This window comes from Haliotis rufescens, unplaced genomic scaffold (assembly GCF_023055435.1).
Source record: "Haliotis rufescens isolate VD_foot unplaced genomic scaffold, xgHalRufe1.0.p SCAF_7, whole genome shotgun sequence".
Classification (NCBI taxonomy): Eukaryota; Metazoa; Mollusca; class Gastropoda; order Lepetellida; family Haliotidae; genus Haliotis; species Haliotis rufescens.
The window spans coordinates 13,830,894-13,975,072 of NW_025964361.1; the positions used below are offsets into that span (position 1 = coordinate 13,830,894).

General features: G+C 39.7%; 6 protein-coding genes across 9 annotated transcripts in view; 5 read left to right on the forward strand and 1 right to left on the reverse strand.

Moving 5' to 3' along the window:
* Positions 1-428: 428 nt before the first annotated feature.
* On the forward strand, positions 429-16,923 carry LOC124141922 (von Willebrand factor A domain-containing protein 7-like). Of its 2 annotated transcripts, none has more exons than XM_046510116.2 (20): positions 429-784; positions 1,977-2,099; positions 2,403-2,576; positions 3,235-3,298; positions 4,738-4,832; positions 5,230-5,421; positions 6,421-6,633; positions 7,187-7,306; positions 7,925-8,098; positions 9,515-9,648; positions 10,035-10,191; positions 10,875-10,951; positions 11,320-11,476; positions 11,859-12,034; positions 14,075-14,186; positions 14,644-14,845; positions 14,956-15,049; positions 15,285-15,517; positions 15,874-16,039; positions 16,487-16,923. In XM_046510116.2, exons 1-20 carry the CDS (start codon positions 532-534, stop codon positions 16,655-16,657), a joined length of 3,087 nt encoding a protein of 1,028 aa, XP_046366072.2. In that variant the 5' UTR covers positions 429-531; the 3' UTR covers positions 16,658-16,923. The 2 variants fall into 2 exon arrangements, with proteins under 2 accessions (XP_046366072.2, XP_046366074.2); XM_046510118.2 differs by having other exon boundaries at positions 7,925-8,089.
* A 5,636-nt stretch (positions 16,924-22,559) lies between these two features.
* LOC124141857 (von Willebrand factor A domain-containing protein 7-like) lies at positions 22,560-44,590 on the forward strand. Of its 2 annotated transcripts, none has more exons than XM_046510012.2 (21): positions 22,560-22,891; positions 24,290-24,412; positions 26,369-26,542; positions 27,279-27,342; positions 28,439-28,536; positions 29,434-29,625; positions 31,598-31,810; positions 32,354-32,473; positions 32,921-33,087; positions 33,410-33,550; positions 34,748-34,907; positions 35,653-35,720; positions 35,997-36,153; positions 36,817-36,992; positions 38,080-38,191; positions 38,967-39,168; positions 39,561-39,654; positions 39,957-40,198; positions 40,800-40,971; positions 42,661-42,786; positions 44,212-44,590. In XM_046510012.2, exons 1-21 carry the CDS (start codon positions 22,636-22,638, stop codon positions 44,287-44,289), a joined length of 3,135 nt encoding a protein of 1,044 aa, XP_046365968.2. In that variant the 5' UTR covers positions 22,560-22,635; the 3' UTR covers positions 44,290-44,590. The 2 variants fall into 2 exon arrangements, with proteins under 2 accessions (XP_046365968.2, XP_046365967.2); XM_046510011.2 differs by having other exon boundaries at positions 22,561-22,891; positions 32,921-33,091; positions 33,411-33,550.
* Positions 44,591-50,724: 6,134 nt separating this feature from the next.
* LOC124141856 lies at positions 50,725-58,278 on the reverse strand. The gene is made up of 7 exons (XM_046510010.2): positions 58,157-58,278; positions 57,219-57,258; positions 55,728-56,957; positions 55,252-55,365; positions 53,158-53,271; positions 51,947-52,060; positions 50,725-51,601 (listed from the first exon to the last, which is right to left on the reverse strand). Exons 1-7 carry the CDS (start codon positions 58,175-58,177, stop codon positions 50,919-50,921), a joined length of 2,316 nt encoding a protein of 771 aa, XP_046365966.2. The 5' UTR covers positions 58,178-58,278; the 3' UTR covers positions 50,725-50,918.
* Positions 58,279-105,462: 47,184 nt separating this feature from the next.
* LOC124141905 (acid-sensing ion channel 1-like) lies at positions 105,463-112,185 on the forward strand. Its single transcript, XM_048387720.1, has 6 exons — positions 105,463-105,744; positions 106,194-106,292; positions 107,884-108,064; positions 109,723-109,885; positions 110,780-110,871; positions 112,034-112,185. Exons 1-6 carry the CDS (start codon positions 105,466-105,468, stop codon positions 112,183-112,185), a joined length of 966 nt encoding a protein of 321 aa, XP_048243677.1. The 5' UTR covers positions 105,463-105,465.
* Positions 112,186-118,989: 6,804 nt separating this feature from the next.
* Positions 118,990-130,427, forward strand: LOC124141904 (acid-sensing ion channel 1-like). The gene is made up of 8 exons (XM_048387722.1): positions 118,990-119,184; positions 120,272-120,833; positions 121,107-121,205; positions 122,922-123,102; positions 123,440-123,499; positions 123,833-123,995; positions 127,709-127,800; positions 128,070-130,427. The coding sequence occupies exons 1-8, from the start codon at positions 119,027-119,029 to the stop codon at positions 128,219-128,221; spliced, it is 1,467 nt and encodes a 488-aa protein (XP_048243679.1). The 5' UTR covers positions 118,990-119,026; the 3' UTR covers positions 128,222-130,427.
* A 10,356-nt stretch (positions 130,428-140,783) lies between these two features.
* The window catches only part of LOC124141921 (acid-sensing ion channel 2-like), a 17,559-nt gene continuing 14,163 nt past the window's right edge, over positions 140,784-144,179 (forward strand). For both annotated transcript variants that reach the window (XM_048388016.1, XM_048388017.1), the window contains exon 1: positions 140,784-140,940. In XM_048388016.1, coding sequence (XP_048243973.1) covers positions 140,938-140,940 — 3 coding nt within the window. In that variant the 5' untranslated portion in view covers positions 140,784-140,937. The remainder of the gene's footprint in view (positions 140,941-144,179) is intronic.

The window sequence follows — 144,179 nt, forward strand, 5'->3', positions numbered from 1 at the left end:
ATCCTACAGCTGATGGACAGGCTCAAGATCGAAAGTGCATTATCGTGTTACGCCGCAGTAGTAATCCGGCTGGTCACTGAGCAGTGAACCATTTCAACAACAGACGTCTTTACTTCACGAGGTACCAAGTAAACATTTTCAGTATCAACGAAACATGCATGCGAATAACACTGATATATTGCCTGAGAATGGACAGTTACGTTGAGTGGAACATGCATCGTTTCACGCTTATCGAATTATTGCAACTACCCGGTAGTCATCTGATACTCAGTCGCGTCATCGTCATGTAGTGCATGTCTTAGTCTGTAACGCAATAATTACCTTGCAATATGACCCCTCGAGCACCTGTTCGAACGCATAATATAAAGATCATATTTCCAAACACGGATCAGCACACTTTGTTTATTCCCGCGATGTGTTTCAACATAAATAATCATTACTTTCTTAAAACGAACAACGCCCATCAGCGGAACCGATTTAGAAGAGAGCTGCGAACTGTCGGGAGAAGACTTCTGAAGTTATAGGTTCGACATGGCGATAAGTCCCTTACTGCTACTTCTTGCGGTACTTGTGAATATTGACGCCTTTTTTCCAAATAGGCTCACATCAACTAAGCTAGGGAATGGAACGTTAACTCACAAGGACATCACAGAGATTGGTATATTACAAGCCGTTGCTGGGTACTTCGAGGATAATCCCAGAGACGGAAGTCTTATCCAAGCGGGAGAGTTGAGAGGAATTGAGGGCATAACCGCTTTGAAACTGTTTCAACGTTACTACGGAGGTACGTGTTGAGAATAAATTATGCTGTGTTTGTAATGGAGGACTATGTTTTCAATGATGGACTAGGAATTAACAGTGTTAAGTGTTTAACAGTTGATAAATGCTTTGCTTTTTCATATTATCACAAGTTTGCATCGTCATTGTAATACCAAATTACGTCAGATGCCCCAGCGACAAAATGAAACCAAGCCGCAGATATCTGCAGACACAGGTGTGAAAACTGATATACCACCGTCGTCGGTAAATTGTTTCGTTTATGTCTCAATGCTGCCTTCAATTGTTAAAAGTCATCTCTTTCTTTACCCTAGATAACTAAGTATAAAGTATAGACATTTACCGTGGATATTTATATAAGTCGACATATTCGTATCAATGTTCAGTTGGTTTAGTCAAAGTGACGTAATTCGGAGAAAAGTTCGGTGTAGGGTGACAGTCCTATTCTCAGAATGCCACACATCTTCCCTTGTCGCGTGGAACAGAAGGCAGCCTATAGCTAGCAGCGCGCCTCATCACTACCTTCCTCAGGGTCCTCCTTGTGCTGTTAGCCAGCCCTTCCGTCTGTGCATGTCGACATATACAAAGGATGGAGTGGAAGAAACATCCTCTGACGACTGTGGAAAACGCTGCCGACGACATAGTGGCTAAGTCTTGGCCTTGAGTGTGTTCACTTTCATCACAAATGGTTCAGTAGAATGAGTGTGGACTGAAATCATGGGTACTCCGCCGATGTGTCGCTCGTGGTTCTATAAGCATAATTACTCAAATTATTTGTTGACGTTCCCGTGTCTATTGGCTATTCAAATGTGGATTTTCGGTATCTTATATCACACTATTGCTTTCATAATGATAACATTTTCCCAGTAGTCTGTCTAGAACCCCGATGATCAATTCTAATACGACCGCCGACAGATAAGGCGACACCATGTTTGGTTTTAAACACGGAAAGTAGTATCTACCTGAACGTCTTTACTTGCATACTTATGACCCCAACGGATACCGCCATCCGTTGGCTTTACCCTGTAGAGAAACCTAACCGTAATATGATTAATCGAGTTATCAGTTGTTCGAAACAAAGTAAATAACGGATGCAATACCATGTCGATACAGATACAGACCACCAAGTTGTATTAGTATATTGACTTCATGTAGATACAGTTCAAGCGGTTCCATTGCAGTCATTTCGTTTGTTTAAGATGGGGTCTCCGGGAGCCGTTTACAGGCTGCCATCAACAACATTGTAACAGCTAACAATCTGGTTTATTTGGATCACCTTCACGAAGCTGTATGGCACTGTAGTGGCGAAACCATCAAGGAAGGTATTACATGTGCATAGCGTTGTAGATCTAGATTTTTATTTGTATAACTTCTTTGAATGTATTTCATCTTTTAATCGAGGGGTAATTTGATTGTTGCAAATAGCTGCAATAATAAGGATATTTCTATTGTTCTGTGCATATTCCAGAATCTAAACACATAAGGAAGGCATTTATGGATGTTTCCTTAAAATCTGTCCCATATGTACCTACGCTTCGCTACCAACGAAGAACAGCACAATCGTTCTGATATCTGTCACTGATTGTAATTGATTACTAATACGTGTCCGTGTTCTTTCTGAAAAGCACACGAGAAAATGGCAGGCCTCCGAGATCATGCTATACAGTTGTTGAAAAGGGACAATGCCAACTTTGACTCAGCAAGACAGCTGATTGGCCAGTTTCTCCACGTGATGCAGATGTTCTACAGCAATAGCAATTGGGTCGAGATGTTCGGAGCAGACCCCTACTACGAGCTCGGTAAATACAGTTGAACCTCGTTGTGTCGAACTCGTGGGGACCTGAAAAAAGTTCGAGTTATCCGGGGTTTGAGACTTTGGCAAGAAAGTATGCTTTATTTGGATACTTGGGACTCCGAAATAAGTTCTACACGGACATAACGCAAGCATCTAGAGCTCGGTGGCACATTTTTGTCACGATACATGTGTGTAAATTATCACTGATTTCCATGGTAAAGAAAAAATTGCTGGATAGGAACACAAAAGAATGCATATGTACACGATCTGTAGTTTAGATATTCAGTTCGATGTTCCAAATATCCACATATGGTTATAACTTGAACACTTAATATACGATACTATATGTATAAGGTAAGTCATTTGGCCATATGTCGTTTTGAAATATAGACATTGTGCAAGAGAAGTTTGACACTACATTATACTCAAGACTAAAATATACTCAACCAGGAATGACGTACAATGTAGGAATATCATACAGATGCACTGCATGTAAACATCATCAAAGACTTGAGGTGATCTGTGGCATTGCATACCAATACATTCCTACATAAATATCCATATGATCTTTATTGACTCACGACATGTTACATTCAGAGATTCAATGTGATAATAGCTTGTCCTAATTTAATAACACGCTTCCTTCTATTTTACAAACGAAGGTATTCGAGGAAAACCCCTGTATGCACAAGCTCCCCAAGCCATGGCAACTTGCAGATCGTGTGGGTAGGTGTAGATACGTGTTTTCAAAGTTATTTAAAGCAGATGCAATAATTCTAGCATTCCCGCCGACGTTAAATTTAACGAGGAAATTGATGTACCCGCTACATTTTTAATATTTTTTAATGTAAAATTTACACGAAATATACGGCTTTTCCACTGGACGAGAGACCGGTCACATGACCGCGAAACTGACGTTCATTAGAGTCTGAACGACACAGTTTGACGTTCACACGTTTGTCCAGGGACTGTATCTTTTAAATGATTTAAACACTGAACGACGACTCCCACATTCTTGGTAATAAACCGGGGAATTCCCATACATTAAAAAATACAAAAACGTTTTTTTCTTACATAGGGGAAAATCATAGAGACTGCATGCCCATTAACAAATATCGTCGCTACGATCCATCAAAGTGAATGAAACGAAAAAAGGCAGATTAAAATTATAGACACGATTCGTGTCTGGACTGACAGTAAAAGCCTGCAGCAATCTATGAATTTACCCCAGTATGTATCTACCACGTTTTTGTAATCATCTTCAGTGATCAGATAATTGATCAATGATGATCGCCCTAGGTTCTTCCATAACTTGGGAAATCCCTCCCGTCACGTTGATCTTGTTGACCGTTCAGTACCTGATGTAAATGTATTACGAGCTGTCACTGTGTCTGATTTACTGATTTACTGATTTACTGACTTTCTCATCTAATGGTGATGTTATTTGAAACTACAAAAGATGTTTGAGTTGAGCAATTAGAGGATTCGCAACAAACGCTCATATAACCTCTCCCTTTTTTATTCCGCGATACAGCTGGTTGATGAAATACTGTCAGTGTAAATATGACGTCACAAGCACTGGGTATACAACCTTGGTAATATAAAATAGTGATGTCTAAATTTATAAGTATTGGCATTCACTCTCCATAACTTCAATGGAGTATATATGAACATTTAGAGAGAGGGCCAAACTGCATGAACGTCGGATTATGCGATCGGACAGAATAAGTTCACAGTAGTGTGATACAGACATATATGTCGTCAAATGTTTCACATGTTTGCAAGGTAAGAAAAATCAATTACCATCATATTGCTTGACAGCATATCTGACTCTCATTTCCATAAAGTCCCCTATCCGAGATAGTTTATGCTGTCAAAAGAACAGAAGGGTTACATTTTTTGTTTTATGTAACAAACAAATTTGCTTCTGATTAACGTTCGAATGGTTCTTACCTATTTTGTTAGCATGGTAAAGTTTGTAGTGATATTAATAAAGATCTCCGATGGATTACTTTAAATTTTGAAATAGTTAAACATGTAAAAAGGTTTAAACAACGCACAATATCGCCTGATGTAAATTAGTTGACGACATATACCTTATGTTTCTCCTCTGTGCTCCAAACATGCTGTAATGCCTAACAATCGGTTACCCATTCATTGTTAAGGAATCAGATGACATCGTGTGACAACACACTCATCGTCGGCCATTCCATTCTCACAAGCGGATATCGGAGCGGCCAGGACATTAAAAAACCATACAGTAGGCATTACATGTTATTATCAACCGGAATATGTTTCACGTTAATTCATTGCATTATATGTGAAAATAATATTTCGTTTTAACTTTTAATCATATGCTGCATTACCTTCGCCACTCACATGACCAGGGACAAATGCTGATTAATTGAGCACCGTATTTCGCTATACATTCTGGCACTCCTCTGCCTTGCCAGGAGCGGCTGATTCTAGGTTCGAATCACCGATTCGTCCGATAATGAGACTTGGTATGACAGCAAAAAACCCGTGTTTGTTAATTGAAAGAAAATGTACATGTAAACAACATGGAATTCTTTGAGCTTCCTACACACATTAAGAGGTGATATATAACTGAAAATCATTTAACCCAACTCACCCATTCCTGACTTTTGAATAACTAGGAGATCCGAGTACGACCCAGCTAGGGAAGTGCAGCCATGGTGGTCGACGCGATGCTTCAGGCAATGACTCGGCAGCCCTGGGTGGCATCAACAAGGACTCGATTCTCGCGTCTCTGTCTCCGCACCACAGCCTCCACGAAATGGCAGCTCAGGCTGCTATCAACCATACTGCCTACTTCTTCCTAGACCAAGGTATACGTATACGTACCTCCTCAGTGTATATATGATTTACATATATGGCGTCTTCCAGTTTAAAGTCACGACAGCCTGCCTTAGCGACATGTACAAGCCGCGCGAAGTTACAAATTAATTCAATGTTGATTTTGTTTCACGAAAGATTGTGGTGACTCCACGCATTTATTGTACGGGTAACCTAATTTCAAAACACATGTGTTGCATACCTGAGTTCCTATTTACAAGTTTCAAAATGTGTTCTTATCAAATCAACATGATATTTCTTTTATTGGTACTTTCCTTCAATCCATTCAGAAGGGTAACGAGGAGAAGTGAATCCCTGAACCTTGTCAGGAGTTGTTTCCTTGTTGCTTAACGCCACATGTACACTCAGCAATATTCAAGCTATTTGATGGCGGTCTGTAAATAATCGAGTCTGGATCAGACAATCCAGTGATTTATATCAAGAGCATCGATCTACGCAATTGGGATCTATGACATGCATCAACCAAGTCAGCGAGCCTGACCACCCGATCCCGTTAGTCGCCTTTTACGACAAGCATAGTCGCCTTTTACGGTAAGCATGGGTTGCTGAAGTCCTATTCTATCCCGCATTTTAACGGGTCCCTTGTCAGGACTTACCTAAGGTGTAAACATCAACAGCCCACATCCCTAGATGATATCCCCCCTCCTTAAACTGAAACGTATTCATTTATGGCCTTTACTGAAATAATGTTCACATTGACGTTGAACTCTATATGCCCTCGCCTACGTTAAAGACATAATGTATATAATCTTGTAAACTCATGTTTCAGAATGTCTACGTGGCATTATAGTTGGCAACAATGAAGACAGAGCTTACATATGGATTTCAACTTTTTTTCACAATACGACGTTTTGGCACAGATGCTGGAACCTGTCAGGTCGAATAAAAAAATTCATCTCTGTCCTAATCTCGATCATGTTTCCCCATTTTTTATTGTAATAGACAACTTGAATAATGCTCTTTTATTTAAGACTATGGCCTCCGTGCTGTTATTGGTAAAGAGAAATATGAACAATTCCTCCAACTCAAGTCCGGTAACTCGATGATCTTCACGATCGACACAACTGGTTCTATGAGTAACGACATAGCAGCGGTCAAGGCGCAGGTCCGGGACATCATACAGACAGCTGTGGGGACGACAGATGAACCCGCCAATTACATTGTGTCACTCTTCAATGACCCCGGTGTGTATGGGAACTCTTTGTTTAGCAATATACAAGATTTAACATAATACTGAATGCGACAATGTGTCCCTGTACCCGTCCTGAATCTGCAACTTGAGTTGAGATTATCATTGTTTTTAAATACTAGTACTCATCCATTAAAATGCATGACTATACCCTTTCTGTTAGGAAATAATGATGCTTCAGAATGATGGAATGTCCACCTAAAAAAAGTACATAGTTGCAATATGGTTTGAAAAAATGTTCAGGCTCATAATTTTAATTTAGAACATATATGGTCTTTGAATGGCACAAGAAGTGATAGACGTGAAGATAATATATGACTTCGTTGTTATGAGGAACGCATTCGGAGTATATATTTACTCCTTCTTCAGTAAGTATAAAGGTTTAACTTATTTGTGTTCCTCATAATAAATAAGTTGACATCCATAAATTCTCTTCCTTGAAAGGTTTCTGGTTTAGTATCTGTAGCATATCTACTTAAACACATGACATACCAAATCGTATTTACAACTTGAACAAAAGGTGTACATGCTATCATTATACTCTCCAGTCAACATGACAACGGTTTTCCAGTCAGGAAACAGCACGGAGACCCTGATATATATCCAAAGCATCAGGGTACATGGCGGGGGAGACTGCCCTGAGTATATCCTGGACGGTATTGAAAAAGGTAAGTCGACAAGACTGATTTATCCACGATTATTCAGTGAGGTGAGAGGAAATGGGGTTCAACGTCGCTTTAAAGATTATTGCACTTCAATAGCGACGTGCATTCACGTGTGTGGGTGTGTATTGCTGCTGGTCCAATTTTGGACTAAAGCCGATTTTATAATGCAAGATCACTGAGATACCTCTGTCTTCCATAATGAATGAAGCTCACCTGATCCGTCATTTGACAATTCAGGTATAGGATTACTCATAGTAACTATTTTTTTCTGAATCTAGTTAAAGTAAACATACATCATGACAAAAGTGGTTAATTATGTTGGGGTTTCTAAGACGTGCTGGTTGAATGTACTGAATAGGTCAACGTACCGTAAACGTTGATTATGAATGGCAAGAATTCCGACACCTGTGTGTGTCTTTGACAATCCGTGTGGTATGACATCAGGTTTGTGCCGTCACAATGACTAAAAGGATCGATAGAACTTTGCTATTCAACCTATTTAAACAAGAGCCATTATCAGAGAATATTTGCAGATGAAATCATACACTAGATCGCCCCTGCTTTGTCGGTCATGGTTTTCTTTAACTGGAAACATGACAAGCAGTATCGTTTGTTTTTCAGCGTTGTCAGTCTGTAACCCGGACTCCCAAATGTACGTGTTCACTGATGCCTCAGCTAAAGACTTCAACAGAGTAGATCGCATCCTGACGCTGTTGGACCAGAAGAAGGTGAAGATAGACTTTCTTCTCACCAGTGATTGTTCAAGGCGGCGCAGGGAAACGGAAGGTAATCAAGGTAACGTTTGAATGACTTGCATAAACAACATTTATCCAACATGTATCAGATCAAATGAGTGTGGGGGCGGTCGGGTAGCCTAGTGGTTAAAGCGTTGGCTCGTCACGCCGAAGACCCGGGTTCGATTCCCGACATGGGTACAATGTGTGAAGCCCATTTCTGGTGTCCCCCGCCGTGATATTGCTGGAATATTGCTAAAAGCGGCGTAAAACCACACTCACTCACTCACTCACTCAAATGAGTGTGTTAGTTAAACGTAAATATAGATAGAAGCGGAATAATCTCTCATAATAAATAAAAGCGACCATCAAAATAGTGACGACACCAGGTGTTCGCGAAAAAACGAGCTCAGCCCGCACCTGCTACAAATCTATGGAAAGGCGAGCCTCAGACACAACCTTTGGTCATTGACACGTCAAATTTGTAAATGTCCTCCACGTGTCTGCCACTAAACAGTTTGAAAGCTTTATTGAATTATAAGATATCTCCCATAAAACAGGGTTCCAGTAAAAGAGAATAGTTTCGCCTGTTTACAGAATCAAATGTACGTTTGCACGAAAGCCTTATGATGCAACTTTGGAAACATAAATTTCGTATTCTCTCGTCATTTCAATTTGTTTCTCAAAATAACGTGTTTTTGTCGTTACATCAAATATAATCTCGTTATTTCCAGTTAATTTCAAAATCTCGAAATTTGGAATTTGTTTCTCGTTATTTCAATTATTTTATCAAAGTTTCTATTATCGAAGTCTCGTAGGAGAAAAAAACCTCGAATTTTCGATTTTTTTTAAAGTAAACTTGAAATAACGAGAATCTAATTAAAATTACGAAAAACTAATCGAAGTGATGAGAAAAAAACTTTAAGCAACAAAAACGTAATTTAAATAACGAGTAAATAGTTGAAGCAACGAGAAAATATAGTTTTACGAAATTTCGAGTTTTTGAAATAAACTTAATATAACAAACTCGAAATTTTTAGAAACTAAACAAATCATTAAAATAACGAGAAATTTCGAGGTAAAGAAATACAGATGTTACCAAAGTGGCACCATTAGGCTTTCGGAAGTGAGACAGGCATTAACTTAACAAGTTTGGTTCCTCCTGTTAGACTGAGAATAAACAGACATTTCTGAATCAGTACATGTACTTCCCAGAATAAAGTATGAAGCTGCCAGAGTCTATGTTTCGTATCACGAATTCGTTCCGTTTATGATCCTTTATGTCATACTGCAGGCTCGCGGGTAACAATAAAGGCTTACGACATCAATGTAGTTGATTTTTATGAACAGATATAGGATGGCATCCTTACTTAAAAGGATGACCAAAACTTAATAGGAGCACATAAAACTTCATTGGGCAGCAATGATTCACTTGAATCTATTAACTGGTTTACTGTTAACATTTTGAATTCCCTAGGTGTCAAGGAAACTCTACGAATTCGACGTTCTGCAAGTGGCGAGGATCTGTACCGGTCTCTAGCTGAGGCCACGGGAGGGACTGTGTACGTCACAGACAAGACAGCTATACACAGAGTGGCCGCGGTCATACGCGTGAGTTTACGAATGTTGTATATAGTGAGATATTATTATTAGGTCGCCTGTAATACAAATAATTGCGTCTTTGTAAAACAAACTGACGTCTGATAACATGAACGGCGATTCACGTCGGGGTACAATTACACACATTAAATAAGGACATTCATACCAAACATACTATTACCCATTGTCTTCATGATCTGTTCGACGTAAAATAATCAGAGGTTAAAGGAACCATACATTTATTGATGGCGATTACTCAGAAGTGTAAGATTCAGATAAAATTTGGCCTGCCTACAAAATGTTGAGAAACGTCTAGATGTATGCCTGCAGTAACAATAATATCGTAGACTGTTGTTCTTCCTGAGCAGCTCTTCATTCTCACAGTTCTGTTAAATCAGGAATCGGCAAAAGCTTCTTCGGTAACCATTCTCAAGAAAACAGTCCCCTCTTCAGAAACACTGAACATCAGCGTACCAGTCGATAGCACCGTGGAACGCCTCACTATCATGATCATATCGAGCGGTGAAGCCAGAGAAACAATATATAACCCGCAAGGTACACATTTAAGACATTATTTAGACTTGTATTTTTTTATTATGAAGTGTAGATGTTCAGCTATCTGGTGTTAATTAAAACACCGTTGTAATCGTAAATAGCTAACTAACTGAACATAATGCCACGCCTTGCTGTAAAACAACGTCTACTCACCATGGGTATGCTGCAAACAGGAAAGACGCAAAACGAATTTGCCAGACATATTATTTTCACCGAAACACGATATCATCTCTTATGTTCACGTTATGTACAACAGGGCAACACTCATGAGTTGCCTCGAGCTGGTCGTCCACCGGGACAGTACACTCGTCACAAATGAGTCCAGGTTTCATCTGGACAGCTCTTATGGTCGTGCAATGTAAGCAGGGTCCAGGAGAACGTTTTTGTCGTCAGTTTGTGGGAGGGAGTGTAATCGTGTCGGGTGGAACACAACTCATCATTGTTAGCGGCATTTGAATGGCTTACTCTTCCGGATCAATATCGATTGAGATCATGTTCTACCCTTTTTGCAAATGCCGAGACGCAACGTCACCTTGCGGCAAAATAACGCCCCCTCCCCCATCCACCCACACGCATATGCTGCACGTGTTGTAACAGACGTTATGAGGCAGCATATATCGAATACTGTAAGGAAATCAAGCAACGTTCATCTAAAATAAATGAACTTCTTTTTTCTGAAATAGGTACAATTCAAACAACACATCAACACAACTACACAGTGGAAAATCTGAGTTCAAGTATTAAAATGATTAAGATCGACGTAAGTGTAAATTTGTAAGCTAAAGGATATATTTTTTTAATATGGGTGATTTTAACATCAATTTGTTAATCGTAATTTGTGATTAGATCTGAAAATAATTGTTGCTGTCTGAAGCACCTGTATGACGGTAAAATGATTCATGAATAGCCTTAATGCAAATGTATGCATATTCCCCGTGATAATCTGTTTATTACCCTCCCACTTGTCGTAAGCTGCGGGTCATGAATCATTGCTTGAGTTAACGTGTCTTACCGACTGAGTAACACACTGTTACAAATATCAATTTACATTCATAAGGGCATCGTTGATAAATACATAAAGATTAAACATATAGCTCGTATGAAACTGTTTGTGACATCTCCGTCAAGTTCCCCCAAGCCGGTGGGTGGAGAGTGGTCCGCCAGGATTCCAACTCCTGGGAGGTGGAGGTGACTGGTCAGAGTACCCTGGATATATCTACAACCTTTGTGAAGCTGGACCATAGCACTGGCTTTGAGTATGAGATCAGAGGACGGCCTATTGCAGGTACATTATGAATAATGTATGTTATATATTATTTCAATGCTATATCAAGTTGCATGCTGTGTAGGTTCACGGTGCGACATGCATGTTAGTTAGATATACTCTCTGCTTCATTATAGTTAATATCAACTGCTTGGTGTTTTTACACCCTCACACTTCAGTCAGAAGGATATGAGTCAAGCTTGCTAGAACCATCAAATGTCCCAGCTATGATTCCCGTGAAGTGGTACACCCTCTACATCCTACAACGTATTAAATAACGATGTACCATATCCATGACAACAACCATAAACTGTCCACAATGGAGGACAATGTGTAGCGTGCCATCTACAATATATGTATCAAGACTGGTTGATGATAACATTCATGTTTGAATGTTCGACAGGCAAAAATACTACTCTTGTCTTAAGCGTTTCTTCTGCCGATCTTATCGCAACACTCGATACTATTCATCTGCTGGACTCAGATGGTTCAGAGTCAGCACAGTACGATTCTCTAAGACGAATACCAGGACGAGATGGCATTGCCGAATACAGACTGCAGTTCCCCCTGCCCGATCAGGTGAGTGTCAGCAGCCACGTTCTCTTATACCGTACATGATGCCATATATCGGAGGCAGCACGTTATATTATACCGTACATGATGCCATATACCGGAGGCAGCACGTTATATTATACCGTACATGATGCCATATACCGGAGGCAGCACGTTATATTAGACCGCACCTGCTCACCTGTATCGGAGGGATCACATCCTATCATATCGTGCAGGTTAACGTATACCGGATAGATGACACTAACGTACACCCTACAGATTCGGCATCGCAGTATATTTTACCGTACAAGTTCGCGTATACCGGAGGGACCACATTACGTTATACCGTACATGCTCACTTATACTGGGGGTGGGGGGTCACATTCTCGTGAACAGTACATGCTCACATATACCGAAAGAATTACATTAACGTGTACCGTACACGCATACAAGAGGGATCAGATTATATTATACCGAACGTGCTCTCGTATGCCGGAGGGATCATATGATGTTATACCGTACATACGTACGTATACCAGAAAGATCAACTTATTGTATACGTACATGCTCACACTTACCGGAGGGATCACAATATACTAAACTGTACCTGCTTACGTATAACTGAGAGATCACATTATACTAAACCTTACCTGCTCACGTATAACTGAGAGATCACATTATGCTATACCGTACCTGCTCACACTTACCGGAGGGATCACATTATACTAAACTGTACCTGCTCACGTATAACTGAGAGATCACATTATACTAAACCGTACATGCTCACGTATAACTGAGAGATCACATTATACTAAACCGTACATGATCACGTATAACTGAGAGATCACATTATACTAAACCGTACATGCTCACGTATAACTGAGTGATCACATTATGCTATACCGTACATGATCACGTATAACTGAGGTATCACATTATACTATACCGTACATGCTCACGTATAACTGAGGGATCACATTATACTATACCGTACATGATCACGTATAACTGAGGGATCACATTATGCTATACCGTACATGCTCACGTATAACTGAGGGATCACATTATGCTATACCGTACATGCTCACGTATAACTGAGGGATCACATTATGCTATACCGTACATGCTCACGTATAACTGAGGGATTACATTATGCTATACAGTACATGCTTACGTATAACTGAGGGATCACATTATACTTTATACCGTACATGCTCACGTATAACTGAGGGATCACATTATGCTATACCGTACATGATCACGTATAACTGAGGGATTACATTATGCTATACTGTACATGCTCACGTATAACTGAGGGATCACATTATACTATACCGTACATGCTCACGTATAACTGAGGGATCACATTATGCTATACCGTACATGCTCACGTATAACTGAGGGATCACATTATGCTATACCGTACATGCTCACGTATAACTGAGGGATTACATTATGCTATACAGTACATGCTTACGTATAACTGAGGGATCACATTATACTACACCGTACATGATCACGAAAAAGAGGTCACATTAAACGCGGGCATCAGGGGTTATAAACCTGTTATGATTCCGGATTAAATATGTTCCAAATATTTCATGTTCGTCGTAAAACCTCGCTGGTTCACGGCTTGTCACCGAACGGCGAGGGGCGTTATTCCTGAAGTTTTACTTGAGTCAAGTGTAAACAGACTGCTGTTGTGTTACTGGAATATTATTGACTGTAAAGAACTAAAATCTAAAAAGTAGCCAGAATACTTCACATTTTCATGTTCAGTGTAACCGAAGTTACCACTCCTGCGCACATTTATTAAATCTAAGTAAGTAAGATATATTTAAACTCACAGCTCATCGAAACATTTATCAATTCTAAGAAACGTGATATTATTGGGACGTTATTGTTTCATGATCAGTGAGTGTGTAATAATTCAGGCATATACTGACAGCCTGCAATATAGTCAATATACATGTACATCTCAGGATACAAGTATAATTACCAAAGAGATATTACGCTATGCCTGTGCAGCCGTGTAATAATATATGCTGGAGACGGGTGGCGTTGCAGGGATTCCGGGTATCTGTCTCTGGCAATGATGTGTTGGGGAACCGGTACACCAGACTACAGGCTCGGAGTATTATCCCGGTGGCTATTCAGTTACACGTACTTCCACTAAATGGTAAGTTGAACCTTCTTTATATTGCATTGGGATTATACTGGATCTAGTCGATATACCAGATACATGTTCAATATTGAGGATAATGTACCCTCTAAGTATCAGTTGTCAAATGAAGATCATCAGGATGGTGACAGTGCACCTTCTCTGGAAACACCCTGCCCAATTAACCACTAGAGAGCTGTGCTTGGTGTGCTTGGTGGGTCAAGGATTAATCAGATATCTCAGCTAAATATGCCTTGTTCAATACTATGCACACAGTTGTATGCATAAGTAATGATAGTATTCCTTTACATTTGTTAAAAAGTTGACACAAAATCGGCGTCTTATATGAATGCACGAGATCAATGTCAAATCGATACAGTTGCTAATTTTAAATGCAAATCCATGCATTTAATTCAACTGTTGTTTCAAGCAACATTTGTGTAAAATAATGCATGTCATTCAATTGTTGTGTCAGGAAGCCTTTATGTAAGGGAAGAGTTGACCTTGGTATTCGTGGTGACCAATAAGGGCGATGTGACGACCAACATCACTGTGTCTGTGGAGGACGACCAGGGGTTTGCCCAAGCACCGCATGCCCTCAACTATGTCATGTCCCCGAACCAGAATGTCTCAGGGGACCTCCGGCTGGTGGCAGGGGCGACTGAGGGCGTGACAAGGTACGTTGTTCAGAGTAGAGCACTTTTCGGTGAGTAACTCTTAAAGTAGAGTTTTACGGTGACAAGAGCTGTTTATAACATATGTGGTACATGAGACATTTTCATTCCAGTACCGTCACCATCTCCGCTAAATCTACATCCGGCAGGGGAGATAATTTTCAGTATGAAGTGAAACATATCTCGACCGAGAGACATGTAACCCGGGTAATATATAACCTATGTTCATGTACTTCAATGTTTCTGTCTGTCAGATCATTTCATTATTTCTAATTTGTGAACAAAATAGGTAGTTTTAGATATTAAAAAGTATGTAATGCAGTCGCAATGATGTCAAAAAGTGCACTTCATTCTGCTACTTATCCTTAAAAAAAGTAGCCGCTGTCACATTAACAATTATTCAGTCATATTCTCAGATTTACATCTATGTTTATCTATTTAGCCAGTGGATAACGTCCATCCAGTATGTCACGTCACCTCGGTGAGTGGACAGTGTAACGTCACAACGCTTGACCCTTGTGTATGTCGCCAATACACCTGGACAGGAACAGCTGAGATATGGGATGAAGGATTTGGCCTATATCTGTTATCTGCATCTGAGAAAACATTCTTGGTTTACGACCCTTTCCTCGTAGGCCAAACCAGGAACAACGGTTCAATACATGCTTCTGTTCGGTATGCAATAAGTATGCTCTTTAGTTATCGAGTTTCATTATCTGATTCATGACCATAATGTTGGTGATCGAAGCGACTATAAAAGTAACATTGATCTCCAATAATAGTCTTCAGAAAAATGAAGTAAAAATAATTAGTTGTGGTTTGACAATCAAAATGATTTAATTCCCTATTGTGTTAACAAACGCGACATGGCGAAGACATTTCTGTTCTCAGATTTGTATTTTATTCATCAGTTGTTGTCCATCATGGCTGGAATAGGGAACATATATCATGCTATCGTTTGCCTATACATGTAATGTTGATATAATGGACGCATGGCCTTGTTCTCCCCAAGTGTGGTAATGTCTCTGTAGGGGCGACTGTTGCCATCCAGTGTCCTACATCACTGTGGTCGACCTGGCCAGCAACACCGGACTGTGTGTATTTGATCTCCTCCCAGGATGGAACGGATCCTTACACAGATGTGAAACAACACCATCAACTGCGATTACAACATCAACAACAGCAAAATCAATTAAGGTACATTAGACACCTTAAACGTGTGTGCACTTACTGTCATAGCGATTATTGTTACAATATAGAACATATTTTACTATGCTTGTTTTCTCTGGAAAGAACCACCTGATTTCTACGTGGAAGCTCTATTGTCTCTAGCATAGCATAAATAAAGAAGCAGGCAAGACAGATTTACTTTGCGCACATAAGTAAAACATCGTATATATAGATATGTTGTTGATTTTGTCCTCACCAATGGCTTATTATATATATATAAGCCATTGATAAGGACAAAATCAACAATGTATATATATATATATAATAAGCCATTGATGAGGACAAAATCAACAACACGCACAGAAAAAGCCATTTTTTGTGTACCAATTTATCAAATCATTCTCCAAAAGGATTATACATGTACTCGAGTAGCCTGAAACAATATCGTAACTTTATACTGTTTGTACTTAACAGTGGGTTGCCCCAGAAACTACAGGGTTACTGTCCCATAAGGAAATTGTGATCGCAGCCTCAGTCGGTGGGTGTGTCATCTTCGTGGTGATGGTGGTCGCTGCCGTCGTCATCTACAGGAGAAAGGCTCCAGAGAACATGTATGCTGTTGATGGAAGCTCAAGACGTTCATAAAGATTTGTGCTTTTTATGTGCATTGTAAAACTTTGCCGTAAATTTGTAGGGTAAATTACCGACAGGTGTGCTTTTTACCTGAAAAAGAAATACCGTAAACAGTAAAAAAACGAATCTCCGTAATTGCACAACTGTATAATTATTATAATGGTAAATTACCATTAGATGTCAAACTACCAAGGGCCTATTACCGAAATTAAACGATGCATTGTCAAATATAAGCTTTGCACCTATCATCTAATTTTTATTAAACAAAAATAGATAAACACATGCTATTGATGTGTTTCCTATTTGCATTTATACTTGACTATTCGAGTATAGATGGTAAAATCACAATGCATTACACTCAATGTACACCCAACTCACCCTGTGACCCATGCAGCCTCAAGTAACACACCCTAAGATGATGAAATGAAAGGGATGATTATAATTAGAACACAAACAGAACCATGTCTGAAAATTAAGACAGGGGCGAGCGAGGGAGTGTGTGAGTGAGTATAATTTTACGCTGCAATATTCCAGCAATATCACGGCGGGGGACACTAGGAATGGCCTTCACACATTGTTCGCATGTGGGAATTCAAACCCGGGCCTTCGGCGTGACGATCGAACGCTTTAACAGTTAGGCTACACCACTGCCCCACACAAGACAGGAAACGAAAATGCAAACTCATCTTCACGTACGTGATCATACTCGGAACATATATCTGTGTCCTAGCAGAACAAATGCCTTCAGATTTCTTGCTACCCTAAATTGGACCGAATATGTCTCAAGCAATGGCGGCAATCGAATACGACGACACCACAATGCATCTGTCTTCGAGTGAAAATCTAAATTTGCAGACCACGAAAAAGCAAATGACTGTGAACCGTAAGTTTCTGGGGTCCCGCGCCATGATATTGCTGGAATGTTTCTAAAAACGGCGTAAAACCATACTCACTCACTCACTGTTTTGCTGGCAGTCAGTGTCATTATAGAACATGTGGGTAGGTGGGGCACTTTACTCTGATCGTTCTGTTCAACTGTGGTTGTATCTCATGAAGCAGGGAATTCATGTATAGGTAACAATGTGTTTTGATCTGGTTGTAACTACTCAACAATATAATCATGGTACAGGTCACAGATCAGACGAAGTTGATCGTGGAGAGTAGCTGGATGTGTTATCGTGTTCAGCAGCTTGGCTCCTGGGACTTTCTAGTGCCGCTACCCTAGCTGCTCCACATTGATGCACATGAAGCGCTTGTGGTAGTGAGTGAGTTGGGTTTAACGCCGCTTTTAACAGTATTCCAGTTATATCACGTCGTGTCAGCTTAATGTGGGAGGAAAGCCCGAAGTGGTGCAAGTCTCAGACGTTTACAACTTCGGTGAAACCCACGAGCACGTGCACGGGTATGGTGCTGACAAACCAAGAAACATAATCGGGGTGAACCGGGATTCGAACCCACAACCATAGGTTTCTGGCGTGCGCAAGGGACGCAACTCTGCACAGCTAATCGCGGCGCCTTAGACGACTGGGCCACTCGTGCCCCCTAAGCACATGTGGTGTCACCTTAGGCACATGACTGTGTTCGTAACATGACTCTGTTCACTCAGCTGTGAATGGGTACCCGGTAGGATGAGATGGTAATCTGTTACATTTCTAGCGCCTCACATGCAGCTTGATTTGTATACTCCCAAGTGAGCTGAGTATGAGGGAAACCGATCCATTTACCAAGGTAATAGTACTGTAGCGCCACGAGTATCAGTTGATGAAGAAGGTTAACAGACATTAAATCATGGCGCCGTTGTCTTTGACCGTACATACACTAACTGAATTGTACGTTAAACACCACGTGGCAATGGCATAACATCTTCCCTTTCCCTCTAAGTTGCTTTGATAGTGCTCACGAAAAACGCGCGGTCCCAGCAGGATTCCGTATCGAGGGTTGACGAATGTTGTCTTCTCCGAGGGCGATATCGAAGAATCATGTGGAATTAACGGTGATATTTACTTATATCAAGGCTAATAGTTAATCCGTTTACGGGAGGGTGTGTCTGTGATGTGTTCAGCGTTACTCTTGTTTACTTATAAATTACAAATCAACATGGGAAAATAATGTTTATGTCCACTTAACTCGGGCGTGCATTTCCTGCACCGTATCGTTAAAGAGCGAGATTCGCGTGCCAAAGTCACAGGGAACATACTTCACGTGCACCACGCAGGGCCAACGCACACAGTGTTCTCACAATTAAACATGACGTTCTTGAATATTTGTTTAAATATAGTTAGTAATACCAAAAACAATGTTGTTTGAACATTTTAGTTGCTGACTGTCTTTAAACGTTGATCATGGTTTAAATGTATCAGAGTACTCAGACTCGCTTATTTAAAGTCATCTGTGCTTTTCGGAATCTGACCAATTCAACCATTTCAGCGATTTGCCACCGGGTCCTGGCTGTCTCACCTATAAGTCTGGTTGGTCGGATGAAAGGTCGTTCTGACGTGACCCCAAATGGGATGTCCTCAGATCTTTGTTTAGCGGTAGCGAGAACTAAGATCTGATTTTAATGAGATTGGCGCCGCTTTCACAGTACTGCATTTCTATCACGATGTATCAGCTTAATGTGGGAGGAAAGCCGGAACTGATGCAAGTCTCCGACGCTTACCACTTCGTCGAAACGCTAGAGCTCGGGTATGGTGCTGACAAAACCTAGATACATAATTGGAGCGAACCGGGATTCGAACCCACAATCATAGGTTTCAAAGCTGTAGACGACTCTGTCATCCCTGTCCCCGCGATGTATGGAATTGGATTGAAATTCGTACATACGAACGTGTATGTTCATTAAATTTTGCTAAAAAGTTAGTACATGATCATATAGAACTTATAAAGATGTCCTATAGAAACACGTTGTGGGATAAGTGTATACATTTGGAAAGAATCATAATACAGTGTAAACTACACTTTTATCCAAACCTGTATACACCACGAACAGTGAATTGTTCCCTTTAACGGTGAAGTCTGAATTTGACGCGGAAGCTTAAGAGCGTCCAGTGAATTTGAATACGAACTAAGCGCAATACATGTTGAAAATAGATATAGAAAATAGATACTTAAATACACTGCGTATATACAAGCGGACATCTTTAAGTAGGTACTTACATCTCGTGAAAGGATTGTTCCGTGTCGGTCCTATGTCTGAGAGATACTTCCTTGTCGTTGAGTGAGTGAGTGAATTGGGTTGAACGCCGCTTTTAACAGTATTCCAGTTATATCACGGCGTATCAGCTTAATGTGGGTGGAAAGCCTGAAGTGATGCAGGTCTCAGACGTTTACCACTTCGGTGAAACCCAGAGCACGGGTAGGGCGCTGACAAACCTAGAAACATAATCGAAGCGAACCGGGATTTGAATCCACAATTATAGGTTTCTGGCGCGCCGAAGGGACGCAACTCTGCACTGCACTGCTACCCGTGCCCCCTCTGTGTTTGACAAGAGCATAGATTCGAGGACATACCATCACGGGTCACGTCAGAACGACCTTTCCTCGGGCCGATCGGAGCTTCGCTTACCAGATTGGCAAAGTGACAGTCGGAATGTGTTTTCTAAGCACGTAACCTTGAATAGGTTAACCTGGAATACAGTTACGGACTGCACGACTGATACCATCAATATCATCGTCTATCTCTCACTTAAGTTGAATACACATTTAAAACGGAGGATACTTTCCATAGCCCGTAGGAGGTACTGCCATTTCGGCTATCTTTTAGACCCTCCAGAATCTTATTTTGTTCAGTTTTAAAATTTTGAACAGAGAACTTTATCAAAATATTTTCATAGCGTAGCTTGGAATGGAAGCCGCCAGTTTAACTCGTGCCCTAAAGATCGAGAAAGCTTCTTTCTGATTGGCTAATATCCACAATGTCATTTCATTAGTGAGTCAGAGTTCGCGACAAGTCATTCCGACGTGACCAGTAATGGGATGTCTTTGATAATTGGTAGCGGTGTGTAACTCGTAGTGATAGTGTCTGCTGTCATCGCAGTCGTCGCCGTTGTCCCCAGGAAAATGTGTATGCAGTTGATGCAGGCTCAAGACGTTTACTATTTAAGTATTCATGGCAAACTTATAAGAAGATTGTAATATGACAAAAAGACAACTGACCAGTCTCCATTATTCTCATTTTCAACTCTTTCAATTGGACATTTCAGAATGACAGTTTTCTCAAGATCCTAATGAGGGAGGTGAACACTTTATATCTTTATAAAAAGACACAAACAGAGACTGTCCGGAATAAATCATAGAAGGCCGCGACATACCCAAAAATGTTAAAAGATGGTATTTGTTGTTACCCTGCCTTTTACTCGGCGTTAAGGGGATCAAGTAACAGCTTGTCGGCTCGTATAATTAGTGTACTCTATCTGAGTAACTACGGCATGGTCTCTCAAAAGGCTAGCACTATGAAACCGGACCAGCTGTAGTACCAGCATCACCCCACCCCCACCCCTACCCCCACCCCCCTACCCCCACACACATACATGCACACGCACGCAAGCACGCACGCACACACACACACATACGCACGCACGCACGCACGCACGCACGCACACACACACACGTCGCATTATAACTGTAAGTGCAATAATTTGAAACTAGTTTTTCCCGGTGACAGACCTATTTGCAAATAGCATGATCCCTGAGAACAATCCTGTTCTGAACTTATGTTCCACCTTAACCTGATGATTTACTAGTTACTACTATGCTGACATAACCGTTGCCATAGGAACCAATCTGAAGCATGCCTGGATACCGCCTCTTTTTTCGCTGAAGACGAGCCGGCTTTGCGCGACATGAGAGATGGCTGTCACAGTGGTTAGTGTATGTTCTGTTCTTAAATAGATCTTATCATGTTTGATAAGCTGCTGTGGCCAAATGCTTGTGTAGTGTACCGGTGAGTGACAAAACATCTAATGTTCCACTAATATGGAACGTACACAGTTCTAATTGGCAATGTTTTTAAAGTGCATCAATATATAGGCTATGGAAGGACCGATGTATTTTTATGAGAAATACTTGTTAGTTGTAAAATATCGAATCGAATTAGATACCTTATTTCAGTCCTATTTGGATCAATCAGAATCAAGCATCTTTTATAATAAGTGTCAGGGTAGAATATAAGTTGATGATATTACCATGAAATTACAGTTAGCTTTTCTTGCAAGTATTTTGGTATCAGATGTCGTTTTAAAAGACATAGATAGTATGGATTGTTTAAGCAAAACGCGCAACATACAGTAAACTACGTTTTTAACGAACACGCTTATAACAAACTGACGGATAAAACGAACTGTTTGTTTTTGGTTTCGTCCATTACTATTATGATGATTGTCACCTGTAGTAATGACGTCACTCGGAGATATGTAGTTATCAAAAGGGCGATATGAAAAACATCTACAGCTTTTACATACATATGATCTTTATTTGGCCCTCGACTCATATCATTGATGGAGTTTATATGGACAACATAGGGAAACTTAACGCCCTATGAATATCCGGGTTAAAGTTGGCCTTCAGCAACCATGCTTGTCGTAAGAGGCGACTTACGGGATCGCGTGGTCAGGCTCGCTGACTTGGTTAATGCATGTCATCGTATCTCAATTGCGTAGATTGCTGCCCATGATGTCTATAACTGGACTGTCTGGTCCAGATTTGGTTATTTACAGACCGCCGCCACAGAGCTTGAATATTTCTGAGTGGGGCGTTAAACAACAAGCCCCCCCCCCCCCCCCCCCCCCCCCCCCCCAACCGTAAACTTAACACTTCACACTCAACGGGACACTTAACAAACGTAGCATGACAATAGGCCTTTAAACCCTCGCTGTAATAGAGGATGTTATTTGCATGTTCTGCGCAGATATTACACAGGAGTATATTTAGAACTGTTGCTCTGATGTGACGAAAATCACTTGGCTCATGTCACTCAAACAGCTATTGCGATCATGACACATCCACTATTCTTGCCGTTAATTTGCATTTATTTGAAACTTGTCAACGGATTTTTTCCAAATCATTTGTCAAGTTTGGACCTTGGGAAAGAAACGTTTACACACCAGGATATTACAGAGGTGGGAATATTGAGAGCAGTCGCGGCATATTTTGAGGAAAACCCCCGCCCGGAATCTCCTGTTGGCAAGGGCGAGTTGACCGGATTGGCGCATATAACAGCCAGAAAACTGTTTGACCGATATTATGGCGGTAAGTACTCTGCAGCTGAGCAATCCCTGCATCCTGCTTACACGCCGAGTAAATGTATCTATTAGCATGGTCAATTGTGCAGGACAGAGGAACACATGGGAGCAATATTACCGTCAGCTATTGTTGTATACAGTTATGGTGGACGTATGTCAGCAGATACATGTACATGTAGGTGTCAGGGAAGATGGGTTGAGAGGGAGGCTGAAAAAAAAGGCGACAAACATTTTCCATAATAACATAAAATTGATGTGTATCATACGATTCCGACTACATCAAAACTAAGTGGGATGGGACGTTAGTGTGAGGTGGTGATAAGAAGTCAAAATTTATTATTTGTTTGTTATTTAACGCTGCACTCAGCAATACTCCAGATAATTGACGACGGTCTGTAATAATCGAACCTAGACCAGACAATCCAGTGATTGATACTATGAGCATCGATATCGATCTACGCAATTGGGTCAGCCAACCTGACCACTCGATCCCATTATTCGCCTCTTACGACAAGCTTGGGTTGCAGAAGGTCACTTTTAACCCGGATCGTCACCGGTAGAAGTCACGTAGGATAGTACGGTAGATTGAGTGCTATCCACAAAGTAAACAAAGCGACGACTATGCGTTGTGTATTACGGTTGTTGAAGGTTTCTTTTAGAATGAATGCAACAGTTATCTATGGCGCCACAATCCGCCGTGCTAAGATGTATCTCTTCTGCGTGCTTAAAACACACGATCGTATGTTCGAATCCCAGATTATTCCTGGCTATGTTCTACAGGTTTGTCAGGATCACACTCGTGTTCATGACTTCCCCAAAGTGGTAAACGTCAAAGACCTGCATCACTTTCCTCCCTCTTCAAACCGACGCACAGTTATATTTCAAATTTTTAAGACTTGTCTCATCATTGTCTGAACAAATTGCATGTAATGCAGCATTATTATCGGCCGAGTTGGAATTGGTATCGAGCGACCTATTCTGGTCGTAAGAGGCGACTTAATGAGTGCTCAAATTCGGAGATTTGGTTGAAGGCGTTTCAACGTACCCTGACGACGTGGACAGTTGCTCATTTTGTCATCACGGGAGTGTCTGCTTGTTTCCATACTTCGTCGTCATATACTAGTAGCTGGACACGTGATGAGTGAGGCGTTGAACAACAAATACACACGCAGACACAAAGACGCACATTAATATTCTACATGATTGATGCTTCTAACTGTTGTTTATTTGTAACTTCTATACTGAAGCGATGTGAAATCAAATTGGTCATTAGGTTCATGTTTACGTGTCCTGTGCGAACTATATGTAGGAATACTAATGGCCATAATTTTCTCATAAGTATTTCATCAAATTGGTCGACAAAAACACTGTTTATTGACATGACAAATACTCATCTTTGCTGCAGAGGACGCCTCAGAGAAGCGTTTCAAAGAAGCCATCGACACAATCACCAGTGCAAACAATCTCGTGGACGAAAACTACTTAAACATCGCCAAGTGGCACTGTCAGGGCGAAACAATACGGGCAGGTGAGAGGGGGAACTGGTCGTTGTGTTTCCTTACAAGATGTCTGTACTATGCTGAAATGTGTTTTGTGGGTTGGATTGTTACATCTGAGGGACGTGAGTGCGGGAATTAAAATTAATATCCACGTCGACAGTATACCAGCGACATTTTAACAACAAGCTGTCGACACAGGGCGGTATATTTAATAACTATTAACACGTCAGAGAATTACATTTCAAACGAGTTGAAAAAATACTACAAATACAGTAAGATAAAACTGCCAAACAACCATATAGTGTGACATTTGGGTCATATTTTGCTAGAGTGAGTGAGTGAGTGAATTTGGTTTAACGCCGCTTTTAACATTATTTCTGTTATATCACGGCGTGTCAGCTTTATATGGCAGGAAAACCCAAAGTGATGCAGGTCTCAGACGTTTGCCACTTCGGTGAAACCCACGAGCACGGGTATGGTGCTGACAAACCAAGAAACATAATCGGGGCGAACCGGGATTCGAACCCACAATCATAGGTTTCTTGTATGCCCAAGGGACGCAACTCTGCACAGCGAATCGCGGCGCCTTAGACGACTGGGCCACCCGTGCCCCCTATTTTCCTAGAAACCAAACAATATGAAATTTAGGTTATTGTTCGCTTGTAACCAAACTCTTTAAATCTTGGGCTATAGTCAGCTTGTAAACCATAAATATAACATTTGGGCTGTAGTTCGCTAGGAATTAAATGATATAACAGTTGGGCTATTTCTCGCAAGTAACCAATTGTAACTTTCCTATGGACCGGGGACGATGGGCTGGGGTGGAATGTTAATTGTTGGGTTTCAAACTCTGCAGCTTGCCTGGAACCCCAGCAGGATTTACACTTTCCTTTCCTCATACTGATTGTTGGCAAGAATATACAGCCTCCCAAGGAACACTAAGTAATACAGTAAACTACGGTTATAACGAACACGCTTATAACGAACTTACGGATATAACGAACTTACTGTTATAGTCCCGACTATTTGCTGTAGTTACGGGCGAGCAACTAGGACAACTGGTAGACAAGAAATCGCGGCACTGCTATGATGCGAACGTGCCTTGACGATCAATTCGGGCTTGTTTAAACTATGTTGTGATCATAACTTTCTGCCCATAAATATACATCATACGACCACAATAATTAATTAACTATCATAGCTATATTTTCATATCTTAGATTTGAATAATTTCTGGAAATCAGCATCATAAACAGGACAATCTGCACTGTCCTTTCGTCTCTAGCGCTGTGCTATACCACCACGACACAGAGTATATGCAATACTTGATACAAAACTTCCGTTGCGGACTAAAGGTTAGTAGTCTTACGCCAATAACTGTACTGTGGGGAACAGTAAATCTTTCCGGCCAGTCTGATCAGATGAAGTGCAACGTGGCGGAAAAAGGTCGAGAAGCGCGGTAACAACTTTACTAATCTAGCCATATTTCGCAATCTGTAGCACTGCATAAAATATGAGTTGCACGATATTAAAGCTGAGATGATTAGGGTGATGATGGTTATAATTTTGAATGTGAGCACTCAGTGTTTGACATCTAAATTTACAGTTGAAAGGGGACCTTTTCAGGGGACCATATGTGGTCCCGTGGCACTAAGCGGGTGTGAAAAGTGAGGAACTCATATATGGTCCCGTGGTTCCAAGAGGGTAAACTGTAAGGGCGGGGCGGTATTGGGGTCCAGGGGATCAAGCATTTGCCCGTAACGGTAAAGATCCAGGATCGATTATCACATGGGTGGAAGTTCTGAAGCTGATTATCAGTGTCATGTGACACAAAGTTGATGGATTTCGAATTGCTGTGCTGCGTAACGGATGCAATGATAATATTAAATATTTATTCTTTTCTGTCAGCTGTCAACATACACAAACGTATGTATTTAAACACAGATGAATGTATATTCCACACATTTTGTTCCGTTATCTTTCAGCGAATGAACAAATGATTCAGCTGAGAGAACAAATAATCCAACTGTTCGAAGAGGACAATCCTAATCTAGACTATGCGATGGAGTTGTGCGGTCAGTTTTTGCATATTATGCAAATGTTCTACAGCAACAGCAACTGGGTGGAGCTCTCCGGGGCGGTTCCATACTACTCCCTCGGTAAGTAACAGCCAGTTAGCGGACAAAGTTTGTTTCGCCATAATTTGGATATTTACATCTGATGCATACCATATGTAGGCAATATGAATATGCATAAACATACTTTGATGTTCTTAAGTTGTTTCTGTTGTTATGTGTTGTTAAACGTCGCACTGAGCAATGCTCCAGCTATATGAGGGCGTTCTGAAATAATCGAGTCTAGACCAGACAATCCAGTGATTCACATCTTGAAGAACATCGATCTACGCAAATGGGATAAGATAACATGTATCAATATGTATCAACCAGCTCAGCCAGCCTGACCCCCCGATCCCGTTAGTCGACTATGCTTGTTGCCTCGTAGGACAAGCATAGGTTGCTGAAGATTAATTCTAGCCCGGATCCTCACGGATAGTATACACCAGAATTCAATGTTATTGCAGCGTCTTGTAGATTGTCAGTTATCGAGGAAGACCTTACAGTATATGTCACCCTTCTCATCGAACTGTATACATTATTTAGATTGTATTGCAGGCATCTGGATATAACAATGTGTTCATTTTTAGTTTCACTAACAAAGTAGTGCAGTTCGCTGAAGGTGATGTTCTTATATGAATACTCTAAAGCATACCTGCTGCTTCAGACAATTGCAAGTACATTTTGATTTGTGATTACTACGCTCATAGGTATACAACATTACAGTACCTGATCGAGTGTATCAGACAATGTAATTATATCTATTCCTTCTTTGTGACAGGCCTGCGCGGTAGACCACTGTACGGTCAGGCCCCGCCTCCCATGGATACCTGCCGATCATGTGGGTCAGTGATTTAGCATAACATGTACCGGTAAAATCGTTACGTCAGTGTCAGTCTGATGCTTACGAAACGATACAGAGAGGGAAACGTATGTACATGAATGCTGATTGGGGAGCGTAAACCCGAACCGATGGCTCCTTTAGCGTTGGACTCAACGGGATATTGTATTGTCTCAGTGGGAATACACTACGTCTTTTTTCGATAAGTCCAATAGAATTAATCTGGGGAAGCAGTTGTCCACTTACATGAAAAAAAAGTAGGTTTTAACCTTTAAGACGCTTCCCCATCCCTCGCTCTCTGACTCTTTCATCGTCACCGCCGATAAAATAATCACTTCCCTGGCTATATTATTTTTATAGAATAGAATTATTTCATAAATCAACATTTCACCGGATACGACATCTCCAGCGCAAGTGTGTAAACCTGAGAACGTGCAGCATGTGATCTCTTCACACAGCACTTGAACTAATTGTTTGGTCATGTCAAAGTTCAGATCGTGTTCTCTGTTTCGGATACACACGGAACATTTATATGATCTTACCATAATAATTTCACAAAATATTTATTGTTGAATGAGAGATATGTACGAAATATATCTTTGATACAGCTGCAGAGCAATATATTAATATAAACTCCTCAACAACAACACAACTTGCTAGCTGTCAATGAAGTATACCGGAACACATGTCGAATTTTATCAAATGATCACTGAGTGGTGGAAGATCTATAAAGTCACAATCAGCAATGTTCCAGTGCGTCCTAGAAACAACCAAGTGGTTGATAGCATGAACGACAATTAACCGAGGATGAATATAATAACAAACACATAGGTGGCACATTGTTAGCATAGCTTTAAATGTCTTATGTATAGATTACAGAATCTGGATTGTTTTATAACGATGATTGTGTTTCAAAACGTATATAACGAGCGTAACCTCTCATAAACGTAGTGCTGTAAAACTGTCATATTGTACACTTTATGCCGTGGTCAAAACATTTAACGACGTGACATGTACAACTGAAGCTACAATGAGTTTTTTCTCCCTCTCTCTACTCTTGCACGTGGCAGTTCATTTGTAACTATATACATATGTTTTAGACAATACGGCGACGGCGATTGCAAGGACAACTTGATTATTAAGGGGTCCTTACTAACAAGCGGATACAGGAGTGGCCAAGATGTACAGAAACCATTCAGTAAGTCAACAGATCCAAAAATACACCATTTAGTCCGGCTCTGTTCATCCCGAGCCGAGCAGTGGTTGACTGTTTACTTTGTGGAACGTCTTCTGATGTACAAAGGGACAGTACTTCATACCTATGAGGGGCAGTAGGGGAGCCTAGTGGCTAAGGTGTTCGCTCGTGACGCCAAGGACAGGGTTGGATTCCCAACATGCGGCGTAAAATCAAACTCGCTCGGGCATGACTGTGAAATTGATTTCATCCAGATCTGTACCGTTTTGTAACTACAGTAATTGCAATCGCTCAGTTTGGTATCAAGTCTTCGATTGGCATTTAGAAGTGATACACACGAGGAAGAGAATATATGAATGAAGGATTAAGTATATACTCCGATACATTGCGTTCCTCTGATTAAAAAGTCGACATCCATAAATGCTCTTCCTAACTCATACATGTAATTCATGATCATAATATATGGGATGTATTGCAGGTTTTTTGCGCATTAAATACATACAATCATAAAACGATGACAATTCGGTTATTATAAATTATTTACAATAATTGTATACTAGTTAAAATGCATTAGCCTTATTTTCAAATATTATTTTAATGTACATCTGCATATTTATCACAGTACTTTACTACAGATGTGAGAGATGTTCGCTCTTCCTGTTGACTATCATGCAGTTACGTCAGAAAGGCTTTCGTGTTACCCACTGTTACATATTCCCAATCACTAGCAGCATCTTTCATAAAAGACTAGGACTGAACACAATTGTAACCAACACAATACTACATGTTCGGCATTTGTATCGAGTCATACGTACCCGATTTGTTTGAAGAAACAATTATTTATATTTAAAGCACATGCGCCCGTAAGAAGACATTTCCTTGTAAGTCTTGAATTTGCAGAGGATCCGAAACTTAGCCAAATAGGAAAATGCAGCCATGGTGGGTCGTTCGACGACTCTGCATCAACCAGCGCAGCAATTGGAGGTATCAACAAGGACGCCACCTCTCCATCACTCAGCCCCCACTATCATCTGCATCGGGCTGCTGTCGCCACAGCCATCAACCACACTGCATTCTTCTTCGAGGATAAGGGTATGTATGTATTGTATTGAAGGTTCTGCTCTTGATTTAACTTTGTGTGTACATTTATATTCACATGTTTAGCGTAATTGTAGACATTGATGATATGTGGGAACGTTTTTGTTCTAAATTTGTACCTATTGTCCACAGATGCACTTCATTCAATTGACATTTGACTCTTTTTGTGTATTGCAATATGAATCGGAGGATCTTAAATATACTCTCTAAAACAAGAAACACATAACCGATTGCATTGCCACAAATGTTGTTTTTTTCACCACAATGGCTTCAAAATTGTTGAATTACGCCATGGATCATACGGATGTGAGTATTAAGTAACGTTTTCCATTTGGTTTTGAAATTTTCACTTTGGGTTCGTTGTTCACAAATGTCTAAAATGCCACCTTAAACGTTTCACACGTGCAAATTATGGAAAACGTACAGGCTCAACTTGGCTATAAAAAGAAAACATCTGTCTAGAAATTTGTTGAATGATTAAACGAACCTAACTATGCCACGATTTGACTCAATACGCAATATCGCCATAGGTCGACTTAAAGCTGGAGAGTCTAAGACATCAGTTGTCACTCGTCTAAATATCAACCAGAGTAGAATTATCCGTTTCGTTGTACGATTTCAACATTCTGTGTCAACCAAAGACCGTCCACGTTTCGGCAGACCACGAGTCACAACACCTGCGGAGGATCGGTACATCCGGGTGCTGCATTTACGTGATCGGACTGACACACACAGCTGCCAACTTGACAGGACTACGAAAGATATCCGCCCAGACTGTACGGAATTGTCTGCGCCAGGTTGGAGTAAGAGCCAGGAGACCTTACTTTGGCTACGTCTGAAGTCGTCATCCCCGCCTTCAACGCGTTCGTTGGTGTACTAACGTTCAGATCTGGAATCTGCGACATTGGGGACGAATATGGCTTTGTGATGAATCACGTATTCTCTTACAAAGACGTTATTGCCGAATTCGTGTATTCAGGCGTGTAAACGAACCTTTAGCCGTATTTGTGTACGTCAAGTGTAGATACTGTTGAGGCAGTGTCATGATGTGGGGGACAATATCCTACACATGACGTACGAATCTTGTTCACGTGCAGGGTTATCTGACTGCTTTACGTTACAGTGACAGTAACTTTTGCAGCAGCATTTCCTTCTGCCATTGACGTCCAACGTTAGATGTTCCAACATGATAACGCTAGGCCCACACGGCTCGCGTCACGGGAGCCTGTTTAGCCAATAACAACCCGAATGTTCTTCATTGGCCATCTAGATCGACATATTTGAAACCAATTGAGAATGTTTTGGATGAACTCGGCCGACGTCTACGACAATGTCAACCACAGCCTGCAACACTTCGTGAAGCGGCTCGAACAATGCAGGAGGATTGGAGAAGGATTGCCTAGGCCAGAATTCAGAGACTAATAAAGTCAATGCCTGGACGTTACCGTGCGGTTATGCAAGCACGTGGTGGTCACAGATATTGAATTTGCCACTGACCATCTGCACGACATTCGTGTGTTATGAAATCCGGAACATCATATAGACAAACTTTGTTGCGCTAATTATGTAAAAATTGATGTTCTACAAAACAGTTATTCATTCCCAATCATGCTTTGAAATATACCCATTAACGGTTAAATTTTTCTGATATGCGATTTTTTTTTCGAGAGTACACACTGCTAATCATGTTGTCGCTCATTTCCGTTCATTTACTGAGCGTATTTTGAACATTTTGTACATATTCGTTGAACAAAAGTGTTTATAATCGAATTGCAATTATGAAGTACTGTATAACTGATTTGGTGCGTCGGTAAAATAATATATAAGTATATAATCATGATAATACTTTTGATGAAAACACCAGTAACATAGGTTATATTACTGTTTGATCAAAACGGGTCATCGGGGATTTCCCTCGTCATCGCATAAAACACTTGTATAATTGTGATCACGATTTCCTTTCCAGAATATGGTCTACGGCATGTGCTAGGCAATTCAAACTACGAGCAGCTGCTGCAATTAAAATCTGGAAAATCGATAGCCCTAGTATTAGACTACTCCGGATCAATGAGTGATGAAATTGAAGCCGTGAAGACCAAGATAGGCGAAATTATCAACACTGTGTCGGGGACAATCAACGAACCATCTAACTACATCATCTCTCTGTTTAATGACCCACGTTAGTTTCGTTCATTCACATATTCTTGTTCTTGTTTTGTTTTGTTTTGTTCGCATTCAACAATCTACTTTTTCGTTTTTAAAATTTAAACAATTATATATTTTTGAAACATTATTTAATTTGTTTCATAGTCCGTTGGTTGTTGTGTCCGTGGATACATGTGTTTGTTTATTTGTTTGTTTGTTGTTTAACCCCGCGCTCAGCAGTATCCCAGCTATATGAAGGCAATCTGTTAATAATCGAGTCAGTGATTGACATCGTGAGCATCGATATAATGACATGCAGATGCGAGCCTGATCACCCGGTCGCGGGATTCGCCTCTTACGATAAGCATGTAGGACAAGCATGGGTTGCTGAAATCAATTAGAGCCCGGATCTTTACGGGCAGGACACACAAATGTTCAATAATGTTATTGCAAACGTCTTGTAGACTGTCAGTTTTCGAGGAAGACCTTACAGTATATGTTACCCTTCTTATCGAACTGTATACATTATTTAGATTGTATTGAACACATCTGGATATAACAATGTGTTTATTTTCAGTTTCACTAAACAAAGTAGTGCAGTTCGCCTCCGGTAATGAGACGCTGACGTACCTTCAAACAGTTGCGGTGAATGGGGGTGATGATTGTCCTGAGTATGCAATGGATGGCCTTCTTAAAGGTACGATCACGCCGACAATGTCATCACTGATTCAATTTGTGTAAATTACATTTTGTTCATTCACATTGTTCAAAACGAATTTTTGCTTTCTAAGTAAACTAGTTCTACGCATATATTTAAACAACTATATCAAACACTTGTTCTGGGTCAAACACACGACATGCATTCTCATGACCCGACTCAACATCATTAATGAATGGCCAAAAATACCGCCATTGTCAAATGGACTTTTAACTAAAACTACACCCACCAAACCCTTTCCACACCAGACACCAACGCTCTACTTCTGAATAGAGTTGGTATTTTTTACACCGATTGGAGCCCTAGTTGAGCCCCATGTCGCAACTAAAAAGGAGAGATGTGTGGTAACATAGATAGCATCATAAAATTGAGGAACTTGATTACAAATAAATGGAGGAATCCATTGTGTCGAACATTTTTTCACAGCCTTAACACTGTGTCAGCCCGACTCGGAGCTGTACGCCTTCACAGATGCTTCAGCCAAAGATCCGGAAAAAACAACTATTGTGAGAACTCTTGCATTGGAGAAGAGAGTGAAAATTGATTTTCTTCTGACAGGAGATTGTTCCTCCAGGAAGAAAAGATCATACCAAATGAGTAAATAGCAATTGTTTTGATATCTAAAAGGTTGCAATCATATAATTGCTAAATATACATTGGTATTAATGCATAACATGATACAAAACGTAACCTATAAACACGTAAAGCATATTACACATGTAGCATAAATATATATACACGTATAGCATAAATATGATTTTTCGGCAATATAGACTTGGAGACAAGTAACTTGAAATAGAATTTCGAAATGTTTCAATATTATGATAAAGCATGCGCGTGATTATAAGATGAAAGTTCAGATGCATAATTTTAATATATTTGTAAGTTATTGTAAGAATACCTTTTGTTTGACAAGGAATACGAAAGCTGGATACACCGAGATCAAAGCGCTCAACTGACGGACTCGATCTCTTCCGGTCTCTCGCAGCCTCGACAGGCGGATCAGTCTACGTTACCAACAAACGTGGTATATCTTCTGTAGCAGATATGATAAAGGTATTTAGGATTTATAAGTGATGAAATATTGAAATATTGTAATATAAAACAAATATCATACTGGAGTGAGGCAACACACTGTGCCGAAATGGAATGGTTTTGAGAGAGAGAAAAGATGACGGTAACCCTCATGCATGGATTGTCCCCAGGAGTCTAGTGTTAAGTCGCTGTCATGATATCAAGCTTGGTCGCATGGAAGACTCAAATTGTCCCCAGGAGTCTAATGTTAAGTCGCTGTCATGATATCAAGCTTGGTCGCATGGAAGACTCAATATTGTCCTTAGGAGTCTAATGTTAAGTCGCTGTCATGATATCAAGCTTGGTCGCATGGAAGACTCAAATTGTCCCCAGGAGTCTAATGTTAAGTCGCTGTTATGATATCAAGCTTGGTCGCATGGAAGACTCAAATTGTCCCCAGGAGTCTAATGTTAAGTCGCTGTCATGATATCAAGCTAGGTCGCATGGAAGACTCAAATTGTCCCCAGGAGTCTAATGTTAAGTCGCTGTCATGATATCAAGCTTGGTCGCATGGAAGACTCAAATTGTCCCCAGGAGTCTAATGTTCAGTCGCTGTCATGATATCAAGCTTGGTCGCATGGAAGACTCAATATTGTCCTCAGGAGTCTAATGTTAAGTCGCTGTCAGGATATCAAGCTTGGTCGCATCGAAGACTCAATATTGTCCTCAGGAGTCTGTTAAGTCGCTGTCAGGATATCAAGCTTGGTCGCATGGAAGACTCAAATTGTCCCCAGGAGTCTAATGTTAAGTCGCTGTCATGACATCAAGCTTGGTCGCATGGAAGACTCAAATTGTCCTCAGGAGTCTAATGTTAAGTCGCTGTCATGATATCAAGCTTGGTCGCATGGAAGACTCAAATTGTCCCCAGGAGTCTAATGTTAAGTCGCTGTCATGATATCAAGCTTGGTCGCTTGGAAGACTCAATATTGTCCTTAGGAGTCTAATGTTAAGTCGTTGTCATAATATCAAGCTTGGTCGCATGGAAGACTCAATATTGTCCTCAGGAATCTAATGTTAAGTCGTTGTCATGACATCAAGCTTGGTCGCATGGATGACTCAATATTGTCCTCAGGAGTCTAATGTTAAGTCGTTGTCATGACATCAAGCTTGGTCGCATGGAAGACTCAATATTGTCCTCAGGAGTCTAATGTTTAGTCGTTGTCATGATATCGTTGCCAGGAGTCTGTCTCCGCGTCATCAGTCACAGTACTCAAGATGAGCATGGAATGGAACAGGAGTCTCAACATCACATTTCCAGTGGATTCCTCTGTCCGTCAGCTGACTATCAAAATACTCACAGTTGGCGATACTCCTTCTGAGAAAATTTATTCACCAGATGGTAAGATGCTTTGTCATACACCCGACCTAAAATGGCGGGTATATGGTTCAACCAAGAAATTCCGTCCGTCCTCCCGAGGAATATTTTTTGTGGGGCCTATATCTAACTACAACATAGATTCTTTCCAATTTTGTTGAACACATTTTATACCTATCGAAGAGTTGGATTTTAATATTTGGATTTTCTGGAAACATACAGAGTTTTTAAATTTTTTTTTACTTAGATTGGTTTTACTCAAACAGTTGTGTGATCTTTAACTTGGAATCTTCTGCAGTGCAATGTTTGATTTTGATATTTTGTGTTTTTTTCTGAAAAAAAATATGATGTTTTATTTTTACTTCAACATTTGTGCTACTTGAAAACTACTTCATGGATTCTTTTCCAATTTGGGGGTATAGTTACTATACCAATAGGATAGTTGCAGAGCAAAGTTTAATTTTGACAGTGGATTTTCAGAGAAAATATTGCTTTTTCATGTTTTGAGCTTACACTGCGCGGGTATTTGTGAACCCTGCTCACCTTTTGTCTTGCTTATTTTCGTAACTTGATAACTCTCATACACAATATTGTTTTTACGTCTGGTTTATCCATACAACTCAGTATATACGGTCTAAAGCACGAATTCTTAATATTATCACAAGAATGGACGATTGCAAGGTTAAAACATATATCAGGAAGAAGTACAAAATATGAAAGCCTTTTGGTTTACTGACATATACCTTCATGTTTGTTTCATGTATTCTAGGGAGTAACTTCACATCAAATATGACTATTAAGGATCTTGGCAACGGCATTAAACTGATCAAGTTGAAGGTTTGTAATAAGCAATATACAACACTTCTTTTAATTGCTACACAAAAAACATACACCTTCTGAATAAACACTATTGCTTCCGTAAATATATTCTGGTTAGGGTGTTGGACCGCCAAAGACACGGTGTCTTTCTCAACATGAGTTCTGCAATGAAGCATAATGTTACATAGATAAAATATGTTGCTGACAACGTCTAAGGTGAACCATAGTATTACCCAACCCTTTCCCTTCTATCTAAACCTGGACATATAGCTTACCTTCATCGATACTTTACAGACTCCCATGCAAGGACTCTGGAGTGTAGCCCGCCTGGGATCTAATGACTGGGAAATTGAAATATCAGCAAGGAGCATACTGGACGCATCAGTCAAGTTTGTACAGAGGAACGAAATTACTGGATTTGATTACGAGCTCACTGGTCGACCCATTGCAGGTACACAAGTATCACAAATCAGTTACATTAAGATCGTTTATTGTTACAGGTAGCATTGTGGTACCCTGTACCATTTTATATATAAAACAATACTGATTTGTCGATAGCACCGCTGAAGTTTGATCTGCAATGTTCTCTCCCCAAAAGGTCATATGCTGAAACAAATAGTTGTGAGCATAGATGCTTAAGGGAAAGCAGAATCTTATCTCAGCCTTTTTTCTTGTGGGTGTTTGTTGGATCGCAAACCTCCCTGGACTAAAGATAATAATTATCGTCTTACTCCGAGGAGAAGCATATGTGTCGATGTTCAGCCGACAGTAAAGGCCTGGCCCGGTCTCTCAATCTTCTTTTTTCTGCCATGATATTTACAGATCATCCCGAATTTATTATTTATTTTCATTTTTGACGTGTTTCTACCTCGGTGTGGTGGCCATGGGATGGCGGGAGGGGGTAGAGTTGGTCCCTATTAACTTATGCTTGTCTTAAGTCCCGGCAAAGATGAGGGTCGGGTGGTTATGGTCAGCCTCTGTAACTTGAGATGCGTGTGTTCATTTGTTTGTCGGTACATTTGATATATTGCTGACTGTATGTGGCGTTAAACAACGCTAACCAACTCATGTCCTGCCTTAAATTGAATACGTCATAAAGTGATGCAATTTCCAGGTGACACTGTGACATTGATTGCTACATTACCATCTATGAATCTACTCACAACACTGAACAGCCTTCTCCTGTTGAATTCGGATGGACTTGAGCTCACACGCCATGACGGGTTTGAGCGTGTGAAGGGACGAGAGGAGTCAGCCATGTTTAGAAAGGAATTTGTTCTCCCTGGCCAGGTAAAGTTGAAAAGCCCATAGAACAAGTTCAGTGTAAAACAGTTCATATATCCACTCTCCAAATATGTACATAGAACTTATCTGAAAGGTAGTTACTTTGGAACCACAATATGCGGTGTCCAATGTAGAAACAAATAATAATAAAGTCCATTCCTCAGCGCCATTTCCGTCTACGTAGTCGCTCATAGCTCCCCACACAGGGTCATAGACACATCTCAAGATATAAGTCTTTAGTTTTGTCTTGAAAGTGTCCAGAGTTGGAGATTGCCTAATTTCCACTGGAAGGGAATTCCAGAGCACAGATGCAGTGTGAGCAAAAGTTCTGTTGCCGAATGCTTTGAGTGAGACCATGGGGACACTAAACTGGAGTTTATGTGCTGATCTGAGATCTCGTGCTGGCTGGTGTAGGGTAAGAAGTTCACTCAGATAGGAAGGTGCTGTACTATAGTAGCACTGGTATGCAATGCACACGACTTTGTATTCAATCCTAGATCTTATTGGAAGCCAGTGTAATGATTTTAATAAAGGAGTGACATGTGCACGCTTATTTCGTCTACATATCAATCTGGCAGCAGCATTCTGCACACGTTGCAATTTGCTACATAGATCTTGTTAGATTTTAATAAGCAGACTGTTAGCATAGTCCAACCTGGATAGGATAAGGGATCTCACGAGCTGATGTGCGTATACACAAGATGACCACAATACCCATGCTTATCTTAAAAGAAGACTAAAATGGATGGTCTGGCTCGGTGGTGTAGATCGAATCCCGACTGCATGGATCGTTACACATGCATTCAGCCACGAGGTGTCTTTGGCCAAACTACAGGCCGCCATGACGGAGCTGTTATATTGTCAAATGAATTCACTAACTCACTCGCTAATAGATACATATAACTGTAGTTATCGCTGTTTTTTTCTGTTATTCCTAAGACAAGTAAACACATTCCGGTTTTCGAAAAATTTTGTGAGGCCAGAGCAAATTAAGTATTTGTTCCTTAAGATGTCTTTGACATATAACAAGCGGGCTAATCATTCTCTTCTTTGCTTGTGTGATCTATTCATAGTGCTCCTTTCGCTTCTTCAGTCATTCCGGATAGGTCTGATAGGAACAGACAACCATGGACATCAGTTTCAACGATTTCATTCCAAACAAATTGTTCCTGTCCACATCAAGCTGAAATTCCTTCCGATAAACGGTACGGTGGCTGAAAGAAATCATGAATTATTCTCGACAACTACGGATCGCATCAGCGTTGCATGCTGAACGTCAACAACTAATCTTAGATATATGCATTTACTGCAGTGTTTGACGTCAAGTTATATGATGCCTCAACATGTTCCTTTTTTGTATTAAGTCAATATACATTTAAATAGCTAGTTCATGTAAAGTGAAGTGAATGTTACATCATATATACATTACATTAAAGTATTCGTAGCTTGTGACAGTTAGATGCGTAATAGTCTACATACTTTGGGTGAGTTGGTTAGTTCTTAAATTATTCGTGTTGGTCATAAATGTACGAAGATGTATATCTCAAATTTGGATATCAAATGTATGCCTCAGTAATACATGGAATGGTACAAGTTATATGGGGTTACGACGATAATCATGATCAAGCACCATCGTGGTGTCAAATAATATTGTACTCCTAACTGTCATCACAGTCCGAATTATGCGATTCTTTCAGGTTTCCTAATACAAACGCAGATACTTATATTTGCATCTACAATTTCGAAGCCATGATACTGATCTTTTTCACTAATTTCAAACTATGAATACATTATGATGATGTTGTGACGAATGGAACTCACTTTCTGACAAAGATTGACGCTTGTCGTGCACTGCATTGTATCAGACACAGTACATGTACAGAAGAAACGTGGTTTCTATTTGTTTTTTTACACGAAAAGATGTTGAAATCGATATCAAATCAGTAAATGGTCCAGATAAAGTAAACGTGTGTGTTTCAGGTACTCTCTACATCAATGAGCGACTGGCTGTCCCTTTTGAGGTGACCAACAAAGGAGATGCGGAGTCGTCCATCGACGTCAACTTCAAGGACGACCAAGGGTTTGCCGAGACTCCAGTCACACAGACATTTGATATAGGACCTGGTGACAGTGCATCGGGGACGTTCTGGCTGCAAGCAGGATCACAGGAAGGAGTTACTACGTATGTGAACCTTTATTTTGGTGGTTAGATATTGCTGATACATACACAGTGAAACTGTGTTAAAGGTCGAAATGCCTGGAAACATAACATAAACATCGGGTTATCCCTAGTTAAGCTGTGTGTCGACATTGGACGTTAGTGCTGATTAATTACGTCGTCATAAACGATATTACGAGACTATTGAGTTCGAGATTTAGGGGGTGTAGCAGTAATCGAGAGTGCTTACAAGTATTTGCACACCACTGTCGAAGAACAAAGATGTGATTACCACAATGTATCTGTGAACACAGCTGCTGTTTGTCATGATGATGATGATGATAGTGACTATCCAACAAATGTTCTGAGTCAGTTTTGAATAAAGATATCCATTGTTTGGTATGCCTCACAACCAGGACTGTGACAGTGTCGGCGAGGGCATCATCGAGTGATTCAGGCCGTTTTCAATACATCATACGACGTCTGTCCACATCGAAGAGAGTTGTGCGAGTAAGTGTTTCGTTTATGATTAGGAGATGTACACTCGAGGATCACGTGGAACAATTTCCATGATTCCAAGAGAGTAGTTTGACTGAAGAGAGTAGGAGGGGGGATTTGCATTGAGATAAGACACTGTTTTCAGATACAGCTGCAAAACCAGTCTTCACTTAATATATGAACCTCAATATTTTCTTTTAAGATATATTTATCTTAATAAATATACGTTGCTAAAATAAAATGATTATTGCATTACGCTTAGACATATTTATTCCGCATAGATATGTTGTATTGATATTGATAATTCCTTTCAGAAGGTAGATACAACCAACCCCGTTTGCAACATCACCTCCATAGCAGGAACATGCGACCTCACAGTGATTGACTCGTGTACCTGTAATACTAATCGATGGTCGGCATCAGCTGAACTGTGGGACGAGGGCTTCGGACTCTATCAAGCTACATCCTCTATCAGCGAGGATGATGGCACTTTCAGTCTTCAGAATTTCAACATGAGCCACACCCTAGAGGAAGGCGTAATAACAGCTCGTGTGTCGTAAGTTCCTTCTCTTTCATCCACCCATCCCTTAACACCTTGCTCCGTTTTACGCCACCGTCAGCAAAGGTCGGGATATGATGACACACAATGAGCCAAGCCTCCAATTTTAGCCACACGATCCTCATTTAGGCTATGTTATAAGTAAAGTGAAATGAGGTACAGAGAGTACAGCGAGGTATACTTGATTTTTTAACAATGGTCCATGTTTAAATTACCTGCTCAAAGTACACCATTCTTTTACCGGTCAATAATGTTTGCGCTCGATGTTCATTCTCAACTCCTTGGGGAGTATACGCAAGCTGCCTGTGAGGTGCCAGAAGGTGAAAAATACCATTACCCTATTGTCCGACCGGGTAACCATTCGGTGCTTGGTGAACAGGGGCATATTTCGAGCAAGTCACTTGCCTAGGGAGACACTACATGAAACATGTGTTTCAGACTTGGACAGAAGACTAGAACCTCTTAGGGTTAAGCTGCCGATCGCGAACACCGTCACACGTCTACGTACTCACCGCGACAAACGCTACTTAACTTATCTGATTTCTACTGTGACCTGTGCGCTGTGTACACTACATACGTTATAACTGTTGTCTTTTAGCTCCAGCTGCTGTAACGCCCTGGCTTACATTAACGTTGTGGACATGGCTGGCAACTCCGACACCTGTTTGATTAACCGCTTGACCGACGGCGGTGTCCCTGTCACCAACTCCTCCGTCACGGAGAGAGCTTACATCAAGAGACAATGCGTTGTTGACACTGGCAATGACAAGGTACGTACATACATATATATATGTACGAACAAACATTGTGTACCACGCTGTCTGCACACTGATTGCCCGTCGACGTTGACATTGCTCATAATATCAATCACTGGTTTGTCTGGTCCAGAAGGGGCATTACCTTGGCTTGTTGCAGTACAATGCTGTCTTCCAGTACTTTTTTCCAATTCAGTAATCACTAGAGAAATGATTGTAGAAATTGTCCTTATGATGACGCATCGCTCTAAAGCGTAGAGATTGTGACGTCACACGGACGAATTGGGTTTCAATCCTCATGTGGTTAAAATGTCTGAAGCGGCCGGTATCGCGGGTATCGCGTACTTCTTGAGTAATACTGCACATTACAACAAGCATATTTCACTGAACAAGTTGGTACTAATTACAACAGAAATATGAAGTTACATAGAGGTTATCACGCGAGTGTGTTTGGGGATGGTAAATATCCTGCATTAGGAATAAACATTGTTTTTAGCGAGCCTTGGCGAGATAAATACATAGTGTTTATTTCAATGCAGGATATTTACCATCCCCAAACACACAAGCGTGATAACCTCTTTATCATATAATGTCATTCTTTAATTCTGTGCTTCAAACAATCGCTTTCCCTCTCTCACAAACATTACCGAAACATTGAGTTTTCCTGGAATGCGCGCATTAATATCTATTTCGTCACAGGGTAAGTGATGTGTCAGTCGGACAGTGACAGTAGCCAATATAGTTCCAACCGAAATCTGTTTCTTACACCGTGGCGAAGCAACATATACGCAAAACAACAATTGTTTTTAATTTCCTTTCGCGGCAATCCATCGGTCTGTCCGCTAGAGTAACTGCCCTTTGTGAAAGGGAAGCTACTCTTACCCAAGTCTATGAGACGTCACGGCCACGGTCAGACGTTGTTGACAGTCGGTCTGTCCTGTCATAACGTTAAGAAGTGTAGTCAGATGTACACACAGCGACAAAACGAAACAAGGTAAAAATTCAAACATATTTCGGCAAAATCCAACTATTTTAATTTGTGGAGAAGGATTCAAGTCGCAGAGATCTACAAGCACAGATATGGCTACTGGCCCCGCTTGGCTAGGCCTCGTGCCCTCGCAAATTTTTTTCGAAATTTATATCTCCAAAGTTGCCAAAACTTATAAAATGCCTTACTTAGCTACGTCACAGTTAGACACTGATTTTCAGTATATTAAACTGTTCTTTTGATAATGATAGCAATTATCCCTGTAGTATTCAGATTCCCGATACTTGATTCTGACTCGATCGTCGAATGACGAGGGCGACGCCATGTTTGATTATAAACAGTGAATGTAGTTCCTACTTGACCTTTGACATTTGCATCTCTATCCGCATATGACCCCAACGGATATCGTTTTTATCCGTTGGCTTTATCCTGCCGAGAAACCTACCCATTATATGATAAATTGATATATTGGACGGGAAGTTTTGCAATCTTCTGCAAAAAGTGACATGTTGCAAATATGATTGATTTCTGCTGTATGTTACTGAAATTATAACTAAGTCATTAGAGGTTGTTTCATCTTAGTGAAAAGACACTTTTCCGAAGATTGTAGGTAAGTAATATAAATAGATCTTTCAATGAGATTTTCGGGTGTTAGGACGAATGTTGCCTTTAAATTGTTTGCACTCATATCGTGTTTTTTTTTCGTCTTCATACAGAAGCCGGAGAAGAAACAGAGTCGGAATCAAGGCGGCTTACATGTTGGAATTGTTGTCGGCACTGTGGTAGGTGTCACTGCCTTGATCATCGTCATCGTCAGTCTCGTTGTCGTCAAGAAACGGAAGGTGAATGTCTCATACGACGTGAAATATGCTAGTAAATAATGTTACTACGGCATTGCCGAATTCCAGTTGCATTTATATGATAGCTATATATGGTCTCATGATGACTTTATGTACATCATAAATTCAAAAGCCGGATATTGTACAGGATGGTCATGGTTACCCGAAGTCAAAGACTTCGTGTTACTATTCATGGATTTTATGTCGAATCCGCCGAGTATATAATGGCATTTCCTACGGCACAACTGTCATGTACTTATTTACATATTACACATATATTAAGTTTTAGAAGCATTTTACACCAGCCTCCTCGATACCTTTGCGATCGAAGATCGAAGATATAACGAGTACTAAGTAAGGATATTGAGAATTTATGGATTTATTTATTTATTCATAAATTCCTATCCTTAATTAATACTCCAAATTCTAAATGCCTATCAAAGAAGAAGAAATAACTAGTACTATTTAATTGGGCGAAATCTTTCTAAATACATAAATATATGTTTGCATAGAAATTGCTTTAAAATAAACTTTAACATTAACAAATTCAAAGTCAAATTTAATTGTCCAGCAATTATTGTGTAGCTTACACAAGTTAATGAGGAACATCTGGTTCTATTCATCTCATACCTGACATGGCATATCAGTTTGATCGGAAATGAAAATTTGACGTCTGGGTTTCTTTTGGAGGCCATATGGCATCAATCTGATCTAGCTTTTCTCTTGCACGATATTTGCTTAGTACACCGATAGAGTATGATAACAACTCATTATTATTATTCATATAATCCTTATTGACATACGTCTTATCTTCATTTACCAAAACGTTTTTTGATGATCACTGTAACGTTTGTTTTGTGCATATTCTTTATAACTATAACAATACCGGTAAATATGTATGTTGAACACAATATCTAGTTTGAGGTTTTGAACGAATTATACCTAGGAATGTATACTGTAGGGCGTTGTGTTGGCCACATGCGTGTAGTGACGTCACATTAGACCAACTAGAAGGCATTGGCGTACTGTCAACTGAAACCAAGGTGAACATGTGAGTGAGTGAGTGACTATGGTTTTACGCCGCTTTTAGCAATTTTCCAGCAATATCACGGCGGGGGACATCAGAAATGGGCTTCACACTTTGTACCCATGTCGGGAATCGAACCCGGGTCTTCGGCGTGACGAGCGAACGCTTTAACCACCAGGCTACCCGACCGCCCAGGTGAACATGTTCTATATGCTCCTACATGGAACTGGGGTCACTCTGATTCCGTCTTACATGTGAACAAACACGCACATGCAACTGTGACGTCATGTTACTGGACTTGTACACGGGATTTGACTCTAAGACGTATGTCAATCCAGACACCAGACAAGTGAACCAACAGAGTGAGTATAGTATCAGTATAGTTTTTATTCCGTTTTCAGCAATATTCCAGCAATATCACGGCGCGGACACCAGAGATGGGTGTCACACATTGTACCCATGTGGGGAATCGAACCTAGGCGATCGGCGTGATGAGCGTACGCTTTAACCACTACGCTACCCAACCTCCTTGTAAGCCAATAGAACAAAACCATGATGAAGTACTTTTCTGCTGACAATCTCTCATACAGTGTTCAATGAAAGTGTGTCGTTAAAAGTTAAAACTGTTCAGAGAGAAACTTTGCATGTTGTTTGAGCATCCTAATTCTTTCAAGCAAACGATTTGTGTTCAGGGCGTTTTATCGCTGAATCCCGTTACTAAGCGACATGGATGTGTTATCTCATACCTTTTAATGTACAAAATAAACTCATGTTCAGATACATCTTACGTGTGTTGTTATTTGCAACGCCGCCTCCGTGGTCTTGTGGTAGAGCGTCCGCCCGGAGAGCGGAAGGTCCAGGGTTCGATCCCCGGCCGCGTCATACCAAAAGACGTTAAAAGATGGTACTTGTTGTTACCCTGTCTGGCGCTCGACATTAAGGGGCTAAAACAAGGACTGGACGGCTCGGAGTCAGTATACTGTGTCTGAGTGGGGTATTCATGTTAAACTGCGGCATGGTATCTCAGTGAGCTAGCACTATAAATCGGCATCAGTCTGGACTAGTACAAGCAGCCACAGACACACACGTGCATGCACGTCGCTATATAAGTGCAATAATCTTGGACGCGACGTTAAACCCAATTTCACCTCACCTGTTATTTGCAACCCTCCAGTGTATAAAATACATGTAGTTTAGACATGTTGTATATAGTCGTTGGTGTTGTGTGTGATAAAGTCTATGAACACTAATTAGTGTACATTAATAGTATGAATGAGACAGGAAGTTATTGACGCCTGATAGCCAAGTTCCTGACGAAAGACAGCGAACGTTCGCGAGCGCTCGGTTTTTTAATATTCTCCCTTTTATACAACAAGTACATTGTGACAGAGACACAGTGCTGTGTTAAATACTATCTAAAACCCGTGATGCTATGTGGAGGTGTGAGTGGATCTTTTTACAAAGGAGTTAAAACATTGTGGCAGACATCCTATGGTTCAATTTGAAGTTCTTCCTCCGTCATGACACGCTTGTAAGACAGTTAAACCCCACCATTATTTGGTTTGTTTGTTGCTGTTTAACGCTGCAACTATATTCCAGCTATACGGCAGTGTGTACGTAATCGAGTCTGGACCCGACAAACCAGTGACTCACATTAGGAACACCGATCTACGTAATTTGGACATATTTGGTATACCCATTTCCCATAAGTTATGATGACATTACACACAAATTAAATTTAAAATAGTTTCATTATTCCATATCTTTATCATAATCTGAAAGGATTTGCCTACGTCCATGGTCAGAGAGAAATTAAATACCCTGAATTAAATACGTCACCTATTAATCATAAACAAAACATCATCAGTTTGGTCCCTTGAAGCAGATTACACGCGGAGGTAAAAATTACGCCACGCGTTTATATGGCAACAATCCAGATGGACCATGAACATTACGATAGCAGTATTTACTTGTATACAAAATCAATAATAAGGACATTGTTTTGTCAGGGCAACAGTTTGTGTCCAAATGCAATCCCACTGAATGTTTAATGAAAATCAATGGATACCTCTTTGTGCAGATTGTCCTCTACTAATGAAGTGCACCCTTGCAGAACACGAACCTTGTGTTGTTGATTTCTGATGTATTGGTTTATCGAATTATATATCTAAATTCGTGTGTGAAACCTGTTAACTGCCTGTAGCGGTTAACACTCAGCTTGATTTAAATTGATTCCTATTTTGATTAGCTGATCCGCACATAACTGGGAGAAAACAACGATTTGTCAAATGAATCTGATGACAATGTCAAGGGTATTTGTGGCGACTGTTAGTATAGTCGATAGTATACCGTCATTGCAGAACAGGGCAGCGTGAAGCTTATGGAGATTGCACAGATAGAAATATGCACGTATCGAGATTACTGTCGTCTTTAGATAATTGCAAAGACTAGATCCTGATTCGTTCAGATCAGGATGTTAAAAGGCGACTGTGCTACGTGTACTTCTGTCTGTTCGACATTATAAATAACACCATGAGAGAAACTGTTTTAAACTGGCATACAAAGAATGTGATGTTTAACTGGCATACAAAGAATGTGATGTTTAGGGACTAACTACCAATGACATTTGTTGGGACTGCCAAATCGCAGAGACAAGTCCCCCTTTAAGATTCAAAGAGCTATCAAATCTGTTAAGTATTAAGCACGTTTCAACTATTTTAATAGTTTTGCAGTGGTGTAAAAGCAACGGCCATACTAATGCAAGATTGTGTTGCGATCATATGGATTTCTGTACTTTCCAGCAGTGACGTTTTTCAGGCATTCCTGGGAATCAAAACCTCTACAAAAATCAGTAAAACGAGAAACGGTTCAGCAAATGTTACAGCAACTTCCTGTCTCAAAGATTAGCCATCATCATTAATTCATATATTCACAGAATGTATTTGGCACAAGAGGAATTATTTGCATGCGGATTCTCAAACCCTCAAAGGATATGCTTGAATATTTACAATCTCAGAAAAGAAGCAAATTCAATTCTGCCAAAATATTTGAGTTCTCTACTGTCAACGCCTCACATGTAACATTTTGTGAAATTTCGGAATAGGACATTTTAACAAGAGGTAGGCATCACTGTGGCCCCCTCCTTTCTGAGGTGTTTCGTTATGCAAACGAGTCAGATTTTCAGCTCGGATTGCCAAAATTAAATTAAGAGAATTTCGGCCAAGAAGTTTACAGTAAGCTTCAGATATAAGGATGATCTGATATCGTTCAATTATTGTGAAATACCCAAATTCATTCCACTTATTAACCAACATGACCTCAACATAAGAGAGGCAAGTGAAGCAGCCTCATCGGTTTCATGTTTAGATCTAGGCAAAATGTGAGTGTGTGAGTAAAGCTGCTTTCAATAATATTCCAATTACATAGCTTTATGAGGGAGGAAAGCCCGACATGATGTAGACGTTCATACAACACAGGTATGGTTCTGACATACCTAGTAACATTATCTGGGCGAACTGGGATTCGAACCCAATTTCATAGGTTTCTGGCGTGCCCATGCGTGGCGTACACAGCGAATTGCGGCGCCTTGTTCATAAAGATTTATCTTCACAGATAACTACAGGACAAGACGGGTGACTTCAACTCCAATATTCAACTTTCCCTTCATGTCGAGCAATATTCCGGCTGATCCATTTTTCGTTGTCTACATTTAACAACTAGTGAGGTACAATCGAGCTCGCTCTGTCTTCGAACATTTCATAGCGCGTCATACGACTCTTTCACAATGTAACAACGTTCAAAGCCTCAGACAAACCTTCAAAGGGTTATGGTCGACGTGTGGAGGACATTTCCAAATCTGGAGCGACAGTAACCAAAATGGTTTCCTATGCCTGTCATTATTTTCACTTGTACTTTATATTCCCGTGTTGTTGTTTTTTAGGTGAACAATTCTCTTGTCTTTGCATTCGTTTATGACGGGTGCCAAGTGTGGGGCACGATAAGTTCACCTCTTCGCGAACTATTTGATAGGGACTTATAAAACACATGCTCACGATATAGTCGGAACCATACAATGGATTCTGCTTTTCATCATTATGGAATTTGTTTTTAGCTTTATTAGTCCAAGTGTCCAAGTCACTGCGTCCGCTTTTGACATTGGGTTACTTCAAAACCTGTTCAACATTCCAGTATAAAATATAACAATATTACACACTAGTTATTGATGTAATTAAAACTCAGAATTTAGAAACAACGATTGGAAAAGGGGCACTTGGTTTTATGATTATCTGTTAATTTCCCTGTACCCACGTGAACGTTATCGTTTTCAATTGTGTTTCTTTCTTTGTCTGTTGTCTGTAATTGTTATGACTTCAGTTTCATTCTTGATGTTACGCATTTAGAATCTTGAATATTGACAATCACGTTATGCGTTTATGAATCGATTATGTCAACACCATTTCCTTTGCCAAGAAACTGGAAACAACCATCCTGTATTTGATCCAGACTTTAATTGAGTTCAATCGCGCCTGATTATGTCAGGATCTTGTTTATTGGAAATTTAAGAGACCGTTCACTTTAGTTTGCCATTGACACCGCCGAACTAATCTCCTGGAGCTCAAAGTCTTTACTGACTACAATCAGCAGGTGGGTGAAACGATAGTCACAAACAGAGGTTTTATCTGCAGAGTATAAATAGCATCACGACAACCTTGACAACAGTATTAATTTACTCTGTCTATAACAATTGTAATTGTAAACCGCATTCGCAATACAATTTGATGTACACATAATGAGTTTCCCTTTAGTTATGTGATTCCAACCTAATGTCTTCCAAAATAATCAGGAATCACGGGCCTGTGTTTTGTGACATGTTTGACAAACATGGTATGTAGAAATGTTTGTAACGTACACTAAAAGCAGATATTTAAGGATTCAACGCTTCAATAAATATGAAACATAAAGTATATTTAATCAGTTCATTACATACATTAGTATGTATCTTAACTATCAAAACCCTAACTGTAAATGATAACGTGGCAGTAAAATTAACACACCAGTTGATATAAAACAAACACAAATGTGACAACATCCAAAAATCAGTTTCTACTTTTATTTCTTGTGGACCTGATATTGAACAATAAACCCCAGTCAACTATTAATCAAAGTGCACTAAATAAGAAGCATTACATCAACGGGTAAGGCTCATCGCGTACTAACTTGACGACTATTTATTTAAATAAACAGTAGGCGGAAAATAAACAATAATCCAAGATTAGTGGAACAGTTATTGTTTGTCATACGTACTATGTCACCTGGTACAGACTAAATGTCTGCTTTACAGCTTGTCTTCTTGTCGTTCGTCGACATTCTGAGTAAATTGTGTTTATATTTCTTGAACAGATCGTGAACAAAGCTTATTTCACCAGTAAACGCAGACGAAATAACAATAAATTTGTCATTATCTAATCAATTTATTTTTACACATGCGCGTGTGTTGACATCAATGTGCTATAAAAAACGTGTGTAGCGTTGCTACTTTCGGTATTCTATACTTAACCGCAAAAGAAACGTCACCATGCATAGATATATAAGAAACCTTATTTGTCCAAATACTGTTAACATACATTGTACTTTGAGACATCTTAAAAAGATGAAACTTGGCAAAACTGATCATCAAGGTTGTTATTAAAGTGTCAAATGTTCTTTAAGCGAAACACAACACTAGTCTCTAAGAAAATGGCAACAAAAGGCAGTATCTCGTGTGTCCGCCATGCGCATTAATGACAGCCTTCCAACGTCGAAACATGGAATGGATGAGGTGGTTGATGAAGGCCACAGGCACTTTAGCCTACACTCTGAGGAACGCCTGACGCAGTTCAGCTGCAGTTGTCGGCCTTGGTCGGACGTCATTCAGCTGTCTTTGTATCTCGTCCCACAGGTGCTCAATGGGATTTAAATCGGGACTGCGGCATCGTTCTGATGCCATTCTGCCGGCGGAAGTCTCTTGTTGCTCTCGCAGTGTGGGCACGGGCGTTATCACGCTGAAACTCGTGGTTGCTGCGAGGTGCCAAATGGGGTATGGCGTGTGATCTCAAGACTTGATCAATGTACCGAGCTGCTGTGACACCGTTGCCTCTCCCTGGACCGATGTTCTGGGAGACCACAGGGCCCACCCTCTGTGCAAGACCAAATCCACCCCGCAACATGATGCTCGGACCACCCCACGAGTCTCTCTCAAAACACAACACAGACTCTCTCTCTCTGCCATCTGCTGTTGAGATACAGTAACTGGTCTAGTCTGAGAAGAGAACTCTTCTTCACTGCTGGTGGCGCCAATGCTGTTGCTGTGCTGCCAACTAAAGACGGCCCAGGCGATGACGTGGTGTCAGAATGGGTCCTCGGCGTGGCCTGTGACAGTGGAGGTGTCTGCTTTGTCAATCGTCGACGCACGGTGTCCTCACTAATGTGTCACTTGTGTGTAACCATGGTCTGTCGAGCAGTTTTCGCAGCAGAAACAAAGCGATCTGACGATCCTGACGTTGGGTGGTGACCCTTGGTCTTACACAACGTGGTCGGTCATCTGTAGTTTTGGTGGTCTGGTACCGTTGCTCGAGCTTGTATATGGCCCTTATGTGGACTTGAAATGCATGGGCTACCTGACGTGCGGTTGGTCCAGCTTGCAATCGTCCAAGGGCTTGGTGTCGCTGAATCTTAGCATGTGGTAACAATTCAATAACGAATGAATGTTATTTGATCTGGGTGGAGTTTTATAGGGCAAGAAATGGGGGAACGCATGTGCATTTCAACTTTGCACGGAACTCACGTGCATCGGGTTACCATGGCCGTTGCCGTGATGCGTTTAGGCGATCGGTTTTATTGTCATCTGCTTTGTATTTTATCCTCAAATTTAATTTTTCCGGACAAGGTAATATTAAATTTTAGAAACTTTGACAAAAATTGCCCAGATATTTAAATGACAACCTTTCATGCAATGTTACTTGAGGTGACGTTTCTTTTGCTCAGTTCAGTATATTTCCTGTGTAAGTAATGTTGATTTGTACACGAAACATAATTGCACCATAAAAGGCCCTACAGTCAAGACGACACTCTAGCATTTAGAATATGTTTTCTTCCCAGTACACTTCCTCATAACGTTTTGTACAAGGAACAACATATCGGGAACCACAATAACCGCTGCTGTCATTACTAACATAATTACTCCCACTGATCCGATGCCCTTTGCTGAGGGCCTGTTATCCTCCACACTCTTATACTTCAACAAGGTCTTAGTCAGATTGGCAGTGTCAACCAGCAGCCTCCTCTGAGTGTCTTCTTTAATGGTTTCCTTAGCCTCCTCGGTGAGAACATACACCTTCCTCTCATACCGGGTACACATGCACTGATACTCCCCTTGACTGGTTCCTTCATAGTCGCACGACATGTCAGAGGCTAGGTGACTGGCGTATATCGTTTTGTACATGGTTGCTTCTAGAGCGGACTTGAGGATGGTAAGACCGGATTCCGTATGCTTCGAATCTCCGATGATTGTGATACGTGTGACAGCGTACGGGTACTCCTGTTTGTTACGACTGGTTTGAAGCATGGGTGTTAACGTTTGTGTTACCTGGATTGTCTCCTGGCTCATGTCAGGCTCTTGAGATGACTGGATCTGGACGTCGGCAGACTTCGCTTGGTAACCAGCATCACTTGTCATCAGGTTTGGTACAGATGTAAGTGCCGATAAAAGAGATTCGGAACTACTTGGTGGAAAAGATGTTGCTAATTCCGTTCCTATGAAGCAAATTAAATATCGTAATCAACATCGCAAGAACATCGTCAGTGTGGGATACCTGAGATGTGATTAACCAGATATGATGCTTCAATAATGAAAATGTGCGTAAATTTGATGTGTCTTTAAACTAAATCTGGGGGGTGGGGGGGGGCTTTAATATTCAACATGTCACGGCGGGAGGCACAGCGAGTTTGTTTCACCCATGTCGTCGGCGCGATGAGGAAACAGGAAACGCTTTAACCTCTTGGCTAGCCAACGGCTTTATTATTTACTTTAATGGGTAATCGTTTTAAGAATAGCACTATATTATTGTTCCAAGTTTGGTAACACGTTGATCAATATACCTGCTCCACATCGTAGTCCCGTATATCCAGCCACACATTCGCAGTGATAGCCGGCAACAAGATCTGTGCATATTCCGCCATTCAGACATGGGATTGAGTCGCACTCATTGATCTCTGCAAGTAAATGCATTCGCAAAATCATATCAAACATCCACTTCAGTATTAACTGCAACATAAAGCATGCAGTAATCATTTAATTACATTAATTTCATCTGTTCTACAATTACAGCATAAATGTCCATAAAAAGACCGCCTTTGTGGTCTTGTGGTATTGAGAGCGGAAAGTCTGGGGTTCGATCCCCGGCTGCGTCATACCAAATGAGGTTAAAAGATGGTACGTTTTGTTACCCTGCCTGGTGCTCGGAATTAAGGTGCTAAAACAAGGACTGGTCGGCTCGGAGTCAGTATACCGTGTCTGAGTGAGGTATACATGTTAAACTGCGCCACGGTAGCTCAGTGGGCTAGCACTGTAAAATCGGCATAGTTCCGGACTAGTAAAAGCAACCACACACACATGCACACACGCGCGCGCGCACACACGAATGCACGCACGCACGCACACACACAAACACGCACACACACGCGCGCACACACAAACACACAAACACACACGCGCACAAGCACATACACTAACTCACTTTTGCACGTCGCAAATATAAAGCAATAATCGTGGGCGCTACATTAAACCCCATTTCACCTCCCCTTCTTGGCTAAAAAGTAAAATTAACATTGTTGTTAAAGACAGGGGTGATTGTTCATAGTTAAACGACGATCGCCACAACATAGGCATACGATAACAAATCAATCAGCAAGAAAACATATTCTTCAGCCTTGTCATCATGATATAGATTCTGCTCTTACAAACATTACTCTAGTCATATGACGGCAGGAAAATGTGATGCAGGTCTCAGACTTTTGCCACTCTGGTGAAACCCACGAGCACCGGTATGTTCCTGACAAACCTAGAAACATAATCAGAGCGAGTTCCGGCGCCTCCGACGACTTCGCCACCCACGCCCCTTCTCCCCAAAGAAGTGTTTACTATTCCAATATCAAACGCAATGACAGTCTGCGGTTTTCCTTGTCTGGGTGTACAATTTCGTACCCATTTGGACAGAGTTAATTTCATGTCACAGTGGCATTTACTTAAAACAAGTTATTTTGCACGACACCTATATGGGACTGTACCTGTCGGTGTATTATTCACTTACCAGACTGGCACGTGATCCCTGTATATCCCGACGGACACATGCAGATAAACAGTGTCCCGAGGGAGGAACATGTAGCGTTATTGTAGCATGGTTCAGCAACACACGGATCATCCGCTGCAAGAAAGACATATTTGATTAAAATCTTTGCTTTCGATATTAAATTTGCGAACAATGAGAACGGTGGCATACAAACTACTACTACTACTACTACTACTACTACTACTACTACTACTACTACTACTACTGATAATGCTCATACCAATCATAATGGGAGGGCGTGATTTGATTAACGCGGAGGCTTTTCATGATAGAATTGATTTTACACTTTTGCACAGTCACATTTATTTGTCTGATAATCCTCTTGTGAAGCATGTCAAGACTCATGATGAAAACAAGACATTCCACAGTTTTCTTAAACGGGCCAAGGATGATCTCAATGTCAATATTGATTTTGTTGATGGTTCTGTACAGCTGAAAAGCGTGTAAACCAACAGAGGTTCCATATCAAATCAGCCCAGACTCAGTGTTGCAAGGAGAGGCTATCTAAACGACCACTGCATCGAGTTTATGTGGAGTGTGTTCCGAAGATCAGCAACCCTCAAGAGTTCTTCGCTTAAGTGAAGTCGTCTGGCCTACAAAGTGAAACAGAAGGCTTTTTGTTTGCTGCTCAGGACCAGTCACTTCCCACTCGAAACCGTCAATGTGTGATTTTGCATCAAAATGTAATTTTAATATGAAATGTAGGTTATACAATGAATGTAATGAGGCTGTCTAACACATTGTCAGTGTTGTCCAGTGTTGGCACTAACACAGCGACAAACACAACATCTTCAGCGACATGATGGAATGGGTCGATCAGTCTATCACCGTCTTCGCCATGCTTGTGGTTTTGACACAGAGGTCCATCCATGGTACGGCCCAGAATATGTAGAGGGCGTCATTGAAAAAGATAAATACAAAATTCGTTGGATACAGCCTTTGACCTGTCCAAGCCAACAGGCCTCATCTTGTCTTTTTTGTTATATGCAATGAAATCATATATATCATTGAATTTTGACAACCATAAAACAAACCAAATATTATTGACGTTATAGCATATCCTGGACATCTTACAGCTGGGCTGGGAAGCTTATTTAGTACATGTCATTGGAAGGTCATCAGTAAAGGCAATCACATTGTTTTGTAAAAATGCTCACTCGACGTTTATGGCGACGCTTTCGCTGTATCAATGATGGGAGCATGAAATATGGTGCAAGCGAGATTCAGTGTTCTTAGAATTGTAACATGGGTATAATCTCGACATTTGCAGTATTACCTCTACAAGAATGCAGAAGGATTGAGTTTATCATACAACATCAAATATATGTCTGTCAAAGGTCCCATCACCGTTAATGTTAACATGTAAAGTGGTTGAATACTTACCACAGTACTTTGTATCCATGCATTTTAACTTGTACTGTTGTCACAATGACGTGTACGTGGTGCATAATTGCGACATTCGTTGGAGTACAATGTGGATGTCAAGATAAGTTTGTATGCGTGTGGTATTATACCTTTCTCGGGAGTCGGTTTTCGAATTAAGTTTCTTTTAATTCAATTATATAAATTCCCGTATTTAGGTAATTGTGACCTGTCAGTAAGCCAAAAATACAATTTATTATAATTTATTGTGTCTTTATGACATTGCAAACATTCTTGGGATATGTTACTTGAATAATAGATTATTCTTACCGTGTTTATATTAAATTTTTTTTTGTAATACTCTGAAACATAACATGGAAGAATGACTAAAGAAATAGTTAATATTGCTAGGTAAAACGTGAGAGACAAGAGCAAAACATCCATATTGTGCGCCGTGCATTAACATGCACGTCCCAACTGTGAAGCACTACCTTAAACTGTAGCTCTCTAGGAGATGTCTTCTTAAATATGTAGTGAAAGACGCATTATTTAAGTTCAGAATATATTTATTTTTATAGAACTGTTTATGAAGCACAGTTACTTTTTCCGTTTATGTATAGTACAGGCCAAGCTGCATTTTTTTGTACTCAAAGGGATCTTGTGGAGGCACAATGAGACGAAGAACGGACTTACCTGTCTCACAGAGGACTCCTGTAAAGCCAACAGGACAATGGCAGGTGAAGGAAGCGCCGGCGTAGACACAAGCCGCATCATTGAGACATGGCCCAGACGAGCAGGGATCCTGCCCTGGTCATACAAAGCAGACTATTATCTCAAATGAAGCAACATAAATAACATCTATACCATGTGCAATTGTCGCTTCGATATATATGTGTGTTTAGAGCTCTGGTTGTGGAGTCGAACCCCTGTCTCGCCTATATAATAGTAAGCGCAAAACAACAACCTGCAGCGAAAGTTTGTTCGTTTGATGTAATTTAGTTACAATCGTCAAAGCAATCATGAACCAACCTTCACTATGTTCGGCAACATGAAATAAAATACGAAACACAAAACTCAATAAGATGTGTGTGTGTGTGTAAATGAGCAGTAAAATGAAAAATGACAAAAATGTTTTAAAGCAAACTGGTTATATGGTAAAATCCACGTACTGAATGTCATTCCACCAAGGTAGCCACACGCTGCGTTCTTGCTCGGGTTTGCGTAAATGATCATGCCGACATCATGCACATCAGTTTCAAAAGAGGAGCCCTCTAGATCCGTAGTTAGGGCCGACAGGACTCCAATGTCGGATCCAGGAATATGTTCTATCACATCTGGACTCCCGAACGTAATGTTAGGATTCATCGTGGTATTGTAGTACACTGTCACATGCAGATACGTCATGGGAACAACCACGAGCTTTCTAAAGTCATAGAATGGTCGTTTATAGAAGCTGTTTATTGGCGGCACAGTTGCCATGAACACGCCTCCCAGGTTTCCGACAACAACCTTGCCATACGCGATAACCATCACTGTGTGTGTAGACATGAGAATCTGAGTTCCTGTAACTTCAGTGTCGAAATCATGAAACTCGCCCACACCTAAAACGACAGGATCCTGACTGCCCACTGTTACCACACTGTTATCCATGTGAGCAACAACTCTGTATATGGTTCCGTTTGGGTTCCGCATAGTTGTTGTAAGGACATAGCTCTTCCCAAAGTATTCCAAAGGAATCAGCATTTCAATCATCAGGCCAGCATTAGGCGACGTCGTAGGGACGGCAGCCCTTTCATTGCCGGAAAAAACAGCAACTGGGTGGTCACTAGTTATCACAGTTCCTGTTAAATCACCCGAGCAGGACAGGCCAATGACATCAAATCTGTTTACTGTGAGCGATATTGTCGTTCCATTCTGGTAACCGGCGGTGGTACAGGTTCCATTCAGAAGACGGAGGTTGATAATAGCATTTGTGCCATCAAAGAGTCCCGCGATTACAAGATGAGAAGGGTCGGGCACAGCATCTCTAGAAACTGCAACATAATTCCTGGTCAAATGTTCCACAGGAATCGCAAGGAAGCCGTCAACGCTCTGGTTGTTGTCATACGAAGCAAATACAGTTATATTTCTTGTCGCTATGATATGTAGCGTTTTCCTTTCAACGGACATATCCAGACCGCCAGTATACTTCCACGTCTCGGCCAGGTCCTCGTTGTGGGGAATCAATGGACTAAGAGATATTATTTTGGAATATGAGCCGTGGTCCCCAGTGAGCATCACTTCACAAACCTCTTCACTCACTATGTACAAGATATGGGAATCCGTCATCGGGTTATTAGGTATAAATGCTAAAACAAACTCCGTGCCTCTGTGGTCCTTAGAGAGTTCGTCTGAAAAAACTACAAAATTCCCATGCTTATGTACGAGAATATATGCTTGATCGGGGTTAAAATCAATGCTGATATGCCTTTAAAAATTTGGTGCTATTATAAATAGTGTCCATTTAGGTTTATTCATATTTAACATGGGCTGCCTTCATTTCTTTTATAAAACTAGCTCTGTTCGAGTTCTGTTCAGAGGGTTATTTACCTTAAAGTTTACTCAAGTGAAAAAAAGGTAGTAAGATCATGGAACGTTTTCGTGTGTCTTTGTATACATACCCACGTTGAAAACAGCCGATAGGATCATCAGACATAAGACCTGTAAGACAGTAATACATATAATTATAACAGCCTAACAGGAAAGTCAGGTCGCAGACTCGTGTATTGACGTGACAGCACACGGATAACATACATACATACATACATACATACATACATACATACATACATACATACATACATACATACAAACATACATACATACATACATACATACATACATACATACATACATACCTACATACATACAAACATACATACATACATACATACATACATACATACATACATACATACATACATACATACATACATACAAACATACATACAAACATACATACATACATACATACATACATACATACATACATACATACATACATACGTACGTACGTACGTCCGTTCCCCGGTCATTGCTAATCATTTGCATGTGTAGATAATGAAGTATTAACTTGACATAACACCCGTTATACATAAGAGTGTTTCGATAATAGTCAATGACACATGAATGAATCCAAACGCGCATATGTTAACAAAAGCCACGTCAGTGTCTTACTGATTACATTAATGTGGGTACATATGCGGCAAAAACTTGTATACATTGTACAAAATGTTTAATTCGCATGTCAGAAAGTATGTACACATCGGTATTGACAGACTGACATATATTAAAACTATTCTATTTCTCTTCTTTATCGGCTTTCATGTATATTTATAGAAGACATCGAATCAAGATATTTAATACAATGGACATTCCAGCATCATGAACGGTTGTCTTTCAAAATATTTTGGATATCATATAAACGCATCAAATGGATGAACATTTAATACTAAATTGTCGTTTAGCTGAGAAGAAACTAGGTATTTTCCGAGCACAAAAGACGCAGGTCAGTTAAAACTGTCCAGTAACAGAACAGAGTCTACATGTTTGTACGTACCGCCATGTCTGTGGTTCTCATCCACGCTGATGTTGAAAAGAAGAGGAGAGCGGATGTTCCTGGCCAGGCATTAAGTACACAATCAGTTCACACACAGGAGACTCCATTGCTATGTGAATATTTAAAATCAATGAAATCTGACCTGGATTGTATTGATTGTTCGCAACAACAACGGATATAATCAGACATGCGATATTGATTATCATGGTGGTGTATGGTTAATACAGTTTCCACTTCTAAATATCAAATCTATATTACATGCACAACTAATGTACGCCAGTTGTGTATGCATTGTTTGTGTTACTTGCCATGAATCTGTATGCAACTCGCGCTTCCACAATGGCGCAATGCAATTACTAGTGTTCTAAATGCCTAATGTTAAACTTGGCATCTTCATGCCACCAACAATCAGTAAACAAATGTGTTTTTAGGTCGGACAAATCTGAAACCTAACTTTCCCCATTATGAACGAGCCTAATAATACCATAACAGTAGAATACCACAGGCTTATTTAAGCCTTGAAAACAGTTCCAGTGTAAACTCCATTGTCCTTTCTGTATCCAGCAATAACGGATGCGACTAGTTGTGGATATTCACCTGTTGTCGATTCAGTTTGTCTTCACTCATTTCCTCTTTAACGGTAACAGAAGTGCGAAATAATAACTCTAGTTTTGGGTTATTAGCTAATATTAGTTGCAACTATAATCGATATTGAGCAGGTTAGTGAGTAGTTTTATGCCGTTTTGGGTAATGTTTCATCACGATCACGGCGGGAGACATACAAAATGGGCTTACAACGTTGTACTTCCATGTACGTAGGGATTGAATTCGGGCATTTGCCGCGCTGATAGAAAGCTTTAACGACAGGGCTACCAAACGCCTCCTGATGAGAAGTAGAATACTCGTCGAAAAGTGCGCATCTTATATTTTATGAGCAAAGAAATAATTTTGGAATATCGGATAAACTTCTATTTTGAAAATTGATTGAAAACTCTTCTGACAACTAAGAAGAAAAACTTTATGGATAACAACTTCTGGTTTTATTGCATATCGATGTAGATTTTTACACCGTTATGTATCAGTTACCTCTGACAACAATTAGTTGTGTAATCGTTTTCATAAATCTTAGAATATGTTTCTCATGTTTGTAAATAGTTACATTATTTTAAGAAATTCGTTCTACTGGAATGGAATTACATATATAGTCTATATAGTGTATACTGTATGCATGTACCTTGCTCATACGAGGGTTGCGTGATAGTTCGGGGCCACGTAAAAGGAACTGCGCAATAGTGAAACATTTGGTTGTGGACATAACATGATGCCATAGAGGTATAGCCACCAGAAACCTGAGTCAACTGCTGTAAGGACACAGCACTCATTCAAAATCAATAGCAACCATTAAAAAAGTGCATATAAATTAAGGTGTTTGATAGTCTAACATACAATAAAAGCGATAACACTAATTCCATTGTATGTTTCCGGCTAATCATAAACTTGTGTGGAATAGGTGACGAGTTACATTTCATGTTATATTGCCCAAATTAATTATTCCAAAATACTATTGCGAATATCCTTCATTTGAAAAATACATATAACTAAGGTCTATACAAAATAGGCCTATCCTTATAAACGTTATCAATTCATCAATGAAATTGTATAAATAGTGTTACTGGTATATAGTTGTATATCTGTATGTGCTCACACATACTGTATATATATCTTATACTATTATCATCATCATCATCATCATCATCATCATCATCATCATCATCATCATCATCATCGTCATCATCATCATCATTATTATTATCATCATTGCTATTATTACTATCTAAGCAGTCTCACTAAACATATTTATGTCTGTAGATGTATACATCTCTGCATCTCTGCTTCACATGTTGTGATATATGAGAATTAACTTGAAACTTGAATTGATTTGAATCACCATCAATTACCTGCAGTTGTTCGCCAACGGCAGAGCGTATCCTGGCCTGCAAAATATTTTTTAATGTTAAGCCTTTTAACGCTTTATCGCACAATCAATTTGAAATCTCAACAACACAGTGTACAGTAATCAAGCATTGTGTTTTTAAAATATTACTTGTGTTCAATAAGCCGGATGTTGTTGAGTAATTTTCCATGACATGTCCTCGTCCCTGGCGACCTGACGCGGAGCAAATAAATCCATGTTCGCCACAATCATGAAGACATGTTTCACTGCGCAATCGGTGCAGGGACATCAATATCCCTTCCAGCCACGTGACGTAGTGCAAAGGAAAGCACACTCGACATCTTCTGTTTACGCTAACCTGCACGAACAAACGACAATCAGTGAAACAACATGACACCGACACATCACGCAAACAGGATGCTGGTAATGAACGCGGAGCGTTTGAAGCTTTTCTTTTATGAAATAAATTCGATGTTGATCGTAACGTGGTCGGTAAATTGTTTTGATTATCAGGATGATAATAACATGTGCATGGGGATATTGCTTACGGTTTGTATTAGAAGATCATGATTTTATCACTAAAGGACAAACAGATATCACTCCATGCACATAATTGAATTTGTTATGGCAACTGACTAAACTATCATATATACCTGGCAGTGCATTCATCATCTGTGGCAAATATTCCAGCTATATGACGGCGGTCTGTAAATAATCGAGTCTGGACCAGGCAATCCAGTGATTGATATCATAAGCATCGACCCACGCAGTTGGGATCAATGACATGCATCAACCAAGTCAGCGAGCCTGACTACCCGATCCCGTAAAATGTATCTGTGTTATAATGTCAGTACACTGATCGACGGTGCCAGCGGGACACAAGCTCCTTCTAATCATGCGTGAGTGAGGAGATAAACATAATGTGTATTGAATGTAGAGCCTCACTCGTTCGGTTCCAAATTCAATTTGGCCCGGTTAGTTCTACAGGTAACCTTGCTCTAGCTTGAAAAGACAATCACAAAATAAAACTGTTCGGTGTCAGCAAATGTATTGAGTGACGCGGCAAGGGTTGTGTCCAGTGGTTTGAGTGGGTTGTCGGTCTGAATGACGGAATCACCAACAACAACCTTTAAACATAATATGACGCTCAATATGCTCAAGCATTTTGTTTACACAGAAAAACTTCACTCGAACATATGACAGGCATTAAAAGCACATAAACACGGCAACTTTGTAACGACATTGGCAAACATATGGACTCAACACCGATTTTGTCTTATTTCAGAAACATCCAACATCAGTGTAAGGTCACCAGCATCAGGACATGTTGTCTAGTGTTAGTTCTATGAGCTACATGAAACGTCTGTATATACATTTGCAGTATATGTCGATTGCAGCCCAGTGTGTAATATTGGTGATTGTGACAGTCACATGCACACGATCACTCATTCAGTGTATTGTTCACTAAGATAATGAAACGAAAGTCCGCGCAGGTAATTTGACAACAATCACATATTATTGTACCAAATGCTATTGAAATAGTACTGAGGAGCACAATTGCAATGAGAATTCGTTGACTCTAAATCACAAAACAATGCAAATATAAGTTATAAAGAATTCGAGTCATGCGGAGATCCAATATGAGACCAAAGTGACGAAAGCCGGGACTGTCACGTTACACCGTTTTCTCCGATCCTTCCAGACACCAACACACCATGACTATCACAAAAATGATGACCAGATAGAATCTACAGAATGCGTTCCAATGAGCTGTGAATTAAACAACAGATTAGGAATATGTGTTAGAAATAATAATGATTTTTAATGGAATTCCTGGGCTCGATCGTAGCGCCACCATTGGCTATTACGAGTTATGTCCCTTCTAGGCCTCTCCTATGGACCAATCAGATTCCACCTCTCGTACCACTTGTATTTGCTACAAACAAAATAGCGGCGGCCAGTGAAGACGATCTGATCGATAATCAGTATCTATTTTGTGATAAATTTGGTCTTACATTGCGAAGTGCATCAAATCACGCGAGCACCTTGATTAAAAACATGAAAAGATTTGGAAAATATCTGTTGATAACGAGTTGGCGATGCTCATGCTTTACAAATGCTGCAATCGACCGAAATCTGCATGACACTTTACGAACCGGATTTCGATTCCGTTGCGCGATTTTGATTGGACTATGCACAATGTAACTCCATAATACCAGCCTAGTTCGGCAAGGGTGGAAACTGGATTTTTATAGTCAGTTAACTCTCTTGCCTCGGGAAGACACGTGGATGTGGATCTAAAAATACAACTGGCCTTGTAATCTGCAGCTGGAGCTATGTAGAATTATGCTTCTTTACCTCTAGTGCTTACGGGTTGTGTGGTCGATTTTCATCACTGGTTTGTGGAGAGATGAACCAATTTGCTTTTCTTCTGCAAGGTGGTAACAAGACATCACAAATGACAGACATATTATGTGAGTGAGTTGGGTTTAACGCCGCTTTGAACGGTATTCCAGTTATATATCACGGCGTGTCAGCTTCATGTGGGAGGAAAGCCGGAAGTGATGCAGATCTTTAACGGCTACCACTTTGGTGCAACCCACGAGGATGGGTATGGTGCTGAGAAACCAAGAAATATAATTATAAGGACGAACTGGAATTCGAACCCATCATCGTTGGTTTCAAGTGTGCCCAAGGGGCGCACTTAGACGACTGCCTCCGACATATTGGTATTGATATAAAGTTAAAATTGTCGTTATCTGCCTAGATTACAAACAATGATAATTTGCATTAGAAAATACTGCAAACAAATATTATTTTGCATCAAGTTTTATACTCCCCAAAGTAATTGTTTAATGAACATCCTGGTTGTATATACATAGTGTTGTGAAGACAATTCGACTCCTACTTTTCGGCAGAAAATAAATGCACCCCAGCGGCCAAATATTAAATTATCCTATATATCTACATGTATGTGGATATAATGAAGTTGGCGTACGAAATATGTGCTTATCAACATGCATGTCTTCTTCAAACGTGTCATTTATTAGTGTCAATAAAGGTAGCTGCACTCTTAAACAGTCCAAACCCTTATTCCCATATATCAGATGTCCCTGACAAGGTGTAGTTCCTGCACATGCAGTGGTTAGACATTGTGATGTCCCATTTATGTTGCACACCGGGAGGGCTGGTATCCTTTCTCAGTAAACAATACAAACAAAACGCCAATAAATTAGTCTTCTATTGCTGTAAGGAATAATAGCTGCACTTAAGTGAAATACCCGCTTGCGCCTAAAAGAAGCTTTGAACATATTAATTCAGCTAAATCATGGTATGGAAGCCTTATCCCGCAGTGAAACAGTTATCATTTCATTGTCAGAGCGATCCGTGGATTCGATCCCATTATCGAAGGAACCATACTGTAATCTGTGTGTCAGATAGAAACAATCGATCTTCTATGACAACGGCTACACAACGAAGAGAATCCGACTGCAGTGATGTGCCACATCGTGAACCCACGTGTTTATGTTGGACACGGAAGTGATAAGACAAGGGAGATCACTCCAACCATTACAACGACTGACAACAACGACGACTCATCAGACGGCGGCCAAGACGAGACACAGCTGAGAATACTTTCATGGAATATAGAAGGATTAAATGAATAGTATTACACATCTGATCTGCAATCAGAGACCATCTCAGTGAGTATGACATTGTAGGTCAATGTGAAACTATTGTCGAGAAACAAGGTGATTTCATGGATTTTCAGCATGGATTACGAGCATTCAACAGCGTAGGAAACAAAAGGAAACGACTAGGGCGTTACAGCGGAGGAATCACAGTATTTAATAGAGACGTGTTGATTACAAGAGACACTTTATGTTGTATTTTTTATGGTATCCACATCTGTATTGTGTCACATTTTAATACATCTTATTTTTCGTGCATACGTCTCTCTCATCTATAAATGTGTAAAGTGATATGGATTGAAAAGACTCTTTAAGTTTGTACTTGGAAACAGTTACAGCTGACGACCCCGAATCTGAAATAATTTTGCTGGGAGACTTTAATGCTAGAATGAAAGATTGCCTTGATTACATACAAAAAGATAATATTAGATATGCTGTTGACAATTCGGATGAATATCCTAGTGATAATAATTTTAATGTCCCCAGATCAACAAAAGTTATCAAAACTCATAACAAATATGGTTTAAAGCTAGCAGACATCTGTTGTACTTATGGCATTCACTCATTAAATGGCAGGCTCTTCAGTGATACTGCTGGCTAGTTTACTTGTGTTACTCACAATGGGAAAATGTAGTGCACTACATTATTGCTAGTTCTCGGTGTTCACTCACTTTACAGATTTCTACAGTGATTCATGTAGACCATATCAGTACAAAGTGGAGTAAATGTGTGAGGGATGATGATAATCAACACCAGTTTCTAAACAATTTCCAAAAACTAGTTTTTACAATGTATGAAGAACTTATGTTACTAAGTGAAGTGGATATAAATAACATAATTAGGGTATTGACAAATGCATAAATCGCTTGCATGTCACACTAAAAGGGTATTCAAGTCTCATAATAACGTGGCTGGATGAAGAGTTACAGACTATTAAACAGAGAAAAATATGAAGCTTTAATAGGTCACCGAGACTATGGAGAGGACATTGACAACTTCTGAGTTCAACGTAGATTGTTGAAAAAATTACTTTATAGCAAAAGAGAAAATTGTTATGAGGAAAGAAGGCAGTTATTGCTAGGAACAACTCCAAGTTTGGAAAACTTTAAAAAATGTAGATGTGCCTCAGGAATATGTTGTTACCCCAGACCAGTGACTTCAGCATTTTCAAAATCTTCTCAGTATTGAGAAACACTTTGTAGGTGGTTATAGCTCTCTGATAACAAACATGATGAAGATCCAGCTCTGTCTCACACAGAAATATGTGATGATCTTAACTCGCCTTTCACTAAATGAGGAAGTCTGAATGCACGTTTGCACAATTTACATGTAATAAATCTCCAGGGCCTAACGGCATTGTATAAGTGAATTTATGAAATCAACAAGAGTTGGGAACGGGCATAATTTGCCCCATATTCATAAGGGTCATAAGTACGAGTCGGTAATGACGTCCATTCTAGAGGGGTGCCTCCAGTCCTGGTGTGACAATAACAGTATCTTAAGTGAAACACAGGCAGGTTTTAGACCCGGATATTCCACCACGGACCAAAAACATTGACTCTTCAAGCAACTGTACAGAAATACATCTCAAAGACCAAGGGTAGATCTTACTGCTTCTTTATTGACTGTTCGAAGACTTTCGACAGAGTAAACCACAACTTTCTCTATGAAGCTTAAATCGAGTGGAAATAAATATGAACTTTCTACGATTACTAGCATCAGTGTACTCTAACTTATCAGCATTTGTTCGAATGAAGGATGGTCTTTCTAACTATTTCACCTGTAATGTCGGCATCCGTCAGGGATATGTTTTGATGCCCAAAACTTTTTATTACCCTTTTAAATGATCTCACAAATCTAAAATCATTGTGTTTCGACGAGGTGGAATAATAAAAAGTTACGAGAAATGGTATTTCAAAGGATAAAAAAAGTTGTGAATGTTTATAAATATTTAGGAACAGTTGTCGTGGTGTAAGGCCTTCACTAGCCTGACAGCTCAAGGAAACAAATCAATCAGATTCATTAACTATTAAAATAAAAATGGATACCTATCATTTCAAGATGTCTTTAAAAAAGTTGACATACTTGTCGTTCCAATGTTATGTCACGGATCTGAAATATGGGGAACATCATACAACAATTTTATTGAAAATGTCCAAATATCCTTCAGTAAACGGAATCTTCGCACGCTTTAAAAATATTTACCCGTACGCGTATTTAAAAAATGATGACTACCGGAATAAAATACAACCGCGGCCATGTCGGACAAATATAATTATTTATGAACGGGGGGTAAATTTGGTCTTTCTCTCATATCATATTCTCACAATTTCACGTCGATTACCTGTACCTTTTCTCTAAATACTGATTGTCACATCACTCCTACTTTTGGGTGCGATCTTTACAGGGATGACACAAAATCCGTCTACAGTAGATTTGTGGTACATTTGTTCATTTTATGTTTTATATCCAGCTTATTTACAAGTATAATGCAGGGAGTTAGTCTTCAGGCTCATCGTGACCGGGGCACCAAAACTCAGAATGTCGACGCACAACACGAACTGATGTGCAGAAACGTAAATGTGTCCAGCGCAGACATGATAGGTGGGTACATTGTGTCCAGGTTGTAATTATTAATGCAACACAAGCTCGAACCTAATCAGGTACAAATTGGTTACAGAGATCGTCATCACTGGTCCCAGTATCGTACGAATCAAAACTATCGTCCTTATGCGCGTTGGTCCGTGCGGTTCCAGAAGTACGTGCATGCGTCGCTATGACAGTAGCTTTTTTTCGAAGATTTACATGGTTTAGGTGCTTGCTTTCTTTTTCAGGGTGCGAATTTCACAGTCGGTTGGAAATAACTATATTCAGATTGATGTCTTCGGTGACAGCCTTACCCCTACAACAGCGCTCAGAACGTTTCTTTTTTTAGCAAGCACAACTTTCCTGAAATGTACAGTCGTCTGGTCATAAAAAAACAACAAAAAAATATTGCCCTCAGTATGTGAAGTGACATCTTGGTCTCCAACTGGCACACTTGAATCAATAACACCAGTATCAGGGAACGTTCAGTCGACTTAAAAACTGTTGATGGTGCAAAGTTAATAATGGCGTTGGTAGACTTGCCAAATGGGTAGAAATCAGATTTCCTGCAAGAGGATTGCAAATTTGTCGGTGACAGTGACAGGTTATAAGCTCTAAAGCCAAGCTCACAAACCGAATGTTGATCAACTGAACTTAGCATTTTCCCGTATATACTTATTACAGAGGTTGTTGTAAAGTTTCGAAAAAGGCCCAAAGCAACCAACATTCATTGACTGTAAAACATGGGACGTGTGTGCATGCAGTACAGACACAATAATGAGATAATGACGTGGTGCCCACTCGATCGGTGGAATAGATATGATCTGCAAGCTTCAGACGCGGCGATAGCAAGCTTCAGGAAATGAAATGTCAGATAGATGAAAACTCTCCGTGTTTGACCAGCTTACAGTGCCTGTCCTCGAGGTGTACATGCACTTCCTGAAAGGGGTTCTAACCCTTACGTGCTTTCATAGTTTAAAAGTTTGACGAGGACATCACGTATCTGGTCACGTGACATTTACATCAGGAAATTACCAAGCAGACGATAGGTGTGCAGCCGATTTACAACGTGTGAATTAATTATTTACCATTGATATTTTATTTGAGCTGAAAAAGTTACCTTAGTGATCTAGGGTTAACAAGTAGTTGTTTGCTGAATATGAGCTATAACTTACGTTTGGTAACTTAACACGAAGCATTTTCCGATCCAAGAGAACGAAAGCGTGTTGCCAGAAGATCAATGCTGCAAGAACCGTGATTTCCCGTTACATATCCCGAGGTATTTTCTGTGATGAGACAACACCGTCCTTGGAAACAGGGGAGTATTTCCTTGGTCCTTCAGTAACATGACCTACTTGACATATACAATGACCTCCCCCCCCCCCCCCCTCTGCATTCCTCTGTTTCTTGTCTGTTCCTTTCTTCCTCTTTACTTCTCTAACTCCATAACCTCCCACCCATTTTCAATTTTAGCATTTGCATTTACACACACATACTTATGTTATTATGCCTTTGGTGACAAACATTTATTAATGCGGTAAATGATTAGCAGTTATTTCAGTTTAACGATATAAATTGACCGATATTAGCGTGACAAACTCAGCAATATTCCAGGTGTAAATATAATTATATGGCCTGGACCAGTCTGTCTTGTGACATGCAATTAGGATACGATGACATGCAATCGTCCCAGTTACCGAGCCTGATTACCCGATACATTATGTCGCCTATTAAACACGCATATGTTGCCGAGGACCTGTATTCTTATCCGGAATATCCCCGGGTCATTGCATGAGTGTGCGTAATGTACTGGTTTTATTTCCGAAATAACAGCGGGGTAATGGGTAAAAGGGTAAATGTGCCTCTTACATTGTATAAAGTGGTGTGAATGATATGTTATTGAAAACAACAACATATTATTTGGTTATTCGTGTGATGAATGTTTTATCATAACGAATTCATTGAAAAAATAACCGTACCACGTGACAGGAGACAGAGAGACACGCCCTCAAATAAATGTGTTGCAACAACTCAGTTAGCAATGGCAATGCCGAGTGTGACCACGATCTGGGTTGGTACATTCGATCCACCAGATGATTGAAAACAGCATTGAGGGTGTTGTTTCAATTGTCCCAATGGAGCTGATGTTTCCGACTGGTTCTGGTTCTGGTTCTGTCGTAGGCGTCGATCCATCTCATCCCAGACATCTTATACAGAGGAAGAGGTCTGGAGATACAGCAGGCCATGACAATACAGCAGTTTCATGCTGTACCAAAACGTCTGTTAAAACATGTGCAAAAGTGGGCGGGCATTATCCGGCTGCAAAGTGACGTTACGTCCGTGCATTTGCACGATGACTTTAGTCTGTGAAGCTAAATTGTTATTTTGGCGTATTCTTTATACGACAATTGCGTTCACGCGGGACTGGATCTACATCCGGCTATAAAATTACACAGAGATGTAGAATATTAATTCTCCTATCTCCTGGTGTAAATATAACTGCAAATATTAAACCGGTTTGAAAAAACACACACTGCTAAGTGTTGTCCGAGAATTTATTCTTTTCAGTTTCTCCTCTTTTTATCGTACACCGATAAAAGTACTGTGCGACGATTTTTTTTATTTCGCGGCTTTACAGAAAGTGTGAGCGAACAAAATACTGTCTAATATCTTAACGACACAAATGTATATCAAATGGATTTATATGCTTATGTATAACGTTATACATTCAATACAAAAAATAGCCCGTCGTAAATGACGAAAACTGATTTTCTTCGATGACGTCAAAAGGCGACAGAGAGGTTACACACATACACAGAAAAGGGGTCATAGCACTAGTTTATTATTACTCAGGTCACTTGGCGAGAATTAGCTATGGATAAGTACAATGTATTTTCGTGGTGTTTTGTTACGGAGGAACTAAACTATTCCAACACAAATATCGATATTGAAACTGTCTACGTTTAGGTATAAAAATAACCATAATAAATTATGAAATCATACTTCATAAAAAAAGGAAGTAATAGCGAAATGGATTGCCCTATCTGACCTATTAATTAGTCCTTAGATTCCAACATTCTCCTGATTGTGCAAGTGTAATTTGACTAATGATGCACCATTATTAATGGAGCACTAGCCCTTTAATCAAGTGTTATGAATTACTAAAAAAATTACAACATTTTATTTGACGTCAGGGCTGGTTTTATGACTTCGATAACGTCGGAGAAAGACGAAATTTGTATTTTTATTGATATATATCTCCCCTAATTTTCATTCATGGTATGGCAAATCTCGTTTTGTGAAACGGAATTTGAGGCCTTTTCGACGCAACAAAAAATGACTGCTTTTACCATGTAAATAATGTTTTGAATAGACCTACAATTAGATAGTTTACCGTGTATCTTAATTGGACAGGATACGCACCTGTTTGGCATCAAGTTTACGTTATCAAATACCCAAAAGAATATTTCAAAACATACAGAATTATATTCAATTTTGGACATGTATTTGTTCATTATTACGTGATTACTTCTCTTTATCTCGTCTCAGAATTCTCAAAAAAGATACGGAAAAAGCTCCTTTGGTATAGAATTATCAGGATAATCGTATACTGTTCGACCAACCGGGTTCATGGCACGGTTTATATATTTCATACTTTTTACATTTCTTGGAGAAATAAAGTAAACAGTTTAATATATCCTGTGATAACAATATAGAAAATTGTGAAACCATTGATTATATAATACAAAACGAGAGAAATAATTCGTAAATCGTTTGTGGCTAACACACACCTGGCAAAATGTTGACATCACCGTTCTGTATTTCAAACGACATAAAAAAACAATTCCAAGACCAAGACCATTTTTCTACAAATGTGTTCCTATATTTTAACAAAAGATATTATCCATTTTGTTAAAGTAATACGACACTAGAAACTATCAATTTCTTATGTAAACAATGTTCAAACAAATATATATATATATACTTTATTATCAAAGATTATCAAAGGTTCATACATGTTGTGGCCTATATCTACGTATATCATATTGAACATTGATAATTATCCACAGTGAAACTAATTGTGTGAAAAAATATATAAACGATATGCAAAATCTACATCGTAATTGAAACTGTAAACAGCAGGATACACTGATAGTGTGTACTTTCATTCAAAGTAACCTTCACTTCAAAGAAATAACCAAATATGTACAACAATGTTGACGTATGACATCATTACGGGTGACAAAATTTTGCAAAATGGCGTGTTCACTGACAACAATACGCGGGATTTGACAAGGGGACTTTTTATGCTCATTCATGGATCGTGTATACATAAATGTGACATGTAAGTAATTAGAAACATTCTGAGAATCTATGTACTGTTATATGTTGTTATATTTTTCATTGAAACCAGGAGAAATAGTCAGAAATTCCGATAACTTACGTGGTCGTTGTGCGTGATTTTGCGTCAGTAATGGCGTCACGCAGAACGGAAACTTTGACAATTTCTGTTGAATCTATCAAATCAATGTATCTTTCTTTAATTCCCTAATTCTTCCTACGATTTTCTTTCCATGTATATTCTGCAAACGTTGAGCCAATGTATGCAACGAATAGACGAATGGATAGCTCACAATAGGAGAAAATGGTACACAATGTAAAATCTGAATTTTGCTTTGTTTACGTTTAAAACAAGTGCAGTTTTCCGACCTCAGCGTTCATTTTGACACCTAATTTATTTTGTTTGATTCCATCTAGACACTTTGTATAGGTAACAAAGACCATTTGTCATTTGATTTGTTTGTTTGTTGTTTAACGCCGCACTCAGCAATATTCCAGCTATATGACGGCGGTCTGAAAAATAATCGAGTCTGGACCAGTCAGTTCAGTGACTGACATCATGGGCATCGATCCACGCATTTGAGATCGATGACATGATTTTGTAAACACTATCCAATATGGCGGGAAGTTCACTTCAGCGTTCGTGTTTGCGTATTTTCCAAAACATTCTAAACGATTCTATAGTTATTGGCGACGTTTTGGAATGATCATTGGTGATTTGATAAAAGACAGATACCCGTGATCACTAATATGCTTGAAATTCATTTCTCCGAGTAAATATCCGAAATTTAGATTTCAAAACATGCTGTAAATAACGCCGTGAGTGGTGATTTAGTAATGTGTAAAACATGGCGACATTTACGATGTACCTACTTTTCAGAGGTCATTTTCAGTAATTTTGCTTTGCCTAAAATGACAGTGGACGATATCACATAACAGGGAATTTCCCATAGAATCCACAACTGTGAAGTGTGTTTGTGTGTGTGAAGTATTTATTTATTTTATTTCAAATTTATGGTAATCAACCGATGCCAACTGCAGCACTATGTGGTTTCACATTATTTCAGACAGCTGATGCCCAAATGCGACAGCAGTATATTTTTTCTTAAGACTAGGACCTATATTTTACCATGGTCACGTCAGACCTCGTTCCCGCAAAACAACAAATATAAAAGGTAATATATAACTAATTTAGGCTCAGTGAGCTGACACAACGATGGCGAGTAGTGTCCAGTTTAATCTAAGCGCCTTATTTGGCACTCTGAGTTTGCTGTTGTGGATGCGTACTTTAAAATAACCACTTGATGTGTGCTCATGTGAAATGTAAATAATGAGTATTTTGAGTTCAGAAGATTTTCGGTCTTTCCAAAATGGTCACTTTATAATATTATAAGATATTCTGCTTTCCGTGATGAAGTTTATTGATATCCCACATCCCCTATGCTTTGGGTGAAGATCATGTGGCGTTGTGCGTTGCGTGAAGATCGTCTTCCGTTATCCTTTCGGGTGAAGATCATGATCATGTGCCTCTATGCGTTCTGTGAATATTCAGTGTTGCTGCGCCAATGCATATATCTCGTCCCGAAATGGTTTTGAATGTCACGTGCTCAGCTACTGGCCACAACTGCAAGTTTTATATGGAGTTCACCGCTGCATATTTGGCATGAAGATCACCACCGCATGATTTACATGAACATCACCACCGCATGCTTTACATGAAGATCACCACTGCATATTTGGCATGAAGATCACCGCTGTATATTTGGCATGAAGATCACCATCGCATGCTTTACATATATATAGTAATAATTATAGTAATATATAGTAATAATTAAATAAGTGGAGTAAGATTGAACACAGTCTTCTTTACTGGCCAGCACTTTCAGCTCGTACCACGTATGAGTCTCATCAGGCCATAACTGAATAACGGACATGAAGTTGCAACATATAGTTACGTGACGTCATAACATTTAGGAGAACTATGACGTCACAATACCAAGGTGACAATGAACAATTAACTTAACATTTAACTTAGGCGCGTATTTATGACTCTTCCATGACATTGATGAATGTTTGATTCTGATTGGTTAGAAGGAGGTTTCCTTTTTGCTACTAAGACAGCCTTTTTGGGATTCCAATGACTGTCAGGCCTCGGTTTGGGGAATTAGCTATTGGGAGCTAGCCTTGAAACAAGAGAGAAGAGAGCTGTGAGGTCCTTAGGGTTTATTCAAGCAAGTGTGTTATTATTCAAGTTACATCAATTAATATATATTAGTGACGTACAATCATAATAATGATAATAATATGCTAACACATTGTCCATCTAATAAAGGCATTAATAATAAAGGCAATATGCACATATTTCATTACGCTTTTATGTTTTTAACAAATTAAACTTAAACTGGGAAATTCTAAAATTCGAAAGTCGCTAGACCAGTATTTCTCGTTTTTATCGCCACTGGTCGACCATGACGCCAATCCCAATGCAGGCAACATGAGGCCTACACCCTCGACTGCCTCTTCTCTCCATTACGCCAATCCCAATGCAGGCAACATGAGGCCTACACCCTCGACTGCGTCTTCTCTCAAACATGCTAATTCTCACTCAGCCAACAAGAGGTCTACACCTTCGACTTCCTTCACTCGCCAATATGCTTATTCAAAAGCAGGCAATATGAGGTCTACACCCTCAACAGCCTTATCTCACAAACCAGCCAGCCGTGCTCATCCAAGTCCCATGCCACCTACTGACAAGAAGACAAACAAGTCGGCCACCACTGCTACAAAATCCTCCAACAACAGTGTCCACACCAAACTACCATTCATGTCTCGTCCCTCCAGCCAACTGAGGTCTTCTTCCACTTCAACCAAATCATGCTCATCCCCACAAAACAACTTTCCAAAGCATACAAACATTGACAATGACACTCTTGACTCACACAGTGTCTCATCAGAAGATATCGGTAGAGATGACATAACATCCTCTATATCTGTAGACTTTGTCTACAAGTCGGGTCCTCCTGATCCTCCTTCAGGCCCTATGGTCTTTGCTATAGGAACTGATCTTGATGATCAAGACTTGGCAGAAAAGCAACGTAAATCCCCTGACCTTCGTCCAACCATGGACTACATTGAAAAACGTGAAATTCCTTCCACCTATACAGATGTTCAAGTCAAGGGTCTAACTGGTCTTGCTCAAGAGTATGACATACGTGATGGTATTCTGTACCACTTCTATCATGCAAAGCATAGAGGTCAGAAAAACAATCGCCCTCCTATGGTAACACAGCTAGCTGTCCCTGTCTGCTGTCGCAAAGAGCTTCTTTTTGCCTACCATGATTCCAAAGCTGGTGGTTGCCACTTTGGACGAGATGCCACTCGTCAGACAATACTCACAAAGTATTACTGGCCAGGCTTATACCAGGATATTGAGAATTATGTCAAGTCCTGTGATGACTGCCAACGCTCCAAAAGGAGGACAAACGCCAAGCCAGCACCAATGGTGCCCATGCCTATTGAGGACACATTCTCTCGTCTCCATGTTGACATCCTCGGGCCATTGCCTGAGACTAAGGAAGGTTATAAGTATGTTCTCCTTGCAGTTGATTCCTTCTCACGCTGGACAAAAGGTTTCCCTATGCGCACCCAAGAAGCCTCTGAGGTTGCATCAATCCTGTTCACTGAGGTTTTCTCACGGTTTGGTGCTCCCCGTACACTTCTTACTGACAGAGGTAGGCAGTTCACTTCCAAGCTAGTAGATGCTCTCTGTGAACTCCTCGATATCAAGCACTACTACACTTCGTCCTACCACCCCCAGACTAATGGGATGTGTGAAAGAAGGAACAGTGTTATAGAGCAGGCTCTCCGAACATATGCTGACCCTGATCAGACCAATTGGGCCAAACTCATTCCATGTGTTATGATGGCCATGCGCAATGTACCTTGTCAATCTACAGGGTATTCACCACACTACCTTCTGTTTGGAAAGGAAATGAATCTTCCTTTTGACACAACCTTGCTGCCTAAATCTACCCTCGGCAAAGATGCACAGGGTCATCTTCAAGATCTCTTGAAAGATCTGAATGTGGCAAAATCCCTTGCAAAGGACAACATGTCTGCTGCTCAGGATAAAAGCAAGAATCTTCAGGATATCAGAGCCAAGGAACCTTCATTTGCAGTTGGTGATCAGGTTCTCATGACTGATCCAACTGTCAAAACTGGCCTTTCCCCCAAACTGTCAAAGAAATGGATAGGACCTTACAGAATCATTCGCATTGGTCTAAACCATACATTCAAACTACTGAACACTAACACAAACAAAGAACATAAATCCTTCATTCATGCCAACAGACTTAAAACTTATACACCTCCAACCCCTCGAAGACAACCTGCACAACCAGCTCAGCATCTAGCAACACCCACTCAGTTGACGGCCTCCCAGCCCGACAATCCTCGTAGAGAAGCCTCACAAACAGCCCAGCATCAATCAACTCCAACTCAGTCAACATCCTCCCATCCTGACAACCCTACCACAACACAGCACAGTTCCGTAGAGCATCCCATTATGCTACCTCACTCGTCTGATAACTCTGACACTATTCCACAGAGTCCCACATCATCTGCCCAACCAGATGATCAACTTTATGCTGTAAAACGCATACACAAAGCTAAAAAGAAGTCAGGAGTAACTCATTACCTAATTGAATGGGAAGGTTACCCCCAACGCACCTGGGAACCTGCCTCCAACCTTAGTGCGGAAATGATAAGTGATTACCATACATTTAGAACAGGATCTGGTCACAGACGGAAACGGAAACACAGATATTTTGCAAAATCATAGGTCGTGACCTTCCATGCTATTCCTCCTGGCAACAAGTCATCATTTGTCAAGGTAGATGAGCTCTGACCACCCCCTACAGGTAATCAAATTGCCTTGTGTTCTATAAGTGCTACGCAGTGAAATGTTGTGGCCACAACTTTCCTGCATCAATGGTCATCCCATCTGACTTGTACTTTGGTTTCTTTTTGTCTTTGGTCCATCATGGGGAGCCACTATCCTTGAGTTCGGCTGATATTCGTGCCTCCTGTCCTGAGTGAACTTGCTTTGCCTCCAATCCCTAACTATGATACGTACACGTCAACTACCGTTTATTTCCCGTTGTCATCACCACCTTAACGGACTACAATGTCTCCACTCGTTAGGAATCTTGGCTGTTCCTTGGGCAGCATTTCTCATCCTTGTCTCAAAATCTCAACTGTCTTCTCCAAGACTTGAGTGTGCCACAATTCCAATTCTTCCACTCACTCTGTGTCCTTCCCATTTGCACATCCAACCTCCTTCTGGTGCCTCACTTCCCACACATTCACAAACTCTTTAAGCACCCCTTTGCCACCTATATCCTAATATTTCACAACGGATACTTTCAATCGTAGACCTAGCGTGATGTGAAATGTTTGACAGTGTAAGGGCAAATTGTTGGGGAACGCTAAAAACTCCCTCATCAAACAACAACCTTTCCTCATATTATGTATGTTCTTGTTAACCGGTTTCCTTTTCACAGAAATGCTTGTTCATTACTTCAAATTGTAATTTTTCTTGTAGTTTAATATGTAGGTATGTTTCAGAATCTTTGTAATGGAAATCGTGTGCCTTATGTTTTCAACTGATCAAACTATCTTCATGCACACATTTGTTCATGTCCAACGTAATCTATTGTATCATTGTATTCTGATTATCTATGTATATTCGCTTCATTTTAATCCTTTTCTTTTGGCTTTTGAGGACAAAAGCTCCACGACGCACAGGGGTATTGTTACAGTGCACATATTTCATTACACTTTTATGTTTTTAACAAATTAAACTTAAACTGGGAAATTCTAAAATTCGAAAGTCGCTAAACCAGTATTTCTCGTTTTTATCGCCACTGGTCGACCATGACGGCTGCTCCTTGGCAAGCTCATTCACGCGAACAGTAAATTACGTAATCATAGATAAAGTCGGCGCGTACGTCCGCCCCGGCCCTTGTTCTCTTGATAAATGTTTTGTTACCAGCTGGCGCAGGTTTTGACCACCATCTTAAACTGTAATTAAAATAAACTCTTCTTACTGATGCCATTCTATTACCACCTGCTTTTGTGTAGTCAACTTTGACAGCCCAGGGCAGATAACAGAGACTGAAATTACAACTTCAAAGTAATTGTTTATGTGATAAGAGTAGAGCTGTGGGGGTATAAAACTCCTTTGGCGTTGGTCCTCAGCACACTTGCTTGAATAAACCCTAAGGACCTCACAGCTCTCTTCTCTCTTGTTTCAAGGTAAGAAACATTTAAATATTCCTATTTTATGACTAAACTTCTTATTTCATTGTTATTATTGTCTAGAAAAATGTTATAGTTAAGTTGAATCAGTACTGCCATATTGTAACTCTCAATCTACTGTGTACAAGTTCTAAATGACTGCTCATTATATATAGTATTTACTGTTTAATACACAGTAACTTCCCAGTGTTATTTGAAGTGTAATGCGTCGTGGGCTCTTCCAGTTTATGTGTCATTAATATGCGGCACCAATAGTTCTCTCCTATATTTCGACATCCATGATTATTTTCTCCTTCTATGTCTAACATCATCTGTTCAAAATACCAGATGCATATACAGTTTATATTTCCGTGCAGTAGCGTAGCGTACATGTAGCTTAGTCACAAAACGGTTCCTAGAGTTAACACAACTGTTTCAAGCAAGATTTATTCTATACCTAGGTCGGTTAGTCCATATTTTCCGACAGTCCACCGATCAAAGGTTATATGAGCAGCTTTACCATCCGTGTGCGCTTACAGAATAGGCTATAACAACGCATTCCATATTTCTTAGGTTTTATCCTCATTAAGTAAGTATTTGAATATATTGTAAAGAGTCCCTTTCCTCATATAGTTGCATACGCTACAACACAACCTATACTACAATTTTATTACCGTAGTCATTTAAATAGTGTTATAGTCATCTTTTATACTTCATAACAACGTACATTTAAACGCGCATCGTTTAAGTATACAATTGCCGTATTCACTCCATTAGCTGTTATCGTCTAGCTCCGTATATATATAGGAAATGTGCGTAGTCAATAGCAACATAGCCGCCGTGATTCATTACCGTAGTCACCAAAGTAATCACCACTAAAACTAATAATTACACTAACTAAAACCGAGCTATGTCTTCTACCGCGTACATTCGTATCTTTATTTGGATCAGGTATTTACTTTCCGTATTAGCCGGAATTATTATGTTGTGATAATTATTACTGAAACCACAAATATTAATGTTTACCGTCTTTTCATAAGTAAATGTCATGTTCCTCATCTTAGCAGTTTGCGCAGTCTACCGTACATGCTCCATTAAAATATTACGACTACTCAATTTAGCTGTTAAGGTGAGGTGAGCTGAGGTGAAATTGGGTTTAACGTCGCGTCCAAGATTATTGCACTTATATAGCGACGTGCATGCACGTGTTTGTGTGTGTGTGGCTGCTTGTACTAGTCCGGACTGATGCCGATTTATAGTGCTAGCTCACTGAAATATAGGAGAGAACTATTGGTGCCGCATATTAATGACACATAAACTGGAAGAGCCCATGCCGCAGTTTAACATGAATACCCCACTCAGACACAGTATACTGACTCCGAGCCGACCAGTCCTTGTTTTAGCCCCTTAATGCCGAGCGCCAGACAGGGTAACAACAAGTACAATCTGCACGGAAATATAAACTGTATATGCATCTGGTATTTTGAACAGATGATGTTAGACATAGAAGGAGAAAATAATCATGGATGTCGAAATATAGGAGAGAACTATTGGTGCCGCATATTAATGACACATAAACTGGAAGAGCCCATGCCGCAGTTTAACATGAATACCCCACTCAGACACAGTATACTGACTCCGAGCCGACCAGTCCTTGTTTTAGCCCCTTAATGCCGAGCGCCAGACAGGGTAACAACAAGTACAATCTGCACGGAAATATAAACTGTATATGCATCTGGTATTTTGAACAGATGATGTTAGACATAGAAGGAGAAAATAATCATGGATGTCGAAATATAGGAGAGAACTATTGGTGCCGCATATTAATGACACATAAACTGGAAGATACCATGCCGCAGTTTAACATGAATACCCCACTCAGACACAGTATACTGACTCCGAGCCGACCAGTCCTTGTTTTAGCCCCTTAATGCCGAGCGCCAGACAGGGTAACAACAAGTACAATCTTTTAACGTCTTTTTGTATGACGCGGCCCGGGATCGAACCCTGGACCTTCCGCTCTCCGGGCGGACGCTCTACCACAAGCTGTTAAGGAATGTTATTTAGCATTACCGTTATTATTCTAGTAAATACTGCATCTGTTGTATAATGTTACCGTACATACTCCAATTTAAATACATTGCCTTTATTATTAATGCCTTTATCAGATGGACAATGTGTTAGCATATTATTATCATTATTATGATTGTACGTCACTATTATATATTAATTGATGTAACTTGAATAATAACGGTAATGCTAAATAACATTCCTTAACAGCTAAATTGAGTAGTCGTAATATTTTAATGGAGCATGTACGGTAGACTGCGCAAACTGCTAAGATGAGGAACATGACATTTACTTATGAAAAGACGGTAAACATTAATATTTGTGGTTTCAGTAATAATTATCACAACATATTAATTCCGGCTAATACGGAAAGTAAATACCTGATCCAAATAAAGATACGAATGTACGCGGTAGAAGACATAGCTCGGTCTAGTTAGTGTAATTATTAGTTTTAGTGGTGATTACTTTGGTGACTACGGTAATGAATCACGGCGGCTATGTTGCTATTGACTACGCACATTTCCTATATATATACGGAGCTAGACGATAACAGCTAATGGAGTGAATACGGCAATTGTATACTTAAACGATGCGCGTTTAAATGTACGTTGTTATGAAGTATAAAAGATGACTATAACACTATTTAAATGACTACGGTAATAAAATTGTAGTATAGGTTGTGTTGTAGCGTATGAAACTATATGAGGAAAGGGACTCTTTACAATATATTCAAATACTTACTTAATGAGGATAAAACCTAAGAAATATGGAATGCGTTGTCATAGCCTATTCTGTAAGCGCACACGGATGGTAAAGCTGCTCATATAACCTTTGATCGGTGGACTGTCGGAAAATATGGACTAACCGACCTAGGTATAGAATAAATCTTGCTTGAAACAGTTGTGTTAACTCTAGGAACCGTTTTGTGACTAAGCTACATGTACGCTACGCTACTGCACGGAAATATAAACTGTATATGCATCTGGTATTTTGAACAGATGATGTTAGACATAGAAGGAGAAAATAATCATGGATGTCGAAATATAGGAGAGAACTATTGGTGCCGCATATTAATGACACATAAACTGGAAGAGCCCACGACGCATTACACTTCAAATAACACTGGGAAGTTACTGTGTATTAAACAGTAAATACTATATATAATGAGCAGTCATTTAGAACTTGTACACAGTAGATTGAGAGTTACAATATGGCAGTACTGATTCAACTTAACTATAACATTTTTCTAGACAATAATAACAATGAAATAAGAAGTTTAGTCATTAAATAGGAATATTTAAATGTTTCTTACCTTAAAACAAGAGAGAAGAGAGCTGTGAGGTCCTTAGGGTTTATTCAAGCAAGTGTGCTGAGGACCAACGCCAAAGGAGTTTTATACCCCCACAGCTCTACTCTTATCACATAAACAATTACTTTGAAGTTGTAATTTCAGTCTCTGTTATCTGCCCTGGGCTGTCAAAGTTGACTACACAAAAGCAGGTGGTAATAGAATGGCATCAGTATTGCCTAAGAAGAGTTTATTTTAATTACAGTTTAAGATGGTGGTCAAAACCTGCGCCAGCTGGTAACAAAACATTTATCAAGAGAACAAGGGCCGGGGCGGACGTACGCGCCGACTTTATCTATGATTACGTAATTTACTGTTCGCGTGAATGAGCTTGCCAAGGAGCAGCCGTCATGGTCGACCAGTGGCGATAAAAACGAGAAATACTGGTCTAGCGACTTTCGAATTTTAGAATTTCCCAGTTTAAGTTTAATTTGTTAAAAACATAAAAGTGTAATGAAATATGTGCACTGTAACACTACGGAAACCCCTTTCAAATATATTAACTCCTTTTCACAAAATAAACGTGAGTCTGAATACATAGCTAGCCTACATATCGATTCATAAAAAAATGGCTGCCAATCGACCACCCCCATATGAACTGTAAAATGTATCTATATTTCCTCAAATACATGCTGGGTCTCTTTTGCCATCCAGGTCTCTAATACACGCCTAGTCAAGGGCTCTCGCGATATTAATAGACGGCATGGCGTCAAATAGAGGAAATAACGGAAATAGAGGAAACGGTAGTTTGATATCGGATGTTTTGGGCGTTATAGGCCGCAACCCTGACTGCTTCGATTATGACATTAAAAGATTTAACAAAGGCATATCTTTTGCAGACAAATGAAATGTTTATGAAACTGTTAGGGAAATGTTCTATGGTGATCAGAAAGGGAACAAGCCATTAAGCCATTTCCTCATTAAAACAACCGACAATGAAAGTAAAATATAACATTATAAAAATTGATTGAAAAAACTTTATTCGTGACAACATGTTGTTTACAAACCTTTTTATGATCGATATTCGTTGCCATCTCCGTCCACCACCTTCGTAAGGATTTGGCAGAAGATGATTTGAAAGTCCATCTCTCAGAAAACACTCGTTCATTCGAAAATCCACAAAAACAATGTCCCGACATCATTGAAGTCGAACTTGATGAAATTCATTTCAGAACACGCACAATTAAGAAAATCATACACGACCCACTACTTCTGGGCCTCAAATGTCTAATTTCATTCACACTCTGGCTTTGAATATTTTAAGACCTTTTTGTTCAACCTGTCACCTCTACGATGGAAATGGCATGTTCGATTTCCAAGAAATGACCTCTCTCGCATAATTCCAAGAAACGAGAGCGCCAGTCCAAACAGTGCAGAACGGGGTGGTACAAATTAAAACATCTGTCTTTGGACTAAGTTTGGAGTGTTTTTTGTCAACTTCTTTTTGAAAAACTATGTGTTTTGAACACTTGTTTTGAACTAGTTAAGACTATGTTGTTAAGTTTAGTAATAATTGTTATAATGTCACTACCTGTGACAACTTTTCCGAATGTTCTAAGATTGCAGACTTGTGTATCTGTATTGTTACGCGTTGCAAGAGAGCACCGTTTTCAAACTGTTGTTGCCGTCGGTTCCAAATTAAAATATAGAGGTATCTACTCTACTGTGGGACTACATCAAATTTCAAAACACAGTAGGTTTATCTCCTAAATGAAATGTTGCGTGTTTTGAAATAATGTAGGTTCATGATCAAAGTTATATATAGCGGGTAAACTAAAAAGTTGCTGCTTTCACATGTATATAAATGTTCACTGAGTGGAATCGTGTGGCTGCTTTATTTGTGAATGGTGAAGATTCATTCTACTTTTTAATTTAAGTTCTGTCTTTCCGATACACTTTTCATTGCATCCACTACAAACAATCAAGTAAATAACATTTCTAGTATCACCGCACATAGAAACCTGTGGAGTGATGGCAACATAATCAAATTTAGGACTTGTCAAAGTCGTTCTTAGATTTTGGGGTTGTCTTTTACTATTGTCAATTTTGTATTTGCTCAATATCTACTTCATGTTAATACTTTGATTCAAAATATGTAGGTATAGTTGAACCATGGACAACGTTTTTTCATGATTAGCTATATAGGGTTGAAGGTAGATACCAGAGTTAAATTATTCCCCACACCGTTTTCTTCAGACTTTTCTTTCAGTTTGGGTTGCTCAATACTTAGCGTCTTCTGTATGCTATCTTCAATTAGCTTTGCGGGATAATTTTGATGCAACAGGAAACTCTTAAGTTCAGCAAGGCGGGTAGTTTTAGCATCATTCCCGGAAACAATTGTACAAATACGTCTTGCGAGACAGTAAGGGATATTACGTTTCGTATGATACAGTTGACATGATCCAAAAGCCAAATATTGGTGCGTATCAGTATCTTTATAAAGGACATCAGTTTGTACAAATCTCCCTGATATTCAATGGATTCTTACATCGAGAAAGGTTAAAGTGGAATTTCATGAATAGTTGTAAGTTGACATTCACTGGTTTTTAATGTGATAAAACAGTCGTCTAAAAACCGTTTCCATGAATGTTCAATTTGTTCTTTCATAGAAATACCAAGAGTATCTCTCACCTTATCATAAAACACAGGGCTACCTTGGTACCCATGGTTACTCCTTTCTTTTGTGAATAATAAGATCCATCAAAGTAAAATATGTTATTGGTAATAACCAACTTCAATGCATCAATGATTAACTCATCCGAAAATCTATCTGATATTTCTTGGTCTTGTTTTCTTGTTCTTCATTTACTTGTTCCTTCCTTGGATCCGACACCGACAGCATTACTGATGTCCAACTGCAGCAGTAATGGCTCTCAATTTCAAATTTATTCCAGACGACTGATGACCCACTGCAGAAATAATGGGACTTCGTAGTTTTAAATGTATTCCATCTATCAATCTATCTATCTATCTATCTATCTATCTATCTATCTATCTATCTATCTAATAAAAAGGCAACGTATCTATCTATATACATGTAGCATTATATGTTACGTCGACCCATTTGGTTACTATAATCCGGGTATGTTTGGTGTGATTAGTGTCCTTCATTAACACTCAGTTGATCGATGTATGTGTAGGAAGCGATAAAGTTATAATTTCCGACTCTGCGTAGATTAATCAATTATAACATTCAATCCATATATAAAATACTTGATTAACTCTGCTATTACATGTTAAAGACATTAGAAATAGTTATCGAAATGCGATAAAATTTCTAATTAGCATGTGAAAAAGAGTGACTTTATAATCCCTATTAATCGAAACTGTCAATAAACTCAAAATCATATCTATCGAAGGCACCCCAAGTAACTCTGAGTTACAACGTTTTATTCATTACTATATTTACCACAATTTAAAATACTTCAGGGCCACATTTTTCAGAGGAAAGGGCATACAAGCACTATATGCTTCGGTGTGTGCACGTCATACTTGGCATCTCTGTTCTCTGCTTCATACTGCTTCACACACGTGGTGTATCTGAATTTGTAGTGTGTAGATGGATGCAAACGTATACATGTAGCATGAAAAACACTTGCTATTCGTCAGACTACAACAACTCAAAACAGTCAAACAAGTTCGCGTTTTCTATGCAATACCATATCCTTGGAAACCGCTTGTGCACAGGCAAGTTAATATTTTTTCTCGAAATCTATTAATTTTCAATTTGTTTCCACCATTCTCTCTGTACACTTTTATGCATGTTTATGTTGCTTAGTCTTATTGCTCTTGTCAGTGACTGATTTCAACAACATGTTTGGGGGTTCCCGATCGAATCTCCTGTATCATCAAACGCTTTAGTGTTTTTTCCCCTTCCGAATCTAACGTTATAACATTCAGATCATAACCATCATCTAATACACAACAGATGATGTCAAGACATATTATATTTGGTTTTATTGTCTGTGACCAGTGAATATTTTCACATACAGGACCGTCAGCTGTTATAAGGAATGTAACATCAAGTTGATCTTCCAGTTGTCTTACTTACTCTTACTCAAATAATATAAGAGGATTGTATGTCGCCATTCTGTTAACGAAGCTTTTAAATAAATATTTTGAAAAAGACAGCTAAACGACAGTTGTGAATGGAAAGAGTGTTTGGTAGCTGTAGCAGACGAATTGACAACCGTTGTCAATGAGAGTTGCGTGCATCACTAGGTTATTTGAACGGCAGTGGCCTTGTAGAATTTTACTAAAGTATACTTTAAGGATTTTTGTGGCCAGTGGCAGACGTTATTCAACTCCTTCCACACTGACACCGTATCAAAGTTATTTGTGTGTCGATTGTTTAACTCTTACTGACAGGGTGGGGACGCGGGGTGGTAGTAAACGCAAAACGGACGACACTGTCTGTATCAGATGGGCGATTCCTTTGATATCGCCTCCAAACATGCATGTAATAGACTGAACCATTAAACGATGATATACATCAGGATCGCTGAGAAAAATACCAAGATGCATATTGTTGTATATCAAGACACCAATTCATCTTTCATACGCGTTTTCTGTCTTCGTGCCTAATATATCCACAATTAACGAAAATATGTAATGCATGTGTCTACAATAATATATACAGGCTAAGTATATTTGCCCACAGCAACATCTGCATAACTGTTTATTCACGGGTGGTGTGGCAGGTAGAAATTGAACATTATGATATTGTAGATTCATCTGTAAATTTGGCCGACTCTGTAATTAGAAACAACTTTCTCTCAGGCGAGTGACATTGGGTATTTAAGAGTAAACTGACCTAATTATAAGAAAAGGAGATTTTACTGAAGGTATTAGTAAATCCGCATAAAAAGAGAGACAGTTACAATGAATTGTGATTACTAACATCATGTTTGTGTATTCATGAACACATTAAATAATCGTTAACAAAATGTAAAACATATATAAGGTGATGATAACTGAATCACAAAACCAGTTCAGAAGCTTCTCCCAACACTGGAGTGTGATACCTGCATGTTTTTTTCTGGTTTGTGCAATACGTAAATACCAAAGGTCAGAACAAACCTGTTTGTTTATTTATGTTAAACAAAATTTGCTCACACATTTAATTTTAATATTTTTACAATTATTTTCGATTGAGAGTTGTACACATTAGACATGTACATTATGTTATTTTTGCCACACTGAACTGATCATTCTAAACATACTGCGCTGTTTAATATCGAGACAAAATCACAAAGATAATTTATCTGACCCTTGTATATACAGCTTAACAGACAATAGGTGAAATATGTCATTATTCGTGAATTATTTGCTTCTTATCAGCGGTATATCCGCGGATTATTCGCAATGTTACTGCAGACCACGATAACACATTTTTGCGTTGTACTGTAAATTTCAATAATTTTATAATTTGAAGTTTACACGATATACGGCTTTTCCATTGGACGAGAGGTCAATCGAATGACCACGACATTGACGTTCATAAGTGTTTTTCACGAGACCGTTCTTGAAATGACGTTAACACTGACAGACTACTCCCACATTTCTAGGGAAAACCCTGGGAATTCCCTTGCACGATTACATACAGAAGCGTTCTTTCTAGCCATTTTGAACCTTTAATCTTGAACTCAGCGTTTTAGTATATTAGTATTGAATCTGAAATTTTCATTCGGTTGAATGGTCGAATTCACGGATCAGTGACAATCGGTTTTAATATGCATATGTGTTCTTCTATATACAAAGACCATAACGTTTACCGTAATCATAACCCCGAGAGCATATACATATATTTGTATTCAAAGGACTAACTTCCCCCCAAACAAAAAAATATATAAAAAATAATAATAATAAAAAAATAAATAAAAAATGAATAAATAGTAAATAAAAAGATAAAAAAACACACAAAAAAACCCCCAAAAAACAAAAAAACAACCCCTCTATAAAAATGAAGCGACCAATCCGACGTTTACATTCACGCTACTATGGGATGCCTAAATTTGTGACGCGGTAAATATAAGTAAGTAGAGCAATGATATTGTTCAATGCACACCCTTAACCGATGTTTGTCGGGTTTTCTATCTATAATTCGTTTCCACTCTGTGTTAATAAAATCAATAGTTTAAATAATTGTTTTTTGTCGGAGATGCAGCCATCAGCAAAATCATATTCCAATGTCAAGGTCCATACGGATGGTTGACCAATCAGAATGCACATGTCATTGTAGGGTTGATGTATAAGCCGCACTTCGCAATATTCTAGCTACAAGACGACGGCCGGTAAATTATTGTGTCTGGACCAGACAAACCAGTGACAAACCGCCCCTTATGACCAGCAGATGTTGCTGAACCGGGATACCCAAGGAGCGTTTAAACTCAAAATTGTATGCAAGCAATAAACTGTGCAAATTCACAAACATTTATTTATTAGTAACACAAATTTGAAAATTGTTGGGATCTACTTCACTGTGAAGGAACAGGCATGATGTCATTAACTGTAATCCGCAAGGAGATCACAGCTAAAGCAAATAGTAGCAGTGTCACCAAGTGCAAAGTAAGCTGGTTTTATATGGTTAAAACATGACTCGTCGGGAGAAGAAGGTGGGTGATACTTGCTTAAATTTCTTAAAACGTAAACGAACATTGTTATGGTACAGAACATTAATTACTGTCAACATTGGGTTTCACCGCAGGTGTGCAGGCAGTGGTGTCTAACGTGTGTTTTGGGGGTTCTTTTTAAGGCTGTTTGGACCATCCGATTTACCCGTCTCTGTTGACATTCAAATTATCGAGCAGCCTAACCAGCTACAGTCTTTGACACTGTGCCTCACCACGGGATCGTTTTGGTTACATTTAATTCTCGAAAACATTATGTTGGTGATGGAATAAAAATAACAATGAATAAGACTCTACTCTTGCTATATTATTGATAATACCAGGTTTTGTTAATAATGGCCTCACTGAAATGTTCAGATGTCGCAGCGCTCGCTAACGTGTTAAAGAATGTCTGAATTGATGTACATAATTTACAAACTGGTGTCAAGAAACCTACTTGCTATTGAATGTTCAGGAAACAAAGAAACGATTAAATGAAATAAGCCTGATCACAAACGAGCATGGAATGTTAATACAGATTACATTTTCAAAAGGCACAAAAACGATTGTATTTATTGCGTCATCTTGGCCATTCTAAAAACATTCTATAAGACCTTCACACGAAGTATCATAACCATTAATATCCACTGCTGTCGTTTTTAATATAACAAACAATGTTAATATAGCCAGGATATGTTGAATTTGTCTATACGCGATTATGTATATCTACAATGATCCTTGATTGATATGAAAACATCACTTGGTCCATTAGAGTTACACCTGTCCGTTTCTTATTTCTATGACAATATTATTTGTACTGTTTATAGCGAGGGATAAAGAGTTAATTAAGGCAAGGAAAACCTAAATATTTAGATGGGATAGTAGAAAGCACCAGAAGTTGTGGGGTGTCGTTTTAAGCATGGGAGGATATGGACAGCAAGGGTCTGCAGTGGCCCACCCTGTCAGGGACAACAAGGAAAAAGTTCTCAATCAACAGACTGACAAACTTCAAGGTCGACTGACTCCAGACACGGAGACAGATTTTGTGAACGTTTGGGCAGGATTCAGGGACAGGGGAAAGGGGTGACGCAAGACAGTTGCACGGCATGGCTAGGGAGTGGATACAGTTACTTCTTAGAGTAAGAGAGAAGTGGAGAGGCTGCTTGTAAAACACTATCACTCCCTACAAGCACTGCTTAGTGTGCCCATGTTCACATGTCGAGGCACGGGAATATTGGCAAATTTAGTGGACAGGCTCTTGAAAAAATAATGATATCAAAAGGATTCATCAGCAGGTAACACAAAAGTGGGACGGTCCCATTGAGACTATGACTGTCAGAAAGCGTGTGGAAAGTCAGTCAAACTTGGCTTGGACAAAAAGACCCAACACAAAACGTAAGCTTGAGTACTTGAAATCTGAGCTACAAGAGGCCAAAAGCGCAAAATGGGCCAATATACAAAATTACATCAGCAGCGTTGTTCCCAATACTCACTTGAAGTACACACTAAAGTGTCCTCGAGGGAGTAACCAAGTGACCTGATCCATTCAGCAATGCATGTTTAATCTGCCCGTCAGGAAACTGACAAATGTATTAATATAACTGATGATATCTATCCAAAATTTGTTTTAAAGTTCAAAGATTTGTGAGAAGCTTGCCCTGACTAAATGAGTTGTGTATAATGGAATGACCTGTGATACTGATTTGTAATTGTTTAAATAATGTGGTAAATATATGTGATAATATATTTCTTGGAATACAATATTTAGTTTGTATATACCATACCCCCTCGTTACCCCATGAAATAACATGTGGCTTAGACTATTTGCCAACCTCTGTCTGGGTGCTCCCATACATGACCGGATGCACCGGCATAATTGCCTACCCCCACTGAGTGTCTTCGCCAGTGGATACTTACCTATACGTATCATTGTGCCCCGAGTAAAGGGATGTAACTCCACATAACTTTAAACGTCCTGTTGTTATAGTTAATAAACGTTAGGTTAACCACGAAGGTGTTTATTTACACTACTTATACTTTGCATATACATGAAGAAAAAGTTGATTGTCATGATATCAGTTGAAAGTTTACGTCTCTATATTGATTAACTTTTGATCGACCACTGAAGTTCGGTGTTTTCACAGAAATTAGGGAATTACACATACACGTAGAAGCAATAGAGTAACATATTTCAAACGTAGTGTTAAGTGTTTTCCTAATGAATTAAACATTTGTAAATTATATCACTATAAAGACATGTAATCAAATAATTTGAGTACAAAGAAAACTTTCTTGAATATTTCAACCTTACTAACGTACAGAACTTTGAAACAACGCGTCCTATTTATCTATCACCGTTTTACGGTTGAGTGATTTCAACGTGGGGTGATACTGATGGCACAGATGCTTGGGTATGATGTCTAGTTTGGCCTTCGGGGGTTGGTTTGTACATGTACATGTGTGTGTAGTAGATGATGGTTTACTTCAATGTGCAATTCATAAGTTTATTTCGTCAAGTAAAAACTATGGGTGGAACGATGACAATGCATTTCTTAATTAAGAAAAAGTGATCATTGTTGTGTTTTGGATTATGCAATTTAGATTTTACCTTTTTGAAGCTGCAAGACGTTCAACTGTGTTGGGTTGTTTCCAGTGCCTAACTCTCATACCAAACTTGGATGATTTCTTAAACTATTCAGGCCAGAGATTGTGAAGAAAAGAAGTCATTTCAGATGACCACGTTATGTCAGATGTCCATATCATATTGAAGGCGAAAATAAGAACATTACATGTTCAAGTCATATCCACATGGTAAACAAAACTAGTCAGCAGTAAGTGCGAGGGTTGCACCAGGAAATCCATTTATGTTTCAGCATTCGCAACTTTAAAGACTGCCATATACGTCTCACCTAATAACAACACTGGATTTCGCAACCATGTTCACAATGACCTTTCCTTATGGATATACTCGCACAACGGTAGAACAAATATCCTATCCCGTTTACGAATTTCAAGCAATTACACTATTGAGGAATCAAATCTGCGTTTGAAACCTCGTAAATAGTTAAAAAAAGTAGATTCATCTCCTACACAGATGTAGATCTAGTGATAGACACTAAATATTCACTTTGGTGCACAGCATCTTTTCGAGAGTTCGGTTCAATCAGCTGTTGCATGTAGTTATATTTTTATACATTCATTATTGTTAAACAATTCCACTTCCTCACACGTAAATACTTTTGAAATGGCGGAACAGTAAATATAATTACACAGCTGCTACACGTGATAGAGACTGTCAAAAGCATAAATCAATACAGATAAATCATATTGCATAACTAAATGTTGATTGCCTTATTTTGATGACCAGGACTGCATTTAATGTCAATTACTTGTTTATGTATTGCTTTTTAAAGCACGTGTTCCAGTTCCCTTTCATTTCTATAATCTTACCGAATGTATTACTCAGATAAATGAATTTGGTAAGTTATAAGTGGCGGTTACTAGTATATCAGACGTAAACCACAAAACGTCGATAAGTTTATTTTTGTAAATACCATAGTCGACGAGTACATTAATCCTCGCAATACTCGCAACATCTACAAAAATTAAAGAACATCTTCCGTCGACAGTTATTGAACAAACTTTAGACTGGCGTCCACACAACAATGTCTCAGGGCTGGGACCAGCATAATCCAAGAACAGCATTCAGATGATGCTAAACTTTAATGGTCATGTCCGTGTGTGATTATATAGAGGATATTATATGAGTGTTCATGTCATACTATGTTGGCGACACGAGTGTCTAATTTCCGGTATTTCCCGAGCGAGAACGAGCGACGTTCCAGAATTTAGGCATGAGTGTTGTCAACATAGTATTACATGAACACGAATATAATGTTTATTTATTACCGGAGAAGATATCGACATACAGAGTTGAATTTTAGTGTTTATACGGACAGCAGGTAGCAACAGAAGCGGAACCACAATTTGTCGAATGACGTCAACATTCTTCAGCTATGACGTCGTTTCTATAAAGTGACGTCATTCCGACCTCACGTCACAATAATATTCGAATGACTCAGACAATGCCGTCCGGATGACGGAAACAATACAATGCTGTCTCGCGACGTGATATGACTCTAGGGCACATATTTTTATTTTCATGAACCCGATATGTTTGCCCTCGTAGGTAATAAATCAAAGTTTGTGTTGTTTTAATTGTTAAGTTTCTTTAATACTTCACGGATTTGTAAACACTGGCATACACCATCACCCATGATTTCATACGACCGGTACGCTGGGTAGTAGCACAAAGTGTATATTGTACGGGCAATGAAATTAGTCTAATTTTAACTCATGGAAGTCAGCCCTACTCCCGGACCCATGTGGTCAAGTGGAGAGCAGAAGCTGGATGGTCCGATACCGAAAGACGTTGAAAGATTCTTATTTTCACAGGGTTATGAAACAAGTATGGCCCGTTTTGGCCAGTATACTTAATAGGGATATCCATGTTAAACTGCGGCGTGGTATTGCGGTGGGCTAGCGCAATAAAAGGAGCATTAGTCCGAGCTAGTATAAGCAGACACACGTACAGACACGCACGCACGCACGCACACATACTAACGTGCATGCACGTCGCTGTGTCAGTGCAATCTTGAACGCGACGTTAAACCCTAATCACCTCAAGTAAGGTTATGATGCCTGATGTTAAAGTCATGTGTAGAGTACATGTCGTGTGATATGGACAGTCATTGGTCAGTCTACTGGCTGGAACCAAGCTGTAGAATTATTCATTGGTTAAAATTAGCGACTGAGCTTCATATTTAAAGGGGCGGATTTTCAACGCGACCTCTCTTCATTACCGCAAGCAGTAGCCCTGAGGTTTGACAAACAATTAGGCAGCTGTCATCCATTCGTGCCTTCATGTTCATCCAATTTATATATGCCCGTCAAAGAATTCAATTGCCTATTAGCCCATATTGATAATAGGTGTATATTGCGTTTGAAAATCGGTATATTTTAAAATACTTGAAAATGTTGCTGTTGGGTTCCCTGTTGGGTTAACTACTCCCTCGACACTAGACCCGTGAAGATCCGGGGTAGAATTAATCTTAAGCAAACCAGGCTTGCCGTAAAAGGCGACTTTACTTGTCGTAAGAGGCGACTAACGGGATCGGGTGGTCGGGCTCGCTGACTTGGTTGATGCATGTCATCGATCCCATATTGCGTGGATCGATGCTCATGATATTAATCACTGGATTGTCTGGTCCAGACTCGGTTATTTACAGACCGCCGTCATATAGCTGGAATATTGCTGAGTGCGGCGTCAAACAACAAACCAACTAATCAACCAACCCTCGACCCTCCAAGGACCTGGGTAGATTCTGACATGGGTAGAAAGCTTAAGCATGGATCTATTCACTGTGTTATAGACACAGTAGACATAGACGCGTGATATGTGCATACGGATAGTTCACTCACTGCTTTGTAGGCACCATGACCTGATCACAGACAAAATGTATACTCTTATAATGGCACCATGTAAACACAACTCAAGCGTCACAATATAGTGGGAAATCCAAAAGGGACGTAACTCGTGAAGTCCTGCTTCAAGTGTTCTCACTGTCAGGGCATTGCCTAACATGTTTTGACACAACCTTACGTCTCTGTGTGCTGGAAAATACCCATTCCGTGGGCAAGGGTAAGTAGTAATTCTCACGGAGGGCGTATATTTGTCTTATGAAAATATAACGCGTTTCTAGGGTAACTGAAGGCACACTACATCGCACGTTTGTTTGTCTATTGATTCTATCATTGAAGGATGCATTAATGCAAGAACGTAATTACCCTTACAGTTGAGGTGTACTAAACACTCCACGAATCCTTTAACTGAGAAAGTAAAAGCAAACAGACACGCTAAAACATACGAGGTTTTGTCTTTTCAACTAATTGTAAAATCGCATTACTTTGTCGATGTGCGTGTGAATCAATATGACAAAGCTACGTTCACGCACCACGGCAATGTACCTTAGCACTATTTCACTTGATGGAAATGAGAAACCAAATCCTTCGGATGCAGCTTTTATCATAATCATGTTTAATATGTATATTCACACTGTATTTCGATCAGCAATGTATCATGTGTTTGGATGGTAATGGAATCACAACACTCATCGTATGGATGTGTTCGACGGATTAAATAGTAAACAGGAAAATATTGTAACGGAGCCTAGTAATTCCAGTGTTGCATGACGATCTGTACCTGTATCATACTCCAACTGATGACAACAATGACAGGTACACACGTGATAGTAATAGCCCTTTTACTGAGCGTAAATGCAGTTGTAATCTTACCCAAATCAGACACATCCACGCGAAATGAATACAATTACACGTTTCAAGGTTTCCCGGTGCAAGGTTTACTGTTGTGGGGAAATTGTATTTACCAGCATCTATCCCATGCGCGTGACTGACAGGAGTGGTTGGCAGGACTGGAACATGTCTAAGACTTACGCCATTGTTGCAGTGTTAAGGATGACCTCAGGTCAGGCACGAGAATCTCTTGCTTACATGACCTGTGAGGCATTCCACCAGTTGCTGCTACACCCCGATGTTGTCATCAAAACAAACGCACGATGTTAATTATACAGTATTTGTTTGTTTGTTTGTTGTTTAACGCCGCACTCAGCAATATCCCAGCTATATGACGGCGGTCTGTAAATACTCGAGTCTGGCCCAGACAATCCAGTGATCATTGACATCATGAGCATCGATCCACGCAATTTGGATACCAAGTCAGCGAGCCTAACCACCCGATCCCGTTAATCGCCTCTCACGACAAGCATAGTCGCCTTTTACGGCAAGCATCTTCACGTATCTAATTATACAGTAGGTATACAGGTTACATAATTCAGTTTAAACAACGTAATAACGTCACGCAACTTATAGTGTCAATGTAGACTGAATGAGGAACATTGTACAGAATATATGCAGTAGGTGGAGGATTAACAATTGAGGATTAAACGTAACAGCAATTGCATATATGAGAAGGTAAAGGAATGACAACAGAAGGAGAATACTGTAACAAGATGATGGTCAAAGAACACATGAGGTTGAAGCCAATGAGACATGAAGCAATTAAACAGGATAAATTTACATAGGTGGGGTGATTATTGCTTAATGAGTTCATAGTAGGCAGATGGGATGAAATAGCCTTGATATCTGTTGATTGATGGCTTGTGGCGGCGAATGTGGACTGCTTCTAGATCTGTTAGTTTTCTTTTAGTGAAGTCATCGAGGATGGTGGAGAGGATTTGGACGTTTTCCCAGTTGAGTTGTGATTGTGCAGTTGCTGATATGGTCCGAAATAGATGATTTACTGTCTGATTTGATGGTTGAAGTGTTGTGCTCTTTGATTGGGGCCGGATGTTTCACCAACGTAGGATTGCCCACTCCTTTGTCATCCGTCAACTTCTAAGTAATGCCCTTCAAACAATTCACTAATAGTGTCGTAAACCATTAACTGTGATGACGTTATCCCGTTTCAAGGCTGTCATACTTGCCATCGGACTGTCGTCAGTTCAGGATTGTTATAGATCACCATGAAGACAATTAATTTTGCATACAATAGCGGTCGTGGATTTGTTCAGGGCATTATAATTATAACAAGTCAAGCAGTTCATGGCAGACCTCCTGTTTCTGCAACTGACATATGCTCTGAAATACCGTTATTCACTTAAAACACATTAGCGGGATGTCAGTGATGGCAGGGCATAATTCTCAAAGGACGAATTGCATCTGTTGATGAAATAAATATTCGACTAACGATCTTTTATAATAATTGCTTCACTATAAAACACGGATAAATAAATAAATATTAACGTTTGAATTGTGTTGCTAGATGATATAGTATGGTCCGATTAATTGAACATTTTTTACGAATCAATAAAACATAATGTTTAATTAAACGCGATCCACATGTTATGTCTATAACCACAGTTCTTGGAAGCTGTATACCATAATGCAAATAATATATTCATGTTGTTGTCCTCTGATCCCAAACGACACTTCAGAAAACAACAACATGAATACATTATTTGCATAATGGTATACAGCTTCCAAGAACTGTGGTTATAGACATAACATGTAGATATGTGCAGGTATTATTAAACTAATGTCATACATCACCAATACCAAATAAACCAAAGAAACGTTTCGGAGCAGACAAGCGAAACCAGTTTGCGTTGTACATAATTTTGCATTTATTGTGCTCGCCCACTGAGATACCATGCTGCAATGAATCCCCAATTCAGATACTGACTCCGAGCCAATAGGTCCTTGCTTTCAGCGCCTAAATGTCGCGCGCCAGGCGGGGTAACCGAAGTATAATAGTTTGACGTATTTTGTAATGAGGCGGCCCTCGACCTTGTGCTCTCCGGACACACGCTCTTCCACTGACCACGGAGTAGACTAATCATTTTACCGTTTTGTGCACACCAGTTTCCCGATGAGAAGGCCTCCGATTTGCATTGTCTGTCGCTGTGTTATTGCAGTGTAGCTGTAATTGTTGTGGGGAAAGGTCACACAAAGCTTAGCCATACATAATTGTATGGTAAGGATGAACCGTAAATACTACGTGGCACACATGTACAATTGGTGACAAAATGGTTTATACAGGAAAGAATGGTTGTACTTTGCATATACATGCACGAATTTTCCATGAATGAAACGTTGGATACAAAATGAGGAATATTATCTTTCCATGGTTGTATTTACGTTTCTTCATTTATTGCAAATAGTTTGATTGTTTTTTTTATACCTTTGTTATAGCAAAATACATTCTGTTAACTTAAAGTAATCAAGAGTAATACTGTATTACAAAAGCTTACTTGCAGAAGGTTGAACGATATTGACATACTCATGATTGATGATGTTGACAGCACAAATGTCTGGATTCTTGCATACATTCAGTCTGTCTGCTGGTGCGTTACATTGTTTGTATCCATAGCTCAGTCGGTGTGGTTAACGGTTAAGGTAATCGATGAACAGCAGTGAGTTGGAGGAAATTATCAAGAGAGCCATTGGGGTTGGCAAAAGTAATGGACTTATGTAGACACAGTGGCGCTATCATAACGCCTCATTGATGTCAGGACATCATCAGTACATTAGAACCAAGTGAACGTTTGAAAGGTTTTTGCCGCAGTTTACTAAAACCTTACAGGAAATAGGAGCTAATACGTGGGAGCTTACATTGTATATATAGGAAGACCACCGTCCTCCGAGACAACACTCTCTTGTGATCTTCCTGCCATAATATATATTAAATTAATGTGCATAGATAGGTAGATAGATACATCGATACATACATATATATATACATAGATACACAGGCAGATAGATAGATATCTGTAACTTATAGACGGCCACGAAGACCACTATATGTACTAATAATTTCAAGGATCAATAATCTTATCAATATTTCGCCATGTTCTCTCACCCATAAGGGTAATAGAAACAATTAAAATTAGGGAATAATCGTCAATTTTACAACTTATTCGGAAAATGCATTGAGTTTTTTCATTCTAATGAAACAAACTAAATATTGCTTGGGATTTACCATCATATCAGATCGAGTTTCTGCACACGTACTTCAACAGCAGAGGTCAACTCACTAAATAGGTCAAGGCTGGATGTCCAGGGTGAAAATGATTTTCTGACATCCGATGGTCTTTATGTAATGCAAGATGTAATATAAGATTAGAGATGCAATGCGAAAATACATATCTACAAATAGGAACCGTTCAGAAATACACCTTATCCAGTATATCCAACTTATACAACGTCTGGAACGCTTACGTGTAATAGAGATTTTGCAGATTGGCATTCGGCAGAGTGTTGTGGCTAAAGCGCTGAATATGGACATAAGATAATACCTTAGATACCACAAGATGCATAACGCCCGAAAGCGACAACGCTCGGATGACATTGATGGTAAGATGTCGGCAACACAGAACACCTTGCGTAAGTCTGAGTGGTCAGACAGTTGAAAATCCATCTGCACAGATGAAATCAGCAGACACGACGTCGACGTTGTGTTGCGCGAATGTCTGAACGTCAGGTAACTGCAAACGCCAATGGTGCAGGCACAGTCACCATTGATGTGAATGTCTCGGTCGATTCCTGGTTCACACTTGAGTTTCTAGACAGAGAAAAGTTGTGGATACGTCGAAGTGAGAGATTTGGGAATGTCATCGTTCATCAGCATGATCGATTCAGGGGTGTCAGTAATGCTGTGGGGTGTGCATTGTTATGACTGATCATGACCCAAGGCCAATGAATGCTGTCCCCCCGAACGGTGATAATATACTAGTACACTCTTCATAAAAAGGAAACGCATAGGTGTTTTGAAAATTCCAATTCCAAACGCTTATCAGCAAAAATGCAAAGGATGCACTGAAATTGCTTTCAGACAAAGTTTTTAGCACAATGCACGTGCAAAGTGTTGGAAACAAGAGTAGAGACACTGACTATAAAGACTATCAGTTCATTACGAATTTTCTGACGTGAACAGAGATGGAAAAATGTCAAGATTTACTGCAGCTGACCGAAATATCGCCATTGGACGTTTGGAAGCAGGGGAGTCCCAGTCTGCCATTGCACCTTGACTATGGGATCGATACACCCGCACTAATTCGACTCAAGATCATCCCAGAAGTGGAAGACCAAGAGTGACCACCCCTGCTCAGCATCGGTACATCCGGTTGCATCACCTTCGGAATCGATTTGCTACAGCAACGGACACTGCAGGACAAGTGCCTGGTATGCGAAGAATTATCCTACCAAACCATCAGAAATCGTCTGAGGGACGTGGGAATTCGAGCGAGACGACCAAAAGTTGGACCTGTCTTGCGACGTCTACACCGTCAACGACGTCCGGTGGTGCAACGGAGTCCAGGGCATGAGATCTCAGGAACTGGCGACGCGTTTGGTTCAGCGATGAGTCACGTTTTCTTTTTCAACGACGGGATGGAAGACAACGTGTTTACCGACGTCGACATGAACGTTTTGCGCCGAACTGCGTTCGACAGGTGGACCATTTCCTACACGGGTAGATCACAGTTAGTGGTTGTCCAGGGCAATCTTACAGCAAACTGATACATAGACCAAATTCTGCGTCCTCACCTCCTCCCAACTTTGGACAGCCAGAGGGAGCTGTTCCAACATGACGACGCTCGGCCCCACACAGCACGTGCAACAGTTAATTTCCTTGTTCATGAGAACATCAATGTCCTTCCATGGCCGTCCAAATCGCCTGATCTCAACCCGATTGAACATTTGTGGGACGAACTTGATCGACGCGTCCGTCAACGTCACCCGCGTCCCAACACACTGGCACAACTCGCCAACGCCTTACAGGAGGAATAGCGAAGAATTCCCAACGAAAAAATCCGACGACTTGTGCAATCTGTGCCAAGGAGGTGTCGAGCAGTGACGGCTGCAAGAGGTGGTGTGACCAGGTACTGACCATGACGCCCCCTTGTGGCTACACATGTGCAATGACTGAACTGATTTAATCCTGACAATGACGACAATGCTTTTGTCGATCACTGTGTCTAATTTCATTTGATTGCGTTCCCGCATATTCTGTGTAGATACTTTTACATCCGCTTAAAAAATATCCTTACTTTTTAACTATGCGTTTCTTTTTTTGAAGAGTGAATTTGCTGCACTTAAACAAAATCAAAGGTCTGAACTCAAGTCGTCTTCATCAAGTGTATCAACAGTCAATATGTGAATTAAATGTCCATACCTGCATAATGCTTATAGATATACATCCACATAATGATATAATGCATTGTTATTGTCCAAAGGCGTGCGTTTTGCCCTCGGATCGCATCTCAGGGCGATGACGGAAAACAAAAATCAGGGGTGAAGTTTGGACGTCAGCAGCCATATTTATTGTTGATGAGGATTTTAGGTCGAAAGGATACAAATAATGGCAACCAAGTGATAGGACGCACACCGGGACCGAGTGGCCAATGATCCCGGGTGCGGAGCGGACTCTGACACTTATACACAGCAGGAGGTCGGGAAGCGATTCTTCATCGTCGACGTAGTCGTTATTGAGACGTCATCCGTAACGGACACAACGACTAGCCTTAGAATCCACCCGATTCTGTCGATGTTCTGGGCCCGTCTCGAAAATGTGAGTCACGTTTTGCAGTTAGAGGTATTACATAACGTGAGGCAAGGCCAGTGACCCACGTAAGCGTACATACGTAAGATCCGGCGACGTGACGTTAATGCCCATGTAAATAGCGCTGGAGATTAAGGGTCCCGCCCGGAGGGGGCTTAAGGGATACGCCGAATGTTTGCTGTGTACAAAGGGGATAGAAATTCTTCAGAAGCATTTTGAAACAATTGGGTATTTTAGATAAATGAAGTTTTACATAAATTTATTGAAATGGTTTCCACTGTAACAATACTATGAATGCATAAGGTGGGACGGTTATTTTCGTTGTGTTGCCAGGTAACCAGGAACGTAAGATGGGCATCTGTCTCGGCTCCTGCATCCTGACTGGCACATAACTCTAACAGTTCTTTCTCATGATTTGTTTGGTCACCTTCAGAAGACGTAAACATTTCGGCATGGTATAGTGTTCGTTACAGAAACTCGTTAGTGCTACGTGTTAAATATTTTAATTGTACCTTTTGCATACTGACCACACAGCATTCACATTGGAGGTCACACTGTACATCGGATTCGGATCTGTTGAACAAAGTGCCATCATTGGTTGTCACAAGAACGTGCAGTTTCACTTGTTCAGTGGGTTCTGAGAAGACGTCTTACCGACTAAGCACGCCTGACGACGGATTGCAGAAGACTACTTTCAGCACTTTCAGCACTTTCAGTCACATGCGCTATTTTACTTTCAAGGTATACAACGTAAGGTATATTTAACTGGTGTGTATTACAACAATGGTCTACGGTTGTACCCTCATTGTTGAAATGCATTGTTGAAGATTTAGAAGCAATCATGAAATTTAGTTACTTTCATATCTTTAATTATATTTTTATTCAGTGTTTAAAAAAGAATATATTATATAATCAATAATGACAGCAACTTTTGTGAAGTGACTGTCTCTGTTGACTGCATACACAAGTGAGCTACAGTACTGCTGTGTTACTATTTTACAATACAGAAACTTCTATGGTAACACATTATATTGTGCAGCCACGATCATCGCGGAAACATGACTGAATGACTATTTCAGTGGTTACATTTAACTTTCGATTGGTTAACTTGAAGGAAAGACTATTACACAGTATGTAGTAAGTGTGTTTTACGCGGCTTTTGGAACTATTCCAGTAATCTCATCACGGGGGGGGGGCGACAGAAGTTGGCTTCACACATCCTTCCCATGTGAAGAATCGATCCCGTGCCTTCCGTGTGACAAAGGACTACCGCCCCTTAGACAGCATGTATCATATCGTGAGTTGTTTGATAGATTTAGTCACTGTTGCAACATAACATGAATGAATATCACCTTAACTATTTTATGTAATATATGTTGCATATTCATGTGTCTTTTTCACAAAAATGAAATAAAAACTTCGACACATTTTAGCAAACTAAAGGTTAAGCTACATTGTCAACCACACTAGATATTTCATCTCGCCTAATGCCTTTGCTTCTGGCATGTCACCACGATGTACACGGATATGCTTCAGTTCCGAGGCACACAGAGACACACACACACACAGAGGCAGACACACACATACACCCACGGAGAGACACACACACACACACACACACACACACACACACACACACACACACACACACACACACACAGGCACGTCGTTTATACGGCGTGACATGGTCCGAATCAAGCTCCAAATGAGACTCCTCCTGCAGCAACTGGCCCAGTTCGACTAACGTAGCGCGTGACCTTTGACGTCGACGTACACGTCTCCCGTTCAACATGTTCATTACACATTCCCTATTGGGCAAGGGTCAGGACTCATGGCTCGCCATTGCATTCTGGTGATGTTTTGCTGCTGAACGTATTCATTTAAGGATACTTTACATTCATGAGGTCCAATTATTGGCGCCAGCATTTTGTCTCTAAAGAACTGTACAGTTACCCGTCCGTGGACAATATGCTTTGGTGTTATGGCATTCACAGTAATCCTTCCCCATATCAAGACGGACCCATGCCCAAATATGTGAATCCTGACTCATCTGAAAACATTTACACGGAACCATTGGCGACTCCCCCAATTTCTACACTCTTAACATCGTTGTCGTATGGCCGGAATGCCTCGATTACACGTGGTCGCCGAGCGTGCAGACGATGTCTATTCGTCTGGTCAGTCCCCTGAACTCCGATGGCCTGTCGAATGTGACCAGCAATTTTAGTGCCTGTTGGAGTTCGATTTCTTAAAGCCTGGTTTCTGATTAATCGATCCTAGACTTGTGTTGCTGAGGCGCCCTGTGTGGAGCAGCTTGTTAAGATTTTCTGTCAACACAAACATGTTCCAAAGTCAGCAAATCACAGACTGCGACATATTGACCATATTGGCTACCAGCGTTGAAGCATGCCAAGAACCCGCAGGTGTATGAGCCCGCACGTTGAAGATCACAAATACTGCATTAAAGCAGTAGAGTGAGTGAGTGAGTTGGGTTTAACGTCGCTTTTAACAGTTTAACGCAGTAGAGAGCTTACGTGTAACTGTTCATAGTGCAAAGCAACAATAATAATGGGTCAGAGAGACTTGACGCCCTTTCACTTAAGTGAAATAATCAAGAATGGCCCCCTGCTCCCTGAGGAATTGAATGGTGCACGTGAAACGTTTCGGGTGTGTTGGGGCGATAGTGTTTGGTTCCGAAAGCGTCCTCTCCCCGGTGGTCGTTTTGCAAAGGTGATACTTTCTTCTGACGACCGATTATAATATCTCATGATTCTTACTTTAAATTTGTTTGTATGAGTATATGTTTACACATTTGCAATTCCTTATTCTAAGCCGAATCACATATTTACGTTTACTGCATATATCGATATTAAACACAAGACGCATCCTATCTAAATACACACAATGAACACTTCAAGTTTATAACATACATCAGCAAACACATATTACTAAACACGGATAATGGGATATGTACGTTTTAGCGAAATGCATTGTTTTAGCATGACGCATCATTTGTTTTGCAATATGTGGTGCATGCGAAAATGACGGTGCAGCCAGCCATTGTTTGAGAAAGTGATCAATGAACTACATGATCGACTGGTGACAAAGAAAGCTACTTCATATTAACCTTTAAAAAAGAACATAAAACAAATGGAAATAACGCTTAGTTGCCTTCAGTCGCAGCACCATTATAACCACATTGGGTATCCGACAGCCGTCCAAAGAGGGTTGAAGTATTGTGTTGTAGCCAGTATGCACAATGTCAGCGAAGGTGGCATCCACGGATAGGAAGGTTGCATGGACACATAGCCCTTCATCAGACAACATAGGAAGTCTGTGGACTGATTTTACACAGAATACAGGATGCCATGGTTTTAATAAACTCACACCTGGACGTAACTACAGAATAAGATGGTGAGTTGAATATATTAGTCCTAAATCCTAAAAATAGATAAGATTGGTACATATGACGTGAAGATCCGGGTAGAGAATCTCTCACAGACGGTATCTGAACATTACAAGTAATTGAGTAGTGGGCCCGTCAAGATCCGGGTTAGAATAGGTCTTCAGCAACCCGTGCGTGCCGTAATAGGCGACTATGCTTGACGGGAGAGGCGACAAACTGGATCGTATGGTCCAGCTCGCTGACTTAGTTGATGCATGTCATAGTATCCCAATTGCGTAGATCGATGTTTATGATGTCAATCACTGGATTGTCTGGTCCAGACTCGATTATTTACAGACCGCCATCATATAGCTGGAATATTGCCGAGTGCGGCGTTAAACAACAATTAAACAAAGTTAGTGATATGTCATGTATTGCGTTAGACATATCATATATTATAACAATATGTGTACTTACATTACGCCTCCATGTTCAAGGTTCATGCTCAAAGCGATAACTTAATAACGCCGGGCAATGGATCAGTGTGGGCTCGTTTATCATTCTGTGCTCCCCTGGGATCATACAACCTAAGCTGCCTGTAATGTGCTGGAAGGTTAACTTTCACATTACCACCTCATCCCACCGGGTACCTATTCACTGCTGGGTGAAGGCGGCGATGCTTGACGTAAGAGTATCCCCTACTGTTTATATATATATATATATATATCGTAGAAACCGCATTTGAATGTTATACATTAAACATAACATAGATCATTGGCGTTGGTAACCTATTATCGATCATTATTGTGACTGACAGCATCGTACGAACTACTTACAGGTCACAAATGATAATCGGTATAAACATAATAAATAAAATAGAAGATGACATGGAAATATTGTTGTTTAACACAGTTTTAATTGGCTAGTGCTTTCAACTCGTACCACGTATGAGTCTCATCAGACCATAACTGAATAACGGACATGAAAGCGCCTGAGAGTTAGAACTTTACTGTGCTGTAAATATATCAAAGCCCGTTCCCGATTTTGCTTTCCACATGAAAGGGAAATACTTAATAACTGTGTTTTAAAAGATACATATTTTCTCCCTTTCGTGTGTAATGCAAAACGCGAACGGTAACGGTAGACTCTTAACACTTGATGTGTGTTCCATCTACTTGGTGACCCGTGAAGATCCGGGTTAGAATAGGTCTTCAGCATCCCATGTTTGCTTTAAAAGGAATTATGCTTGGCGTAACTAAGGGGATCGGGTGGTCAGGCTCGCTTACTTGGTTGATGCGTGTCATCGATCCCAATTACGTAGATCCATGCTCGATTATTTACAGACCGCCGTCATATAGATGGGATGTTGCTGAGTGCAAAAAACAAACAAATTTAACACTGAGTTGGACCGATTGGCTAGCTTTATGAGAGAAAAAATTGGCTCGTCACACAAACAAAGCCGAGGTTTGATGCCCCACATTGGTACAATATGGAATGCCCATTGTTATGCCTTCCGCGATGATATTTAGAGAATATTGCTAAAAGTCTCGTACAGCTCTATCAGCTCTTTATTAATGCAACGAAACACGGAAATCTCCAAACAGATAGGCTCCAGGAAAGAACGTGTATAGACAAACAAGACTTTACAGATTACAACTTAACTATGAACATAATGTACACCTCTCCAACATGACACGCTGAGAAGACTGAATGATCTCCGTTGTTAAGAAACGTCATGGCACTATATCAGCGGATGTTTTACAGTTATAGTTTACCTGTACCCAAGTGTTACCTTACAAATATAATGACAAGGTCACTGTTTGTCACAAAATCTTAACACTTCGGAGAATATTTCATTTGATGTGTTCTTAAACATTATTTATAAACACATATGCCCAATTCAATTCTTTTTGAGCTTAGAAATCTGGGGCTTTGAATGTTTTGATGTCAGGTAAATTGAAGAAGTAAACTTGAACTACTTATATTTAAACCACACAAAGTGCACAAAGTCTGTTGAATGTTGGATGTCCTCGATGTAAATGTAGGTTATCTAGGAGTTACTGATCATGAATACTGGGTGAAATATCCAATTGTCATGTATAAAATATTCGATACAACACAAACGTCAACGCCAGAAAATAACCATTTTTGGATAGCTCTTTCTCGATTTCGTTGTAGCTCACAATATAAGTATATTGAAAATGGCAGATGCGTATAAAGGAATAAGAACATTTTAGATTATGTAACACTATGTAATTTGAATGAGAATATTACCTTGTACGTGTTTGTCTGTTGTACAGTGATTTAAAAGACCATGTTTAACTGAATCCAAATATAAAATATATTCCGATGAAAATGTTATAAGATGTTTTCTGTTCATAGTCCAAGACATGAAACACAGAAATGATATGATGAATTTGTAATTATAGTACTCATCAGTTATGAAGATTGATGCGACTATGAAATGTCTATTCTCCTTTTTCAAAAAAAGGTAATTTCATAGTCGTACGCCAAAGCATAGCGTATAATTTTACTCCATACACACCACTTGACCTTACAAAGTAACATGTCCAATTGCGGTCCTGGCGATGTCGGCAGGATTGTAATTCAGAGCCCGAACAACGGTGAACAACATAGGTAAAGAAGGATTCGTGGACTGAGAAACGTCGATTCCAGTTTTCATATAGACTAATCAAGGCAGTTGTTACTTGTTTGCCGAAACAAGAATTCATCATTATTCAACTTACACAACTTTGACATTACAGTGTTACATGGACAGTTGCGGTCCTGGTGATGTCAGCGTACATGTCCTATTCTATGACGAAGGAGTTGATGAACTACTACAGATACCCAGTGATCACCAACACAAAGATGGAGGTTCTCGAGGAATTGCCTTTCCCAGCTGTTACCTTCTGCAATCAGAGTCCGTTCAACCTGAGCAAAGTTAGAGCAGCTGATCCTCATCTTGAGACATACTTCAATAAAGTCAGTTTGTTGGGCCAATTAACAGGAACCTTGAGCTTAAACTGGAGCGAACCTGGATTTGATCGGCCTATTTATCGAGAGAGTCAGACCCTTGACTGGTGGAGAAACATTCACATGAGCCCAGAAGTAATGTTTTACATGTGTTTGATGAATAGTGTTCCATATAGTCCATGCTGGTCGTCGATGAAACCTGTGTTCACCACTTTAGGCTATTGTTCCACTTTCAACTGGAATGCTTCTGATGTAACTAACGTGCGAGTAACTGGATCAGAAAACAATCTTCTCATGTACGTCAAAGTTGACCAGTCCAACTATGTGCTTGGTTCTCAACTTTCAGCTGGAATGAAGGTACGCTACATGATACAGGACAATGCATAGACTGTATTATATTGGAATCGAGATTTGTTTCAATAATTACATCTTAACATTGAAAATGAAAGTTTTTTAACTCTGATTTACAGAGGTTTCCTGTCATGTTTCACATTGGTTTTAATCAAATAAATGCAATCGAACAATGATAATTATGAGTTAGTTTTGTCTTTGTATAATCAATAGCTATGTTTCAATGATTGAAGGTGATCCTGCACGATCCACGTACTCATCCAGACGAAGCGCGAACCTCTTTCCTGGCAGCTCCAGGTTCAACAACTAATGCTGTTGTTCAGAGATCAACGGTACGTAACTGAATAATAATTATGATATCCAGTACCAGTGTGGCTGGGGTAAAATCCTACCAGTAATCATGTGTTGGTTGATATTTTGTATCTCGGTGAGTGTTCCATCATGCTCACACGTCATGTCAACCACAGGTTTCCCTGTTTTAGACTCGAATATTATCAGGTCCTCTTGACAAACCTTAAATAGTGATGGTCCCAGCGCAAATCAACATTCACGTTATCTATGACATACAAAGCACACATTTCATAACAGTACTATGAAGCTTTCAATCTGTCATTCACAACCAAACGCAAAACCACTTTTGGCTTATCTTTCCCATTTGACAGCTGAACCGATTTGTTTTGTGGCATTCGTTGAGCCTAATATGTTCAGTAGGCTGAAAGAACGACTTCTCGGATCAGCGAACATTGAGTTTAATATACAGTGATGTTTGCTTTATGTACCCAAACCACAATGTTCACCATCATAACCGTAAATAACACCTACGCCATGCCACGGATTGCTAAACATCAAGTATAGACACCGTTTGCATGCTGCAAGCAGGAATAACCCAAAATAAAGCTGCCAGACAGTTTCATGTTCATCGAAACACAAATTTTTCAATTTGGAGACGTTATCTACAGCAGGACAACACACGTGACTTGCCACGTGCTGGTCGTCCACGTGTGATGTCACGTTCAAAAGTCAACTCTATTTAGTTGGTTCATCTACGGAATCGATACAAAACTGCCACATTAACACATCGAATAATTCTTTGGTTGAGACCAATTCCTAGCAGAACCGTAATCAACCGGTTGAAGGAGCTCAACATCCGGTCCCAACGTCCAGCGATACGCCCAATTATGCTTATTATGTTGTTATCCGCAACAACATATCCTTAACAGCACTTTTCCCCTTGTATAATCAGCTTGACAAATATACCAGGGGGGAGAAATATGCCATTCTCTTTACTGTTTTATCTCTGGAACTTGGACGAAATAATCTACTATAAACCTATTATTCACCAATGAATTTGGACTTGAATATGATATAATGACACCTGTTCTGTTGCAAACAAATCCTCAGTCCTCAAGTCCTCATCGCAGAATATTTTCGTTTGTACAATATACTCAAAGAAAAAGGTAATCTTCTTCATGTTTAAGAATCTATATAAGTCTGCCTTTCATATCATTGGGCTGAAGATAAATGCAGTGGCTTAGCTGCAAATGACATTGTATATATAATACATATAATATATATATAATCCAAAACTGGGTCCCACAGGAGATATCGCTTGGGTGTGAAGGGTGTGAATGAAATTGCATCACAATGCTATGCAGACCATTGTGGCGTCATTGGTCAAATGACATCACTCATGGCTCTGCTACTGAAGTTGTTAGCAGTACGTTTTACACTAATGACACTGCTCATTACTGTCTACAAACTGAAAAGGTTGGTCGAATGATGTTCAATGATAAATAAAATCTCACCCTCGTGTCTTTTGAGATCAAATGCATCAACACTCGTTGATAAAAAATGGAAAAACTCGTGTTGATATATTTGTAACATTGTAGTTAAGCTATTCTATGTATGCAAGTTCTGTTACAGTACCAGTACTTACCTCCGCCCTACCAGGCCTTAAAGAACCGAACATGTCTGGACACATTGGCGCCCTCATTTAACAACACCCTGCAGTACTTCGACACCTACACATATGAAAACTGTCTACGAGAGTGTATCACAAAAATGACACACGGTGAATGTGGTTGTATCACACCGAGTGATAATGGTAAGCTAAACGATCATGCGAATTGCAATTCAAAATGTATTTTTATATACTGAACCGCAAAATAAACGTCACTACAAGAAAATAATTCATAAAACGAATTGTTGCCAAACAACAGATCACAGCAACGATATCAGGCCAACAACAGCATGCAGTCTCCCTACAGACCGATGTCAGACTAATGTCAAACACGAGATATCTAAAAACAATGCATTGATATTTCAATGGGAAATTTTCATGAATTATTTTCATGAAGTGACGCATGAGCGGCTTGAAGTGTATAAGAAGGTCATCTTCAATAATGTTGTTATATTTATTTACTGAAATGCTCATTCTGTCCTTGTCTTTTCAGTATTTGTGTACATGTATGCAGAATTTGGTATACCTTTGACAAATCTTCCTTAGATTATGGCTCTAATTTCAGGTACTATTGGACAATATTGTTCTATTCATAACTTCACGACATGTTATGGTCCTGCATATGGTAAGTACGAACCTGTCCTACCTTAAATCATTAAATACACACACAACAGACTGACTAAAATGAATAGGCGTCTGCCCTGAGTCACCGGGTCAAAATCAGGATTATTTGAAGGAATGACTGCAATACAGACGCTAAAAATAATATACTTGAATGTTTTATAATTGGATTTAATCGATATTTTACAGTTTTACATTTCTGGTCTATAATGTATTGTCAACTTATGATGACAGAAATGAAGTTGACACGCAGGTGAACCAATTCATTGTACGAATATTCAATGAAGTGATATTAAAACGAAAAACGTTATCATACAAAACTGAAAAACAGACACGTTTCATTTAAATGACACGTCCTACCTTTATTAGTGTTAACCGAAATTACCAAAACATACGCCTTCCTTCCAAGTATCAATGTAAGGTAAGACTCAGATAAACTGTCTGTTTGTCTGTCTGCTGCATTATGTTACCGATAGGGGCAAGGATATCGCGGAAATTAGGATCCTCAGTATGTTTCACTTAGAATTCGAATTGGTGCTTCTCGCCTATTGGTTTGGTTGTGGCCACACTCCCATGCTTGTCACTGTTAGCATAACCAATTGAAATTTAGGTCTAAGTCAACGAAATTGTGACATCGTTTTGACAATAGTTTCAGTGCACTTGTATTTCCTGTTAAATCATCTCACAAAACAAAATTACTTGAGACTTTCTTATCCTTTGAAGTGTATTATGTGAACAGGTAATGCTTGTACAGATGCCTGGTGTTGCTACATAATATACCGTAAAGGACAATGATATAGAGTTTACTCAGTTTCCACATCATTCACAGTAAACATCCCATACATATCATAAAAAGGTGTAGTGTGAAACTACTATAAAGAAACATATTTGATAAATGTAAGTAAACTAAGGTGAAATTAGAATACCATTATATACATGTCACCATTAAATAGCATGCATAAATCATTGCTAAAATCATACAACATAATCATATATTCAAGCACTGTTTTGTTGGTCTTAAGGTTTAATCATTTTTTATACGGATATTGATGTCCCACGTTTTGACATGCACTTATATTCTGCAAATAACTACTGCAATATTACATGAAAACTTTATATGCATTAACATCAAGTTGTTAATGATGACACATTTAAGGTATTTTTAGTTTTACATGTTTCAGAATATGTGATGAGGAATGCGACGATTCAGAAAGAATGTGCTTGTCAACTTCCCTGCTCATTCGCGACATATGATGTTAAGGTATCAGCTTCAAAATACCCATCAGATGTCTCTGTGAACATGCTCCTGGATCTTAAAATTGCTCCAGATGAGGAATATATCAGGTAATTATTTTACGTGCAATTCAGTAATATATGATGTTGCTTTGCTATGGAACGTTGCCCAGGATCCGATCACCGTTGCTTTAAGTCCAAAATTTGAATCTTAATCACAAGAGATGCTTAACAGATGTCAGCAGAATACTTGCAGAGAACAGGGAAACAATCATTGGAAAGTCTCATCCTATACGTCGCTAGTCAACGCCACTTTTCGGATATTGCTGTGTATTGACATTGCAACTTGTGGCGCAATGATGGAACGTGTAATGATTCATTGATACAATCCAAGCTGCTGTATTTTCTGCCCTCTGAAGTTTATACAGTGATATTGAAACTCCATGACATTTAAAATGTCCCCACATTCCGTACATGCTAATGTCACTTCACTGGCTGCCAGTTCAGGCCAAAATAAAGTTTAAAGGATTCTGACTCACATTTTAGTGTCAGCATGATATAGCACCACGTTAATCGGTCAATGGAAGAGAATTATCAGTGTAACGTATAAAGCATATTAAATTTGGCGTAAGTGGCAACAGAGCTGTTAAAATAATATGAATGAACCACTAAAATCAGTGATGACACCAGGTGTTCACGTACAGGGAAAGCATGTCTTTTCTCTACCGGTAGCACCCGCCATGCACACAATTTGCATTAAAAGTATTTATTGCCTGACGTCGCACAACAGTACTACTGCCATGCGACGGCGGCCTGTGAACAATCCAGAGAATCAAGTGATCGATGCACCAGAAAATCCAGTGACACGATTAAGATACAAAGTTCCTAAAAGGTACCTAATAGCTACTCGTGTGGTAATCTCCATGGGAAATTCTTCCGATGTAAATAATGCAAGCATCTGCATAGTTCTATTAAATTTAACGACACAAATCACTATCATTTCAGAGAAAACTATCTCGAAATACGGATTTACTATGCGGATCTGGTCGTCCAATCAACAGAACAGATTCCACGGTATACAACAGAGACCATCATAGGTTAGTACACATACATGTGTATGTCACATCCATCAATATTACTTCGTTGCATCTGTAGTGGGCCATGCATGAATTACGAAGTACAGATTCACCATTTCATATCAATGATGATGTCCAATCCTCGCCGTCTCTGAATTGAAACCAACAGCACATTCATTTTCATCACGGGTATTATTCAAAGTCGATAATGATTAAATAAATGCTCATATATACACGTACACCATGCCAAAAGTACATTGGTTAACACATGTAAATTTTCAAAACAATATTGCCATTTCACTGCGAATTAAAAAGCTCGCACTTATCAACAGTTATATATTGTTCCACAATTTTATCACTGGCACACCAGGCGCAAATTTAAAGGGAAACTTTGAATACGTTTGGAAGTTAAGGTCTATTAACGAAACCATATTCGACAGAAATAAGAGGAACACTTATGACTGGTTCACTGATTATTTGAAAATCGAAGACAAGCATTAATTAACAACAATGCGAATTATGAGGAAGGGAATATAAAAGCAGGTTACCTCAGGGTTAAGTCCTAGGGCCACTTTTATTCATGATTCATATAAATGACATTGTACAGAAAAGTAATTTATCACATATGAAACTATGTCTCTATTTGTTGTCATATAGCCTATACGATAACATTTGCAGACGTTTTAATTTTTTTTGTGTTGAAACAATACATGGATTGGCAGACAAATGCAAGATATCCTTTGTCAAAAGTCAAAAACACAAAACAGAAACAATGCCAATTGTAACCAGGTCAATGCACCATTTCCCATGGGTGATAAATTAAGTTAAAAGAGTATTATATTTACAATCATGTAATACCTGTGGATGTCTGTCCAATTACATTAACAGCACCGCAGTGTAACCGAGTTGGGATTCCGGGTGAGAATACGTCCCCGGCGATGTATGCTGGTCTAAAAAAGGTGACGTAATGGATCAAGTGATCAGGCTTTGTGATTTGGTGGCATCGCATCCCGACAGAGTGGATAGTTGCTCATAATATCAATCACTTTATAATCTAAACACGATTACGTACATGTTTTCGTTATATATTCCGTTGCTGAGTGCGGCGTTAAACATCAATCAAATAAAGAAACTGAATAAAATAGTCTTAAAATCAGCTTGTGTATATATTTTGTGTTGCCAGGTAATCTGGGAGGTCAGATGGGCATCTGTCTCGGAGCCAGCATTCTGACTCTCACAGAACTGGGAGAGTTCCTCCTGTTTCTTTGTTTGACCATCTTCAGAAGACGTAAACACGGCGGCGAAGCCAAGGATATCAAACCCACTGAGCACTGAAGCCAAAGGCATTAGTGGAAGCTGTGGTGCCAATGAAGACCAGATTGGATTTCAACTTCTTTATTATGTTGACGTGTGGACTTCTATTTTCTTTCACAACTAAAATACTGTAGCAGCTAATTATCCGGCATGATGATGCCTAGAATGGGTGAGCACGGAAGGAGCGGACTTTGCAGATTTAATGTACTTTTAGCAAGTCGCAAATGGCTATACACACGAATACGCATGTCATAACTTTACTTACACACTGTACATTTTGTACAATTGATGGTTTTGTCACATCGACAAATACTTTTTAAACATGCATTACTTGATAGATGTCTTTTTTGTCACCCGCATGTGTATTCATCTTTCATTGACCCATCTGACCCCGGGAGGATACAGTGGAAGATAATGACATTATTAGTCAGTGATTGATTTAAGAGCTGATTAAAAGAAGATCGGGTAATCAGACTCGCTAGCTAATCAGTATGCTACTGTACACAAAACACGTGGGTCGTTGCTCATAACTTCAGCCACTGGCTTTTCGGTCCAAAACGATTATTTTGAAGTCAAGTGTGATATGGGTTGAGTATTGTTGATCATGTTTTAATTATGCAACGAGACAATTATTCGGTCAAAGGAACTTAACCAGTGTTAGCTTTCGCTTTAAGTCCGTTGGGTTTTCACACGTTTTCAACGAGACAATTATTCGGTCAAAGGAACTTAACCAGTGTTAGCTTTCGCTTTAAAAAACTAGAACGTCCTCAGCTTTCTTTCTTTTGACGTGTGCATAATTATACGTCACACAGGATAAAGGACAGGTTGATTATATTTTGATTAGATGCTCTCATTATTAATATACACAAAGAAAAAAAAGTTAAGCACACCCTAATATATTTCATTACTGTTTGGTCCCAATATTTGCAAGAGCCATGAAAGATATAATTACGGGAAGAATAATGTCTTCTCGAGATGGTGTAATCAGTCATGCGTGACGAAAGCTCACGTGCCATGTATGGTATGCCCGTGCAGCATGCTACCCTCGAATATCTCTAAAAGCAGTATATCCAAACGTATATTACCTCGGTTTTAAACAGTTATTCAATGACGTTGTGTGACCATGGCACCAAGGCGATTATCAAGATAGCAAATAATCGGCTTGCATAACGCAGGCATGTCTTGCAATGCCATTGGTCGGAATTTGGGGTATCATCACACTGTCGTAAGGCATTTAGTCGAGAAACATGATCAGAACGGTGATGTACAGGACCGTCCCAGGTCCGGAAGACCTCCTGTGACGACACATCGCGAAGACAGGGACCTTCTTCGTCTCATACGCCGAGAACCCTTTTCAACAAGTACTCGTCTGATACAGCTGTGGTTGCCCAATCGTCGTTTCAGCATCAGGAAACGACAGAAAGCAGCAGGACTGAGGGCAAGACGAGTCATAAAGCGTCCCTTGTTGAGAGATCCCCACAAAACTGCTCGTTTAGCATTGTGTATTACGCGACAGCACTGGAATCTGAGAACTTGGAGACGGATCCATAATGGTCAGACGAAAGTCGCTTTCTGCTCCACGTCACTGGTGGATGAACGAGAGTTTGGAGGCACCGGAACACGGCCCTACAGCCCCAGGAACATTATCCCGACTGTTGCATACGGCGGGGACTTGGTAATGGTTTGGAGGTGTATCTCACATGATTGCAGGTTGGATTTGGTCAGCATAAGAGGCAACTTAACAGGGGATCAGTACATCCGGGGCGTTTTGAGGCCAGTCGTCGTTCCTCATTTTGACAACCGACCTCTTGCTACTCGACCTCAGTACACGGATAACATTGCCAGACCTCATTGTTCGCATGCAGTCGTGGATAACATGAGGGCCAATGCAATAACGACTCTACCCTGGACAGCAATGAGCCCAGATGTGAACCCCCTTGAACATGTTTGGGATATTCTGGCGCGGCGCATACAGGCATGAGATCCTCCCATACAATATTTACGCCATTTATAAGCAGCATTGCATCAGGAGTTGTTGTTGACCCATCAACAAATCCAACGTCTGACTGGAGGCATGAGACGTAGGGTGGAATGCGTCATCCGGGCACGTAGCGGTTATACCCGCCACTGATCTGTTTTACGTGTCATGTCAAGTGGAGATCTAGACTTTAAGGAACATTTTCACATGAAACATCAAACGTCACTCGTTTTCTTAATCCTGCAGCTCCATACCTTTTTGAGGTATTGTCTAAGGTCAAAAACAGTACCTGCGTTATCATGATGTTTTTGTCAATCACAACTCACCAATATCTTCTTTATTTGTTGTCAAATGTGTGTAATTCTATCCGGTGACATTGGCATCGCCCAGCTCATGTGGTCAGTCAAACCATGCCATGATTTTTGCCATTTGTCATGGTTCAGAAATAGGGGGGTGCTTAACCGTTTTCTTTGTGTATAAAACTGTCATGAAATCGTACCTTTGTCTCTACTATTGACTCATCGTACGGCATTCAACTGCAGCAATATGTGCCAAATGCACCCAACATACATCAGAAACTACAATTTTAGATTTTCAACACGACACAATATTGATCAAGTTGTGAAGTGAAATCCGAGATTGTTCTCGACGATTGTTCAGTATTAATATGAGACATACATAATAATAAATAATAAAAAGTTTTATTGGTGGTATTACACAACGATAGATGGAAAATATGGAATTCTAGACTGTAAAAGGGTCATACGATTGTTCCCTTGTTTTGTGTCAACTCCACTTTATTCGCATGTTTTCGCCGTACGTAAACGTTTATCACGAACAGCAATGTAATGAATATGATCTGAGCAATGTTCTCTGAGTTCTGTGTTTTGTGATAGCACATCAATATATTGACAAAAACGGTCCAATGTTCATCACAGACTTGTGTGAAGCCTATATTGTTGGAGGACTACACTGAGGAGTATCTGACAGTAATGTACATGTATACCGAGCCAGTGTTTTTTGTAATCTCACCTTGACTACCACTAACGTATAATCACATGGCGGTTGTCTTCCCTCAGAGGATAAACAATTCAGTCGACTGTCAGGCGGAGAGTTATGGCGCAAAAATAGTAATCTACCCGTCTTGAGTTCTACTTATCCAGCACGGGGTGTGTGAACTGAGGAATGAACAACTGCAGCCAGACAGAAATGATCACAAACTAAATTATTTCCTATTTCCTCTTTAGTAATAACAACTACATGTTGCAGACACACGTGACGTTGCTAATGAATAGTTTGCATACTCGTATATGCTAGGGGTCGGCGTATGGTTCTCAGTAGGAAGTGACAACTTGGAGACGATAGCTTCCGGTATTTACAATTTTACTTTATGCATGTAGATGTATACATACAAAAGTGGTTGTTGTCATTGGGCCCCGGAGCACCCAGCCTTACCCTAGCTTAGATAAGGGTAAGACCTTTCTTCTCTCTCTTTCTCCCTCTGCCTCTCTCCCTCTGAGTTTCATCTGACTGACTGATATAGAAGATTTAACGTGCGCTTTCCGACTGCAGCGTATTTCGCACACGGTGAGTTTCATCTCTGGACCAAGGCTTATATAGCCAAGGTCACCTCACATTTAGTAAGTCATAAATATATAAAACAACAGTAATTCATGATGGCAGACAGTCGATGTACAATACAATGGGGATTAACAATTGGGATTAACATCTTATAAATAACGGCAATTAAGTTTTTCAAGGCATATAGATGTCATGGCTCCAGGGTAATTAGCCTTTGGAATTAAATGTTCATTCAAACAATGGTTGTCGTAAATCAGTCGCTATGACAGTAACACTATGCAAAAATGTACTTGAAAGTGTCTCAAGGGACTCGGAAAACTTTAAGGTGGCTCTAATTGGGAGATAAACATTCTGATTTGCGGGTGTTATTGAGTATTCCTTGCTTAACGATTTCATTCGGAGCCATCCGTGTCTAATTATATGAAATGAACCTACACTCTTCAACAAAAGAAACGCACAGGTAGTATGTCGTTCATTGAACCTGACTACACAAACATTTCCGCAGCCATTGTCGAATTGCAATGTCTTAAACGGCATTGTTTTCTAGCTTTTCAAAAATGTCATGGAGGAAAACAGTAAAGCAAAATGCACGTGCACGTTATGGCATTCGTAACTCGTGGTAGTGGCTATAAAAAGGCAAGCATAAGCCAATAATTTGTCATTCAATTGTCAACATTTTTCAAGTTCGAAAATGCCGAACGCAGCGCTGCCGATCGGAACATCGCCATTGGACGTATCCAAAGAAGAGAATCGCAGTCTTCTGTTGCGCGTCACTTCAACGTCCACCACAGCACCATTTGCCGCCTTTGTGACCAATACACACAGTTCAATTCCTAGGCAGACCGTCCAATAACCGGCCGACCAAGAGTTACCACCCCTGCACAGGATCGCTACATTCGGCTGTTCCACCTACGTCATCGCAATGCCACAGCTACGGAGACTGCAGGACGCATCCCTGGTTTGAGGAGGATATCGGACCTGAACCATCTTCGCGAGGCGGGAATCCAACCAAAAGACAGTTATCGTCGAAAGCGACGCTTGGGGTAGTGCCATACCTTACAGCCTTGGAATTTGAGAAACTGGAGACGCCTGTCGTTTGGCGATAAATTACGATTTCTTTCTTCACCGGCGAGATGGAAGACAACGTGTTTATCATCGTCGAAATGAGCGTTTTGCACCATATTGTGTACTTAAATTGGACAAATTCGGTGGCGCTAGTGTCATGGTGTGGGGGGCCATATCCTACACCACGAGATTTGACTTGGTTGTGGTTCAGGGAAATTTGACAGCAAGTCGCTACATGAATCAAATTCTTCAGCCTCACCTTCCAATCATGACCGCCAAAGGGAGCTCAACGGACAACGCTCCACCACACACAGCTCGTGTCATGGTAAGATACCTCCATAATGCCAATATCAACGATTTGCGCTGGCCGTCGAAATTATGTCGAAGTTATGTGTGAACATCAAACACGTCTCACGCGTATGAACCGCCAGCGTGTTCTAATGGTAGAGCGTCTTTCCAGAGAGCGGAAACTTCGGGGATCGATTCCCGCCCGCGTCATACCAAAAGACGTAATAAGATGGTACTTGTTGTTACCCTGTCTGGTTTAGGGGGCTAAAACAAGGACTGGACGTCTCGGAGTCCGTATACAGTGTCTGATCAGTGGGGTATTCATGTTAAACTGCGGCATGGTATCTCAGTGGGCTAGCACTATAAATCGGCATCAGTCCGGACTAGTACAAGCAGCCACACACACACACGCGCATGTATGTCGCTATGCAAGTGTAATAATCTTGGACGCGACGTAAACCCCATTTCACCTCACCTCACCTCGCTTTGTGATTAAGGGGCTGAAAGAAAGACTAGTTAGTCTCAGAGCATATTGTGTCTGAGCGGTGACCTCATGTTAAAATGCGACATGGTATCTCTGTGGGCTAGAACTATAAAATCGTCATTAGTCCGGACTAGTATAAGACGCCACACACGCACGTATGTCGCTGTATAAGTGTAATAATTTTGAACGCGACGTAAAACCACATTTCACCTCGCATATTATAATTAATCGTATGCATTTATTTGCGTGTGCTCTCCGATACCCCAAAATTTGTTTTGCTTGTTGCCAATGAAAATCAGAAAAGAAATCAGAGTTAGGTATAAAGCCATGCAAACAGAACATACTTTCAGACGAACAATGGTCACTAAAGGAAGCGTTTATGAATCAATTCGGAAACGTTCTAATGTGCAGCCACAAACATCAGGGAAATATGTTTGAATTGTATATTATTAAATGTATGTCAGGTTTTCCACCTGAGTCACAATTGGTTACCAACTTGATTGACACAAGATTGGACACAATGAGCATGGATTGTTAGATCGCTGTTAGATCGCTTGATTCAATTGATGCAACGAAAATTTATTAATATTTAACTGACAATACATTCAATGGTTGTGGTGATATTTAATGTGTAATTGTTGCTAGATATGAAATAATTTGTTTCATGAAACGTTTTAATGACTTATACATAGTAATAGTGTGTAACGATTGTTTAACGTTTGTGTCCGCTTGGTAGGAGCTAACAACCACAACAATGGGATGACACTTGAATTTACGAGCTGGATATTTAATGAGAAAATTAATATTTAATTAGAATTAAATCTACTCCCACAGAACACAGGTACACTTATATATTACGCAAAGTGTTATCTAGAGTAACGATATCACTTTATTGTCACTTTTGCAAAATCTAATAAACCTTTAGAATCAAGCAAAGCTTATCAAATAGTTAATAGAACGACTGATAAGTTTAATGGTTTATCTATAAAGAGACCTATGTCACCAATGTCTAGATGTGAAAATCAGCGCCGCGTGTGTAACTAAGCCACACTAGGCAGTGATGGTAACCATTATCTATTAGGTTGGTATTTGAAATAACATTTGGTTGAGCAGACAAAGAACAAATATTTCCCTTCCATGATTATCATAAGTTAAAAAAAAGAAGACATATATTCTGTTACAAACAATCGTTACAATACGCAACTCTGTACTCTACTTTAGTTTAATGACAAACAATTTCTTGCTGTGCTCTAAAAGAATACCTGGACTATACCATCATAACCAGCAGCTGAATCCGCCATCAGGTCATATGGAAACCTTCCCATTGACCAGTTTCAAGAACACAAGGTAAGGGTAAACAACGGTTTATCGATTGCTAGATCTATGACAACAGTGACAGAACCATTCAGACCACACTAGTTATCTGACAGCCGACCGGTGAAAGTGTACAGCACCATGTTGTAACAATGTCAGCAAAGGTTGCATCTTCGGACAGGGGAGTAGGATTGACAGATAAATCTTCATCTAGTGACAACATTGGGAGTCTTTGGACTGATTTCACACAGAATGCAGGTTTCCATGGAATCAATAAACTCACACCTGGACATAACTACAGACTAAGATGGTGAGTAGAATATATTACATGTCCTAAGTGTAGAGACTACATTTGAATACATTGGACATAACATGGATCACTGGCGTGTCAGTTTAATGTAGTGGTAAGAGTAGCTGTATTGCTGCCATCAGTTTTGGTCCCAATTCATGTGTAAAATCATGGCATGAAAGTATAGGTTACAATGTGATGAATCACCTAAACCCTACTTTTAATGCATACAGATATCATGGAATGTGTATTGAATATGTACATTCTGAGATAACCGTATTTTATAGAAACGCATTTAGTCTTTCGTAAGTCCCTTTTTAGTAACGTAAAAACATTATCGAGCTTCGGGTATATTCTTGTCACTGCTGAGTAATTGATTTGATGGCTAACAATGGATCGTCAATGGTTTCATACCCGAAATGGGTACAATATAAAAAGACAATATAAAGTGTTTCACGCTGCGATAAAGTGGAGATTTCACGTAAAGTGGAGTACATGCATCATTTGATGTAACGCATACTTAATTCGCATTTAATTCGCATGACAGATTTGCCTTGTCGCTGTGCAGGATATCTGTTTGCTTTTAGTTATCCCTTTTCCAAACGGCATGACGGCCGAGAGAAACTCGAAACAAACGTGACGTTTTGTATAATAGTGTAGCTTCCCGTTGATAAAAAGCAAGATGGTTTGCCGCGAAAGGAGATCACTAACAAACTTATAAAGTTATCTAATGGTACTTGTCTTTTTGTCTACATGGTAGTTACGCCACTGTCTAAAAGGAAGGTTACAGTTGGAACTATATTGGCTGTTTTTAATATCCGACTTACTACTCCACGAGATGGTGACGAAATAAATTAATATGCACATTTCAGGAAAATGTTCAATGTTTAGATGCCGTTTGTGAGAGACAAAATGATTATTTATATTTTTAATGACAGAATTTAAGAATGACTTATGATAAAGACATTACCACGCTTGTATATTTTGGAATGGTAAATATCCTGTGTCAGGAATAAACAAGGTTCCATTTCTCATGGAAACTAATACAGGGAGTTTGTTACACATACGCCGACATCAATTTTCAACGTACACAACTTTGACATTACAGTGTTACATGGACAGTTGCGGTCCTGGTGATGTCAGCGTACATGTCCTATTCTGTAACGAAGGAGCTGATGAACTACTACAGATACCCAGTGATCACCAACACGAAGGTGGAGGTGCTCGAGGAACTGCCTTTCCCAGCTGTCACCTTCTGCAATCAGAGTCCGTTCAACCTGAGCAAGGTCAGAGCAGCTGATCCTCATCTTGAGACATACTTCAATAAAGTCAGTTTGTTGGGCCCATTTACAGGACCCTTAAACTGGAGCGAACCTGGATTTGATCGGCCTATTTATCGAGAGAGTCAGACCCTGGACTGGTGGAAAAACATTCACATGAGCCCAGAAGAAATGTTGTACATGTGTATGATGAATAGTGTTCCATATTGGCCTTGTTGGTCGTCGATGAAACCTGTGTTCACCACTTTAGGCTACTGTTCCACTTTCAACTGGAATGCTTCTGATGTAACTAACGTGCGAGTAACTGGATCAGAAAACAATCTTCTTCTTTATGTCAAAGTTGATCAGTCCAACTATGCGCTTGGTCATCAACTTTCATCTGGGATAAAGGTACGTTATAGGATACATGACAAGGCACAGAAATAAAGTTTGTATTCAACGGATATTTTTTCATTACACTTAAACATTGAACAGGAAATCGTGTGTAGACTGACGAAAGAACAAGTAATGAACAAGCACTGAGTATGAATTCCTTAACTGTGAATAACATGGGTTTGCTGAGATTTTGAACATTCTTTTCCACCACATACATACTATATTTGGATCGTAATCGTTATAAGGTATTTTGTGTATAGTCAGCAACTATTTCTTCAATTATTAAAGGTTATCCTGCACGATCCGCGTATCCATCCCGATGTTGCGGGTACCTCTTTCCTGGCAGCTCCAGGTTCAACAACTAATGCTGTTGTTCAGAGATCAACGGTACGTCATTTGAATCGTAGTTCGCAGAATATTAAATCCAGTGTGTATGATTCTGGTAAAAGCTTGCCAGAAATGGTGAGTTGGTTGATACGTGTTACCTCAGTGGGTGGGTGTAATCGTGCTCTTATCGCTGTTGACCACATGTTGGCCTGTTCTGACTCGAGTATTAGCAGGTAGTCTTGGAATGCTGCTGATTGTATTAACATTTCAACTTTCATCTGTCTGTGACGTGGTCTTATTAATATATATTTCTCTCGCTGTTGTGAGTAACTGTTTAACGCCGCTATATACAGTATTTCAGTTCGATCACGACGTATCTACTTGGTTCGGGAACAATATGACGTCTCTCATTGATTGAAGGAACGATAGACCTTGAAATGAGTTACAAATGAAGATTTCGAAGTATTGGGAATTGATATAAAACTTGAGCTTGGATAAATTACTGGCAGATATTTCTCCTGTATTCATAATTGGTGTTTATGTAATCACATGAATAATAAATTATCTTCATTCATCTGGTAGTTAATTATTAACATATTACTACACAAGATATGTCTTGGGATTTGTAAAGATTTTATTCAATCATAAATCCTTATCCTACGCTGGTTATATTTTATAAAAAAATCTATACATGCTTTATTAATTAATTATTGTTAGTGTAGCCTGTATATCATGAATAAGGACGACATCAATTATATGATTTCATATTACTTTTGCTTGTGCGATAAATGTGGGAATTGAAAATAATAACAAATAAATGTCATCATCACATAATATATTTAAATACGCAAAGAATATGTAATCATGCCATAGATAGAATAGTTGTGGACAGCACCAGACCACTTCCGGCCTATGTTAATTCTATAGAGTATAAGGTAGCCTTTCAAGACCTACTTCCACGTGCTGGTGATGTCAGAGGGAATATGTGTGGCCTGGAGTGATGTAACGAGGTAACTGATAGCGTCTGCGCCCACCATTTACCTTCATTTTGAATTTCCTACTAAATAGAATAAACAGTGTTTACGACTTTGTTACAACATTAAGTATAAATTACACAACAAGAATATCCATTTTCTCATTCTCTCTCACATCCACTTTCGGAGTTCCCGTTCCCGTTAGTAGCAGGTTGCCTGGATGTCCTCACCATCACATTGTTTCACACGATGGACTGTCTTGAAAATATGTTGACCTACCGGTTCACATACACAAGGCACGGTAACGGTGGGGTGTGATAATCAGCAGTATAAAAATTGAATTTGAACCTCAACCCTTTATTTCAATAAGGTAGCAGAACTTACAATTCAGCACAGAAAATAACAAGACATACAACCTAGTAAATAGTAAACTTCTGGTTTATTGCATTTAGCGACGTTTCGATGTCGATTCATAATCGTTAGCAGGCTGGAGTGCTTCAACCAAGTTACGAGAGGTATATATATATATATATATATATATATATATATATATATATATATATATATATATATATGATAGGATGTGATTAGCAGCAGATTAACATTAACAACAATTATTGGATAACAAGTAGCACAAAGATAATTGGAAGAAGTCAGGTGCACAGTAAGAAGAACAGTACGGATTGAAAAGGATTGAACAAACTGATTGGTATACTAATAAAACTAGTTGAACAAGCTGATTGAACACAAATAGTTCATTTTATACCAAACCTCGTAAATAACATGTCATGTTCTGTTACAGTACCAGTACTTACCTCCGCCCTACCAGGCCTTCAAGAACCGAACATGTGTGGACACGCTGGCGCCTTCATTTAACAACACCCTGCAGTACTTCGACACCTACACATATGAAAACTGTCTACGAGAGTGTATGACAAAGATAACATACAACATATGTGGCTGTATCGCATTTGCCGATAATGGCAAGTTCATAAATCATGCGAAATACAAATAAGAATGAGTTTTCTTCGATGATGTTATTATCTCTATATTTGTTATGCATTTTTTACTGGAATTATCATCCTTTCCAGTTGTTATAAGTAAAACGGATATGACTTTTAGTACTTGAAGGCTAAAAGGTAAACACTATTTGACGAGCTTTTACCATTGTTCTTCGTCTTCCACTGAAATACACTTTCAGCATATTTTGCCTGCATGCATATTACTGTGTGAGGGATTCCACTTAAACACTGTGTTCGTATGACATATGTAAAATGTGAGATTTGTGAGATTTTCAATCGTGCTTGTCTTTATTTGCAGGAACTATTGGACAATATTGTTCTATTTATAACTTGACGAACTGCTATAATCCAGTTTATGGTAAGTACGAAACTGCATCCTATTTCATACATTTATTTGCCACGTATGTTACTGATATGGGCATGGGAAAGGAGGATCTGTTTCGTATGTATGTATGTATGTATGTATGTATGTATGTATGTATGTATGTATGTATGTATGTATGTATGTATGTATGTACGTGTGTGTGTGTGTGTGCGTGTATATATTTACTTTATATATAAGTTTGTACCATGCATTGATATACACTGGCATTCTGTGAATCACTACTGCCATATTGCATCACAGGATCATAATCGTTATTATCTTGTCAAAGATGAAGAAAGCATTAAGGTATGACTCCTCACATTTCAGGATTTGTGATGAGGAATGCGACGATTCGGAAATCGTGTGCTTGTCAACTTCCCTGCTCATTCGCGACATATGATGTTAAGGTATCAGCTTCAAAATACCCATCAGATGTCTCTGTGAACATGCTCCTGTATCTTAAAATAGCTCCAGATGAGGAATATGTCAGGTAATTATTTCACGTGCAATTCAGTAATATATTATGTTGCTTTGCTATGGAACGTTGCACAGGATCCGATCACTGTTGTTTTAAATCCAAACTTTGAATCTTAATCACAAGAGATGCTTAACAGATGTCAGCAGAATACTTGCAGAGAACAGGGAAACAATCATTGGAAAGTCTCATCCTATACGTCGCTAGTCAACGTCACTTTTCGGATATTGCTGTGTATATCAAGTGATCGTGAGTTGACAAAATAGTATGGTAACCAACCATTTGTTTTATTTGAATGAATAGGCGACAATCGATAACCTGATTGATGGTGTGTCATCGTGACTCGACTGCATTGTTTATTGTAATGCATTGTGTTGGTCAAGGGGGATATAACTCCTTCCGCGGAAATATAAACCTTTGTTTCTGAAGATCTCAGAAGCTTTCAGTATGAAAGAACTATAACTGTGCTGGTAGGAATGGCCACTTTAGAATCGTCGCTCATATTACCCAAATTATGTCGGTGGAGAGTGTAATTTTGTAAACATGAACAAACACACCACAAATTCATTCATTAATAACATATAATTCACAGTTATTTCGTATTTTTAAATATAACGTACATAACTATCGTTTTGCATTTTTGCCGCTACGTGCTTTCAGGCTATTACTTGACTAAGGCACGTGTGGTCAGGATCTGAGGATCGTCGCTTTACATCCCGATTCTTAACTTTCTCTCATAAACCCTTATATTACAAGGGTAACGTTTTTTTCCAGGTCATTATCATTAGCACATTCCCCCATGCTTCTGCAAATGATAATGCGCTGGAAAGAAGCGATACCGATAATATCAGCAATTTTTTTCTAATTATACCTTTACATGATCACGACCCTAAAACTCGACTATACAAAGAAGCAGAACTTATGTCAAGCCTCTTAATCAGGCGACGTTTTGTTTGTTTGATTGTTTGTTTGTTGTTTAACGCCGCACTCAGCAATATTCCAGCTATATGACGGCGGTCTGTCCGTAATCGAGTCTGGACCAGACAATTCAGTGATTGATATCATGAGCATCGACACACGCAATTGGGATTCGAGGACATGCATCAACCAAGTCAGCGAGCCTGACCACCTGATCCCGTTAGGCGCCTCTTACGACAAGCACAGTCGCCTTTTACGGCAGCATGGGTTGCTGAAGACCTATTCGACCCCGGGTCTAATCAGGCGACGTAGTCAACAGAGAATGTGAAGATTATCTACAAACTTTCTAATCATGCAAGGTGAACATAGTACTTACACGATTTCGGCTGAGCTGTCACAATTTAGGAATTGCGCGTGGACGGCAGTTTAATATTCCGCGGGAATATAGAAAATATAAGGCATGCAACTTATATAGAACGATGAATTCCACTACTTGCTAATATGTCGAGCCTATGTTCAACAAATGTACCTCAAATCAAATATATTATATATACCCAAATATAAAGAGGTTTGGCATACTGTTATCATCTCCAAGCCCAAATATGGTTAGTTATATTTCACAGCAACGTGTTTGTAGAATGAAAATGTGGAAAAATCTTATATCTTTAGTTTATAAAGAAATCTGAAATACAATTCTCAATATGTAATATGTGTAATGTCCATCTGTTATGTATTACATGAATGTAGTGCATACTCGTTTGTACATTGCCATATGCATGTATACAAAAGCCTGTTGCCTTCACATACTGAAATATACTCAACAACAAAAGCTCCTGTGACACCAATATTTTAGTGTATTTTTCAAACAAGTAAAGTTTGGTTTTCAATATTGTAGTACATGAATGGAGTCAAGTCACAAAAAACGCAACTGCTACAGAAAAGCATGCATTCCATGCAAAAGTTGACTTTTATGCAAGCCCCATGCATTTCACTACCCAAGAATGGGTACAAAAACATGTTCGTTAACGGAATTCCATATGCATTGTTTAGCATGTTGCTGACAACAACCACTCAGAAAAACAACAAAATTACGCAATTTTTCAACATTACAAAATGCAACGCCTGTCCGAAAATGAGCGTCTGCGAGCCATTGGTATGCTTGAAGCAGGATCGAGTCAACGTGATGTTGCACGACAACTTAACGTCCACAGAAACACCATTTGGTGTTTATGGCAACGTTGGCAACAGACGATTGCAGTCAGAGATCATCCTCGGAGTTGCAGACCACGCGTAACCAATAATCGACAAGACAATTGGATTCGAACAACACACCTACGAAATCGATTCCAGCAAGCAACAATCACTGCAAGAAGCATCCCTGGCCTTCGAGGAATATCTTCACAAACCGTACGTCGTCGCCTCAGATGTGCAGGGATTGTCGCCAGAAGACCCGCCAGACGTCCCATTTTGACAGGAAACCACCCTCAAGCACGTCTACAGTGATGCAGATAGCTTCTACGCTAGACGGCCATGCAGTGGGGACAAGTTCTATTCTCTGACGAGTCTCGTTTTCACCTCAGCCACAGCGATGGACGGATTCGAGTGTACCGACGTCGAGGTGAACGTTACGTCAATCATTGTTTCATGGAAGAAGATCGTTTTGGGGGCGGCAGCGTTATGGTATGGGGTGGGTTTACAGCCAGAGAGAGGACCCGTTTGATAGTGGTAGAGGGAAATCTCAATGGACAGCGCTACCGCGACGAAATCATCGGCCCTGTTGTTCTACCGTTTTTGCGTCGTCATGGCCGAGGTATTACCTTTCAACATGACAACGCATCTCATATTGCTCGACTTGTTCAGGAATCTCTTCAACTAAACAACGTGAATGTCATCAACTGGCCGGCTCGCTCCCCTGATCTCTCACCAATCGAGCACATGTGGGATGAGATTGATCGGCGCCTTCGACGTCAACCACGTGTTCCACAGACACTCCAGGAACTTCGAAACATGCTTCAGCAGATATGGACAGATATCACACAGGACTTTGTGCGACGCCTGGTCCATTCCATGAGACGAAGGAGGTGGACACACACGCTGTTGATTTGTAAATTACATTTTGGCATGTTCATGATTTTTTATCAAATCACGCATTTTCTGAAGTCAGTAAGGCAAATTAAACCATTTGAACACTTACAGGAGTCTTTTATCTGTTGCAAACCGAAATTGTTTCAGATTTTGTAAAAAAAACATAACTTTGCATTAAATCTTATTCAATGTCACAGGAACTTTTGTTGGTCAGTATAGATATATCCGTGTGATACTTGCAGATATACAATAGATTACGTCCTGTAAGTTCCATTACCCCATTTAACCTTGCAAGTCGACTCCGTCATCAACGTCTGTTTTAGGAGATAACTGTACGTTGACATTGTAATTAACAGTGCAATGATTGAGAGTGCCTGAATCGATTGAATCTTGCACCTTTGCCGAGTTTCGAAAGGCATCTTAAACTTGGTACAAGATTGACCAGCCATCTGGAATCCGTCAATTTGTTTTGTATAACTCACTGCAGCTTCCTTTTCCGTCGTCATATAGCTGGACTCTTGAAAGGTGCGGCGTTAAACAATAACCGAGCAAATCTAAACTGGTGAAGTGAACATCTTTGACCCATAACTCTTCAGTTGACACGTTATGTGCCCGTTTGAACATCCAAGATGACAGACCAGTATCAAGTGATTACGATATATCGTAAGCGTATTACGATAAATCTATCTATTTTTATCACCAACATTATTATTATATAATTTCAGAGAAAACTATCTTGAAATTAGGATTTTCTATGAGAACCTGCTGGTTCATTCGACAGAGCAAACTCCCCAGTACACAACTGAGACTATCATTGGTAAGTACACATATGACATATTAAGTGCTGCCACTTGTATTACAAAGTTACATCAGTCACGTAAGCACTGGGAAGTACAACGATAACGGAATATATCAATGGCATGATCCAGTCCATGGTATATGCTATACATGAGGTACCTGTGTTGAGACAGCTTGCAAACCAATATAGACGCAATATGTCCATTCGTTTATGTTAGATATTCATAAGCAAGCGTCTTACTTATCATGCAGGGAATCCTTTACCTTGACATTTTTTTGTGCTGCCAGGTAACCTGGGAGGTCAGATGGGCATCTGTCTCGGAGCCAGCATCCTGACTCTCACAGAACTGGGAGAGTTCCTCCTCATTCTTTGTGTGACCCTCTTCAGAAGATGTAAACATGGCGGCGAAGTCAAGCATATCAAACCTACTCAACACTGAAAAAATACAATACGTGGCATTTAGACGATATCATTGAAGACCGGACCGGGTTGACTTGCAACTTCTTTATTCTTTCAATGCGATGTTTCGGTTCAAGTGTTGGTACCGGCAAACTAAGATTACATATATACTTAGAGATGACCCATAACAACAAAGGCACAAATGATGACAAAGGATGGAGCTAAGGGTCTGATTGCTGAACTGAACTGAACTTTATTACTTTTAGACCGTGCTCCATTAAAAGAACATATACATATACAGTACAAGTACAAACTTCAAAGTACACGCAGTTTTGCAACATAGTAAATAATAGTTCCAGACATATATTAGTATGCTATCTAAATCTTTGCATTAAAACTTTACACAAGTTACTTTGCACTGTTAGTGACAAATTTCAAGGCAAATTCGGAATGTTGGGATATTAACGAATATAAAAACGGATACAGATATTCCTCCCTTCTTTAAGAAACGGGCAGATTAATAGATAATGAAACTTATCACCGATACCTCTTGTATCACATAATGGACGTAATCTATTTGTTAACTGTAATTTGTTCCATCTGCATTTTTCAAATGGAAGTCGATGATTTGAAGTTCGAAAATGACCTATTGGTCATAGTAAATCTGTATAAATATGCATGCATGCTCGGCCAAGATATTTTTGTATATATTCTATATTTATATGTATATGTATTATGCTGTTGAAATAATGTTGTACCTCTGATGCCGCTGATAGCGGCCATAGTGTAAACAAAGTTCAGTTCAGTTCAGGTATTATATATTCATTATCCAAAATGTGAAGATATGCTTAAAAATATGAATATGAAAAAAATTATTAATACTTTATATGTAGTACATTTTGAAGTATTTTCTATTTCGTTTCTCAATACCTGTAGATATTAATCATGAAATCTTGAGGAAATATCATTATTTGTCGAGAACCTAGTAAAACCATTTTGGGTTTGCCATATATAACTGAAACCCAAATTATTCGGGTAATTTTTCACAAAGTCAATCCATTCATGTTTATAATGTTCAGATTCTTAATTTAATTTTACCATTTTATATACAATATTAGCCAACTTATTAGATTTACTTTGTGCAAGTTTGGACCAAGAACTCAATATGTAGTTTGTGATGTCAATATAGAAAGGAGACAACCCCGATACTCCATATAACATTTTGAAAGATGTATTTTTTTCAAGACTGGCAATATAAGTTTTAGATAATGTGACTGTACATTTTCTGAAACATATAAGTTGTTAAAACCCCAAACTCAAGACTCATAAAACATAATTGGCTTTACCGTTGATTCGAAGAGTTACAAATGACATTCTATGAGTAAGTGATGATACCTAAGTTTCCTTGGGTTGCAGTTTGTGCCAGTGCATTTTGAAAATATGTTTTAGTTTTGTAAAATAACATCGTCACATAGCTTAAACACGTCTTTTAGTTTTTCTTTGTGTTGTCAAGTATATATATAAGAACTTTAGTTTTACTCGAATGTATAGCTATAGCCAAATTGTTTTGTGTACAGTACTGTGCAAATATATTCATGGTATACTTGCGATCACTAGCATTGTCTGACATCAGGATAGTATCCTCCGCATACAGAAGTATTATAAACCATACAGACACATTTAAAATACAATCATAATGAGGAAATATAAAACCATTGCACATCTTGCTGTATAGAAATTAAGGAACAATGTGTAGATACAATTGGTAATTACTACAGGATTAGGATGTGATCATGATTATAGTTGACGATGTGAGAGTAGGCTGAAGGGATCAAGGTGACATTTATTAAGTTGCAATCCATTGTCAATCCTTATCTTCGAATAAACATACCATTGCAAGTTTACAATAACTATTCGTCATTGTGATGATCCAACGAATAGGTGCGCAGGTAATTCTAAGGAACAACATTTGCAAATTAAGTGAGTGAGTGAGTGAGTTGGGTTTAACGCCGCTTTTAACAGTGTTCCAGTTATATCACGGCGTTGCAAATTAAGAGTTTTGCCTACAATTGCATGCCCAAATGTATATACATGCACACGTATATCATAACTATATACACATTGCACCCTTTCTAAGATTGAGTATTTGCCTCGTCGACTTGCAATTATTAAACATATTACTTGAACGATGTACATTTTCATCGGTTACATGCATTAATTTTCGACTTTCATGAATTAATAAAGAATAGGACCTCTTTGCCTCATGCTTGTTTTAACAACCGATGTTTGCTCATACTGGTTAAAACAAGATATCAGTTGTGATGAAGCTTGAATCTTGCTGATCATTCCTGAAATACACAATGAGACTGTTAGTCTGTCGGTTCAAGGAACCAAACCTATGGCATGAGATTTCCCCTTGACTATGTTGCAAATTAGAGCTTCTGGCGTTTTGTGGTGGGAAACAAGATCGTCCTCAGCCTCTGCTCAGTCCCATATTATGACGTTATTTATAAATAAGTAAAAAAGGACTGATGTAACTCATCTCATTTTTGTTTTGTCTGACATATAACGGCAGATAACAGTAGCAATAATTGATGGGAAGCGAATATGAGATGAGATACGTATTGCGAGAGTCATGAGTGAGTGTGTGAGGTAATATTTAAAGTCACATCGGCAATATTTCAGCCATAAAGTGACTATATCAAATTATGCAATACATCAATTTAGAATACAAACCTGTCGACAAAGGACAGTAAAAGATCGAGATTATCACAGATGTAGGTTTAAAACTAGTAAAGATATCATAAACTTGATTATTCATACAATACAATACAATACAATACAACGTAAAATTGGGCTTTATATCACCAGCAACCTAATGTTAGGCCACCATGCCGGGGACCATGGGGACTTACAGTATCTTTGCTACCTGCATGGACCTCGGCAGGATCTACACCATCCCTTCAGTTATTGGTGATTATGGAGTTTAGACAAAATTAAAACAAACAAATAATCTACGATTAAAAACCTGTGGGCTTACGTACTCTCTCAGGGGACAATCATTTTACGCTACTTAAACCACTAACAATCGCAGTTCGTAATCATATACTACCAGTTTATAAAATATATCACTTTCTACATCAAAAGTTATCAATTAATTCAATTTCTTTCAAAAATCCAAGAATTGGATGAGAGTTTATGTTAAAAAGATCATTGAATGATGAAACTTTGAAATGCTGATCCCTCGTGGTGGAAAATCAATACAGTCAAGCAGGACATGCTGGACCGTGATTCTCTCATCACAAAGGATACAAAACGGAGGATCCTCACCATTTAATAAATATTCATTTGTATACCTGCTATGGCCAATACGACATCGTCGCATAATGGCCTCTTCAAATCTGGACTGACAGCCCAAGCAGGTGTAACCGATATTTGGTTTAATTTCATGTAATTTATTAAAACCTACCTGGGTGTCCCACTTCTTTTGCATTAGATCTCTGATGTAACATCTAATTACAGGTTTGATATGGATGTATGGGATACAAGGTGGGGTCACAGATTTGTTGAGTGCTGCTTTTGCAGCAGCATCAGCCATTGTGTTCCCAATGATACCTACATGGCTGGGTAACCAACAAAAAAACGATGTTGCATTGGCCAGTAACTAAACAAAATAATAATTCAGTAATTTCAATTAAAAGCGGATGTTTATGTCTGTTTTAAATTGCCTGAAGACAAAAAAGAGAGTCTAAACATAAAATATATTGCTTATGTTTGGATTGTTTACTTATGTACTCTAATGCTGTTAATATGGCCTTGGATTCGGCCGTAAAAATGGAAGAGTTATCTAGAAGTTTTAAAGATATTGTCCTGGATCAAAAAACTGGTCCTCAGATCCATCTGTAAATATATATTTATAAGTATCATCTTTGTTTCTTAATTCATTATATTCTTGTTGATGAATAAGTTGTTTTGTTTCAGATTTCTTTAATTTAGTTAATGATAGATTCACCTCTGGCGTAACTATTGCCACGTCGGAGAAGACAAAACTTCCTTGGGGGCTAAATTTTCGGGATTTATTTTAGCAACAGAAATATGAGGTTTTATTCTGATTCCAGGGGATGGAGTAAGAGATGGTTTTTTTTATAGTAGAGTTCTTCATAGAGGGGGTTAAAAACACAACAGAAGGCTGGATTGGAGTACTGGAGGCTGGATGTACTGTAAAGATAACTTTATGCGACGTTGTTTAAGTGATGGTTTATCAGCCTCCAGATACCGGCTATAAAACGGAAATGTTCTAAAGGCTCCAATGCAAAGCCTCAGGCCCTAGTGATGAATAGAATCAAGTTTTTTTTGTAATTGCTTTTAGTAACTCCACCATAGATAATGGAGCCGTATTCAAGTTTATAGCGTATAAGCGTTCTGTACAGTTGGAAGAGCGTTTTCTGATCCCCTCCCCATTTTGTATTTGAAACCAATCAAATGCATTCAGGCATTTAGTCTTAAAACAATGTATGTGTGACAGAAAGGTCATGTAATGGTGAAACATAATACCAAGAAACTTTCTTTTACAACTTTGGTAGGAGCACCATCCAAAAATAAATCCGGGTCCTTATGCGGCTATTTCTTTCTACAAAAATGAATGCAGTTTGTCTTGACTTTTGAAAACTTAAAACCATTTTCAAGAGACCATTTATGAATTTTATTTATACATAATTGAAGTTGCCTTTCAATAGTATGCATATTTTCACCACGACAGGAAACGTTAAAATCATCCACAAAAAGTGATCCGTCAATCGAATCAGTTAAAACTTTTGAAAAACTATTTATCTTTATGCTGAATAATGTTTCAGACAAAATACTGCCTTGTGGAACACCCTGATCCTGATTATAATGATCAGACAAGGTCGAACCCACACGGACTTGAAATTGTCTGTCAGTTAAAAAATTGGATATTAATTGAGGCAAGCGGCCTCTCAATCCAACATCATGTAAATCTTTTAAAATCCCGTGCTTCCAGGTAGTGTCATATGCCTTTTCTAAATCGAAAAAGATAGACACTGCATGCTGGTTATTAATTATTGCATTTTTCACAAATGACTCTAACCGAACTAAATACTCAACAGTACTTCGATTTTTCCGACATACACACTGAATGTTAGTAATTAAATTTATTAGATTCCAAGTAGCGTGTTAATCTATTGCTGACCATGCGTTCCATGATTTTGCAAACGCAACTGGTCAATGAAATGGGTCTATAATTTGAGGGATCAGTATGATCCTGTCCAGGTTTCGGTATGGGTACAACTATGGCATCACGCCATAAGGTAGGAAATTTACCTGATGTCTAGATAGCATCAACAAATAACAAAAGGGTTTCTTAACATGGTTCTGGCAAGTGCTTCAGGAGTTGATAGTGTATATTATCAGCTCCTGCAGCGGTATCATGAGCTTGTCCAAGAGCATTATGAAGTTCATTGATTGAAAATATTTCATTATAATCCTCCCCATTATATGATTGAAAACTAAATGTTTTCTTTTCTTGCTGTTTTAGAAATTTTTGAAATTGAGTCACATAGTTAGAGGAAGAAGAATGTTCAGCAAGGCCTAGGGTTTCTACACGTTCATTGGCAATATCTGATTTATCAGTTAATAGTTCATCCCCATTCTTAAGATGACGGATGCTAGATTTCGAACCCTTACCTTTAATTTTCTGTATCATGTTCCATACCTTAGACATTGGCGTACGTGAAGTTATTATTTGAAACATAATTTTGCCAGGATTGGCGTTTATTTTGTTTAAACGAACGCTTGGAGGAGAAAAGAAGTTATATGAATTATATTGTCTCAAATTGATTTGATCATTATTTCTAAAATATGTTTCCTGTAAACAAAATGCTGATGGTTTAAAATCCTGTATAAGTAACTGTAAATCATTAATATTATCCTTTAGCCCCCTGCAATTCCACTTCTTTTTTTCTTTTTTAGTCAGGTTCGCATCGCCCTGAATGTTTTGGGTGTATTTTACACTGCCTGGTTCTGACGGAGTCGCTATGTGCCGAGATTGCAAATTCATAGTGTGAGATTTCTGAACTTCGTTGATGATAAACTGGTCATCCTTAACCAAAGAGATTAAATACTGACAGGAAGCAGAGGCTGTAGTGATTGTGACAACTGGAGTTCAGGAAGAGACTGCAGCTGGATAGGTTTTATTGGAGGGGGATTTAGATGGAATGTGTACTTATTGTTTGGCATCAGACTAAGAAATATTTTGTGTATGCTTTATTTTTAATATTTTTGATTCAGAAATAACTTAGGACAAGATTTGGACGAGGCCACATGCTCCCCGTCGCAGTTGGCACATTTGATCTCATGTGTACTCTCTGAACCCTCATGAGTTCCACTGCAAAGGAAGCACCTAGCCTTGCGAGTGCCAGTTTTGGTCCCGTGTCCAAACTGTTGACACTTGTAACACCGGAGTGGATTTGGAACATAAACCTCCACTCCGATGTTAAAGTAACCGACTGTGATAGATTTTAGAAAGGGACAAAAAGGGAAAAGATGAGTACTTGTTGGGATAAAGATTCCATCTTCTGATTAAACAGCAGTGACCCCTTGATTTTTCATTTCAGCAGCAATCTCTACTTCTGTCATGTCAGATAGACAGCGAGCGCGATCTCTGACAATGCCTCTGCTAGAATTCAGGGTCCGGTGCACCGAAACAACAACCTGGGTGTTAACAAACAGCTGTAGACCCAGCAGATTGACAGATTGCTGTCTCCGTGCACATTCCACAAGGGTGGAACCAGAACGAAACGTGTAACATTGGTTATCTATCCACAGACACTTTGAATGCCTTTCGAGATGGCGAAAGGATTTAGTTTTAAAGGATTGCCATCAGTAGATGAGGTGACAATGAATCGTGGCCAAGAATCAGCAATCTCAGGTGATGTTTCTTCTTCATCAGACGATATAGAATCGACATGACGACGTTTATTTGTTTTGAAAGGACCAGCTGATTTGTTGTGCGCCATGTTATTTTATTACTCGGCATCCCTGCTCCCCACCCGCCATCGAGTGTCAACAAGGACGGTGTCGCAGTGAAAGCCAACCTGCAACACCAAGGATACAGAGGTGTTATATTCCAGAAAATATAGACTTGAAAAGCTGTGAGATCAAAAAGAATAAGTGTCAGGCTAGTTTGGCCCATAACACTGTTCCCAAGAAACACAGAATTCAGAGGTCTCTATCACCAGATTGGCCCATGAGCCACCGTCTTCTGGCATAAGACTCTAGGCAAACTTGAGCAAATAATTGTTTTGATCACAAAGTCTAGTGTGAAAACATATTTTGATTAATATCGCCATGTATTCCATGCTAGAGCATGACGTGACCAGCCGATTGATAGAAACGGGCCAATTCTACCACCGGTCTAGGTGAAGTAAGGTTCGAAGTGGTGTGTTGGGCAAAAGGAACACCTGTTCCTGGCCCCAATGCCCTCGACCACCAGAATTCCGTCCTCCTACGACACAGGGGTGCAACAAACGGCAAACACGTTGCCCAATTTGGTCGCCTTTTACGACCAGCAATGGTTGGTTGTTGGTTGGTTTGTTGTTTAACGCCGCACTCAGCAATATTCCAGCTTTATGACGGCGGTCTGTAAATAATCGAGTCTTGACCAGACAATCCAGTGATTAATATCATGATCATCGATCCACGCAATTGGGATCGATGACATGCATCAACCAAGTCAGCGAGACTGGCCACCCGATCCCGTTAGTCGCCTTTTACGACAAGCATAGTCACTTTTTACGGCAAGTATTGGTTGCTGAAGACCTATTCTACCCCGGAATCTTCACGGGTCCGACCAGCAATGGGGTGCTAAGGACACATTCTACCCCGCTTCCACACGGGGGAAGAGCGATTGCCGTTACCCAGCACTCACCATGAGGAGGTTGCTCTTCATGAGTGCCGGGATCAAGTAGACTAAGTACAAGTCACACATTGAGATTGTTCATATATGGAAGAGTGAGTAAGTGAGTTGGGTTTAACGACGCTTTTTACAGTATTCCAGTTATATCGCGGCGTGTCAGCTTAATGTGAGAGGAAAGGCCGAAGTGATGCAGATCTCAGACGTTTACCACTTCGGTGAAACCCACGAGCACGGGTATGGTGCTGAAAAACCTAGAAACATAATCGGGGCGAACCGGGATTCGAACCCACAACCTTAGGTTTCTGGCGTGCCGAAGGGACGCAACTCTGCACAGCAAACCACGGCGCCTTAGACGACTGGGCCACACGTTACCCCACACATGGAAGAACGTGTGTGTGTGGAGAGAGTGACAATGAACATTTTGGAAGCTTTTTCAAGGGCATTACAAAACAATACATGGCAACTATGCTAAATTAGAATTACAGATGAGTTTTACAACGCTTGGTTCCTGTCATACTTATTCATTTGTTAACAGTCACGGTGTGACAATATCATTTCAACTCTCCTTCCCGTACAAGTGTGTGTTAACCGTTTGAGTTTATGAGGTGAGGTGAAAATGGGTTTAACGTCGCGTCCAAGATTATTGCACTTATATAGCGACGTGCATGTACGTGTATGTGTGTGTGTGTGGCTGCTTGTACTAGTCCCGACTTATGCCGATTTATAGTGCTAGCTCACTGAGATACCATGCCGCAGTTTAACATGAATACCCCACTCAGACACAGTATACTGACTCCGAGCCGACCAGTCCTTGTTTTAGCCCCTTAATGCCGAGCGCCAGACAGGGTAACAAAAAGTACAACCTTTTAACGTCTTTTTGTATGACGCGGCCCGGGATCGAACCCTGGACCTTCCGCTCTCCAGGCGGACGCTCTACCACAAGACCACGGAGGCGGTCTTTGAGTTGATGAACTTGAAATATCGTGAATATGATAAAAAACAATGGCATTGTTCTCTTTGAGTAGTTGGTTCAATGCCTATAAATCCAACAGACAAACAAGAACGATTCATAGTTCATTTGTGAATAGTATTCCGCAAGTCTTGTTTGCGGTGTACACTGAGTCTCAACGCCATGTGTGGTGAAGCAAGTCCCCATTGTAATCCCACCTACCACTGTCTGCACAGGGAGGATACACCGTGTGACCTGATGAAATGGTCAGTTCGAGCCAGTGAGAATTGATCAATAACCACCTTGTTTACACAACCATGCCCTTTTAAATTAAACGACGAAATGTACCTCGATTATTGTCTTGGAAGCTTGGAAATCGTATCTGATTGTGCGGAGTTATTTGTTTGCACACCCAATACCAATCAAACCATGAAACTTAATCGACTCTCTATTCGAACCCACAGACATTGTTTCCGGTACACAAAAGGGACGCAACTCTGTACAGCTAATTGAGGTTCCTTATAAGCCTCGTCTCCCCAAATCTCTGTTAGTTCTACCACACATAGAAACCTGGTAGAATAGGTCCCCAGCAATCAGCGACTTTCGGTATTTTGAAACACATGAGGAAGCTCACAGGGACACAACGTATATATAAGGGATATACCTGAATAAATATGGGGTGGGTTACTATTACACATAAAGGGAAAGTAAGCGTAACACAGATAACCTTGCATAAATAGGAATGTGTGACCTCGTGGGGTGAGTAATATAGTTATTCCTAGTTTCATACCTCGACTTAATGTAGCAATTCGTGTCTATCTGATAATTTTGCTGCAATGGCCATTTTGAAATATGGTGGTCAAACACAAAATGCTAATTACTGTCCATCTCATCAGTATGTGTTACAATGTATATTGTGTCTTGACTATAGACTGATTAACGAGTTAATATTTTGTATTAAATATTTTCTCTTAGCATTATTGCCAATAGACTTTTCACAATACATTTGCGTCTAAAGCTTCGACACAGTCCATGCGATAAGCAGATCATGTACATATGTTCGAGAAAAGGGAGTGAACACGTGATGGCTCTCCTAACAGAGACACGTTGTCATGCACTGACTATGCACTGTCATATACCGCGGTGGCAATGCTTTGTTATATAATCATAAAATACGCCCTGTTGTATGACAGTTAAATACATAAATGTTAAACTGTTTCTCACAGCTAGGTCCTACCTACATCCAGCCTTATAGAATCCTGCTGTAACGGCAATAAATGAACATCATTAAATATCATTCACTGCTAATGATTACATTCAGATTGATTTCAATCGGCACTTAATGTTTATTAAATCTCCGCATTAACACCGCTACAGTATGGCAGGAATAGCGGTGTAATGCATTAGGTGTCTTATACATGCACTTAGTAGTGTTATATTGCAGTGGATATTATTGTAGGTAAAATTATTAGTAGCGTTTGTCAGAGGCTGCAAATGGCTAAACGCTCATAAAATATTGAGTGCTGTTGTGGCTAGAGTGTAACAGGAAGTCTGGTTAATTAAGAGAACTCCCCCTTGGCTGGTGACAAACATAGGCAGTATGGTCGATGGCGTAGTATTGTGATGCGACAGTTTCAAGGAGTCTGGCTGTATCTATGTACTAGTGACTGGAGGGCGATTCGATAACAACATATTTGTTTATTTATTAAATTGCAAATTCAATCTTTTTTAATACTGTGATTATTGGAGATTACAGACTGGACATGGCTTACCTAAACGGTGTGAACCATTGTAACTTTGAATGTTTTCTGGTTGTGTACCACAGACAGCATTACAGCTTGGTATTTGAAAGAGATGTCCAACAAGGAAGAACACTGTACTATGGACAGTTGTACACGATGACATACACTAATGCTGGTCAATCACTTTAACTAGTCCATCCCAATTTAGACGCATCTAACGAAAACAATTAAAGTGGGCAGTCCGTTTGTCATCGAATTTACAAACCAATACTTCCGTTAACTGAAACATATGCACTGAGTATTATCAGGTAAAAGTAGTTCGACAATATATTCTGAATTTCACAGAGGGAAGATACCTTATATGTCCCCAAGGGATTGAATATTTAGAATTATGAGAGGAGACCCGCGTCATTTGTTAAATATCGTAAGGAAACGGAGACGGTTACAGGAAAAGGGAAAAAATCCATTCTCATTGGGTCATTTGTTATTGGCCGTGGACGTGTTCGAAGCCACTGAATCTCTACTACTTCGTGAGTTATGGTCCTGCAGCGAACACACTGTTTTTGTTTTTTTCAAATGTATCAGAAAGAACATGAGTGATTAAAATGACATGACAATCTCTCCTAAAACATATAATGGAATAATTGGGTGGTGTGTACTGATTTGTATCGTAAAATGTGTTAGAGCATACAGCAGAGGTAGCTACAATACAAGGGGTATTACATGATGATATTCACTTGGAAGTAGAAGAATATCACAGTCGATTTGTATCACTGAGAGATGTATATCGGTAATAGATCATCTTAGTGAGCAGTAAATTTAAAGTCGTGAACATTACCTTAAAGTTAACAATCAATTTCCACTTGGCTTTATGAATGCAAAAGTCCTCCTACACAGCAAGGAATGTGGCCTCCGAACAATAAAAAATAAACACTGGGAAGAAATATATCTTTCATATTCAAGATACGCTGATTTAATCTGACCATACTTCAAATAATCGTGATGCAAGCAACACAACTAGCCACAGCGAAGGTGTGCTAAATCAACTGTATTATAGGGAAATGTGTTGTGTTACAGGGAATGATCGTGATAGATGTTCTGATATGTGGCCGTATGCAGACATGTGAGAGCTAGACGTTAATACAGGAAAACACTCTCAATGTCAAGTGGTTATATGAAGAGTCTCTTTCTTAAACTGACTCATATTATATTTACTGTATTTTTCCTGAATTCATTTTATATGAAAATATAATGAATACCAACGAAATACGAAAGATAAATATATTAAATGAAACCTTGATAGGGCGACTCCTGTAATCGGAGCCCACCTGTTGGGCGGACACCAGTAGTAGTCTATTCCATTAAGGCCAAAATACAAAATATTAGCAACATTACTCTGAGCATGTTTGAAGCATGGACAGAGTATGATTTCATCGACTCATACTGCTTGGAAGTCGTGTTTACTATGTGACATTACCGATTTCATTATTTGAGAATTTGGCGCTCAGGCCCCTCGGCCACATCGGCAGTGTATTCCATACGGCTTCACTGAAGTAAGATGACTAGAAGCATCTAATGTACAACAACGCGTTTAAACGCTAGAACTAATCAACAACTGCACTATTGTCTCCAGAATTAATTGACCTGTAAATGAAACATTATTAAAGTACAATTTGATCAGTATACTGTGAATATACCACGCACACTGCACATTGGAAAACAAATAGACAATGTCCTGTGGATATGGATACCTAAACTTCATTGTCATTTATAATGGACTATGCAATGTCTTTATACACTGAATGATTACAATGGGTGATTAACCGTTAACAAATTCTATAAGCCACTTAGATTAATCTTGGATCGAATACAGTCACCCAATGTAATGCGTTTGATGAATGTGCCGTGATAACAAATGGCCTGCCTGCCCTATAAGAGCAAGAACACAGTGATTCCATGTATATAACTTCCACAACAATGCCTGCAACAGTGATACCCGCGGGGAGGAAAACAGCCTGGAAAAAAGATCATCCATCTACTGATCATGACATTGTAGATCTGTGGACTGAATTCACAAACAACACAGGTATTCACGGTGTCAACAAGCTCAGACCAGGACGCTACAGAGTCCGATGGTAAGTAGGTTGCCTCAGATTGTGTGTGTGTGTGTGTTTGTGTGTTTGTGTATGTGTGTGTGTGTGTGTGTGTGTGTGTGTGTGTGTGTGTGTGTGTGTGTGTGTGTGTGTGTGTGTGTGTGTGTGTGTGTACATATTTATGAAATAGTATTATTTTCAAGGTTTGAACTTTATCATGATTATGTTACATAACTTAGATAGTTTTCTCAATGTCCCCAATCTTCGGCTATTAACGAGTGATTTCATTTAATACATGTTAGGATTAACTTAATAATATTTATGAATGAGTTGTTTCCTCTCTTCGTCAAGTATTCAAATTCATCACCTATGACATACAATTGATAGAGTGGGCATTTTCTTCCAGATAATGGTATTTTCCTCCATCTGCCTGTTTCAACTGGTAAAGTGTGATTGGACGTTCTGAACATAAGTAAAGTTCTCCAAACAGACGTTAAGCAGTCATTTTAACAACTCAATACATGGGTCATGTTGTAGTGTAGTTTACCTTTAACAATATGTTTCAGATAGCCTTGACTTTGAATATTGTGTTATATCCATACATCACAAAAAAGTTAATCAAGGTTCCCCTTGCATTATCATTAACAATCATTTATACATTATTAAAGATAATTTAGAAGTTTTCCGAGATAGCCTTCTTGCCCCCAAAATAGATCATTTTAATATGAGAGATGAGATCTTCCAAGTTCGCCATATATCATAAGATACAGTACTCTTTCGTAGTGAAGTAAGGTGTTTGATAAAACGAGGGTAAGTAGTTTATGTAATAGAAAGATTTTCAAATTCCCGTATTTTGCTACATTGAGATCCAGTGGACATCCAATTTACAAATACTTTTTTCCGCCCTTGGCATAGACTATAATACATTGCTTTAAAATTTAGTGCCTTCTTCTGTTAACTTTTGCTTCGTACCTGTAAATTGGCGATACCTTTGCACGATAACAACAGGTATTGACAGGATTCCACATTTCCTAAACTATATTCACTTACATTGAAACCGTTTTTGTAATCTATTTTCGATCCGCCAAAGCTCATTACTTTGGTGTTGGAAATATTAATATTAACCCTCCAGTTTTTACAACATCTTTGAATGAGTCTGACGTATTTTGCAACTCCTTCGAAGTTGACGGCAACATAACTGCAACATTTTCTATTCGTTCATAAAATGTATTGGATTTTAACTCCACACCTTTGCAAGAGTGATGTTTCAAGGTCATCCAGATACAATGCAAACAAAAGAGTTTTCTACTTGCCTTAAACCTGATTTTGACGGCAAGAAATTCATAAAATTTTCATTACAAATCATGACATGATTTTATATTCTGATAAATGTTATGAATAACTTTGAAGCATTTGCCAGATATGCTATATTGTCATAGTCTTTTGCCTAATTCCTGATCGCTAGACTCTGTTGAATACTATTTGCGTTGTGTCAAGCAGCCATGTTATTTTATTAGGTTATGCCCCGGTCACACATTCACGGATCGGACGCCGGATTAGCCTCGGATACGATCCGGCATCATTCGTGGCAATCTGTAGTGGTCCGTAGCTGTCCGTATTGTATCCTGGGTCAATCGTAGTAGTACTTGTATATCCGTGACAATTTCTGAGCATGTTCAAAAATTCCCCACGGATTAGACAACCGTAGTACATCCTTACTGATCCGTATAAGAACGTACTTATCCGTTGTAGTCCGTAATAAACCGTACTTATTCGTAGTACATCCCCGGACTCAAGTCGCCAAGGATCGGTAAGGTTAGTTACGGTGAACTACGTACGGTTACACCACGGATTAGCGAAGGATACAATACGGTTTGTTACGGATTTGTCACGGATCAGCACGATCGCACTACGTTCTATTAGGGATAGGTAGAAATTACCAATGTTTCTCAAGGATTCCTACGGGTGACTACGTGACATCACGGCATAATACGGCTTACTGCGGTCCACTACAGTTACGGATCATCTAGGTGTCACCCCCGTTCTGTCACCAGACTTCCAGTTTATAGGGCTCTACTTCATATCTGTTTCATCCAAGAAGTCTACATCTAACAACAACCAACATGAACAACCAACAACTGAGGCTGGCACTTAACTGGCTGGACCTGGACATTAATATCGCACAAAAAGCCAGGGCCATGGTGGAGCTGCTTGAGGACAGACTGAGAGGTGACCGGATGCAGAAGAGATGGTGGACCAGGGACTGGCTCCTCCGACGACCCATCCACGGCCAGTATGAAGCACTCATGGCTGAACTGAGTGTGGAAAATCCATCTGCTTTCAAGAACTTTGTGAGAATAGACCTACAGATGTTCCAAGTAGTTACAAGTAGTGGGTCGCATGATTATGAAGAACATTACCTGGTACAGACAGTCTATCAAACCTGGAGTGAGGCTAGCAGTCACCCTGCGATACCTGACTACGGGGGACAGCTACCGGATCTTGATGTATGGTTTTCAGGGTGGCGCACAATATCATCTCTGGTATTGTTCGGGACATATGCGAGACCATAATTGCAACATACATGTATGCTGGGGATGTTATCGACACCCCTACTGAGCCTGAACAGTGGCAGGCAATAGTCGACCAGTTTTCTGCAAAATGGCAATTCCCACATGCTCGCGGTGCTCTAGATGGCAAACATGTTGCCATACGGTGTCCTAAGAACGGTGGCTCCCTATACTACAACTATAAAGGATATCACTCAATAGTTCTGATGGCTCTAGTCGACGCCGATTACAAGTTCCGGTGGGTGAATATTGGTGCACAAGGTGGTTGCTCCGACGCTCAGATTTGGAACCAGTGTGAGCTGAAAAACGCCATTGAAAGGGGTGTAATCGGCATCCCACCAGCAGCTCCCCTTCCCGGTGATGACAGACCGATGTCTTACTATATCATTGCAGACGATGCATTTGGCATGAATACCTGGCTCATGAAGCCCTTCTCCAGGCGGGGTCTTGCAAATGACGAGAGGATCTTCAACTACCGCCTCTCGAGGGCCAGACGAGTTTTGGGAAATGCATTTGGTATCCTTGCAAACAGATTCCGGTGTTTGCTCTCCGTCATGTTGCAGGACCCTGATACAGTATATGCCATAGTCCTCGCCTGTGTGTGCCTTCACAACATCATGAGGGTCAGATATCCTGGTGAACAGAACCCTCTCATTGATCAAGAGGATGTTAACCACGACGTCATCCCTGGAGCCTGGAGAGAGGGTGTTT

What these genes read in the sequence shown, in the direction of transcription:
- LOC124141922 (XM_046510116.2), top strand. Translation starts at nt 532, where the DNA reads ATGGCGATAAGTCCCTTACTGCTACTTCTTGCGGTACTTGTGAATATT. An exon ending in GCAACTTGCAGATCGTGTGG is followed by an intron (nt 3,299 to 4,737) that starts GTAGGTGTAGAT and finishes TTCATTGTTAAG; the next exon opens with GAATCAGATGACATCGTGTG. An exon ending in CTACTTCTTCCTAGACCAAG is followed by an intron (nt 5,422 to 6,420) that starts GTATACGTATAC and finishes CTTTTATTTAAG; the next exon opens with ACTATGGCCTCCGTGCTGTT.
- LOC124141857 (XM_046510011.2), top strand. Translation starts at nt 22,636, where the DNA reads ATGACACATCCACTATTCTTGCCGTTAATTTGCATTTATTTGAAACTT. An exon ending in AATGGATGGCCTTCTTAAAG is followed by an intron (nt 32,474 to 32,920) that starts GTACGATCACGC and finishes ATTTTTTCACAG; the next exon opens with CCTTAACACTGTGTCAGCCC. An exon ending in GAAAATTTATTCACCAGATG is followed by an intron (nt 34,908 to 35,652) that starts GTAAGATGCTTT and finishes CATGTATTCTAG; the next exon opens with GGAGTAACTTCACATCAAAT.
- LOC124141856 (XM_046510010.2), bottom strand. Translation starts at nt 58,177, where the DNA reads ATGAGAACCACAGACATGGCG. An exon ending in CCTTGGTGGAATGACATTCA is followed by an intron (nt 55,366 to 55,727) that starts GTACGTGGATTT and finishes TTGTATGACCAG; the next exon opens with GGCAGGATCCCTGCTCGTCT. An exon ending in AGGGATCACGTGCCAGTCTG is followed by an intron (nt 52,061 to 53,157) that starts GTAAGTGAATAA and finishes ATTTACTTGCAG; the next exon opens with AGATCAATGAGTGCGACTCA.
- LOC124141905 (XM_048387720.1), top strand. Translation starts at nt 105,466, where the DNA reads ATGAACTACTACAGATACCCAGTGATCACCAACACAAAGATGGAGGTT. An exon ending in ACATTCACATGAGCCCAGAA is followed by an intron (nt 105,745 to 106,193) that starts GTAATGTTTTAC and finishes CAATGATTGAAG; the next exon opens with GTGATCCTGCACGATCCACG. An exon ending in TATCACACCGAGTGATAATG is followed by an intron (nt 108,065 to 109,722) that starts GTAAGCTAAACG and finishes TACATGTTTCAG; the next exon opens with AATATGTGATGAGGAATGCG.
- LOC124141904 (XM_048387722.1), top strand. Translation starts at nt 119,027, where the DNA reads ATGTCAGCAAAGGTTGCATCTTCGGACAGGGGAGTAGGATTGACAGAT. An exon ending in TATCGCATTTGCCGATAATG is followed by an intron (nt 123,103 to 123,439) that starts GCAAGTTCATAA and finishes CTTTATTTGCAG; the next exon opens with GAACTATTGGACAATATTGT. An exon ending in CCAGATGAGGAATATGTCAG is followed by an intron (nt 123,996 to 127,708) that starts GTAATTATTTCA and finishes ATATAATTTCAG; the next exon opens with AGAAAACTATCTTGAAATTA.